This window comes from Epinephelus fuscoguttatus, linkage group LG20 (assembly GCF_011397635.1).
Source record: "Epinephelus fuscoguttatus linkage group LG20, E.fuscoguttatus.final_Chr_v1".
Lineage (NCBI taxonomy): Eukaryota > Metazoa > Chordata > Actinopteri > Perciformes > Serranidae > Epinephelus > Epinephelus fuscoguttatus.
The window spans coordinates 12,760,674-12,865,411 of record NC_064771.1 but is presented as its reverse complement, the minus strand read 5'-3'; the positions used below and the strand labels follow the sequence as shown (position 1 = coordinate 12,865,411).

Genomic DNA, 104,738 nt, shown 5'->3' with positions numbered 1-104,738 from the left:
CAAAAATAATCATCAAAGAAATTATGATGTAATATTATAAATGTAAAATAAAACCTTGTTGATCCCATGTAAGAAATTAACAACTTACCCAGCAATATATACATAGTTCCATATTTACCAGCTTTAAAAATGAAGTGATGAACACATGAATTTGGAAATAACTCTGATTTGATATGATCATATATGTATAATTCTGGGATGAGTTATTATACTTTTACTTATGGCACTTTAAAGGGCCAGTGTGTAAAATGGGTTGAAAACAGTGACATCAGTGGCCAAATTCTAGATTGCAGGGCTCACTCGCTCACCCCTCCCATCGGGTAAATGACGGTGGCCTCGTAGGGACAAAAAGACTTGCGCACGAGTTTTTCAGGAGTAGGTCTATCTAGCGACGAGTTGTATGTTTATTTAGAAATCTAAGCCATGTTACGATATTGTAATGAATCCCTCACGAGCAGGAGACCAGAGGATCGTTCGGGAAAAAGGCCAATTTATTTGAGCACTTCAGAAACTCCGGTAACACTCCAGGGGGTAAAAGACTCCGTCCCAAACTCTGACTCTTCTAGCGTAACAGACACACTTCATAACTTTACACACACACTCGTTTACCATACCGAGTGGGGACCCCCCTCCCCTCTCTGCTCAATCTCCAGCCCGCACACTGACTGACAGCGTAGCCGGTAAACAGAGCTCAGCTGTTTATTTAGCCTAGTGATATATCTGGACTATAGTAGCTGCAAGGGGCGACTTTGAACTCGATTTTGAAGAGTTTCTTGTAGCGGACACAGACCCAGAGCCATACCTGTTTGAGCCGGAGCATACAGATGAGGAACTCCATGTGTTTGACGCTGAGCGGGCGAGAAGAGAGGCTGAATGCACAGAATGGGATTCGGTGCTACTGCTACCATCGCTTAGGAGATATATCATCAGGAGGAAAAGCGCCGCAGAGAGTGCATCACAACAAGTGAAGTTGCATCTTCTTTTCCTCGCAGATGACGGTCCGGGTTCATTCTGTCCTGTTGTGTGGTAAGTCTGGTCCATTCGCAAACTTTATAACTAAAAAAACTTTTCACTAGTCTCTATTGACAAACTACTAACACTCTCTGCTGTTTCCTCCTCCTTCTTCCTTCCTTCCGCTGTCTTCGTTGGTTTATTTATACACACGAAACGCATTCTCTGGCCGGCTGGATTATCCGCTCGGTCTGCCTTACATACATGGCGGCGCAAGATGGCGACCTCTCTAAAGCAAGGCCCTTGCTATATATATATATATATATATATATATATAAAAGCATAACTATAAGGCTATGAAAACCAAACGAATTTTATTTTATAGCGATTATACACTTGTATAAACATATTAATGGGTAGAATATTCTGTATATGACAATCAGAGCATTAATATAGCAGCAAATCACTATTTGCTATATTAAGATATAGTGGAGTAATTGCGTCCTGAGCAGAGAATGAAGTCACATCATGTGAGCTTCTCTGTTTTTTGTTGTGGTAGAAGGTCTGGCCGCTTGTGCACGTTAGTGTCATGTGAGTCCCTGTGTGTGTATTCCATTGGCTAGCTAATCACTGCTGCTCTTCACTGCACTTTTAGGCCCTGATCAAGCGTTTTGGAGCTGGAAGCAGCTTTTTGTAATTTATTTATTTATTTATTTATTTATTTTTAAATAAGCTTTTTGCTCGCTGTTTTTGTATGGCGTTTCTGCTCTCTAGGCACCTGGCGTTTTGCCAGAGCGCTCTGAACTCCTTGGGTTGAAAAAACTTCAACTCAGAGAGGAAAAGCACCCCCAGTCATCTCTTTTTTCGTCATCTTTTTTCCCACTGTCCAATCGGATGATATGAGAGGCGGGCCTTCTGTGGTGGTCACGACAACAAGTTTACAGTTGGTAAACAATGGAGGAGAAACTGGTGGTAGCAGTTGCTTGAAACCCAGAGCTATATGGCCCGACAATACACAGCAGGTTGTCAAACTGCCCCGGGGTCATCCTAAAATTTGCCTGAAAATGGCCATCATCGAGGTGAAGCTCCTGGATCAACTGGTGGTACTCCCCGTGATCCACCCTCTTTTTTAGGGTCTCATGTACCCACACAGATCTCTGTTTCCTTGTGCCCAGCAAACTATTTGCTGACAGCCCCTTATTCTCAACCAGAGCTACAGCAAGTACCCTCTGCCTCAACATTTTAGGAACTAGATACTAATTACTGTGAAACAGAAAATAAAAAACCCCCAAAATAAACAAAAAAATGTTCCAGCACTGTTGGGCTGTTAGCTTCCATGACAATCCAGGCTCTGACTCTGAATTGTAGATATGCTTTGAATGTCGCATACAACTGCTTTAGTTTTATTTTTGATGCTGATACTTCTGTTCTTTTACTTAAGTAGAAATTTGAATGCAGACTTTTACTCGTAACAGAATATTTCCACACTATTAGTATTACTACTTTTACTTAAAGGTCCAGTGTGTAGGATTTAGTGGAATCTAGCAGTGATGGTGCGTTCGTTTTGTACTCGGAGGTCGGAAATTCCCAGTTCCCAGTCAGAGGTTAAAACTCGAACGCACCCTGAGATCGGATTTCCAACTCGGAAACCCGGAGCAACCGCATCAACCCCGACTTACGAATTCAAGATGGCTGCCAGTCACATACATAGTGTGCCAACATTCTGCTAAAGTACTGTTTATAGCAATTTTATCTTATTTGTTTTACATCAGGTCAGCCTCATCTGCGGCTTTCATCAGTTGGAGTGCATGATGCTTTTGAAGCTGTCTATACTCCGAAAGTGCAAGGGGAACAAAGGCTTTTTTGCGGGCGTCCATGTTTTTTTCCGACTTGTCCACTGTCGTCAACTAGAATGCAAAAACTGTTGTCAAATCGGAGGTGACGTCATTCCTACTTCTGACTTCTGACCTCTGAGTACAAAACGAACGCAGCATAAGGTTGCAGATTGCAACCATGTGCTGTGTGCCAAGCGTGTAGGAGAACTACAGTACCTCATGCGAAAAAGTGATTGGCCTAATCTAGAGCCAGTGTTTAGTTTGGCTGTTTTGGGCTACTGTAGATACAACATGGTGGACTCCTGGGAAGAGGACCCACTCCATTTGTAGATATTAAATGGCTCATTCTAAGTTGATGAAGACACAATGACTCTTACTTTAAGGATATTATAAAGTAAAGAAAACATAGTTATGAATATTATATGTCATTACTGCAGATAAGTGGTCATGAATCCTACACACTGCACCTTTAAGTTTACCTGAGAACTTCTTCCAGCTCTGTTGAAACAGTGTGACTTGCAGTGTTGTGGTGATGCTGCAGTATGGGGATGTTTGTGTGTGTGTGTGGGGTTTATTTTCTTATCTCTCTTGCATACAGTAAAGGCTTGATTCTGAGGCGTCAGCTGTCAACCCTCCCTCTCTTATCTGCTCACACAGTCTATGTGTGTGTGTGTACGTGTGCGTGTTTGTGTTCACCCTGACAGCCCACGTTGTGAGTTCACAGCACAAAGCTAATGAGTGAGTCTGATGTTTCCGATGCTGCAGGACTGAACCCGTTTGACTCCATATCCACACCACAGCGCAGCAGAGAATCTGACGGGCTGACACAATGTTTAGAGTCAAAGACATTTAGTGCTCCACATGTTTTGACCAGAGTAAATGTTGCTGACTTCACAGCACTCCTTCGGGTGGTGGGCTTTGATTTGTTGATATGAGATGTGACGTTGGGAAATGTTTGCTTCGGCTCCATTTTGTTTGCCTGGAGAATAATTTAAAACTCCCTCTGTCGCTGTCTGTTCCCTCATGCATTAACAGCAGCAGAGAACATATAAGGTCATGTGTTGGCTGCTGCTTTAATGAGGGAGGCTGAGGGGGCACGTTGCTTTTATGTTTTGCTCATTGTGCACAAAAATGAAAAAGGTGGTCATTGTAGGCATGCCTGAAAATTAGGATATTGTAAAACAAAATTCGCCAACAAGGCAAGATTTCATGTTAAAATCACGCTAGTCTTATAAATTGCAAGAAAGAAAACCCAGCATAAATAGATGAAAATGGATAGATGGATGTTGTTACTGTTATTAATAATCTGGTTTGTTTTGGAGAGGAGGAGACCTCTGCAGATAATTTGGCTACCAGTAAAAACCTCCTGAACAATGAACACTGAGGGAATCCTAACAGGGAGTTAACACTTGGCACACAGGAGAAGTTTGAGCTGGTTGCAGTCTGCTCTTCTCATTGCTAGATACCATTAAATCCTCCACACTGCTCATTTATTTTGCTAAAATACCTTTTTAGAAAAAATATTCAAATCACATCTGCTCCTGTGACTTCATTTATCTACTCCCGTGATTTCATTTAAAAATCCAGAATCAATGAATATGTAAATATTGTTCAAATTTTGTTTAACTACTCAACACAAGATTTCTCCTACTTCACTAAAAAGTCAATTCTAAGTGCGCTTATGTGAACTGGAGGTTTCAAGTTTCCACATCACACAGGATTAGCTTCCAAACTAGTTGAGTTGTTACAAATCATGCTCATAGACACATTTTAAATCAAGATTTATGGTGAAAACAAAGAGAAAGTTTCCAACAGCTTTCTAATGCCAAACTCTGCACTAATATTCTGCACAGTGAAGCTCAAACATCCAACTGAGGCAACTATAAGTGAAAACGTTTAAAGGACTGCAGCGGTAAACTTATACAGTTATTTGGCTTCATCATCAGCATATTGTATGACACGTATAGTTTTATTACCCTATCATCAGACATTAATTGGTCCACAATGATCTTTAAGTTGAGGGTAACCCAACTCCATATTGATCCCTGACTGGGTCATATGTCTCTCACTTGTTGGTTAATACCAGGCACAACAAGGCGAACAGCTGCACACAATCCATAAAACAACTGCGACATTGATTGTTTTTGCTGAGTGCATTTACCCTGGTATTGAAGTAAAGATTGGTGCATGTAAGCTGTATCCTGTTTACAAAGACTGGGATGAGCTCATATCTTTATTTTTAGAGAAGAATGGTTTCAGTGTTCGAGCCATGACACCGAGGTTTGTTGACCTCCAATCCGATTGAGTACTGGGGTTCTCGCTATGTAAAGAATACATGGAGAACTGTCGGCTAGTAGCCACACAGCTGGTCATTGAGCCAGTGGATATGAAGCATGGATGAAACAACTGATACCAGTCTGACTTGCACTACTCAATTCATGACCTGAAGTGCATGAAGTGCGATTCATGAGTAGAGCCAAAATTGAACAACAAAGTCTACTTTAAAGTCTCTCAGGATTTCCACTAGTCTTGATATTTTTCCGAACATTTTTTTTCCAGTGATGCAGAAGCTAGGTGACACAGAAGCCTGGCTTCCCAGCATTGCTACCATAGCGTTCCTGCACGTCTTGAAAGACAGAAGAGAAAAAGGTGTCGACTGAGACACAGTGACAGAGAGGGACAGCAGACTTATTAGAGTCGGTTAGGTGAATGATTAGTGATGTTCCTCTGCCTGTTTGGCTGCACTCAGTCAGCCAATTAGAAAAGCAAAGACAAAGAGGGCAGCAGAGCCCAGAGGGCCTGAATCATAGAGCAGGACTACCACCCACAACATCCCCTGACGCACACAAACACTGTTATTGTATGCTATTTAGAAACCGAAAGGCACAAAGAGTATAAAAGCAATGAAGTGTCTCAGGTTGGATGATTTAGACACTAGACAGGGGAAGCAAACAGTAACAGTATTGTCTTCAATCAGGACACTGTGTGTGCGTGTGCGTGTGTGTGGGTGCGTCTGCTCAGTCCCCTCTGGACCTCCCTGTCAGCAGTGACCTTTAGCAAATCAAAGGATGCAAATATCCAGCTTCATTTGGGCCTATTACAACTCCACACACAGTGACTTATAGAAGTGAATGAGCTCTGTGCAGACACCCAGTGAGAATAGCTGTCAGTCTTCACGGCCAGCTTTGATTAGCAATTTGAAGGGCCTCGGCCCCCGGCCTGACTCTCCTCAACAGATACAAATCAGCCCTGACGCTGCCTCGTTCATTACAGGCATCGTTTCTAGGGAGAATTGTAATGAATCTCATTTCCCCACAGTCTTTGTGGCTTCCCGCCCTGTTTCTCTCTCCTCCCTCACAGCTGTAGCGTGTTTCTGCCAAAAATATAGGCGACACCATAGAAGACACTCACGACTTCCTGAGTAGCCATTTATTGTATGTTTACTGTGACTTTACAGGTGCTACATGCATTTTTTGTCATTTTAATACATTAGCCAAAACTTTTAATGATGTAACCATAGTCTTATGAGTATCATAAAGAGAATATGAAAAGAAGACCTGCCAAATGAAAGCAGAAAATTAATTTCGGCAGGTAATATCTTAAGGTTACCTGCCACTTTGAATGAGGACTGAATATAATAATGTCCTACAAGGCCACAGTCACAATGACCAGCACACAGCACCAGACATAAACCTACTATATCATCATAAATCTACATATCAGTTCCTTTTATCACCATAAATTTAAATATAACACAATGGATGTGCATAACAACACCCCATATCATTGACTTTGAATGGTAAGTGCATTTTTGGGCATTTCTTGCACAATTCAAATTAAAAGCTTTACATCAGAGTCCTGCATCAGGTTGGGCACCTGGTGGGTGACCTGCAATTAATAAGGGTGATTCCCGGGTGGTATTTTCTGGGTGAAAAATTAGAACATGCGGGTCTGATCGAGGGGTGGTTGCATGAATAAACATATTAAAATAAAAGGAGAATAATAAAAAATAAGGGCGGCACGGTGGTGTGGTGGTTAGCACTCTCACCTCACAGCAAGAGGGTTGCCGGTTCGATCCCGGGCGTGGGAGCCCTTCTGTGCGGAGTTTGCATGTTCTCCCCATGTCAGCGTGGGTTCTCTCCGGGCACTCCGGCTTCCTCCCACAGTCCAAAGACATGCAGACTGGGGACTAGGTTAATTGATAACTCTAAATTGTCCGTAGGTGTGAATGTGAGCATGAATGGTTGTTTGTCTCTATGTGTCAGCCCTGCGATAGTCTGGCGACCTGTCCAGGGTGTACCCTGCCTCTCGCCCGATGTCAGCTGGGATAGGCTCCAGCCCCCCCGCGACCCTCAAGAGGATGAAGCGGTTAGAAGATGAATGAATGAATGAATGAATAAAAAATAAATGCTTGAGTCCTCTGACTGCTAACTTTGTGAGTTGGCTGTCTTCTGCACCAGCTGGAATATGAGCGCGTCTTCAATCAGGTGTGTTACTAACAGGTATGATAACTGTGGAGATGTGCTGCTCAATATTATGAAATAATGGAAATAACATGTGTTTGAATTGTTTTTCCTGAATTACCACTATTTTAAAATATATGATCTTAATTTCACATATATGAAATGTCCCAAAATGATCACTTTAAATGTGCTGCTGAACTGAATTTTTTGAAAAGCACATGGTTATATGAACTGTGGTTTCGGGTCAGTCAGCAGATCTTGCATTGGTGGGTCAGGTTGGGTTGTGGAACTGTTCAGAATTGGTTGTATGCGTGGGTGGCAGGATGGTTGCATTATTGCACATCATGGTGCCAGTTTGGGAGCAGGTCTTGAAAATCCAACCAGTGCAGGACTCTGCTTTACATTGTATCTTACATCACACCACGCCCATACCACGTATTTCAATGTTTTTGCTACTGTGAATACATACTTTTACGGACTTATTTAAATTTTAACCGACAACCATGTATTTCATGTTAACAATACAAGCTTTGAGTAACATTATCATGCACCGCAAACATTACCTAACGCGAGGCACAAATGTAAAACCTTTCATGGCATTCCATCTAATACATGTTGAGATATTTTAGTGTGGACCACAGTACTGGACCAAAGGACTGACCACCCTATGTTACAGCCAGGTCGCATGTAGACATAGATTATGAAGGGGATGCAGGGGACACTTCCCCCTCAATATTTAAAACATGCTCATTGGTCCCCCCTTATAAAAACATGAAAGAAACTGCTAGAACACAACTCATAGATACAACAGTTCCTCCAGTAAAGTAGATGATTGTAATCTGCTGTAAAACAGAAATAAGGCAAAGCAACTATGCATGGTTTAAGCAGGAAGTACACTGACGTGTGTTATTGGTACATTGGTGCCTTAAAATTCACTAGAATGTAGAAAAACAAAGTTTTTTAATGCTCAAAATTTCCTGGGACTCCCAGTCTCCCTGCTTATTATGTATCCCCCACAAATGTTGAAACGAATCCTGATCTACTGGTGTTAAAATAATATATTCTACTATGCATCATGGTTCTCTCTAGAGAAGATTCAGCAATGATGGAAATAACCCAAAAATTCAGAGGGCTCACTGAGTGCAGGCTGCTGGCCAAACACACTGGCTGGCTGATTTACTTCACAAAGTCACATTTTGGAAGACGACAGTAAAGTCTAACAAGATTATGAAGTGAATGTGGTGACGGTAATGTTAATGAGCCATGCTTCTTCCTGATCTTGTTTTATGTAACAAAGCTTAATTAACTCATCTTGGCAGCAGCTCCACTCTCTGAACCATGAAAAACGCAACATTATGGATCCGATGTGGTGTATGATATATAGTATTTCCAGTATATCACAGCTATCGTTACTTTTTAGTCAAAGAAAACAAAGCTATGTCTACTTGCAGTCAATCAGTGAGTTGTTTACTTTATGCCAGTGATTTCCCTCAGATTCTGTTCATCTGATTAATTTTAGAAGCACATGCACAAGAGAAAAAACGGCATGGAGTAAAGAAAAGTCATAAAAATACATTTTAATGGGCTGGGAGGACTCGTCTGCAGGTGCTAGACAAGTATGGAGCTATTGTGAAAGCTGGGTGTAAACTGCATTTCAGCTGCTTTACAGTTCTGCAGGAAATACATTGTTAACAAACACACACATTGCACCATACATAGTACACATATTCAGTGATGTAATTGAGCTGGAGGTCTCTAGTGTGTGTATGTATGTGTGTGTGTGTGTGTGTGTGTGTGTGTGTGCATGTTTGTGTAAGACAGAGATGAATAAATTAGACGCTGCTCAAGCTGCAGAGTTTCCCCGCGTGGATCAACAAAAGTTTAATCTTGAATGTCAGAGGGGAAATAAGTTGAACAAGTCAACCTTACAACATGAGACATAAAATCCATTGATGAAGTCAAGCCATTGATTTCTACTCAGCCAGAGACTTTTCTGACCTGTAGCTGTGAAAGGTCATGGTGTCAACGCTCCTCATCACATCAGCCAATCACAGGGCTTGTCTTTGTCAGAGCAGAAAAACGTCTCGTCATCAGGCAGCACAGACAGGCCAGTGTGTGTTAGACGGTCAGAGAAGTTTGATGTGATGGTGCGGTCATATAAAAATCAAGATTAGAAGAAAGCACATGCATAATTTACATGTGACAATGTTATTCAGAGTGTAAAATGTTAAAGGGAAAATTTAATAGGAACATCAGGAGGGGGCCTCATCTACACCACGTGCACCCATCGGACAGTCTTAAATTAAATCTCGTCCTCACAACGATTGAGGTAAAAAGGAACACAAACATGCAGCAGCGACTGAATGCCACTCGTGGGAGGACGTTGAAATTCTGTGCATGAGAGAAAATATAACAGAAGAATGAGGCATGGCTTAGCGGATGAGTGCAAAGCTTTGATATCTGTGACGGAGCACATTGTGATGAGGAGTGAAAAAGTGAAGAAGCAGGAACCTTAAAGCCTTCAGAAACTCCAGAGATTTGCAGCTTCTGTTTAAAACTCTGAAAACATAACCTGTGCAGAAACGTTGTCACTCCGTATGTGTGTGTGTTGTGTGTGAGCATGACATTATCAGTATTTAATGCAGTAGGTTTACATGCACCCAAGAAAGCATGTAATTTTAAGTGATTAGATTTCTCTCCTGGCTTTATTTTGGAAGAAAAACACAACGCTATAGGTCATTTGGACAAGTTTATTACCCGTATTTACATTTACTGTTAGGCAGTGGCGTCTAGTGGCCATGGTAATTATGGCAGGAACAAAAGAGGAAGTATGGTAATGTATTAAGAGTGACAAAGTCAGTACAGGGAGAAGGTCATGGTGGAAGGATAGGTCAAACAAACACAGGACTTTCACCCAGGAGACCACTTTTTGTGTCCCTTGTGACACCAAGTGAACTTTGAATTATTCAAACGGTACATCGTCCCTATGATTCCTAAACATAACCAACGTAACTTTTTCGTTATGTATGTAACCTTGTGTAATGTATGTAATGTGATGTTGCCCACCATGATTCTTTCCTGAACCTAACCTATGTTACTTTACCTTCCTAAACCTAACTGACGTAGCAACTTTGAGTTATTTTAACTAAAGTACGTAATTTAACTTAATTTACATATTTATCTTATGTCACATTTTAGTTTAGTTTAGTTTATTTAATTTATCAAGGGACAGTGTGCAATAGCATTAATCATTTACAAGAAATGAGATGGTTGCACCAGATTTAGCTATAACTGCTAATTTCCATCTGTAGTGCCAACATATATTTCACAATAGACACAGACTGCAATCTAAAATACAAAGGAGAAACCTAAAACACAGATGAACAGTGGACAGCACAGAGACAATACAGACATACAATTTTCACATTCCATGTTTTACCTAAACATAACCTATGTAACTTTACATACGTTACATGGTAACATATGTCAAACAAGCGTAGGACTTTCACCCAGTGGACCGCTGTTTGTGTCCCATGTGAAACCATGTGCTTCTGAGTTATTTGAAGGTATGTCGTCACCATCTTTTTTTTCTGAACCGAACCTACGTAAATTCATATTGAGTACATGACATGACAACACCCAACCATGATTCTTTACCTAAACATAACCTACGTAACTTTATGTTAAGTACGTAACTTTGCTTAATACACATATCTTGATGCTGCCCGATCGTGATTCCTTTCCCGAGTCTAGCCTATGTTATTTTACTTCCCTAAACCGAAATGCCATAACAACATTGAGTTATTTTAACTTATGTACATAGTTTAACTTACTTAACATATTTAACTTCCGTTCCGTATGGAATATGGTAACATATGTCAACAAGTGTAGGACTTTCATTCAGTAGACCACTGCTTGTGTCCTGTGTGAAACCATGTGTACTCTGAGTTATTTTAAGCTGTGTTCTCACCATGTTTCTTTTCCTAACCCTAGCCTAACTTTATGTTAAGCACGTAACCTTATGTAATGTATGTCATGTGATGACCAACTATGATTCCTTTCCTGAACCTAACCAATGTTACTTTACTTAACTAAACCTAACTTACCTAACAATGTTAGGAATCGCTCCTTTGGATCATATTAAAGTGTAGGAACAAATAGCTAATGTGGTTGCGAGATTTTGAGGACTTGTTTGGAAGCATTACTTTTTTTCTTCTTCTTCTTTTTTTTTTACTGCAGTAGTCATGCGATACAGAACAACTTTTCCTTAAGGGGGGAATGTGTTTGAATGATACGAACAGTCAAATGTTCAGCAGTAGAAATTTCATGTTAGATTCAGTTGTAGTCGGGCACTCTCAATGTGGTCAGAAGCTAACTTCAAAGCAGAGAAGAGGCTACGGAGGTCAAACGTGTACTCTTCAGCTCCACACAGCTCCCTCTCAAGCCACAAATGTTTTTATTCAGCTTTTTTTCACATGTGCAGCAGTAGTACTCCCCAAGACCTGTAAACAAACCTTGATGTGTAACGCATTGATTATTCCCCCTGTGTGTACTGGCTGTGAGGAGCTACCTTCATAACAGTGTAAAAGATGGGGGCAAAATCCATAGTTCAAAATCCAAATGCTTTCGGAAGTTCAGCCAGAGTCACTATGAGGCCTCAGCAGGCCGAGTTAGTTAAAATGGGTATCTTCAAAAGCATATTTTTCTCAGTGAGAAATTCCCTACATGTGTTACAATCCCCCCACTACGGCTCAGTGAGGAAACTGTCAGGGGAGGCAGAAAGAGGGACTTTTGCACTAAAAAGATAGTAACATTAAAAGATATTCCCTTGATTTGTGTAACTCCAGCTGTCAAAGCCTTGTATGAGCTGCGGCTGAAGGCAACATTTCATTTTTACACAGAACTGTGGATTTTGTCCGCTATCTCTTATATTGGAATCATGTAATGAGGGGATTTCTTCACAGCCAATATGAACAGAAGGAAGGATTACAGCCTGTCTTTTCTAACCTAAACGTCGGTGCCTGACAGGGGCGGAGCCAGACACTGTTAACATTCAGGACCAAATCTATAGGGGTTGCAGAGATTTTTTTCCCAATTTTGGCAGCTATATGCACTATTTTTTAAGCCACGTCAGATCACAGAAAGCCTAAAATCTGTACGTCATTTGGGAAAACCATGGTAGTTGCTAAGGAAAAAATCATCTTGTCATCCTATTTTGTATCCAATTGTTATCCAACTGTCTGGAATGCAGACATACTGTTTCTCTCTTCTTGCTTGCTGCCGCCTCAACACACTCATTACATTTATACATTTAGCTTTTTTTTGTTCTGTATTGTGCCCACATAACCGACATCTTTGTGTATATCAGCTCTTTCTCATCTGCATTTCTCCAGGATTTGATTTGTCGTGTCTCTGCCATTGGTAACACAGGATTGATTAGGGGAGACTGGGGACAATTGTAACAATTTTTTGTTTTGATGTCATTATTTAAAAAAAAACAAAAAACTCTTGAATTATTCTGTTACAGTTTCTATGTAGGTGACTTCTATCTGTGCTCAGTTGTTTTTACAAGCAACGTTAGAATCACAATATTGATTGAAACACTCGATGTCCCCCACATGCAGGAGTGACTGTGACACCAAATGGGGGATGGGAAGCATTTCCATCTATTCGTGGGGGGGACTGGAGCTTACCCCAGCTGACATTGGGCGAGAGGCTTGGTACACCCTGTACAGGTCACCACACTATCACAAGGCTTAAACATAGATACAGACAACCACTCATGCACACATCCACACCTATGGTGGTCTAGCATAACCTAACCTGCATGTCTTTGGACTGTGAGGGGGAAGCTAGGAAACCTAGTGAAAATCCATGCTGACATGAGGAGAACATGTAAAGCTCAGCTGGCTGGCAAGGTCAAACCCTGAACCATCTTGCTGTGAGGCATTTTATTAAATGTGAAAAATGTAAATATCTACAGCTGTGTAAAAATATGTGTCTGAAGCCTTCCTCCTGTCAGCAGACGTGCTAAATATCTTCCAACAGCGTAAAATTAAAATCACGCACTTCTGGACTGCTGCTGGAAAAAATCCTGGCAAAAAAAAACTGGTCTGATGCTACTATTCTTAAGTTACATGAGGGCTAATTCATACTGTGTCCACGTGTCTGTGAGGGTCTGCTTTGGTCCATGTGACGTAGATGTCGTCATCCACCCATATGGTCTGCACGGACCCCTGTGCAGACCTCCACCAGATGCTTTTTTTTTTTGTAACCATGCGGACTGTAGGTGTAAGTAAGAGGGTGTAAGTAAGTAAGTAAGTAAGCAATCTTGTGTAAGAGTCAGCTGCCAGTCACTCATCCACAGCACCTGCTTACACCCTAGTCGAGTTGGGGGGTACGCTCTTGATTGGGCAGAGCTCTCAACCCGATAGTTATGATGTGCCATAGTGCTGTGGCCGCTGGTCGCTTCTCTGTGCTGGTTTCTCTTGGTGGACCACCCCTAAGTGGACTGCCGACTGCCGTGCTGTTTCTGATGCAGTGTAGTTGGAGCACCTGCACCACCAATCTGACCTCCAATCTTTGGTTCCAAACTGCAGTCCAGTCCAAAACACTGCTGTCAATTCAGCGGCCTCACCACGGTGAAGTTAGTTTTAAGTTGGATATTTGACAAACATTCACTTCAGACCCAACAGCATGTTCTTAGTTTCACTTTTACCCAGTGTTGGCAAAAGAAGGATGGTAAGCTCACCTCCCAGCCCTCTATTTACTGCCCGGGGTGACGATGACTGTCACTTGTACTACAAATAGAAGCACATGCACATCTGCATGACCCAAGTTCAGTGCGGAAAGAGTGTCCGAGCCTTAACATAGGTAGGATAGGAATTTGGTGTGAGCAGCATTACTAATAGAGAAGTAATAGCACTTTTGCTCCATTGATTTGCTGGTTCAGTCAGAGAGACTGAGGGGAGATAAATCTGTTGTTTTACATCTTCATAAAACAACAGATCTAGCCTTTACGACCACATTCCCTCAAACTATGCTGTTTCTTTATACTCAGATGATCATTAATAAAATGTGTCTTTACTTTCTGTTCAATAAATTTTTCATCAGCCTCCTGCCTCCATCATTACAAACCAAATCTGGAAGAACTGCCTAAAGTAATCCCTCAGACTTTCCCCCAAATCTGATTCACAATGTAAAACGCAACAATAGAGGCTGAGCAGAAATGTTTTTTTTTTTCCTCAGCAGAGACACTAATGACTGAAGATAAATCTCGTGAAAGAGCACTGTTAAAATTTACATATACCGGCTTTAAATCAAAGACATGTTCCCCTTTGTGTCCACCACCTCACTGGAACAAGGACAAACTCTTCCTGACTGCATATCAGGCTTCCTATAGGCGCTGTGATGTACCGTCTTGTCGTGTACATTTGCAATGCTAAGCAGCAGCCAGGTGAGTGGCAGTCGCAGTAGTTGATTTTAATAGGGAGCAGCTATTTCGGTAAGTCCTCCAGCAGGCTTCTTTCTCTGGAGTTAATCACACTGAACAACACACACCACAATGCTGCAGTTCCTTTCTCCTCCTCTCTGGGGTCTCCACTGGCTCTCCCTTTTCTTCTGGCTCTGCTCTCGTCTTCTCCCTCGCTCCCTCGCTCCCTCGCTCCCTCACTCCCTTTCGCTGCTGCTCCTTGTTTTTATTTATATCTACATCTGTATCTCCATCCTCTCGTCTCGTCTACATCTCAAGCTCTGCTCTGCTTTTCTCACTTAATCCATAGTCTGTCAGGGATGTTGGGGTTGAATGTTATTATATCGGCCGCATGGTAACAATACTAATTACCCCTCATCGATCCCAGGCCGCCAGTCCAGTTCCACCCAGAACTGTGTCTTTTTAAAGAGCCATCTTTCCTCCACTAATCCTGAAACAATCACTGTTACACTGCCTCTGTCTTACTCTATCCATCATCATAGCTTTGGATCGTATTCATGCAGCAACCATTTTGAACAGATCAGTTGAGGAACTTTTTGCCTGGGAACCAGATTCATCTGTGAGCTCATGTTTAATTTGCTCTGGCAGATGCTCCTGGTCCCACCTCACTCACCGTTAATCCAATATGGGGCGTGTTTAAGATGATGACCGTAAAGAGAAGTGCCGTTGTGGCATTTCCGTAAACAACTAAGAAGGTTGCAGATGACGTGGAACTTTCTGTTGAGGACACAATTGTTTCAGTATTGAACAAACCCGCAAGTATATTTTCGCGACAAGAACATCAATCAACTGCGCTTAAAGCTTTTCTTGAGAAGAAAGATGTGTTGGCTGTACTTTGGATGGAATTTGGCTAAATAATATACCAGTTCATCTCTGTCTGCACGCTGTAGTCTGTTTACATTTTTCCATTGCTGCCAAGTCCTGCCCTATTGTGCTGTGATTGGCTGTCTGCACTGGATGGACCTGGTCACTGGTCACTCAACGCTCTGTCACGTGTTGATAAAATAAAGCCCCCTTGGAAAAAGAAAATGAACTGAGAGGTTCCTGACTAGGGAACTTTTGTATGATGTCCATCAAAAGCTACACATATCAGGAATCAAATAATTCTTTCTGTGAAATATGTTCACTTGGATAATTTCAATTAATTTAGTAAAATAATTTAGTTTTATTTTCATTGCTTTGATTTCCTTCTTTCTTATCTCTTATTTTTTTGGCACTTTTGCCTTTGACAGTTGACAATAAATAGGCAGACAGGAAACAAGTGGGTCAGAGAGCGGTGTGACCTGTGTCAAAGGTCCCTGGCCGGGCATAAACTGGCCACATAATATGTCATGCAACATTGCACCATTGGCTACTGGGACACTCCATTTTGCCCATCAGTTCTATCAGTTACATTATTGCATTCAGCAAATTACTTGCATCATTACGACAAATGAAGTAAGACGGGCCACCACCATCAGTTAGACTGGAAACTAACCAGCAGTTTAGCCAGTTCATCTAAACCAGTGATTCCTAACTGATCCAGCCATGGGGTCCAGATTTCTTTTTCCTTAGTCATTTGTTTAAGGTCCATGCGGTTCAATTTATTCAGTGTCATACTTCCTTTGGCCATGTTGTTGAACTAGTTTGCTGTTTCTGTCATGTAGCTGCCCATTAGTCACTCACTCCACAGCACGAAACGGCACTTAAAAGTAAAAGCTCTGTGCTGGAATTTCATTGTACTTCAAAATGAAGTCACTTGTGGCCCATTCAGAACGGACCTGGGACCCACTTTTGGACCAGAAGCCATCAGTTGGGAACCTCTGTAATGCCTTTAATAGTACCTCATCATACATCAAACTGAGGCAATAAATTGGTTTCATCAAAGCTGAATGAAGGACTGTTAAAGTAATAATTTTCTCTTCTTATGTACCCCAGGTATGGAATGAGCTCCAAAATGTTGTCACCTTAGAAACACTCCCTTTCATGAACACTTAAAGGTCCTTTAAAAACTGCCTTGAAGGACACATGCCGCTGCTTAATGTAGTCGTTAACCTTGGTGGATTGTGTATGGACGTCACTGGTATGGCCTGTATATCGCTTCTCTCTTATTGTTTTTCCCTTCTGTTGCTTTAATGTATTGAATGTCTTTTTACATGTGACGTTTATTTATTTATTTATTTTACTGAGAGCTGATTGTGCCACCATCTTGACCAAGACTCCCAGGAAGAAGAGATTTTGTATTTCGGAGGAACCCTCCTGGCTAAATACAGGATAAATAAAGCTAGAATCCTGACTAGAAAATCTGACCATATATCCCATCAGCTTCCCTCCCTTGGTTCCCAACCCACATCAGATCAGACTTTAAGATGGCTTTAATGATTTACAAAACTGTACATGGCCATGCCCCTTCCTACTGGTCTAATGTCTTTTAACCTTATATCCAACCAGGGGCCTCCGCTCTCAGAATACAGGGCTCCTGTCTGTCTCCAAAGTTAAGAAGAAGACAGCTGCGTGGGCCTTGTCTTCTGGAAGAACCTCCCTTATGGACATTGGACAGTCTAATATTGTTGCCAATTTCAATTTTTTTTTTTGCCTTAACTTTAAATTAGTTGCTTATTCTTTCATTCTCCAGCTGGCGGGGTTGGTTACAGTTTAAATCTATAATTCAAGCCTAGTTGTAACCCTGTTAGTCCCACTGACGAGAATATTAAAGCTTTGCTACTACGATAACACAAACAGACAAAACAAGAACAATCCGTCAGCATGAAATAGTTCTTCCAGATTTCAGACTGCATCATATGAAGTATCTCTCAGATAATATACAGTACAACCACTGAATGTGTGTGAGTGTGTTCATCTTATAATTCAAAGACAACAGAATCCTCAGTTTGACAGATGACCTTGTGAACCATGCTTTACAGTAATACAAGACGTTCTCTACTGTTCCTATACCCACTGTCCCAGAAACACCACTGTTCTGATGAATGTAACTGATTCCCAGTACAATCGGTCTGATCTGCTCCGTCACTCTTATCAAGCGTCTGAACTAATGCTTCCCTCCAATTAAACTGAGAGCTCAGGGCTGTTTGGGCTGAAGTGGTCAATTAATTGATGCTTCCATTGTGATGAACCTACTTTCATGTTGTACTCTCATCATGTCCATTGAGTATTATGGGCTGATCTCGTGTCAGATCAATGACACAGACACAGAAACATGAACTACTAAACCTATTTATTGTGATGAACTGACCAGCAGATAAACACACATATACTTCTGCTTATTCATTTTTATGTTGTGTAAGTTTCTCATCAAACCTCTCGTCTAATATCCGTATTTTGACACTGCTTAGCTAAAATGGGCCAACGCTACGTGTCAAACTGTCTGACACCTCTTGTACGCTATTGAAAATCCACTGATCTAGAATGAAATTGACACAGAGGGCGACTGTGCTGAATTCGACATTCATGCGTCATTGTTCATAGTCAACATGCTTTTTTCATACACAAACCTCCTCTGCAGCTTCACCTGAACTCCAATATTACACATTTAATGAACAGGTAAACCAACATTTTTCTTTTTTTTAAAGATTATTTTTATTGGCTTTTTTGCCTTTATTGACAGGACAGAGGGTGAAATGGGGAGACAGAGAGAGTGGGGACTGACATGCAGCAAAGGGCCACGAGCCGGATTCGAACCCACAGCCGCTGCAGCGAGGCAATACCTCTGTACATGGGGCACCGGCACTATCCACTACGCTACCGACGCCCCAACCAACATTTTTCTCTGTGTTTCTACACTCTCCCTCCCTGTGGAGATCCAGACAAACCCCCCCCTTAACCAGGCCAACATGGGTCTATTACATAACGCTCCCTAACAGAGTTTAGCTGTCCCAAGGTTATGTTAAAAGACCTCACTTACATAATGATCAGTCATCTATGAGTGTAGCTGACCCTCCCAGGGGCCAGTGTGATCTACCCAGGTCAATATGTCAAGTTGATCAGAATATACAAGTAGGAATACAAGTGGCTGAAATTAGTTTCCTCCATGGGGTGGCTGGGCTCAGCCTTAGAGATAGGGTAAGGAGCTCAGACATCTGGAGGGAGCTCAGAGGAGAGCTGCCTCTCCTTTGCATCGAAAGGGGTCAATGGTTCGACCATCTGATCAGGATGCCTCCTGGGTGCCTTCCGAAAGAGGTGTTCCGGGTATGTCCCACTGGTAGGAGGCCCCAGGGTAGACCCAGAACACGCTGGAGGGATTACATATCTCATCTGGCCTGGGAACGCCCTGGGGTCCCCCAGGAGGAGCTGGAAAGTGTTGCTGGGGAGAGGGATGTCTGGGGTGCTTTGCTTGGCCTGCTGCCCCCGCGACCTGGCCCTGAATAAGCAAATTTAAATGGATGGACGCATTGGCATATTTCTTATAGAAAGATATGATGCCATTTTAAATAGCTGACAAGCCTGACATTTTTTTCTACTGAAAAGGATGTTGACTTAAAAAGATGTGTGTCCCATTTGTGATGGAATTAAAATGTTTTTTTTTTCATAACAAAATGTAAGGTTAAGTGATTCCAGTATGTTTGAGTGCCATTTTAAGAGTTTTGGGCATATGTTGATGATCACTGGGATAATACTATGAATATCAATTATTTTCTCCAGTATAGTTGTGACATGAAATTTTCTTATCGTCCCATGTGCAATTTTAAGTAACTAGTGCCTCCAAAGTTTTTAAAGTTAAGCCTGCATTAACTGTTTTAGCCACTCGGGGGCAGTGCAACAAGCTGTAAACACAACATTTATGACTGCACAACGTTAATATAGCAAGTGTTGGCGAGCAGTTGCCTATTTACGCATCCAGCAGACACCTCGCAGCCTAAACGTTTGTTTCAGTCTTGTTTCTGGCCACCTGGCAAATGTAAGTCCAATATTTTCTCTCCTATTGGCTCTGTATTTGGTCTCCACCACCACTGAGAGACATATCTGGCCCTTTGAAAATAGATACATTCATTTTAAACATTGTGACAGTCACTGCCCTCATTCTTCAATGCATCCTTTATGATGGCATAGATACAGCCAAGAGGTACTAGAGGGCAGAGTTAAAATTTTGACAACATGGTGATGGTAGAGGAGGTCGTAATGATGTACCTTTTAACAGAGGTATGCAGCCATTAAATACATCAAGACATGTAGATGGAGAATTCTTTTCATTGTATTACTGATTCATTCTGTTCTGCCATTTTTTAATATGTCTTTGTTGTCTCCTTTGGTTGTGTCTCTCCTGAACTACGCTACTACACCACACCGCCCCAGAGATCTCTGTTAGTACGGCTCCATTTTGTGTGTATCCATAAGCTGTCAGAAAAGTTGTACCAATATGAAAAAAATGAACATAAAGTACGTATGTCCACATACATATCTAACCATTGAGCATAATGGCTTAATCAGAGCTTCTCTGCTGAAAACTGCTGCCTGCTTCTAGAAATAGGATTGATGAGAGCTGTGAGAGTCAACTAAAACAGTAAAGCTGCAGGTCATAAAAACAAAACAACAAGCTGAAAGATGCTAAAATGCTCCCAAAGGCTAAGGAGAGTTATTGTTCTGAAGCTGTTTATATCAAGTTGTTTATTGTGTTCATCCCCCTCACAGCCACGCCACAAATTGTCACAACACATAATGGGGGGCTGTAATTACTCTGAATGATAGTCAGTGTGTGGATCAGAGCATTTAGTTTGTGCCTGTGTTTTGTCTGCGCTGTTTGCACGCCCTCCTCTGTGACTGTCTCGTCTTTTTTGCCCACGTACTCTCGTCTTTCAAACAAACAGGTGTAGAACAAAACACTCCTGCTATTCTCTCAGCGCCCTCCTCACTCTTTGCCTCCCACCTCTCTCCCTGTTCCCCCCCTTCGTCTCCCCCTGCCCGTGCAAATGTCAGCCTTCACATCCTCTGCTATCAAAGGCACCTCGGTCGCAGCAGGATCCACCCAAACCTGACTGCTCCTCTCACATCATACAACTTCACAGGGAGAGGGAGACGGAGGCACGACGAGAAACGTTTGCTCTCCCTGAAACGCAGAGTGGCTCGGTTAAACAAACGGGTACAGAAACATGCATGTTTGGTTTGTGCAACTTTTTGCTCAGTAATGTCCAATACAGGATCTGATTGGTCAAACACACAAGATTCAAACCTGTGTACAATTCAGTGGAGTCTTGCAAATGCCATTAAAAGCACTACGAGGAAGAAGAAGTTATTTTTATAAAAGTTACCAACTACAGGTTTATGGGAAGAAAAAAATCAATAAACATCTGGCAGGCTTTTTGAGCAAAATGCTGTTTTCTTTAATTGTCCCAACGTTCACTTTCTGGTGATCAAAGCTGTTCTGAGCACGTGTGATTAACAGTCATGTGCGTCTGCGGGCTGGAGGGTGGCGGGCTCCTGTCAGTGGGATGTGAAATACAGAGGAGATCTTTAGGCCTTGTGGCGCTGTGGCCCTTTGGAGCTCACTGTAGTTAATTAGTGGCATGGCCTCAGGACTTTTATCTGCTCTGTGTATTGGAGACAGAGAGATGGTGCTGATGCGGCACTGGGGAGCTGCTGTGACCTGTGTGTGTGTGTGTGCATATGTGTGAAGTGAATCCGTAAGAGCGTACTGAGCTGGTTGCATGTTTGCGTGCTGTGCATTGAATATTCGTGTGTGTGTGTGTGTGTGTGTGTGTGTGTGTGTGTGTGTGTGAGTGTGTGTGAGTGTGTGTGTGTGTGTGTGTGTGTGTGTGAGAGAGCTACAGAGGGCTCATCAGGGTCTTTGAGAGATGATGAGGGGTTGGCTGAGTGGGACTTGAAAGGCTGAGAGAAGGGAGTGAGTGAGTCAAACAGGGCATTAGCGCTTGAGTCAGTATGGTGCTGCAAAGAAACGAAAGAGTAGGAGATAATGAAGAGGTCACTTTACACTCACTGGTCAAAACAAGAGCTCTCTAATTACTACATGTCTTCCCTTAATTCTGGTCTGTGAGTAGAAATGAGTCTCTTTTCATTCAGGGATTTCTCTCCGCAGGAGTGCACAGAAGCAAAACTGCAGTTCTAGAAAGACGCCCTTTTTTTTTTTTTACCAACCCTAACATTCACCTCTGATGTTTTGGATTTTTGTTGATATACCCAACTGTACCTGCAGGAAATAGGCTAAGTACAGAAGACAACCTGGAAAACAAGAAAAACAAGACTAGGTCAACACCTGGCGGCATTCACTCAGTCACAGACTGTTGCTAGGACACCTAAAACACACATAAAACATGGCTTAACAGCGACAACATTAAACTAAAATACAAAATTCAGCTCCATTTTAACTCACAGGGTTCAAAGACAAAACAACTGCATTTGGTAGACACGTCTTCCCTACAAAGCTAACATGCTAACATTATTAGCATAATTCAATGGAATTTTGAATTGCATAAATTATCTTAGCAGATAGCAAAATTTGCCACCAACATTACTCCTATGAAGCTGCGGACAACAGCAACAAAGGTTATTACAAAATTTGCCTCCATTATAATTCACAAGGTTTACCAACAAAACAGCCGTCTTACAACTGACACAGTTTCCCCACCTAGCATGCTAACTAATTAGCATGATTCTGCATTCTATTTACCTCAGAAGTTGGAGGTCGGAGCTACGAATGACACTGTACTCAAGCTGATTGATTTCCAGTACAACAAGATGGAATAGTATAGTATGTCATCCAAAACCATGAAAAACAGTCAGAGTATAGTATGGAATCACAAATCCTGAAAAAAAAAGTCATAGTATAGTATGTCATCAAAAATCATGAAAACACCCCCCACAGTATAGCATGTCGTCCGAAATCATGAAAAAATGTCATAGTATAGCGTATCGTATGAAATCATTAAAAAAAGTCATAGTATAACACGTCATCAATATTTATGAAGAAATGTCATAGTATAACATCGTCGTCAGAAACCATTGAAAAATGGTTAAAGTACTGATGTATTCAAAAATCATGAAAAAATGTCATAGTACAGCATGTTACCCAAAATCATTTAAAAAATGTCATAATATTGTATGTCTTCAAAAATCATGAAAAACATCATAGTATCGCATGTCATCCAAACCCATGAAAAAACATCATTGTATAGCATGTCGTCCAAAATCAAGACAAAATGTCATAGTATAGCATGTCGTCCAAAATCTTAAAAAAAGTCATTGTATAGTATGTCGTCCGAAATCATAAAAAAACGTCATAGTATAGCATGTCGTCCAAAATCTTTAAAAAAACAACATAGTATAACATGTTCCCAAAAATCATTAAAAAACAGCATGTCGTCCAACATCTTGAAAAAAGTCATAGTTTAACATGCTGTCAAAAACCATGAAAAAACGTGATAGTATAGCATGTTGTTCAAAATCAGGACAAAATGTCATAGTATTGCATGTCGTTCAAAATAATGAAAAAAAGTCACAGTTTAGTATGTCGTCCAAAATCAGGAAAAAATGTCATAGTGTAGCATGTCGTCCAAAATCATAAAAAGTCATTGTATAGCATGTCATCCAAAATCTTTAAAAAAAAAATGACATAGTATAACATGTTCCCAAAAATCATTAAAAAACAGCATGTCGTCCAACATCTTGAAAAAAGTCATAGTATAAAATGATGTCAAAAACCATGAAAAAACGTGATAGTATAGTATGTTGTCCAAAGCCATGAAAAAATATCATAGTATAGCATGTCTTCAAAAATCATAAAAAAACATCATAGTTTAGTATGTCGTCTGGAATCACTGAAAAAATGTCATAGTAAAGCATGTTGTCCAAAATCATCAAAAGTTATGAAAACACGTCACGGTAGAGTATGTCGTCCAAAATCATGAACAAACGTCATTGTATAGTATGTCTTCAAAATCATGAAAGAACATCATAGCACAGCATGTTGTTAGAAATCATGACAAAACATCATAGTTTAGTATGTCATTTGGAATCATTAAGAAAAACGTCATAGTACAGCACGTCGTCAAAAATCATGAACAAACGTCATAGTATAGCATGTTCTTAAAAATCATGAAAAACATCATAGTACAGTATGTCTTCAAAAATCATTAAAAAAATGTCATTGTATAGTATGTCGTCCAACATCATTAAAAAAACACATAATAAAGTATGTCTTCAGAAATCATGATAAAAATGTCATAGTATAACATGTTGTCAAAAAACATGAAAAAAGTCATAGTATAGTATGTCATCAGAATTTTCATTAACAATGCAACAGAAAAGTATATTGTTTAACATCATGAAAAAAATTCATGACATAGCATTTTGTCAAAAACAACAAAAAAAAAAATCAAGAAAAATGTCATAACTGGTATATCCATAGGCGTTTCTAGCCCATTTTGGGGCTTGTTTCCCTTTTTAACAACCTAGAAAAGTGTCAAAACCATACAGTACTTGGTTGCAACATAATATTTTAACAACAAAAATACAGCACTATTATTATTATTTTGTAGATTTCAAGCACTTTTTTTTTTTGAAGTGTATTTTTATTTATGTATTTGTATTATATAATACAGACAAGAAGGAAAAAGGCAGAGACAGACATTGAAAAATCAATCACTGTTAATGTGTTAATGTTACATGTTGTCATTGCATTTCAAATAAAAGTCCAAAAAATAAGTCCAATGTCCATTTTTGGTATTTTTGGTACTCACTATAGGGGGCTGGTTTACTCCAGAAACATACATACTGTTTATGCATATGTTGAGGAGCTGCTGTATCAAAATGAGTTGTCTTCCCCCAGAAATTAGGGTTACGATATGTTTCTTTGATGATTCCAATCCATTCCTCTTTTGCTGTGGCTCAGCATTTAAATAACCTTTATCAGATTTGATGGTTTAGTCACAGACTTTCCCAAAAAGTGTTGTGCTTTACTTTCACAAATGTGGGAATGAAATTGAGTTAAAATGTACAAAACAGTGAAATTTCTCTTGCCTGGCTGGGCAGCTCTCTGGGTGCTCAGCACCCCTAAACCTCTGATCCTAGAATCGCCCCTGGGTATATCATCAGAATTTTCACAAGAAAATGTTATACTATAGTATGTAGTAGTAGTAGTATATTTATGACAAAAATCATAAAAACTGTATATAGTGTTGTATGTTGTGGAAAATCGTAGGTAAAGTCATAGTATACTATGTCGTCAAAAATCCTGAAAAAAAGTCACAGTATAGTATAACAAGTAATGGAGTGGAGATTGTTATTTTCCTTAAGTGTGTTTTGACTGCAGTTCTCCGCTTCACTACACATCACAATCTCATCCATTACTGAGAATAAATGGAGTCATTAACAGGGAACACTAGTCAGTCAGCAGAGCAGAGACAAAGGAAAGTCAAGTATGAAAGACTAAACTGACTTGAATTGTTTGTTCTGCAGTTTTTAAAATAAAATCCATACTGAGATATCAGAAACATAGAACACCCACACCCACATACAGTGCTGTGCTGTCTGTGAGATTTGATGACCCCATAACTGAAAAACCCGATAACTACATTTCAAATGTTGAGAATCTGAAATGGACATGTACTTCATTGAGGATCTTTGTCATTCTGTGGCAGGGAGACAGCTGTAGTGATCAAAACATATTCTTCATATTCTAACAACAACATTTTCCATTTTCTTGTCTTTCATTAAGCATCAAAACTGGCTCACAGTGAACGATCCTCACAAGATGGCATCCCAAAAAACTGACACAGTGTCAACACATTCTTTATTGCATTCAAATTCAAATATTTGATTTATATAATATAATGTAATATAATAATTTATTGGAGTTATATCATAAATGTTTGAGGAAGTTTGAGGAAACCTGGGGTCCTGGCATATATGTGGATGCCACTTGACACGCACCATCCACCCAAACACCACTGCCAACCAAGCAAACCTCCTCATGGCAACAACACTGCCCAGTGGCAGTAGCTTAACATCACTTGTTGGTATCCAGATGGCCTCTCAATCATGTTGAGGCAGCAGCTTTCTTTACAATGGCGCCCTCTTGTGGTTTTTCTCTTTATCACCAGGAATACTTTGACCATACAGTAACACAGGACAAATGATTTGATAATAGTTAATTATAAATGATGGAGTAATCAATCAATGTGAATACAGTAAGCTCAGATGGAGCTCTTTGTAAAATAACTGATTTTTGTGACCATATAAAAGAAAAACAGACACATCTTTTGACTTTTTTTAGTATGTTTATTTTTTTTTCCAACTTTTTTTTCTTTAAAAAAATGACAAGGTCCAAGTATTTTGGAAGCCCAGCCCTCACCCTATGTTCCCCAGCCGGCTAGCTCGACTCTAAAGCAACCAGCAAAGAAAAATAGTCATATGGACAATTGATAATATACACCCCATATACAGCAATACATAGTGGTCTACCATAATGTTACCAATAATACGCGACCTCCAATGAGGCTTCAATTCAAACTGTTGCCACTGATATGGTTCATTTCAAAAGCAACTGCCAGCCAATAGCAGCTGTGTTTCTTGACTAGTGTGGGTGGGGTTCAGGTTGCCGCGGTGAGGCGACGAGGTCACACCATCAACGGCTCAGCTGATTGACAAAACACGTGGTGGCTCTTGCTTAGCCTCAGAACAGCGTTAAGATTCGGCTGCTGACCTGAACGTCCCCCCCTTCAAACCAATCAGATTCAGCATAAGTGCAAAGTTATGGAGGCACTGACACACACTCTGTTTTCAGGAGGAGCCCGAGTAAAGGTCACTGACAGTCCATCCTTGGCTCTACTCTGTCAAACCGTTTCCAAGGGTTGAAATGTTGCATTGCAGTGACCTACAGTATCCTGCTGTACTCTTTACCCTTTGTAACGCAGGTCAGGACACATGAAAATGGGATTTTATCAGCTTGGATGTGAACAGTCTGCTGCATGGATCCCCATAGAATTAAATTTCAAAAAGTCCACTTCAGTTCCACCAAGTCCAAGTCCTTTCTATGAATTTAACTTCTATGTTTATTCTCATTTCACCTCACCCTGCATACAGTAACAGCAAGTGAAAGACAGGGCGAACTGCGTAAATGTGTGTGTGCGTTTGCATGTGCCAGTGACCCCCGCAGTGGTAGAGACAGCATAGAAAAGGTTTCTATATGTGCATGAAATAAAGACGGCGCCTGTACACAGTGTGAGCGAGTGCGTGTCCATCTGTGCGCAGGGCTACAGACATGACTCCCAGTGCAGCTGCAGGTCCGTGCTGTCCAGAAAATCGGTTGAGAAGACACTCGGCGGAGTGTGCGGCACAAGCGGGGCCAGGCTCGTCCCACCGTCTCTGTCCCCGGCTCCCCCTTCTCCTCCTCTACCCCCTCCGCTGCCCCCGCTGCCTCCGCCGCCGCTCCCCACCATGGAGATATCCAGCCAGTCCATGCTGTCCAGGGTGGGGTCGCCAAAGTCCAGCCCTGTGGAGTGGGGGGAGAAGCCCAAGTCAGATGTGTCCATGGGGGAGGGAGGGTGGTCCAGGATGCTGGGAGTGCTCAGCATTTGGCTGTGAAGGTCGTCGATCAGCGTCAGGCCGCCGTCGGGCTCCACGCCCAGCAGCGGGGCGCCTGTGGTGCTTTCCAGGAAGTCTTCCAGGCGTCCGCTGCCTGTGCAGGGCTCTCCTGCAGGAGGCTGAGGGGAGATGAGGGGCTCTGTGGGGGTAGGAGGGGAGAGGTGGAGAGGAGATGGGGGAGAAGATGGGGAAGGCGGGTCAGAGTGGAGAGGGGCGAGTGAAGGGTCCGGGTTAGCTTTGAAGCCGGGGATTTCTAAAGAAGGTTGGAGAGAAAAAAAAAATATCATCAGCACAGGAAACGACAGACTCATAATGTCTTTCTCTTATTAATATTTAGAGTTTATTACCTCCACTCTTGAGCAGGATGTCAAACAGGTCGTCCATCTGCTGACTGTTGACGCCATTCTCCTGCTAACAGAGAGGAAGAGTATTTCAGTCAGCCTCTAATTACACACTGAAACACCACTGGATTCTCCACAACACAATCTTGCGCCACAACACAAACTCTCTCTTAAACACCCAAAATCAATGCTCAGCAATTTTTTCACGGTTTCAAGCTGTTCAAACTAATATAAGGCTTTGCTATTAGCCTGGAATCTAAAGCAGTGGCAGATAGAAATGCTTCACAGACCGGAAAACAATGTGTTGTGTATTAAGCAACAAATGTGACTCTCATTTTCTCTTTACTGGAAACCACGTGACTGACCACCAGCCACTTTTTCTACCACACATATCTCACATCTGAATGCAGCAACAACTCTGAGAAACTGACACTTTTCCCATAATGCTTTGAGTGTGTAGACGATTATATAAAAGCAGAGACTGAGACTAGGCAACATCGAAAATGTAAACATTAGAGCATTTGCTTTTCAGTCAGACACTAATTGGAAACACATTCACAGTTGAACATTATCACACAGTAAATCAAGTCACACCACTGCAACCTCTGCCCAACATTTTCCAACTGCCGTCTGAGGTCAGTAACACGAGCGTACGGCTCAGCGTGAGAATCTAAGATGGAAAATGGAGGAACAGGCAGAAACAGAATGACGCCAAAGGACAGATGGAAACAAAGACGTGCTGGAGGACATACTTTGGAGCGCTGAGTAGGAAGGGAGGTGTTGGGTTTGGGAGAGGGAGGGGTGAACAGTGTGTGCCGGTCGTAAGGCGGACACACCTCCTCTCTCTGCGAGGATGGAGTGATGGAATGAAAAGAAAAGAGAAGAAACAAGGAGAAAAAAGTTAATGAAGTCTACAAAAACGTGGAGGAGGCTGAGCCGTAGAGACGACATGATGATGGGAGCGGAGGAGGAGGAGGAGGTGCTACCTTAAGAGATGAGATTAAGTTGCTTTGGCTCTCGCTGTCTGACATGTCGTCGAAGAAAGGCTGCAGGTTGGGTGGAGCGGTGACTGACAGGTTGGGCTGTGGCGCGCCATTGGTGTCCAGGTGCAGCCCCGCTTTCTGTCCCTGAGGGAGGACAGGGACAGAGACATGTTTAGACTGTGTAACAGTGGACGTCAATATGTTGAATCCTCAGTTGTGATTGGTTAATTACATTTCATCCCTGAATAACAGCCTGCTGGTTCACATTTAATGAGTCTGCAGTCTGTTTGATTTGATAATTTTAAACTGTGTCAGTGGCGACACCTTGTGGCAGGAAGATGTTACTGCTTAGAAGATGCAGAAAATCCTGCTGCACTACACAGTTCATTACATTTTAATTATTTGAAGGACATTTTTGTCCAAAGCGACTCACTTTTGTTCCCCGTATGTACAAAGATAAGATAAGATAAGATATGATAAGATAAGATAAGATAAGATAAATCTTTATTGTATAAGTAACAAAAATACTCAGTTCAGGTCTTACTTACTTTAAAATGTGGGGGGAAGTAGCCTGGCCACAAATTACAAGTAAAAAAACTTACTTATATACAAACCAATAACAGTAACCAATAACTAATAATATTTTTGAGATGATTTCCTCAGTTGTGGATGGCTTTTTTTGGATCATTTTAAAATTTAAACTTGTGCATCAATGTATGTTATATTATTCAAACTACAGTAAAACTATTAAAAAGCTAGATCAATTTTCACGTTGCCATGTCACTGATGAGTTACAATCATGAGGCATAAGTGGAACTTTTTCAAAATTATAAGAACCTCCCCTTTTTTGTGTCTACACCACAAGAACTAGGAACTATCGCAGTTCTTAGAAAGCAGGTTTGAGAAACTTTTTTCAGCTCCTATTTCAGAGTAGGTGCTCTCTTAGAACGAGGAAACATGACTGACAGAATTGTACCATGACTGGTTTAAAACAGCCAATGCAGCAACAGCAACTGCCATTTTTAAAAACCTGTTAGCCACGTAAACAACAGTTGACACAAAACACAAACAACTGCTCGTAATGGAAAAGAAATGGAGAAAAAAACGTGGACAAATGGACTGACAGTGAAGTCCAGGCTTTACTGAGCATATAAGCATAAGTCAAAGTAAAATTTCTGTACCAACCACTGGTCACCTTACAGTAAATTACTTTGGCTGTGCAAGTGCGAACAGAAAAAAAAAAGCCCTTGAAGGTATGTAGCTCTATGGGGAGCTCCCCAGAATGGTTTGGTCTGAATATGCCTATATATATATATTAAGTTTATTTTTCATTCATTTTAGTCAGCCTGTTCTCATTTTTACAGCCTCGTCTCCAGATTCAAAATATTTCCTGTGTGGCTGAAGTAGTATAATTATACATTATGCATATAAATACATTTAAAACACACTTATGAAGCCCTTTGCAATTTTGTTTTCAGAAAATCAACCTTGACACTGGCCCACGCTGTATACCTGTCCCTATAAAAGATTTATTTAATAAATAACCATACATAAATTTTATATATAAAGAAAGACATCTTTTTTGTACCTTTTTGTTTGGCTCAGCCTCTGGCGGCTCTTTTGATTGGCTGTCAGTGCTGGGGAGTTTACTTGGAGTCGACTGCAACCTCTGAAAGACAACAAGCAGAGAAAAATTGCACATAAATATTTCATTACAGATTATTAACCGTGTGCAGCCAACTACAGAATATTTTTTATCAGCTTTACTGTACCTGCAGTGTGATGCGTCCATTGGGTTTGGCCAATGAGGACACTCCGTTCTGTCCCTCTGTGGTTTGACTGGTTAGTGCGATCAGGTAGTGGTTGCCGTTGCTGTCGGTGACCAGTGTCGGCGTGCCATTCGCCTTGAGGAGGTCTAATGAAATGGCCTGAGTGTGGATCTGAGTGCCGTTCTGTTGGTTGATAAAGACTGGGGTCACCTGTGAACCAAACATGTTTCAGTGAAATTAAGATTTTTAATTAAAACTTCGATGCACTTTATTTCAACATGTTATCCACTTTAAGAGGGCTGATGATGACGTTACCTGTTGAGTGGTGACAGCTGCCGTCTGCTGTTTCTGCTGCTGCCTCTGCAGAGCCCTCTGCTGCTTCCTCTGCTGGGTTAGGTTCAGCGCAGGCTTCTGGACCTGCACCTGAACCTGCTTCAGCTGAACCTGGTTCTTCTGCTGGTTCTGCTGAACTTGACCTTGAGTTTGTTTGAGCTGGTTCTGCTGCACCAGCTTCTGTTGGCTGAGTTTCTGCTGGGCCAGTTTCTGCTGTGCTAACTTCTGCTGCGCCTGGAGCTGTTTCTGTTGGGTTTGCTGTATGATGAGCTGCTGCAGTTGCTGCTGCTGATGGAGCAGGATCTGGGCTTCTTTCTTCTGCTGCTGTAGCTTCTGAGGGCTCGACATCGCCTCTGTTACTCTCTGCAGCTGCACCTGACTCTGCTGCTGTTTGGGCTGCAGCGTCTGTTTCTGCTGTTCAGCTTGCTGGATCTGCAGCCGATGAATCTGCTGCAGCCGGAGCAGAGTCTCCTGAGAGCACTGCATCGGCTGGGCCGCTTTCTTCGCCTCCGTCACCCCCTCCATCCCTTCCTCAGACTCCACCTCCTTCTTCACCCTCACCACGATGCCGTTGGGGAGAGTGGGGGGCTGGATGGCTGAGGCTTTTATCAGAGTTTGAAGTTTAACCTCTGGGGATGTTTTGCTCTTTTCACCTCCTTCCTTCTCCGACACTACCCCACCTACTCCTGTCATCTTACCCTGCTCCAGCTGGGACCTGAGCGTCTCCACCAGCCTCTGCTTCTGTCTCAGCATCCTGGTCAACTCCTCGATCTGCTTGTCCTTCTCCTGGAGCATCTGGTCCTTGTCATAACAGGAAGTGTCCATGGCTGTTCCAGACAGGGGTTCTGGAGCCGGACATGAGGCAGGTGAAGGCCTGGAGAGGCTGCAGGAGCTCTGGATCTCCTCTTTGACCTTGGAGAGCGGAGAGACATTTGGTGGGTGCTGAGGAGATGGGTGAAGGGTGAGCTGGGTCAGTGGAGAGCTTACCTGAGGGACAAAACAAGAAGAGAATTTATGGAAAAGTTTGAAGGAAGAGGTTATATTTTTTTGCCAGTGTCCAGTAATTTTATCCAATAAACACATATCTAGCTCTCACCATCTCTCCAAACATGTCTCCATTACAGCTCGTCTCATCTGGACTCATTCCGGCCAGTGACCTCTCAGATGGAGTAGGAGACACCGGAGGGCTGGAGCTGGTGCTGCCAAACCGCATGACCCGCCCTGGAATCACCTGAGCCAACGATGACAAATCTAACTTAAAGCCCGCCTCTCCTGGTTGGTGGTCGGGGGTTGTTGTTGTTGTTGCGGTTGGAGAGGATGTGACGGTGCCAGCGGATGAGGTCGTGCCCTGTTGGCTGGGTTGCGATATGCTGTTTTTCACAACCGCTGTGGTGCCACCATTTTGCTCCTGATAGTTGCGGAGCCTCTCGATGAGATCGTTCTTTGTGCCTGAGACAGTCAAACCACGTAATTTCAGTTCCTGTTTCAACTCAGCGACCTGGAGGATGAGAAACCAGACCGGTAATTCACTTAGCAGGCATTGACTCAGAGTGAAAGAGCAGAGAATAACTGACGATGTGTAAGAGACAACACAAGTGGTGAGTAACACATAATTAAATTCAGTGGTTCAAAACAAGGGGGCAGGGAATCCCCAAAATGTCCTTAGATTATCTGAGGGGTCACAAAATGATTTAAAATGACACATTACAATATTACCGTTTGAGATCATGCATTAAAGATATAAGACACAGGATTTTCCTGAAGAAACAACAGGTAGATTCAAACAAAAGTAATCCCTCTCACTCAATCATGACCTATTACAAGTGTGTGGTGGTGTATTTTTCTGCAGAGACTCTGCCCTCTGCCTATATTTACTTATTTTCTGTGTCTCGGATGTTTGTGGACGTGTACATCACAGTGCTCAGGTGAGGTTGATGCTTTATAGTGACCAGGTGCCAGACTGTAAACACATCCACGAGACAAAGTGCCCAAAAATGCAAATGCTACGAGGCAGGACGCCAAACCAGAGTCTGGCGTTGGCTTTTACTTTCATTCTGACTAGCATGTTTACAAACAGTTACCCAATTTCAGCATAGTATACCTTTAAAACCCTCATGGTGCACACATTCAAAGCATCAAATGATCTTTTGCTGACTGGATTTTATTCAGCAAAAAAGTTCAAAACTTAATACAAATGGCAGCTACAACATATCTGGAAATACTTTCTTTTGGTTGTGTTATGTTCTTGGCAGGTACATTTCTGATCCTGGCTGAAATGGTCTGTGTAACTCACTTTGAACTCATCCAGGTTGGCTGGCAGAGTGCCTGGTTTGGCTCCTCCCACTGCAGTTTGGCTCTGACGGGCAGTCCCGCTCTGATTGGAGGGGGTTGGGGTGGTCGTCGTGGGAACACTGCGGGAGGGGGAAGGGCCAGAGTTGGTTGTGGGAGGCTGCTCTGTTGGAGGCCTGAGGGGAGGCAGAAAACAGTGAAGTATGAATATGGCTTGTCCTGCTTTGACACTGCAGGGAATGTTGTGATTTGGACCCAATTGCAGGGTCACGCAAATGTGTTGATGGTAAACATAAAGTCCTTCAAAACCAAAAACTATACCATGTAGGTTTCATCTTAAAAGCATATTCCATAAGTCACACGTTGTTACTGTCAAAGCACTGAAGCTAAGCTGGGACAGACCTTCAGTGATTACTTCTGCTTTAACTCCAGGCTCTACGGACTCACTCATAAACCACTAAGATGGAAGCAACAAACCACAGCAGAAAAAGTTGGGAGCACACAGGAAGTAATAATGAAAACGGCCTACAGGCTGTGCTGCACCAGTGAACTATGGGTAATAACTACTGGTTCAATAGGAGGGAGAAAAAAAGTGGGTGGCAAAGTAGCTGACTCTTTGAATAAAACCACTGCAGTCAGTCAACCTCACTTCCACACCACAAACACACACACACCCACATACACACACTGTCATGCTTGACACTCACTTGGGTGGGGCGGGCAGTATGGTGTGGTAGTTGTAGTGCTGCTGTTGCTGGTTGAGAATCTGCAGCTGCAGGAAGAGCTGCTGCTGGTGGAGGAGCTTCGCATAGGACGAGTCCATCTGGGGTGGACGCTCTTTGTCTGCCTTCTGGTCTGGAGGGATGTACTGGTGGTACTTCAGCTTCTTCACCTACAGCCAGGAGACCAAAGGGTTAAGATGCAAGTGGACTCTTTGAAGGGACAGTTCACCCCAAAAGCAAAACCAAATATTCTCCCTCTTGCCTGTAGTGCTTTTTATAGATTTAGATTGTTTTTTGTTTGTATTTCTGACTCTCAAAAAGCATTCTGGACATTTTAAACAGTCAAAAAAAGTATGTGCCTTCAGGACACGTAGGTGGGAAGATCAACAGTAATAACATAACTACAGTGAAAGAGCAGTATTTCCAGTTCAGAAAAAGAAGGTTTGTGTTCTCGTGTATTGATGATACCGCTGATGCGGAAAATGGTATCTCTTCCTCTTGCACAATGAATTTCTCTTTGTATGATTGTTAAATGTCTTCACACTGAGTCTAGACAGAAGCCTTGCCTCTCTTATTCTGAGAGAACTGACACCAAAACCACAGGGAAGGAAACCTGATGGATGAGGGATGAACTCCACATTCTTAATTCTTAAAAGAAGAACTACTGTCATGGAGCAGCCTAAAAATATATGCTGACAACTTCCCTGCGGTGACTGTTGTGGATTAGTATTTTCTGCACTCAATCAGACCCACAACTCCAGCGCCAGCGCCTGTTAAAGTGAAAACAAAACAAAGAGCTTGCTGACCTTGGGTTTGCTGTCCTTTGGTTTCTTAGGTCTCTGTGGAGGACGGTCCGAACTCGCCTTAGCCTGAGACTGCTGACAGAAACCGTGAGAAACGGGGTCGGGGAGGAGGAAGCAAGGAAATGAAGAGATGAGGGAGGGTTAGCCAGTTATAGCTGCTCCACAAATAGAGATTAAGGTCAGATTTATTCATAAGTCATCAAATCTGCAGGATGTTCAACTCGAAACAGAGACATGTTTTGTGGTTCTATGAAAGAGAGGAAAATAACCAGCATTACCGCACCTTCACATGTCCAGCAGAAGGGCGGGAGTTTGTTAAGGTCAGCGTTGTCCCATTTGTCACTTTCGGGAATGGGGAGGAGTTTGACCCATTCACCTGGGGAGGAGGAGGTGGTGGTGGAGGTGGTGGAGGAGGAGGGGACTGTGTAATAAACTGAGAAGATATTACTCTGGTTAATGGTGTGATAAAGTTAATCACCAGTGGCTATGTTTCATGTAGTGATGGGTGATAACGAACGAATGATTCTTTTTGAAAGTCTCTTTTTTTTTTAGTGTCCATTATTTACTGGGTCAGCCTGTTGAATGTCTGAGTCCTCATGAGTCCCCGACTTTTCCCATTCGCCCACTCACTGTTATTGTAGGGTAATGCTAACACTGCCTGCTACTGTGAGTGAACAAGCAAGGACCGATTGAATCAGACTCGAGTCCAAACCTCTGCCAGGTTAGGACCAACAGTCCTTTAGCGTGCTCCCCGGATGATCGTTCCTCTGACTTTGGTGTGTTCATGAGCTTCAAGTTAAAATGAGGAAACAACATGGATGCTACAAAGGTGTGTTGTATATTACTGGTAGGAGTGTTTAAACAACAACAAAAAAAAAAAGGTCAAAAAAGCAAAAGAAACGAATCAGCTGAGCCATAAAATATGTTAGACTCATTTTTCAGATTATATCAAATGAATGTAACACAATGCCGCAGTAGCTGTTGAACATTTATGAACTATAACGGAGTGTCATGGCGAAACTGACACCAATTTTTTCAAAAAAGTATCAAAACTCAAAAAGTATTATACATCTACATGTATCATCTCAAAGGAACAGATGCTGTGAAAAGAATTGTTCCGCCCATCACTACAGTTTCATGGCAAAGTCATCTAATTAAATTTTGTTATGTTTGAATCACTGCAAGTTCAAGTGACCTTCTTTTGACGTAAAAGACATCTTGTGATGGTACCTGTGATGGTGACACATCCCCGTTCTGGGTAACCATGTCCGAGGGGGACAGCTGAGGGACGGCACTCAGGGGAGAGTCGTGGTTGGTTAGCTGGTCTGGTGACAGAGCGTCACTGCTGTCTTCATCCAAAGACGAGCTCTCTCCCTTTGGAGAATCTGTGACGGAGAGAACAAACCTTTTCAAATTCAGTGACACAACAGTTACTGCAGCATCACCTGGTGGTGCGTTATAAATCTCTATGGCCTGAAAACGGCTCATGAACGTGGGAGTCTTCCCAGACTCTGTAGCCTGTGGACAAAACAACTGACAAAGACCTGGCTTCCTCACAGTGTGTCACGCAGTCAAACACAGTCATCACCTTCTGATTGCTACACGGCCATTACTAATTTTAGAGAAGTTAAACAACACTGTATGTCCCCTTCCGCCATATTTCAAAACAGGACTATGTCCAAACATTGTTGTTGTGTCATATCTGTAACAGAGTACGGTGATGCAACCTGTAGTTACTAATAAGTGTGTGTGTTTACACACTCACCTTTACAGTGCTGTATTACAAGTGTGTGTAGATAACTGGATATCGTAATCACGTGGCTTAAGGTGTGTTCCGACTGAATGCAAATGAGATTTCAGAGGTGGCGCAACTGCACACAGTCAGTAGCATAATGGTAACTCAATAATACAGGTGAACATGTTTCAACTTGACTGCAACACCTGCACTCATCCCTCAGCTTTGTGCCTCCAATAAATTCAGCAAGTCAGTAAATGAGGCGAATTAATTCAGTTTGCGTTCAGTCTGAATGCACCTTAAAGCGCCCGGTGTTATGTGTTTATAAGTCATTATGAATCATGCTCGTGTGATTGTGAGTCTTACTGTATGTTGCACAAGTGTGCAACCCTGTGCCTGCATGGTTGTATGCTGTTGTATATTTTTTTTTTAAATGTAATCTGGATACATTATATTAAATTTGTGTGTATGCATACTGTGCTGTCTGTATGCTTTCTGTTGCTCCTTATTGTCCATTTATTTATCTGTGTGTGACTATAATGTGTGTTAATAGTTGCAAATGTAACTGTGAGTTTGATTTTTGTCCTTTACTGCAACATCTGAATGATAGTGAGCAGTGTGCAAACTGTGCGTGTAGTTACCCAGTGGTGAGTGCACGGGGCAGTCGACAGACAGGATGTTCTTGTGAACCAGCTCGATGGGACCTGGTCTGTGGGAGATCTTGTCGTTGAGGTCGTCAGCCAGTCGTGCTCGCTTCAGCTGCAGCTGCTTGGCCTGCAGGGACGGCTCTGCCGACGTCTCTGTGGTGGACACAGCAAGACAACGTGCATGCGTGCAAATTCAGTAATCATGTGATTCAGTTTGATCTACGAGATACAACCAGGTATGTGTTTTGTAAACGCACAAGAGGTGCTGTATATGTCATAATTTCAGCGCATTCTTACAGACAGGAAGTTGAATTTCTAAAGATCATAGATTTGGTGTTTTAAGGCCCTTGTAGCACTTCCTGTATTTAAATTTAAGCTCAAATTTAAGATGCTACTTGCTGCTAGTTTAACAAGGAAATCAATTAAGGGACAGCATCAAGTCAAGCTGATATACAGAACATTAATATATGTGATGCAAACAAACATGCCACGTCATAAAGCCCTTATATGTGTGTACAATAAAAAAAAAAAAGGGTTTACACCAGCAGATAAAATTGAGCATAGACCCCTCAGATTATTTCAGACTCATTCTAACGTAACAGAAGACTTGATCTACATGGCAGAATCAGGCAATGAGTTCACAGGGCTTATGCAGTGCTGTCAGCTTCTAAGAAATACAGTTAAACTTGGTCCACATATAAATATGAAATAGGAACCACAGGTTAACCTTATCACATGGGAACTAGTTCCGTTTTGTTCACTGTGTGGTTCCTTTTTAATTCGGTTTCGTGTTTTTCAAACAGACTCAGACAGAGTGACTCAAACCTTTCATTGTATTCTTTTGAGATTACAGAGGGAAGTCTTTTGAGTCTGAAAGTGCATTTACCACTTGAAGGTTAAAAACTCACCTTCCAGAATGTGCATCCTGACCAGCTCAGAGCGCTCAGGACGACTCCGGATCTTCCTCTTCAGATAATCCTCGGTCTGGGGAATACACGTGTGTAAGGAGGAGGATCACAAGCAAAGAGATGAGAAACAAGCCCGTAATCAACCCATACTATAGTGACAACACTCAAATAAGCCCTTTAATGGACACTTGTTACACTGCAATAACGTGCTACATATATTCTTCACCTGCGATCTTTGTTACGGTGCCAGTGTCCAATATTGTGACATCACTCTCATTGAATTTTCTTTGTGGGTTTACATCTGCAGTCAGTGCTTTTTTCTTTGGTTCTCGTTGCTAATGCTATCTATGCTACAACTAAAAGCATCCACAAACCAGGTATTGCTTGAATTACTATTCCAATCAGTAACAGAGTAACAGACTAGATGCAAATTACTCATTTAAATCTTCTCTAAGCAACTTTGCATGATGGCAGCTCCAGATGGCAGCGAGAGGTAGATCTGACCTTGGGTTATTAAAAAACATGATAATGATGCCAAGCCACCCTGTTGCTTTGTGCAGCTCCTAAAACGAAGAGGGCCACCTTACTACTATCTGTATGGCATCTAAAGTTTCGATTTGTTATTTCCTGTCAGCAGAGTATGAGGTGTCTATACTGACGGTAAATTAAATTACAAATAATGCTTTGCAGATTATGCTGTTAATATTTACGGGTAATGTTTTGTTCCGCAGAGATTCAAACTCACTGAATTTAAGACACTCACCCTTGCTCGCTCCAGACTTTTCCGCTGTTCATGAAAGGCTGCCGGACTCTTCAGTGCTGCATGGATAGAGGGATGAAGAAGGGGGGAGGAAAGAAAGAGAGAGAGATGAATCGTGACGCTCCTTCCAGTAAGTGACAATGTGAGAACAGTCACTGCTATAGAAGAAGACAAACTCAAAGCAGAAGTGGCTGCAGGACGAGAGGGTCAGGAGTGCTATTCTAACCACACACACTGATGATAGCTCAGGAGGCTGATGGGCCGCTGCAGCGTGCTGTGTGTGCAGGAATACAGCACAGTTTTTCTGCAGTGAAAACTTCCTCGGTTATCACAAAGAGAATTGTACCTGCAATCGATTTCTTTGGCCAATTACTGTGCTGTTCAGATCCCAGTCATGTTATCATTGTGCTCATTGGGGCTTTTACATTGAAGCAATGTAGGTAAGTTAGGCATTATGGGAGCAAATATTCAGGCAAACCTCAGGGAATCACATGACTATAACCATGACCATGAGCTTTCCTAAACCATCACTAAGCAGTTTCATATGCCTAAATTTAACTCAGTTTGTCACCTTTTCAATAAAATTACTTTATAAAAGTATCCCGTGTATTCTATCATGTTTGAACTGAGAATAGAAGTTGTTTGAATCTACATTTGGACATTTTTGTCTGTGATTTTTCACACCAAAGCAGACGCTAATTGAACTTTGAGTGAATCGCAAACCTCCAACACACAAAACCTGTTCAATGTAGCAAAACCTTTCCATGTGCCAAGTACTCACACATATATCCAGATTAAACTCTTACATACCTTTCATAAATCAGCACAATAGCCCCACTCTGTGATAGTTTTATGGCTATTTTACACCGAAAACGCTACTGATGTGCGCTGACTTGTGTGGTGCATTTTGTAGATAGCAGACTTCCAGAACTATTTCAAAGGCCAACTGTCTGTGCTATGTGAGAGATGGACAGTAACTGGGAGTCTGACGATAATAAATCCTTGATGACAAGTAGTCTGGAGTGGATCGTTAAAAGGAAAGCATGGAGACAGAGGAGAGTGTGGACCGATGCACACAAAGGAAATATATGTTCATCACTGCACTCAGCCATGACTGTCCGCAAAACGTTTTAAGTACATGGGTGGGGGTGTGAAAGTATTTGTGGTGTGTGTGTGTGTGTAAACACATATTTCTGCATTTTAGCCAGCTAGTCAAAAGCAAATGAGAGTATCACCATTAAGGTGAAGCCAAAAAAAGAAGTTTACATTTTTAAAATGATAATTTTTTAATGTGCAAGAATCATATTCCAGATCCAAGCAATTAGAAAAATGTTTGACAAATTTTTCCACTTCATTCATGCTTTCAAGTTAAGTCTATGCCTAAAATGGATTGGTCACATTAAGATAGTGGGCAAAGAGGACGGTTTCCAATTATACTATGCACGATTTTCCTAAAAACAATGTACAGACTCATACAAAAGGAATCCCTCTTAAACATCACTCATGACCCACTGGAAGTTTGTGGTGGTGTATTTATCTGCAGAAACTCTGCCCTCTGCTTGTACATCTTATTTTCTGTGTTCCAGATGTGTATGGGCGTGTTCCCCACAGCTTTATTAAAAGGTAGTGACCAGGTGCCAGCAGGCAGCAGGAAGCAGCAGGCATTCAAGAGACAAAGCCCGGAAAAAAACGCAAATATAGCATGATGAAATCAAGACGAGAGTGAATCTGGGGCTTGCTCTTACTTTCACTTTGGCTGGCGAACATGTTTACAAACAGTAACCGACAATCCTGCAGAGCATACCTTTAAAATCATGAATAGCCAAACTGAATAAACATCTTCTTTTAGACTTGTTGGACACCAAGGGCACCCAAACGCGTAGTCTTAAACATTTTAAATTTGAGCAGCAGTGATAATTTCATAAACAAAAACTATGATTAATGTTTGGCAACGACCTTTTATTCCATGACCAAGATGAGACCATGACGAGACAGCACCACACTTTTACTGAACACTAACTGTGACATTATTAACATGCAATATCGTTGATGACAAAAGACTAGACTAAAATGTGGCAGCAAAAAATAAAAAACTTTGCTAACATGTCTTGATTTTAATTAACAAAAAAAGAGGAGATGAAATACTGTAGACTAGTTAGCCAATATGAGTATGAGTTAACTGAGGTAAGAGAAAGAGAGTGTGTGTGTGCGTGTATATCAGTGTGTAGCAAGTGTTGGTTAATCACTTGACCAAAAAAAAAAAAAAATGAATGTAAAAATGTTCAATAATCTGAAGCCACAAAAAGACAAAAATGTCAACACTTCTCACTGATTGAAACTAGTCTAAGATAGTTACGATTTTCTTTTAATGAGATAAAACTAAAATGCCCAGATTTTTAGCCAACTAAAACTTGCATTAAAAAAGGACTGGGGTTAACTGAATATCCTAAAAACTAATAAGGACTTTTTTAACAGTACTTAGACTGAATAAAAAAAAATAGCACAACTAAGCAGACACAAACAGAGATGTTTTTGGACAGTATTTGGGAAAGGATAATGGGAGGACACTGGCAGTTATAATGATGCAACACAACATTCATTAGATTGGTCAAGAGCTGGTGAAATCCCTGCCAAAAGGTGTGTGACACAGGGCGTCCACTGTATGTGTGTCACAGACGACTGGGTGGGGGTGGGAGGCATTCCTCGTGTCACAACCCCTGAAGTTCACAAGGAGACCTACATGCCAGTTGTGACATAACCAACGGTCAAGAACTCAGTCAGATGATCCTGTTACTATCATCTGCTGAGAGTCAACAAAAAATGTCTTGTCCATGGACTGTGGGTTTGACTGATGTCAGTTTGTTGATATAGCAGAGTCATACTGGCCTTTGATTGAGATCAGATGTCAGGCAAGCAACGTGTCCGCTAATATTAATAGAGAAATGTGAAAGGTAATGTTTTTGTGACATCATTTGAACAAAAATCTTGGCAGCAATGAACCCTTTGTTCTGGACAAACAGAACTAATGTAATACATCTCGTAATGTCGCTCTAATTGACAATTTATTCGTTTTCAGCAGCAAGTATGAAATGTAATTGTATGTTTGAACAGCTGCCCTTTTATGACTGCCAAATCAATCTCTATTTTATACTTGTGCAAGTCAGAAACGATAAAAAAAACCACCAGCTGTACTGTGCATCAGGCTATTCTGAAACACAGAAACAATAATCCAAGACAACAGAGCAGAGTCGTGTACTTGGCCACATTTCTCAATATGATCTATTGATTCAACAACGCTCGTAATACACAATTTCATTGTTTTACAACCTCAAACAAACTAGGCGGAATACTGAAAAAAAGGCAAAATATGATCTGAACATACAAAGTGGAAATGAAATCTTTTAGCGCACACACCCTTTTCAAATCTGTTTTCACTAGAGGGAACATGACCCTGACACAGAGCCTACAATCTCTACTGAATATCTCAGATGCTGATGAAGAAAGTGTGGTTCAATAATCAGCTTTAAAGTGGCCAAACGTATCAGCCAGCAGCTCAGACATACTCTGATTTTTGGTTGAATTACTACACCTAATGACAAACATGGCTGGCCTATAGACACAGGAGCATTGTTATTGCTTGTTAACTCATATATCTATGCCTTTAGTAATCTAGTGCAATAGTCATGTTTCCATTCAATTCTCAAATTTTAGCAAACTTTTGACATGTCACAAACAAGGAATGGGAATCAAGCACATTTCCAACTACTGGTTTGGAACAAATAAACTAGGCTGCAAAGCGTAGTTTAGTCAGACGTTGGTGGTGGCTACGCTTTACGCATGGCCAGTAAACAGAGTAGAAGAAGTAGAGGTTGCTAACTAGAAACAAAATAAGTGGCCTCGTCATATAACTCATCTATGAGAGCAAAATAGAGAGAGGTCTTCAGGTATTTCTTTCAGCTGGTCAAGTTTTAAGTGTTCTTTCAGGTCAGCTAGTATTGGCCATGTTTCATGCTGAATGGAGACGAAGACAAATTAATGGAATCATCATGAAGCAGAGAAAGATGCCAACGGTGGAAACAGGTAAAAGTTTGCTACGACAATGTATTCGGCAATGGCGTTTCTATTTCCCATTTATCGCATCAAATCTTTTTCGACAAAGGCAAAACCAACTAAATCGAGAGTAAAAATTTTCTTCAGCAAAACTTTCAGCAAATTATCCTGTGTCCAAACAGATTTTTTTAACGCAGTACTTCAAAATGCGCATAAAAATATGTTCATGGAAACAACGGCTCATGATTCTCTTCTGTACTCTCTTGTTCAGAAACAACCTGCTTCACACTTAGTTAGCTGATATTGACACAGTGCAACAACAGCAACTTTGTAGCGTCACTGATCTAAGTGCGAGGCCAAGTGCGTTCTTCAAGAACACCCAGACGATGGTTACTCAGAGAGGGAGGGTGGAAAGTTACTCATTCACACCACCTACAGCTGCAAAAACCAGTGTGAGGGATTACATCCTGCAGCAACACTGACCCTTCATCAGTTCCCAGCACCCACTGTCTCCTCTACAGCTGCGCCACATGGTTGAAAACATATTACAATATTAAAAGTCCAGTGTGTAGGATTTAGTGGCATCTAGCAGTGAGGTTGCAGAACCGAAACTTCCACTGTGTGCCAAGCGTGTAGGAGAATAATGGTAGCCAATGTGAAAGCACGAATGGACCTATCTGTGTGGGTAGTGTTTGATTTGTCTGTTCTGGGCTTCTGTAGAACAACATGGTGGACTCCGTGGAAGAGAACTTGCTCCATTTGTAGATATAAACGGCTCATTCTAAGGTAACAAAAACACAATGCTTCTTCTTTTTTCAGGCGATTCTAATCTGATGAACAAGTAGTTATGAATATTATATACCACTACTGCCAAAAAATGCCCCTAAATCCTACACACTGGACCTTTAAGAATATTCCACCATACAGATCACAATTTGTACATATTATTATACGATTCTGCTAAAATTCGATAAATGATGCACCCTGCTTGCTCTTTAGCAGTTAATATAATCTTCACTGTCCTATAATTCAACAGGGGCCTTGACAGCTGAGCAGCCTTTGCTCTACTTTGCTGTGTCTCCTGGCAACAGTCAAAAATAATGGCTCTTTGTAAAATCCTATGTTCGAGGAAAACATCCACTTGAGAGCAAACACAGTCTTAGGTGAATCTCTTATAAACCTATTCTTTCTCTTTCTCCCTCCTTAGGTATTTGTCTCTTTGTTTCTCCACAGAGGAGTAGCCTGAGAGCGAAATATTCTACCAGTACACGTTGATCCCGATTCAACGGTCAGGCCTGAGGCCTGTTGCATAAGGAGGAAACGGACAGATTTACTGCAACTATTAAATCTGCTCTCTGCCCACTACAACAAGTACCTGGTCAGAGTGTCCTCTCCAGCACATTCTTTCATGCCTAACCCCCTTTTAATGCAAACTGAGCCAGGTGTGTTACTTTTAAGTGCATTGTTGTTGAACTGATATGCCAAAGGATTCATCCAGGGTTATATTACCACAATATACAACACCTGAAAAACAGTCCAACGCTTTCTGACACAAAGCACATTTTAGTTTCTTTACCTGTCACAGCAGTGAGTGCAGTTTTCATTCACACCTGCTTTGTCTTCATTTTGGACAAATGCAAATAACCTCTCCATCTTTTCATCTTGAGACTCACAAAAATATTCAGTGTATCTTAAGTTCCTCTGTCTTTAATGGGGATTAACAGTCACCAAGTCAGGTTTCCTACTTTCATTTAGAGACCTTCTACTCTTCAATCACTTGGTCATAGAGGATTATTTACCGTACATATTGTACGAGGCTGAATGCTGGGTCATTTTTTTAATTACAAAGACCCTTCTTGAAGAAAGTCTCGTACTTACTGTGCATTGCTACGTTTTAATGAAGAAAGAGTAAAATAAAAAAAAGGCCTCTTGTGATGAGAGGAACTCTGAAACAGGAAGTGGATACAGAAGAAGAGGAAGCTGCACTATTTGATAACACCAAGTGGTGCAAAAACGCCACCAAATGTGACACATGCTGAACGCTCATACCGATAACAGAGCTGACACTTTCAGTAAAAACCAAGATGCAAAGATGTCTCAACCTTCATGATTTTGTGTTACCTGAAGATAACACACTCAGAAAGGTACACTGTTAACATATCCTGTATAGCACATGAGGATAATCAGATAGCACATTTAACTTATGAAACAATTGACCGTGCGCATATAGCTAAGTGTTAGTATTATGTGACGACCCAATCAATCTCTGACAGGGTCTGACACTCTGTCTGATTCTGTAGGATAGGGAAAGGGTTAACACTCTGACATCGGCTCAAAGACACAGATACAGTGCTCTGGTTGTCAGTATACGTTTCTTTGACATTACATAACACTAAGATCTTCACACGCTAAATAAAAACTACACTACTACACAGCAACACTAAACAGACAACACGAAAGAGACCGAGTCAGTTTGAGCTTTTTCTGTGGTGTGTACTGTGCATGTACATCCTTGTAGATGCCATATGCATGTGTGTTAAAATGGAACTGACCACACTGACAATACAAGTTTGCTGAATAGAATACATTTCAATTCAGAGACTTAAATCAGAGACTTACGTGGCATGATCCCTTGGCTGACCAGTTCCTCTCGTGTGCGTCTCTGCTGGAGTTTGAGCTGGAGAACTGCATGGAGACAGAGGAGGTGAGGGGGGGAGACAGAGGAGAAGAGTCAGTACAGCCGGCGAGAAGAAGAAACTGCAGCGATGGAGCTCTGAGCTCTTAAAGCTTCCTTATTGTTTCTTATTGTCCTCTGATCAGTGGTCCATCTGCCTCGTTCGCATAAATAACCACACACGAGAACCCGACTGACATGAAGAGGACCTGCACTCTCTGGCACCCAATACATCCTCCCATTTCCCCCTTCTTTTGTGCTTTTTTTGAAGCTAGGAGGCAGAGGAGGCGGGTACCAAGAGGGCGTGAGCAGCGTACTACACACTTCCTGTTTCTGGACTATTTTTTTATGTGTGCAAAGTGTGTGCAGTTGTGTGTAAAAGAACAGCCATCATAGGAAGAATCAGTAAGAGAGAGAGCGAGAGCAAGCGCAGCAAAACAGATAAAAGAAACCAGTCAAGGAAGGAAAAAGGAACAATTAGATGTAGAATGCAGACTGAAACAAGACCGGCCTCGATTAGAGAGGAGTTGAAAAAAAGTGCATGAGGGCCGATTGCGCCGTCATTTCAAAACAGGAAGCACTTGTTACATAATGCAGGGGCTGCGAGAGAGAGTTTTAAGGAACACAGCACTGGACAAAAGAAGCAGGACCATGGTTGACCTTTCTGCACAGTCGTTCTCATCTCGGTAGCTTTTACGAATCAACTCTCAGGCTGAAAGCTCATTCTGGCCCTATTGTCTTAAATAAATGTTAAAGTAAAAACAAATTAGAGACATGATGAATAATTTTACAGAATGACAATTTAAACACGGACATCTGCAGGATCATGCACTGAATTTCATCATTTGCTGCAGTTTCACTGCAACACTCAGAGTTTAGAGAAGTGACCCCTCAGTCAGTCACACAGCAAACTAACTGATTACAAACACATCACCAACCATGACAAGAATGTACAGAACAGCTACAGGGTCACTGCTGACACTTGCCTGTGGTGCGATGGGGTTTCTGAGGTCGATAAGTAACTGATACTGCACTATACTTCCACTATGCTTCTTGGCAATGGCCTGTTTCCATTTTAAAACCAAAGATGTGACACACACTTGCAGTTCGTGTTGGTTTTAAGCTTGCTAGTTTGACAGAATCCGGGGAAGGAATGAGTTTATTTTACGCCAAATACTATTTTCACTGACATTCAGCTCAGCTCCCCTCAGCTGAGACTCTTGTTTTATATGTACCAGCTGTCCCTGTTGATGGGGTATGTGTGTGTGCACGAAGTGTAACGCACCACTGAAGCTTTCCGAGCATTTCTGGGCCGAGGGTTGTGTCTGCTACACAAGCAGCACCTGTTCCTCCCCACTAACAAAGTGACATCATTGGTGCTTGCAGGCTAGCTAACCTGTTAGCCGTCCTGCGTAGCTGCTGCTGCTGTTATGACAAACAATCCAGGCCTGGACAGAAACACTGCCAGTTCCATGAATTAACATCACAGCCTGTGCGACTAAATGTCATTCCTTGGCTCTAAATGCTCGCTGGCGATCCCAGCTCCCCTCTGTTATATTTACAAGTGTGCATGCTCTCCTTCGTGAGGGATGAGGCTAGCACTAGAGACTCCCCTCTGGAAGCAATAACATGTCAGTTCACATTCAGAGACGTAAACACAGAGACCTAAACACAGTCAGGCATGCTCATGTATGTGTTGCACTAGCAGCTAAGAGATTCATTTTCCCACAGTGCCAAACACACGGGCAAACACTTAAGAGACTCACGTGTTGCTTGACCCACACACCCACACGGACACACACTGACCGTGCCACGGCCGAATGCAGGATAAGATGCCAAGCCACTTGGCACTTCTAGGGAAGAGGTTTATTCTGGGAAAGAGAATCTTACACTTTCCCTCTATCTCAGCCTCACATCTCCATGCTCCCTCCTCATATTCTTTCACACAGACAGGGCACTCCAGTTAACTTATTTATTCTCTCCTGCACTCTCTCTCTCATTCCTCTGTTTATTCCTCATCTCTGGCAGTAAGCAAACTGGAAATCCTTGCATTAGTGGGTTGTTATAGCTGTTATCGCCAGTTTATCAACCAAATGAATTGCCATAGACGTTAGTATAAAGGCTAATTTTCTTTGTGGTTTGACAAAGAGAAGCAGAAGTCTCACAGTGACACCTCACGCATGCTGGAGATGGTGCTACGTGTGAAAAGCTGCAGTTGTGTTAAAACTGTAGGCTGAGGTGGGGAAACCAAATCATATGACAATTTAGTTGTTATTACTGCACTACCTACGAATAAAACACATACTAAACAAATATGGAAGCCAGTAATTGTTAGTAAAGGAATCATAACCATAAAGTAAGCTGTACACTGGTGCCAAAATGTATATGAAAAGTTTTATACTGATAGTGAGTGTGTTTACATGCAGGTAAGAAACCTAGCTATTGTCACATATCAGCATTAATCTAAATTTCCATAGTTTAATTCGAGGTTGTGTGCACATGGCATCAGTGTGGGGGTTGTTGAGCAGCTAACATGGCAACAGTACTGACAGAGCCAATGGTGTTAACCTGGTTGGGAGAGGGATTACGCTTCTGCAACAATGGCGTTCTGCCACTTTGGGTTAGGACATTATCAGTGGCAACTGCTATATAAGCACAATGCGGAGTGGTGGCAATTGGCTAGCCACTGGGATACACACACAGGGACTCACATGGAATTACAAGCATGCGTGGCAGGATGGTCTACGAAAACAAATAACAGAGAAGCTCGGAATACAACGACTCCGCTATTTCTTTAAAGAGCAAATAGTTGTTTGCTGCTACATTAATGCTTTAAATGCCAAATACAGCACCTTCAAATGGTGTATAAACCTAGACTTCCTTAACTGTGGTTAAGGATTAAGAGAAACCTGACTGACACAGTCAACTTCTGCTATAATATAATTAGGTTATTACAGTGCATGTGAACATGTTCTCTTATCTCCTGCCTTAACATGATTTTCCCACAGTAACCAGGTTTCACAAGTGCATGCAAACACAGTCAACAGTGATGCTGATGTTTTTTTTAAATTGTTAATGGATTCGCATTTGAAAAAAAATGACGATTAAATATGACAATGCCATCATCTAAATCAGGTTTGAGGGCCATTTTGGTTAATTTAAGAAAAGGATGAAAAGGCAGGGCAGTTTTATTGGGATACTAGGCCACAGCCAAAACTGGCCTCCGCACTCATAAAAAGCAAGAGCCAAGGAACAGAGCGAGGGAGAGAGACAGAAGGAGAGCAATTTTTAGATGAAGCAGAGGGAACAATGGTGAAAAGCACAATATTACTTATTTTTCATGGATGTAACAAATGTGTAACAAACAAACAAATCTGCAGCTGATAAAGTTTCTGTTGATTAAATGAGTTTATCAGGTAATGATCTTAGACAAGTCCAGTATCTAAACACAGCTGTCTCACAGCTACAAACTATGTCATACAGCAGAGGAAGAAGTTTCCAGACTTATGGTAGTAAGCCATGGGAGTTAGGGGATTCTGTGTGCATAAACTGACACAGAGGTCACATACATGACTGTCCATTTCAGCACAAGACGTTTGGTAACGTAAAAGTAGTGGGGGAAGAGGAATCCAAGAGTTAAGGTTCCAGTGGCGTCAGAGAGGCAGAAGGAGGAGGTCAGTGAGGTATTGCCAACTTCTTGGTGGCCAACTGGGCTAATCCTGCTGTGCTCATTCGTCATTAGATCTGTTTAAACATGTCTGAGTTCGTCACTGTCCCCAAAGACCCCTAGGCTTGGCACAGCTAAGCCTGCACACACCGACAATAGCAACACACATGAAGGCAGAATAATGCGAGCCAAAACTAAGTAAAATAGTGGGCACATGAGGACGGAAACATGCGTGATCACACTGACACTCGGCTAACGAACACAGACCTCACAGACGCTCTGCGCGGACGTTACGCTTGGCATCGGCATTGGAAATGTTCTATTTAGAAAGCCTGTTAATGTTCTCCTGCTTGAGCTCATCATTTGCACAGTAGCAGTGGTTTCATTGCATCTGTTGAACAGAGAAATGAAGGCACCGTCTGACCACAGCAAATGTTTCACACATCAGTGAGAATGGAAAGAGGCTAGAGGGCAGAAACAATACCAGGTTAAGGCCATTCACACCTTGCAATCACTCCTATTGCCTTCGCACTGCCACACTGTGCCGGGAAGCCAGATGTCAACATGAGGGGTCGTGGTGAATACTAATTATCTTAAAGTTCAAGAAGGGCGAGTCAGGCTCCCAGAGCTTTCATGGCTTTATGCAGTACCTGTCACTCACACTTTCTCTAGACATGATGCACGATTAGCAAAGGTAGCGGTTAGCAAAAAAAAGCACCTGGAATAATAACTGACAGCTACAGTGTCATGTGCACAGCGACACTGTAACATGCCAGTCCTTTTTATGGTACAATAGAAATTCCTTCCACCTGTTTTTTTATCCATTCCCCTTCCTTTTTTTCTGGACATTCTCCATCTTCAGCCATTTGAACCTCACAGGAATGTTTTGTTTCATCTGTAGTCAGTCATCTGAGACTGACCCTTGCTTGTAATGCTTGTAATGTTGGTTATAAACAAACTGAAGCTTATTTTACTGCAGCCCTGACCAAACCATTCCAAATTAGGCTATATCCCCAATATCTAACATTAAGTCACTGCTGGCTGTTTTATGTTTTCCCTTTCAGTGGAGAAATATGTTTTTTAAATCCGCTGGGCAGTGTTTGTTTTCCTCTGTGTTTGTGCACATCAAATTTAAATCCAAAAATGTGCAGTGTCAGTAAGTGTCACATTATCACATTTGATAGAGACTAAAATACTACTACTACTACTACTACTACTATGACTACCACTACAACTACTACCACTACAAAAAACAAAAACATGACAGCATCAACTTACAATCTGGCTGAAAAAAAGATTTTATATGTATTAAATATTTGCACGTACCTCCAGTTGGACCATAACTTAAAAAAAAAGCTCTATGTGAAATTAGTAAAATTCACAGCGTATGAGTTGTCTGCACACCGTTTTCAGCATGGAGGTGGCTGAGCTAGCAGCTAACAATGCTAACTCCATAAACAATGGTAACAGTGCTGACAGAGCTAACGGTGTTGACAGTCATGACACTGTCCCAATATCAGCGGTAACTGCCATATGAGCACAGTGCAAAACAGCAACAAAGAGCTAGCCAGTGGGATACACATATGCACTAATATGCACTCGTGGCCAGACCGGCTTACCACAACAAACCACAGAGGAGCTCGGGTTGCAACACCCATAGAGGTGGCTTGACTCAATTCTCTGCTCAGGTCGGCATTGCTCCACTAAATCCGTACACTGCAAACAGTTGTTTGCTGCTGTATTAATGCTCTGAATGATGAAGCTTTTGACAAAAATGCTATGGAGCAATGCTTTTCTGTTTTGTTCGTTATCATGAACAGGCATGCAGGTGACATGATACATGTCTCTGCCAGTGGTTTCACACTATTCCACTGATCTACAGGCGGTGGTAATGTGCCAGCAAAGGCAAAGAAGAAGAAGACTGCTAGCAAGTAAACATGAGCACACCATGGAGGTTAAAAATGAAAATTGTTTTGCAAATGTTTTATGAGGAAGAAGATGCCATGTGACTTTAACATCACAGGCTCAAATTTTTACACCAGTGGTCGCCCACACTTCCTTAATTTAACTTAGTGGCCAGGTCTGCTCCGTGACACAGGTTTATCAGAGGGAAAAGATCACCACTTCTATTTCCTTCCTACGCAGACCAGTCGACCAAATTGCTTATCTTTAGAAAAGCCCCATCAACCATTTATGTGAAGCCATAAAGTACTGATATGAACCTGTACACTGAGTCACATAAACACAAATCATATCAGGTGTCTTGAGTCTCTACTGACTGTGTGCAGCTCCGGATCGCCCACCTTCTTTCAGGCTGTGATAGACAAGTCTGTCATGATCCATCGTCAGCCCTGTCTTCTCCATGTCATCCCCCATTGGAGGAGAGCCCGGGGGGGAGGGCTCAAAGGACAGGCAATGGTTGGTGTCCAGCATTATCATTCAGAATGGAGATAAATTATTTGGTAAACATTGATCTTGTCAGTCAAAAGCGGTCCTCCTCCTGAGTCCCCAATGTTGGCTGTTCTGACTGAAGAGGGGAGGAAAGAAGAGTCCTTGATGTGACAAAACTGCACCAGCTGTCCCTTCAAATAGCTGTCCTCTCTCTCCAAGGGAAGGACATGAATCAAATGCTTCAGAGGAGCCTCATACAAGTCGAAGAAAATCTCCTTTTAAACCAAAATGTGGAGGAAAAATGCTGCTACTTCCTCTCCTCTCCAAGTGCCTCTCTCTTCTGTATCACAGTAATCGATTGGTCTGTCTCAGCTTCTCTCTCTCTCTTTCTTGTCTTCCTCCTGCTCTCTCCTTCTCTTGCAGTGGCAGCCGGCGAGTCACGACGGCGCTGGCTCTGCGAAGGTTTCCCAGAGAGACAAGGGGGAAAGAAATCCACAGGGCGAGTCGCGGATGAAAAGAACAAGGGAGCAGAGGGGAGGAAACTGAAAACAGGCCAGCGGCAGAGGAAGAGAGGACAGCAGTGAGCTCGGCAGGGAGAGTGCCCAGAGAGACTGCTCTGGTTGCAGCTCCTCCTGAATCTCTCCCTCTCTCTCTCTCTCTCCCTCTCTCACAGACACACAGACACACACACACGGACACACACAAGCAGGGAGTGCTGCCGATAAAGTTCTCCTGCTCAGCTGTTGCCATTCATTCACTGTTACAGGCTGAGGGGGGCTGCCACATGCAAACTCGTCCCTGTCAAACGCACAAACACAGCGTACAGGACAAAATCACAGTACTATGGATGAGACAATCTGTTCTTGAACACTTTCTAGACTACACAGGCTTGCCCTCAAAAATGATGACTCAGTTAATGTATGAACACTTTTTCGCGGACAAATGCCAGAGACTGTTTTCAGTGATGACCTCATCCGACATAATCGACCTTTGTCAAAGATACTCCGGTAAATCTGATACTGAGATGAATCACTCACTCACATTGGCTTTTAGAGTGATTGATTGATACCCAATCACCACTGCAATTCTAAAATGTTTTTTGAACCGTCTGCCCTTGAGGCAAGGCGTCTCGTTAAGTCAGGAACTCTGTAAAAAATGTTATCAGAGGGAGTGAGACTCTGATTGGACTGGTGCGACCGCAGAATCAAAGCCAATGCATCCTAATCCTGTCAGATAGCTAGATAGATTTTTTTGCGGTCCAGTCCTACCACCAAACTGTCTGGCTCCCGCAGAATGCTGATGGTAAACCCCGTCCCCGGCCGCACCCCCTTCCCCCCTCTCTCCACTGTTTTAAATAGCAAGGGCAGCTGGCCATAAGGGGGCTATATTCAGCTTGGTATCACCTGTGCGCTTGCAGGGTAAAGTTACTCTGAGGCACACATATCACTGCCTGCAAATACACACACGCAAACTTTTAAGCCGCATTTCCCTGCACTGAATCAATGTTTCATCAGGTGTGACACAAAGGGAGATACACTGCTTCCATACCTTTCATTTCATAATACAGACAGCACAGAGAGAAGTCCATCTATTAATAAACTAAAGGCCTGAGTAGAAATATCAAATATGAAAACTCAGCACATCATGTGACATCATGGCTGACCAGTGCAGACCACCTCTGTCAAACAGGTGACACACACATGACCGTGCTGCACCTGAAAACACAGACGACACCTCCTTGAACAAACGGTGACTGGTACCTACAATAACTGTCTGTTATGAGTGTGTGATTAAAGTCCACCTGCTGTTATGATTCACAGTCTGGGCAGGAAACGCAGAGATGATAACACACACAGGGATTAGGATGTCGCCGTGTGGGTTGAGCCAATCTCAGCGACACACACACGACACATCATCGACTGACACACAGCATGCCAAACATGTCAACTACATTTCATCTTCATGGCTCAAAATCCTAAATCCATTCTTATTTTTACTTTTGTTTTCTTGTCATTTTGAACTTCTGTGATCTAATCTGTGTTTTCTATATAACAAAACACATGGGGCTCTGATTCCTACGGCAATATAAACATCATGAGAGGATGACAATTTACAGCTTAACAGTAACGTATAAATTCTGTTTGATTATTGTCATTGTCACCTTGAGCAACAGGGCAAGGCAGCAGATTGCAGGGGAGTTTTTATGGTTTTAGGGCTTAGTGGCCATTGTGTGTGGGAGGTGCAGTTATGTTATTTCCAATCACTTGCCTACACCTGAATAAGTACCAAGCAGAGATGCAGGACTAAGTAACTAAAAACTATTGACGTAGCTTAAACACTAAGCCATGCGAGCAGCTCTGTGAGGCTGCATGTAGCCACAGTGGGGATTTAGGGGCGGCAGTAGCTCAGTCCATAGGGACTTGGGTTGGGAACCGGAGGGTCGTCTGTGCGAGTCCCCATCCGGACCAAAATATGGAGCGTGGACTGGTGGCTGGAGAGGGGCCAGTTCACCTCCTGGACACTGTCGAGATGCCCTTGAGCAAGGCACTGAACCCCCCCAACCGCTTGGGGCGCCTGACCAAAGGGCAGCCCCCTCACTCTGACATCTCTCCACTTTGTGCATGTGTGTGTCTTTCGGACCTGCGTGTAATTGACAAGCAAGAGTGAAAACACTGAATTTCCCCTCAGGGGATTAATAAAGTAAATAAACTTAAACTTAAAAACTTAAGCTAAATGCTAACGCTTAGCACCATGCTCCCAATGATAGTTCAAACATGCTGATGTCTAGCATGTATATTTCTCCTCTTGGCACCACGGATATTCTGAAGTTTCATGGCAACCCATTTAAACATTAAAATACTTCAGTCTGAACCAACACTGCCATCCTTTGTGCTTTTAACTTGGCTAAAAGCAGCACAAAACATCTGAACTATTAAGTATGATAAGCCTGAGTCCCAGGAGGCTTGCCAATGTTTAAAATGTATACCAGTGCTACCACTATATAACGCTTCAGCATGCTGTTTGTGTACAGTACTCTCCTCACAATCATTACACTGGGTGGGGATGTTAACCTTTAGCAAGAGAAATTTGCTGTCATAGTTCTGGCTTCGGGAACATTCCAGTGAGGCTATTCGGCCTTGGACATCCTTATCTGGGTCTTTCTTTATCCGTCACTGAAAAACATTTCTGGGAATTAAACAAAAAAGAAAACACTGCTTTTGGGGTAAGCAGGCAGGATATAATTACAGTATGAAGGTCTTGCAGAAGCAGTGACTCAAAGACTTCCTGTGGATGTGTAAATGAAAGGAAAACTCCCCCACAGCTTCCAGTCGGTCATTATAACCTGGACCACCGGAGGCACAAACAGCTAAAACATTAGTTGTTTTCTTGTAAAATGGCATCAAATCATGCTGCGTTTTGGTACTGAGATTGATTTTGATTTTTTTCTTTTTCCTTTTTGGGAGGAAATCTATTCAAGTCCAAATACAAGTGCATCAGGAGAACCAGATATTTAAAAGTGCTATCTACACTGGTTCTAGATAAAACGCTGCAGACAAAACAGCAGAGTAAAATGCAAACAACCACCAGTGAGCATGGGATGCAGTGAGCATCTCTGCACTGGCTTCTTGCGCATTGTCATTTCTTCAATCAGAACATACTGTTGCATATAATAACCAAGGACATAATTGAAAGACATGGGTTGACTAGGACAGTAGGACTATCAGAAACAGACATGACCTGAAGCTGAACTGTGTGCAGCGCATTAGATTATGACTTCTTCTACACTACTTGCTACAGCATCCCAAACATCAGCCACAGCTGCAAAAATACAACATGACCTTAAAACAATGCTTTTTTTTTAATTTCTGGCTGATGTTGAGGGGATAAAGTGACTAGAGCCTAAATGATTTTTATTTTTCTACCCTGGTGGTGGGAACATCATGACCCTCTTGGCACAGACTGCCCTTCAGCAGGACCTGCCCAAAACAATCACCCCACCACATTCCATTTACCTGCCCACAACAATTAGTAGTTTCCGCCAACCGCCCACAATCATCCCTAACCAACAAGACCAGGCAGGTCTGATTCAGGTGAACCACACATGAAAAGCCTGTGAGGAAAACTCTCAGGAATGGAACAAGAATCTGACTGGGAATTTAAGTCATAATTGGCACTGCAACTGAACAATATGCTCTGTGAACTCTTTCCAGATCAATGTGGGACTCCTGGTATATTCCCATCAGTGAATGTCTGTAATTATCTTTCAACACCTCCGTGCTTTTTATCATACTTCATCCCCCGCAATATAAATAACAGGAAATCAAAGATGCTGTCTGACGTCAATATCCTGTGAAAAGTAATATCGCAATCAATTTCTCTTCTTTACTTCCTGTTTATGTAGGGCTGCAGCAGAATGATGCTGGTACAGTAGGGCTGGGCAACATAACAACTATGTACTGTATATTTATATATTTTTTAGCAAGATAAACATTTTATACCATTTATATCAATATTGGGTCAAGTTGCGTTACGTAACGCTGTTTTTCTGAAAAGCCATGCCAGTGTGCATCTCTCCTTTCTCACACTCTCTGCACAGCTCCGCCCCTCTCACACTCTGTTCTCCAGCAACACTAAGAGAGACACAGAGCTGCTACTCTGTTTAATCTGTCTGTTAATTAGCCTACAGTGCGATGTTGGTCTATATGTTGCAGGTGCTACGCTAAATGAGTCTGTGAGATGAATTAAATTACCGCAGTAGCACACATGCAGTACAGCGCTGCGCTGTATGTGTGGGAGACAGAGCTGCTTGATTGTGTAAGGTGAACGTTTTGTTTGCTAGTTTGTGTGAGGTGGATCATAGTACATCACTATCCTTCTTGGTAGTTGTAGTCTGTTGTGACATTTAGACAGCACCTGGATGCAGGTGACAAATAACATACAAGACAAGACTTTCACAGTCATGTTGTAGTTTTGTGGCCTGTGCTGCAAACCTTTAAATCTCTGTAGCTCCAGTGCTGTATGCAAAAAGTCAACGTACAGCCCTGCTATGTGTTTCTTGTAATTTTTCATTTACATGTTGGGCAGTTATATATTTTCAAACAGGGAAAAAAAAAAATCCCCGTCTTTGCATTTTATTTTGATCACAGTCTATTTTCAGAGAAGTGCTTGAGACATCGCAAATGTGGCTTTGACTTGCAAATAAACACATAGCCCTGTTTGTGGACAATATAGAGATATATATCTTGTATTGCCATTTGGCCTTGAAAGTACCAAGATATGATTTTTTCTCCATATTGCCCAGCCCTATAGTACAGTAACACAATTTATGTCCTTCATTAAATTACTGACCAGTATGTTTGTTTCTATTAGTCAAAACCGGATCTGAGTGAATAGACCACCAAGCAGTTGTTTTTTATTACTTGCTAAAGGAAAGTTTACTACTGATGTGTCCTGGACACATACAGTATATTTGCACTTGGTAGTCTATAACATAAGCAGAATCAAGGATTAAGTACTTTGGAAACCAGCACCATCTCTCTCTTTCAATATGAGACCAATGAGTACCATGACATCACCTTTAAAAGAAGTGAAAACATTACATATTCATTCCCCTTACTCAGTTCTGACCAAAATGTGACATGATATTTCCTCATCTAAATGAGGAAACTTTTAACTTTAGACTATGCCAATTCTACTTAGCCATGGTTCTCCATTTAACACTGATGCACAGAGCATCTGTTAAGGGTTAAAAACTGAAGTGTCAGAATAGGTATTGTTTTGTTAGACTTGGGTAACATATTCACACTACACCCACTAATACTCTAGTCACAAGCAAGGTTACCAACAAGACAAATAGGCAAAGCACACACCTAACATAACCTGACCTGCCAAGAAAAACAACCAGACCATGCACCAGTCCACCGCAGGTCAGATCGGCCATTAACATTCCGGCAGGGAAAACAGAAGGTGTTTTTTCCTTAACTTCCTGGTTCTCCCCGCCCGCTCTGTTGTGGAATTTACCAGCACTGTTTGCATTTGGCTGTGACTCAACACTGACATCAGGCCTGGGATTTCTTACTGGTGCTTCCACTGAACTGCACAGAGACACAGCCTGAGGAAACTAGTTGATAATATCTGAACCAAGGCCCTCAGACTGAAGAGACTGGTAGCTGCAAGGCAGCCATGTGTGTAGTCATAGGGAGAGAAGTTGGAGTCTGGAACAAAACCCTTATCTAAACGGTGCTATGGTGAGCTGGCACTTAATCACTTTCTGTACTGTTCTCACTCTGTGCTTGTACTGGAAAGAGGTAAACTCACTGCCAGGAGCTTGTAAGCCAACTTTGCATGTGTTTGCAGATGAAGCAATTGTACAGGTCCTTTTAGGATATTGGCTGTATAATCCCTAGCTGACCTAATACTGCACTTTAGTTTTGCTTCCAAGAGCAATCTCTTTTTCATTAATTTTATTCTCTTTTCAGCTGTCAGAGTTGACACAGAATGGTCTACTACCTACAGATTTAATAACACAGCAATTTCTTCAAGAAAAAGTTGTCACATATGCAGGAAAAATGAATGATTGGGAAATTGTACAATGGCTAAGAGTGCAAACACAAACTGGGAGGAGTACTCAATCTCAATTCATTATTAGAGGCCCAGGGTGTCTATCAGTAAAGAAAGATATACTTTATTGATCCTATTTTCATATCTTGGGCTATCAGTTCTATTGTATATCATAAGATTGTACTTGCCAAGATCTCTGAGAGCAGAGACATATCTAAAATAAGTCACATGTGGCAATAAGCACTATCAGACAGATTGTTAACAAGCTGATAGTTTTGCCAGATTAGCTACCTCTTTAGATCGAGGCAAAACTCAAAGTGATTTTACCAGTAATGTTGCTTGTAATCCCTCATTGTACAGAAAAACTGCATATGCATGCACTCTTATGATCACCTGACTGCTCACACTCATGCTGAACCTATATTTTATGCCACGTTAATAGGTCTCAGCAATAGCTTTGGTGTGTACAGTTTTATATCGTAACCTACAAAAGTGCTGAAAACCCAAGCCACAGAAATCAACGTTAAATTGTAACAAAATAGTTTTCTTTAAAAAAAATCTTCAAGTCTTCAAGTTGGCCACTAAAATAAGTGTCACCAGTGCAGTGTCCAACCAAATGTCTCCCCCTCAGTTCCTGAGATATGGTGTTGAACAATGGCCAGAAAAGTGTTTTTGCTGAACATTATGGTATCACAGTGAAGCTGACTCTTGACCTTTAGGATACAAATTTCATCACTTCATCATTTTATCCTATGACACCTTTGTGGGACCTTTGTCATAATTTCCACATAAATTTATTAAGTTATGGCCAAAAATGTGTTTTATGAGTTCACAGTAACTTTGGCCTATGACCACCAAATTCTTATCAGTTCACTGTTGAATCCAAGTGGATGTTTATGCCAAATTTGAAGATATTCCCTTAGGGCAAATCTCAGATATAGCTTTCATGAGAATGAGACGCACAAAATCATTGCCTCTGGCCAAGACTGTAGCCGGGAAAGTTCACAGGGATTTTAAGGTTTCTAAAAACACATCAATAACAACTGAGCCTTCAGCATACATGCACACCCAGATACAAAGCACTATGGGAAATTGAAGCCATATGAACACTGGTAAACTTTGTTGTGGTAAAGAATAAAAAGGTATTGAGCAAAGTAGCAGAGTGCTTTCTACATGGTCAAAGGGTCTTTGTTGGGTAGCCATTGACCAGTGTGAAGCGGCACCCCTCACCATCTCATACCTTGTTAATAAAAAGCAGTCCAACTATGGTCTAATTGTTAACTGTTGAAGGAGAGAGAAGCGTCTATAAGGGCACAACTGTTGAATAAAAAACAGAGGCACAGGCCAGCTGGCAGCTGTTAGCATCTGGTAACATAAACCTTCACTGTAAAGCAGAAAGGACTGACGGAGGAATGGGGGTGGAGGAGGGGGAGGGGAGGTTGTGTTCAGCAGAGGGGGTTTTCAGAAAGGAACAGAGGCTGAGAGAGAAGAAAAACAGAGTGCCAGAGTCAAAGAGGGGTGTTCCCTGTCCAGTGATGATGGCTTTGTAACAGACTGTTACATAACTCCAACATCTGAAAATCGTTTTTTATTGTGACGAACCCCCTAACCTCCTACCCCACTTACAGAGGAAACACGGCCCTCTTTTCTCTTTTAAGACTGGTTTCCATTTCAGTCCTACAACAACAGACTCTTGGGCAGACTGGCAGCAAAGAAAGCCAATTACCAAGATTGAGAGAAAACAGACACAAAGACATTAACTTCAAAGTTGAAGTGAGGGTCATAGCTTGTGTACAGCATGGGGATAGAAGACTGATACTGTATGTGTGTGTTCTTGCAAGTGTTTTTCCTTCAGGCTGCTCTTTTGGGGTTTTATAGGCCTCTTCTTCCTGCCTTCCCCTCCTCTCCTCTTTCTGTTTCTGTATATAACATCTAATAAAAGCCTTGCTGTTAATTTGCTTCAGCGACCAAAATGACAGGGTTTTTATTAGACACCGATCTTTAATGGGGACACAGGTTTCTATTTTATCGGAGTGTTTAAGTGAGATGTTGACGCTAATAAGAGACAAAATGACACAGAAAGAAGAAAGGATTCAAAAGACATTCTCTGTCATGTTCATTGATTCTGTCTGTTTACAGAAAACTACTCAAAATGAATCTTTTCAGGGAGATTGTGCACGCCTTTGATCCCTATCTCTGCCTCAAACAAGACTCGGCAGCGTTGTGGTCAAGACCACCTAAACCGAGATCAAGTCATGGCCGAAACCAGAGCGTATCCAGACAGAGACAAGACCAAGATGTTGAGACCGAGTCAAGACCAAGCCCAGACCAGTGCAAGTCCCACACTGCAGGATGGACTTAGGATGAAATGTGGAATTTGAAAACCATAGGCAGTCGTCAAATTGATCTGAAAGATCCACTGTTCCATAAAAACACCCACAGAAAACAAATGACGATTCCTCCTCATTCACCTCTTTTATTACCAACTGCACAGGCAATTTAGTAATATCCCCGCAGTTGTGGTTTTGACTGGTGTTACAATAAAACCCAGAGTCCTCTTTGTATGAGACCGAGTGAAAATGTGTCGAAGATGAGATCTTAAAAAAAGTAGTTTCAAGACAGGTCTCAAGACCAAGATCAATCTCGAGTACTAAAACACTGTGACTGTTTATGGTGTGTGCAGATCTGGTTTACTGCTGATATAAAGATCTGTCTTTCACTTTCTGATGCATCTTACCGATAACCTATTGTATCTTAGTGTACGACTGTTCTCACAGCCACGTCATATGACACAAAACAGGAAAGTTGACTTGATTTCACTGAGCCACCACATAACTGAAGCTAAAAACAAACACACAGCACAGAGAGCCATTCAAAACGTGTTGGAAAGAGAACATGAGAGTGAAGAGGTATTCGGTGACCATGACGAATCCCCGATGACCATGAGCATTTCAATCCAGGCACAAACAGCTGTGTTCTTCAGTCTGGTCTGACAGTGGGCACACACTGGTGGCCATGTTCCCAGAGTACGAGACTGACAAACTGATGAGACAAGAGTCGAGCCCCCAGAGTTTTCCCTGGAATTTCTGGAGGCTGGTGACACTGTCGATGGTATCTACTGTTATCGGCTTCCAACATCTGTGACCGTGAAATATCGAGTGCATGACAAAGGTCTCAGATCTTTAACTTAAACCTGTGAAAAATGGTAGCAAAAACAAAAGTGTTGTGTTTACATCACTGATAAGTATATGATAGCTGTAGCACCACATTGCTCCCACTTCATGCTGTCATCGACACTGAATTTCCTCCTGCACATGGCTTGGCGTCTGAGTCACTCCGACGGCACAACGAGCTCCCAGTGACCTCTGCTACATTCACCAGCTAATGTTAAGTGCGCCTTACTTGGTATAAGCAGGTGAGTCACAGGCTTAATGGCTGTTCTATTATTCAGAAACACCAGAGCATGTTGAGTTTGAGACAAGGCACAGAGTAAACCAACTGGAGGATACATGTCTTCTGTGTGTGTTTGTGTGTGTGTGGTTGTGTGTTTCAGCGTTCCTGCTGCACCAGGTTTGTGCTTCTGTGTGCACATGACTAAACCTCTGAAACCCTCATTCACATATTCTAGAAGTAGAGGGTTTGTAGCGGGTAATGCTGGGTTGTTAGTTTTAAAAGTAGAGTAGTAGATGTTTATGTCACAAAATCACCCTTTATTCAAAGTAACAAGTTGTAAGTCCAGTATTTTCCCATTACTCCCCTCACAACAACAAGCTGTAGCCCTCCATACAATGCAACGCAAGATGACTGCTGTGATTTTAAAACAGCACATCATGTTGTAGTATGTCTTCTGTGCAAGATGCTGCATGAATTTTAAGTTTTGCTACCCACAGTGCTGATTATAAATGTGCATAATGTTTGCTGCAGCTGTGCCCAAACCACCCACCACATGTGCATTTAGAAAAATGTGTGTACAGTTGATGTTTACAGATCTAGAAATGCAGTAAGAACATGTGTGTGCATGCTCAGCTGCTCCATACTGTATGTTTTATGACTGTTGCAAAGCTTGCATGTTATAAGATAAGAGTGTGTGTGTGTGTGTGTGTGTGTGTGTGTGTGTGTGTGTGCTTTTCTGTGTGTCTTTAAAGATCACTGAGCTACATGAGTGGGCTTGTACCTGTGGGTGGTGCAGGCACCATGTTCCTGTTGCTACGAGCAGACCTACGGAGCTGATAAAGCTCTTTTCTTTGGCTTTAGGCTACAGATCTGAGCGGGGCTGTTTGGTTGCATTCTCATTATCTAACAGGAATTTACTGGATCGCAAATCAAAGATGCGAGTGTGTTAGTGCTTGCTGGAATACCGTGCTGACAGGGCACACTGTGAAAATAAGACAGCTCCCAAAGCCTGTGAGTGCATGTCCAGGTCTCAGCAGTGACATGAGCTGTGAAGTGTGTGTCTGTGTGTACTGGTGACTCATGCATAGTCTGTGGGTGTGTGTATGTGTGTTGGAGTGCTGGACACATTTAAGATTTAAGCCTCTCGCAAAACTTGCCTTGGTTGCATAAATATGTCTGTTTATTAGACGGAAAGCTGTTTACATTCACAGGAAAGGATGACATTTTCTCTCCTGTTGTTTAGATTCAGCCTGTTTCGTAATGTCACTGGAAAGCTGAGATCTGAGCTGCTAGTTAATGTGCTCCAACACACAGATATTGGAAAATACACGTTACAATTTTTTCAATGACATGCATGTACTTAACTAGAATTACCCTGGCTCGAAAACATGCTGCTGTCGTTACAACGCCTTGTCATGTCTTCGATCGTCTTGGGAATATGGAGATTATCTAATGCCATGACAGAGTCGCTGGCAGAGAGGCGGGGAGACATGCAGCTGGATTGTGTTTGCTACAGCTGCTGTGTTTGGATTAGGTTGAAACAACTCCCCCTTCCTTCCTTCCCTGTGTCCTACACTTCTACAAGTTCGACTGTACTTTTTATGGTCTTATCTTTCAATTATTTAGTTGCTTTTTTCATTCTCTTCCCTTCTCTCATGCTTATTCCTCCTCTTTCTTGCCACCTATCCATCTCTCTATCTCATTCTTCCCTCTCTCCTCCCCTCCTACTCTCGGCCTGACAGAGTGCTGTTGGGCCTCTGCTGCTGGCAGCCTCCCAATCGGTTACATAACAGTACCATCAGCCTCCCTGAATCACTGCTGAGCTAGGCTAGCCTTAGCCAGTCTATATATCTTGCTATTTTATCTTAAATACTGCCCAGCACTAAATCATCTGTCTCTGTGGGTTCAGGTTACTTTAGTATTTTTAATTTCTGATGGCAAACAGACCGTTTCTGGCTCCTGTTGAGCAGAGTGCGGCGCTAATGACACAACATGGCTGCGAGCTATGGTCTATCTATTACCATTATGCAAGGGTGGGGACAGGGAGGGTTGTGATCTTTATCTCTTCGTGTTCACAAGTCTGGATGATGTCATCAGACAATTCCCAAATTTCAATGATGGAATTTTACCTAGTGTCCACCAGCTCCTCACCACCATGAAGTCTGAATCCCAGTCTCTGCTCACATTTCTAGTTAGAAGAATCAATTCAAGCCGCACTACTACAACAGCCAATTTCTTTGATTACTCCCTCTCACTGCCTGTACAGTAGGTGCGATAATCAGTGAAATCAGCTGCCATAGTGTTTGGTTAGAAGAAAGCCCCGCAGACTCTTGAGCTGCAAGTGGCACACGACTAAAAATCATTGTCCAGGCTTCCTGAGGACACTGCTGGCACGCATAAAACACTGTCTGCTTGCATTTATCATTTACAATCCACTCTCTGGTCTTTGTAGTAGTAGCCATGGTCCGTGTCATGATCTGGAACAATCTGTTCTGACTGAAATGACTGGGTCATTTCCACTTAAATCTGGAGCAGTGTCTGTGACGCCTCTAACCTACTTCCCCCTCCTCCCAGCTCCAGTCTCCATCAGTGAGTCCAGGCTGTATTCTCTGCTCCTCCTCCCTCCCTCTGCTAACCCCTAAACTCTCCAGCCCGGTCAGGATACTGGCCCCTGGCCTGTAGTTGTCCTCAGGGAGCAGTGGTGGCTTGATTGAACAGTTCACAGTTGCTTTGAGGGAAGTAGGGGGGCTCACTTTCTGAGAAAAGCCCAAGTCATCAACCACACCTTTCGACCCCTCGACACCCTCAGCCGTCCAGTTTGGCTCACTGGTGTTCCTCGCAAACCTGCCGGCCTCAGTGCCACGCCTGTTCCCTTTTGTTCTGAGGACCCTCTGAGGTAACACCCTTAAAACTACTTTTACACGCTACATGCTGTCTGGCCAATTTGCCACTAACTCAGACTCTTCGTCATTAACTGGTAACATCTGGATGTTCTGCAGTCTATTTATTCCTTTACCAGAATTTGAACCTGCCGTTAAAATATACACCTCATTATGCAAGCCTCCAATAAAACTGATAAAGTTTTATCAGCTTCCAACCTTATCCAGTATCACATTTGCTTGATAATAATAGTACGTGTTTAAGAACAGAAGAATGTCTAGGGTTAGCAAGTACATTTTTGCAGCTCTCAATGCAAAGCAGCGATTCTTATACAAACAAGTACAGTACACAAACACTTAGCTAACATTTACTGATACATGCAAGCACTCACACCACACCTGTAGTCAGCAAAGCTCAGCTTAAGGTAGACTTCACAGGTAGCTTTCAGTCGTTGTCATCACTTTTTAAAGACACACAGTGACATGAAAGCAGTGTACTCAAATGTACTTTACCTGACGTGATAGTCATATCCCTCTGGACCATGCTGAAGGGAAGCTTCACCCTCCTGGCAAGATTAACGATTCATACTCCCGACACAAGCACAATGAAAAACAGTGTAAAAAAGAAACCACAACAGCGGTAGAAGCTTGAAGAGAAGTCCAGAAAAAGAAAAAGCCACACTGAACACGTTTTCCTCTCACCGGCAGCTAGTACTCCACAGGTAGCAGTGCACCTCACATTCCGTTTCCTTAGATTGTCTGTCTACAAGTGTGTGCACGCCCCGGCAGAGAGGGCGTGTGTAGGTCTGCGTGTCTGTCCCTTTTTGCTCCTTGGCTAACAGTATGGTCCACCCAAAGCTTTCTGTTCTCTCTATAGCAACACCTTCATTTCACTCCTGCTCCTGGGTAATTAAAAAATAAGAACTTTTGATCGCTCCTCTGCGCTCTCTCAGAAAGTTTAAGAGGTAAAAACGAAAGAACAAAAACAAGCCGGTGCCAAGCCTCACCTCCTCGAGCACAAGCAACACCCCCCCTACTATCTTGCTTTCCCTTTCCCCTCGCTTTCCTTCTGTTCCCTCTGTGAGAAGTTATGCAATACTGCCATTTCAGACATGACCTCCCCCTTCTCTCTTCTCTTCCCTTTCCTCCGTCTTCTGCTGCTGCTGCGGCCCACACTCCCACACTTGCTTCTCCGCCTCAAAGTTTTGAATGATCTCAGGCTCATGATCATAGCATGACCGCTTTGGTTTACTGTGGAACAATTTAGGAAGCAAGTCTGTGATGGAAAGACATGATGGGAAATGTTGATTGCTTTTCTCTGTTGTGTCAGCCCTTTAATGTCTTGAGTCAAAGCAGACTCTCTCTAACACACACACACATACACTCGAGCACACTATGTGCATATGGACCTTAACATCTGTCTCTGATCCTCATCTTGAAAAACATGTCACCTCTCTCTCTATACACACATGCATACAAACACACGAGTGTTTAACAATAAATCTCCCAGCGCATGTCCCTGACTGAGGAAGGAACCATGTGCAATAAACAGATTGCATAACCGGTGTCAGTGATAAAGCTTTGATAAGCTGTACTATGCGGGCATTCCATTCTGTTTCACTGCCACAAATGTATGCACATGGAAGTGTACATGCAGTCACATGCAACACATCTCTCCAGTGCTCTGAAAGCATCTTCATGTAGGATTAGCTACAGGAGTGCCTGCAGCAACATGCCTGCTTCTGGCTAGCAGAATGAAATGTGTAAGAAAGAGGCCAACAAGAGCAGGGGTTGTTTAAATTCGGGAGTGGTGGCCTCAGGCTGTGTGAGAGTGCCTGTGCCTTTGTGTGCTTCTGTGAGGTAAACATGGTCCTATGACAAATAGTCACAGGACCATTCTTAAACATTCTTTAAATGATGTAAACATAACTTGAACTATTTTTATGTAACATAAATTAAGTTTCTCATGTTTTTTTTAATCATTTTTATTGCAGTCTATGGTTAAAGTTAGCTGGACTGTGCCTCTACGTCTTTTCCTACTGTTCATTTCTACTGTGTGTGTTATTATTCTCTGCCACTGTTGGACCCCCCTTAAGATGGTAAATGATTTACTGGTCCAACCTTGCCTTACCTTCCTCTCCTGACAAATCAACAGCAGGTCAACACACTGTGCCTCCACAAAACCAGGTGACCAACACCCAGCTAGGAACAATAGCCACTGTAGCCGACTCTTCTGATAATGCAAGGTGAGTGTGCAAGAAGCAGTTACGCGATCCCAAGTCTGACCAACGCTCTGAAATCTCTACTTAACAAACAGACTGTGTCTGACTTGGTGGCAGAAACATTTGGATGCTTTGTTACACTGAAGACATTAAGTAGCACATGCCACCGTGCAACTATGTACCTGTAATAGTTTTGGCTTAAAAGCCCATCAGTTTAGTAGAAGTTGCTCTGGTGATAAAGATGCTAGTTAATCTCACATGGCACTACGTAGCTGCACCAAGTCAACGCAGCTGTGGTGTCTTTTTTTAAGATGTGATGACATAATCAGAACGTACAACAGGATACAACCTCAAAACAGGTTTTATGGGTATAAAGCAGACAGATATTTACATATGTAGGCCAGCAGTGCCTGGTACTTGGGGAAAGAAAATAAAACATGAACCATGGACTGCATGGTTGTTTCTCAAAGTAAGGCCTTAATCTTCAACTGTCAAGAAACTCATAATGTTGCACTTAAACACACCGCAAAGACTACAGTCAACAGCCAACTAGCACGTACGTCCTGCGCCTGAGTGAGAGAGAGCAACTCCCCATACCAGTAGGTGGCGGTAACCTATAGTCATGACTAAAAAAGGGAAACTGGAAGACCAAAAGGATGGATTCAAGATGCTAGTTAGCCAGTTAGCACATTGGCAACACCACCCCAGGGCTCTCAAGTCTCACGCTTTGAGAGTGTGACACACACATTTTAAGCTTTTCACACTCTCACCCGCCACACCTGGTATTTCTCAAGCATAAAAAAAATTATTGTGATAAGGCCCACCAAGTTACATCGCTGGAACGTGTTTCAACACGCAGTGGGTACCGTAGAGCTCAACAAGACCTTGCCACATTCCAGCCAATAAAAATAAGACACAGCTACCCATCAGCCAATCAAAAAATAACATACAGCTACCTATCAGCCAATTAGAAAATAGCATTGCTGTATCCGGGTAAGATACAGGTGATCTAACTGCAGCAAGAAGGGGGTGCACACACAAGGCGGGGGTGCCTTATCACATGTACAGTAAGTCATGTCATCATTTGATTTTGTAGCCCACTGAATTAAATTACTTGTTGCACAAAGGAAAACAATGAGAATTTATCTCAGGGAATATCAGCTTTTACCTAACAGTTTGACAAGACCGCATGTCAACTTTAGCCAACAGAATCCTTGTTCACAGAGTGCTGGTGGTTTAGTGGATAGCGCAGGCGGCTTACGTATAAGGCTTTTGCCGCAGCGGCCCGGGTTCGACTCCGGCCTGTGGCACCTGGCTACATGTCACTCCCTCTGTCCCTCTCCCCCCCTCACGCCTCACTGTCCTGTCAATTAAAGGCTAAAATGCACCCCAAAATTGAAAAAGAATCCTTGCTAATTTCAGCAGCTATTTTAAACACATACAGATAGTTGATGACTTATTTAAAAACTTGAGAGCCCTGCCACCTGATATTGAAAGAACACAATATTTACCGTACACTTGCCAACAATAACATAAACAATGACAAACCGTTTCTGTTAAAGAGCTCAGTGGCTGAAAAATTAATCTTACTTTATGTAACAAGTTCTTTTTATCTCACGCCTTCTTGACTTTAGCAGAATGTTTGTTTTCATCACCTTCATATCTCTTCTTGTCCAATGAGCTGAACTGCCAGTCAAGAGTTATTTCACTTGCCCAAGAGCTCCACTGGGTCCGACACTGATTCAACACACAGCCAAAAAACAAGCGGCAAGGGCCGTCAAAGGACTGACAAGAGCCGCCTAATGCCAACAGTGCAGGACACACCACAAAAACTGGGGCGACAGACAGACCAGAACCAGAGAAAAGCAGGAAAACCAATCATTTGCAAAGCTGGAGTCAGCAAATGTTTGCATTTCTGATTGAGGAATGACTTCAACAAACATTTAGTGGTTTATCAAAATAGTTACAGCTGATTGACTAAATTGATTTATTGGTCTAGCTCCATATGCCCATATTCAGCTACTCCTTAGTAGCAAAAAAAGGATATTATGCTTAACTTACAAAGACTTGAACCAGATTTATTCAAACCTGTCACCAGTGTTAGACTTATTAACAACACTGTCCAATAAAAACCTTTGAGTGCTTGTGACTTTAATTTATACACTCTGATTCACTTGTAATTTGGCAGTGTGAACCTAAACAAACCTAATACATAAATGCAGCGAGTCAAACGTTTCCACAATGAGTCAAGTCGAAGGAAGCTGATGCACAGAGAGCCAGGTGCTCTAAGCTCTACGCTAACTCCAGACACAAAAAAGGCCTACGGAGTCTTAAGTCCACACAGCAAATGTGCAGCACACTCTAATCTACTGTAACAAGAGGTCATAGCAGAGGAGCAAGCCAATTACGCACAGCAGCTTCTTCCCTCTGTTCCTTCAGGAGACACTGCACACAGTTTTGTACACACACACACAGTTTCACCAAAGCACTTAAATCTTCATGTCTCCCTTCCGAAAAACACCCTCTGCAGTGAGGTAGGCTCTCCACTGACAAATGAACAAGACGTACAGACACGTCTGACATTTAACTTCTGCTTCTCAGATTAAGTGTTTTTTTCCCACTTTCTACTTACCCTCAACTTATGTAACATGTTCTCCGTGCTCACTTTTCAAACTTGGAGGAATTTATGTTGGATTTGAGCCACCTCTGTAAGAATGACTAGTACTACACCAAAATATTCACTTGAGCTGGAAGCAAGAGCGCTGGCCTACGAGGTCTGCAGAGTGATGGCAGTGTTTGCTGAACATTCACGCAGCAGCTCAGACAAACACTGGCCCCAAAGCCAGGAAAAAAATCTATAAATACAATGTTAAAACATCCTATCTTCACATCATTGAGAAATAGTATATAACAGACAGTATATCGAGATGTAAACATGTAAAATAAGTGAACAGGCAAAGGGTCAAAAACATGTTCTTTTGTTGATGTGTTATTTTGGAAGCCGAAAAAACGTGTGCTTGCACTATTTCTTTGGTCATCACAGTGCTTGACAGATGAGATCAGGCTATTCTGCCACACATATTGAGCCAGGGTGATGCCTACCAAAATGTGGGATTAAAGTGCTGGCAACTGAACGATCAGAAAGTGTGCGTGCACCACAGTCTCACCATTCTTCCTCTCCTGCAGAGGTCGCGGGGCTGGTGCGGGCTGAAGGGACAGCTCCTGTAGCTCATTGGTCACCGACTCGCTCTGAGGGCTCGGGGCCAAGCCTGGTGTCCCGGTGACTTCCATGCTACCGGGACTTGGCTCCTCCCTTCTCTGTGGGTGTAGCGTTGCCATGGTGATGGAGAGACCTGTAGCAAAAAATAGGACGTTAATAATAGTTTAATGACTCATCAGAAAGGCTCCATGTGCTATGAAGACAACAACTACCAAGAATAAAACGGGCATTGTTGATCCAGGGATGCACTGGTTCTTCCAAAATAAACTTAAAAATAGAAACTCCACCACATGCTATGGATTTGGTTTAGTTTTATCTAAATATCTAATTTAAACATCAGCATGAAGGGACTTTTAACTTTCAAAAACTTTAGCACTGATGCAGCATTTTATTATCTTTCAGGTAAGCAGTTTATGATCTCGCTAGTGAGAGCATAAGCCTGCAGGCAAATGTTTGTATTGGATGCAAAATAGCAAATATCAGGTCATCACTGTCTCACACATAATAGCATTCTGTAGTTATTCTATGCATTTACATTGTGTAGTGTCTGTGCAACCCTTTGGCAGTTCACAGGAATAAAACTTTTACCACAAGCTTAAGCAGTATGGCGCTACAACACGAGTTGGTTTGTAGCTATGTATAGTGCTTTCCAGTGTAAAATGTGGTAACGTTTAGGAAATATACCCTTGGGGCTATTCTCTGAAGCCTTAGGCCCTCCTTTGTTCCATTTGATGCGTTTTCCCACAAAGGGTTTGTTTTGCCACTTAATCAGTAAACAGTATCGTAAATCTGCTACATCAGATTGTATTAATGGGGCCTATCAGACTTGAGTTATCAATAAAACCATGAAATAAAAATAAAAAGAAATGGTATTTGGGGCACTTTCACAGGCTACAACAAGTCAAAAAGTTATTCCCAGACAACTGAGCACGTCTCTATTCCTCTCTGTCTGTGTGTGTCTCTGCAGGGCTGTCGGCTAGGGGATTAAATCAGCCATCAGGGAAGAATTTGCATGTTTGAGCTTTTACAACTGTTGCTGTGGCCGCTGCTTTAGACAGGCAGGACTCTGTCTATGGATTTTTTCCCCCTTCTACTTCTTAGCAACCTCAGTGCGATTTCCATACATTTAAACCATGTAACAACTCACCCTCAAAGCCTCAGAGCTGGAGGTATTTCATGAAGTAAGCTGTAAAAGATGTGCATGTTTGTGTCTGTGCATGTTCTGTTTTGCATCCAGCTGCAGGACAAATTTCCCCGCTGAGGACAATTAAGGTCAAGTTGAAAGTTGAAATGGTGTTTACTGTTCAGACTAACTCATGCGTCCAAACAGACACTTAAAGTTAAGATACTGATGGTCACACAGCAGCACATTTTACCCACACATGAAGACTAAAATATTGAAGGTAAGATGACCAAACCACTGACATAAACAAAGCCATAGAGAGCCTTCAGCAGCACGTTATAGACCACTAGTGAGTACAGACTCTTAGTTTGTTACAGCCCTCTTCTATAATGATGACATTCTCTTCTCAAGTGCAAAATAAGTAATGTGAAGTTTCCTCTGTACCCTACATTAATGTACACGTGTAAGATCCAACATGAAATTAAACAACTTTGAAAAGGGATCCCTACCACACAACACATGCTGTTAGCAAAATTATGTGCATTGGTTTAGCTCAGGCTACTTGGTTTACACAAGTTACATAACAGCCTCCATACAATGATAAAATAGACTTCATTATCACAATATAAATGTGGATGTCTTCTGATATTGCTATCTGACAAATTCATGCAAAATAATACATAAACTGATGTTTAAAGCAATAAACTGTGCTCCAGTGTAAGAGAACTGGTGAGCTCAAGCTCTTTGTATGTGTCGCACATAAATTTAAAGCTGGTGTAGGCAGTTTAATTTTGGCTAAAACGGGCAAGAATCCCATGATTAAAATTGAGCATATTGTAAATTAAATGGTCTGAGAGAAAACTAGACTTCTGCACCTCATCTTGTGTTGTTCTCATGCTTAAAAAAAAAGACTCTGGCCAATCACAGGTCATTTCAGAGAGATGGCGTTCCTATTAGTGGTTTTACAATCGCAAATGCGCATGCACATCATTCGGTAAAAGTCTGATTCAATGGCCCAGAATCCTGCAGAGAAAGTCGCTATTCTAGCATTGGCTACAACTGCCTGAGCTGCAAAGCAACCCAAAAAAGGAAGACGGCCCTATCAAAAAGAGAGCCCGACAATAATGAAATAAAACGCGTCAATATCAGCACAGTGTTTCAGAGATGGAGAGAATATGTTGCTAACAGTTTAGCCTTCTGCTAACCAGCTCATAGCTGCAGTATCAAGTTCACCTTAATGTGGCTAACATTAGCTAGAGCCCCAAATCAGTGTCTCCTCCAATTCACTCCCTGCTGCTACAGACAATCTACAGCCTTTTCCAGATCTCTGCGTACATCAGCTTTAAATAGCTAATTGTGTTAGTTTTACATGATAGCTTACTCAGAATAGGCACAACTACAGCAGACATTTTGCATCGCCATAGCCACAGGTGTTACTAACAACATTAACAGTGGCTCTGTACTAAGTGTCCTAGCCAGACATGACTGTGTGAGAGTGAGCCAGCATGCACCATACCCAAACCCTGAAACTGAAGCAGCTAAATGGGAATCAACTATCACTCATTTTATATGCTTTCCCTGCTGTAACATGTCCAAATGTCCTCTGTGAGCTGTGAGAAAGGCCTGTTATTAATTTTGGCAGACATGACATTGTTAAGCAATAACATGTTCAGAAATTTGATACCCTTTAATTTTGAATTATCACCCAGCCCTGTTTATACAACATGAAAATGACACCAGCTGTGTCAGAATTTAACGTGTTGCAGTTTCACATAAACTTGAGTTAACAGTGCAGCAGTAATGAAGGGCTGCTGCGGACGACCTTTGTGTTTCAGACCAGTCGGCACATTTGTAATACAAACTGGTTTAGCTTGAAGTGAAGCTAAGCCTGAACACGGACCTGTCTGAGACTGGTGTGAAAGGAGACGTTTCTATTGTAACCCAGGTCAAATCCATATACACCTCTTTTATAGAACAGGCTGTCCTGATTTACCGGAGTGCGTCTGGTGTAACTGGTTATCTTCCTTTCTGAAACACTCCTCTGGACTGAAAGGCCCTGTAACTTGGGCAGCACATCCCTAATGGCTGTTTACAAAGGCGGGCCTGCTGCTGGGTTGTGTGTGTTGATCTCCCTCTCTTGCTCTCTCGGCAAATATGTGTTTTCAATCCGTGGGGTTCTGATGGGGATTCTGTCGTTAGTGCACAGCGGGCCTCAAAACAATGAGGCAGTGTTGTCTGAGATGTCACTCTCCTCTCTCACAATCAAATGCCAGCGTGCACACGTCTGAATAGTGGCACACTAACCACATGACACACTAAATGTATACTTGATGATGCTGGCCTCGGGGTGTCTGCAAGTTTTAGCAAGTCAGATTTAAAACATTTAAGGCAATCTTTTCTGGACTTGTAGGGAATTGTTGGAGCCTTTTTGACACAAGTTCAGCTTTTATTAGAAAACTACTTTTAATTTAACAAAAAAGTCAAACTTTTCAAATGTGTCATATAAGAACATTGAATAACATTGAACATTGAATAATAAATAATGTACAGGTGGCAAAATTATGATTTCAAATAGTGGATATCTGATACCAACTTGACGCTTTCTGTTACTTAATGTTACATACAGGACATAACAAGTAGTGAGGTTCAATACCCAGCTGTACTGCCCTCTGTGAGCTTATTTAGTCCCAAAGTAATTCTTTACATGGATCACTACACATAATAGTAGCATAATTTAGCATAACATTTAGCATAATTATGAGATAAAGAAGATCTTAACTGATTATAAGGACATGATGGTGTAAATCACACGTTCAATATCATATTGATAACAATATGATATTTGCTGACATCACAAAGTCTGCCACGATTCGATTTCGATTTGATTAGATTCAGGGGTCTGAGATCAATCTGACACGATGTGAGCAAATATTCTCACTGTCTTTTTCTTGGCTGCTTATCCTTATCTGCCTGGTGCGAGGCCGCTAGCACCGCTTGAATGTTTTCAAACGAGGTGCACTTAGTTTTGCATGTTCATTTTAGCCTGATCATATTACAACCTCGAAATCACATGTTATAGTTGTTAACAGCCAAAACAGGTCTAGCAAATGGAGTCACAAGCTTTTCCACTCACGCCGAGAGAAACAAACACTGAAACTGGTTTAGAAAGAAAAGGGAATAACATGACAGTGAAATTCAGTGGTGCTTAGATTTCAGAGTGATCAAGAATTAAGGGTCTGAATGCTGCAGTACGGCAAAACATTTCTGGAGAGATATTAGCCAGTAACTTAACTAACACACTGTATACTCAACAAGGGTGCAAGCCACAGTGATTTGACATTTGTAGGGGCTTCAAGACAACATGCGATCTCTGTCTCAGTGACACATCACTTAGAGATGCTTATCTTCTCTTCACAAGAAATCAGGAAGTAAATGTGGCTTTATGTATCTACAGTGTATGCACTGACGCTTCAATATTCAGGGCCCGGTACTCCACAGTGACCTGAATATTAGAGGTTACACTGGAAATCAACCCCACCTTCTCATATGGGTGTTTTTCCAGAGATGCTTACTGCAACATCAGTTGCTTCATCCTCACCTTCCCGACAGAGGGCTGCTGTTCAGACATGCAGTGTGTACTGTTCTGGTGCAATGCATCGAAGAGAGATACCAATTCCTCTCTACACGCCCACACTAGCCTCTCAGATATGTATCACAGGTGCACACAGAGACACACACGTCCCGACAACCACGCTTTGTTTCACCATCAGACACAGGAAAACCAACACCAACAATTACCACATCAACTCAGTTTGCAGCAGCAAGGTAAAGGATGTGGTCTCCACCTGGCCTGTCAGAAACTAGGCTTGTTGCTTACCTGTGTATCTAAATCCTGGACGGGCGTTTTCCCATTTCAGCAGGATGGAGCATTAGACTGTTCTGTAAAGAAAAATAAAAAAGCAGAGCTTCAGCAGAGAGTAGCTGATATCTTATCTCTATCCAGCCAAACCCTTTCTCTATACTGGTCCATTACTCTGCGGATTATGAGCAGCAGTTTCGGTATCAGTGTAACCAGGCCATGTGCAAAAAAGCCTAATGGAGTAAAGACGTTTAAAAAGAAAAATGAAAACTCGTAATAGAAGCTAAACGAATCCACGTTGCAGGAGGCCTTTCCACATATGTCATGGGGCAGCAGCCTACAGCTGTCACTGTCCAAAACACAGACATGCTAAGCTATTGTTAGCATGTCTGGGTGGGAGTTAACCTGAAGTCTAAACGCAAGTTAAACTAAGGCTACTACGCTCAATCTCACACCAACGACACAATGAACGTGAACAGTCACAAAATACAAAGTATCGTACTTATTACTGTCGCTGGCTACATCTGAAAGCTGTTCGGCTTCCCTGTTGACTACAAACAGCCAGACACCCCAAGTTAGCTAACGTTACCGTTAGCATGCTATCTGCCAGGCATTACAACTAACCGCTAGCTAGCTGCTCAGCATACACTCCTCTCTGATGAGAAAGCTAGCTAATGCTGACACACTGTCTATTCATGTATGTATTTAGGCTTACTTTTCATGGTCGCCACTTGTGTGCTGTGTCAGTAAGGATAAACGGCTTTGGCATCACACCGCCACTTCCGAATCACAAAGGAAACTTTGACCGGAAAACCCTCCTCTGCGTGGGACGCACAGACCCACTTCCTATACAACACCTCTACAACCACTTTACTACTACTGCTCTGCGACAGGAGACAGTACAACAGAGGCATGTCTGCATAATATTTCAAACACGACACTCCTAAAAGAACATAAACAGCATTTAACTTTAAGAAACACAGAAAAAAACACATTATAGGCAGGCACATACAGCGTATACAACTACACGCATCCACCTGCACAGTCTCTGTCTCCATCTAGTGTCCAACTGCATGTAATGCAGGAGGCAAGTTCAGGGGAACTACATAGATGTTATCTAAACTTCCGGTACCTGCCTTTATTACTGATCATCTTTAACCCTTTCTTATAAATTGAGACGAATCATGTGCCACCAAAAATAAATAAGTAAATAATCAGAGGGCAAATTGTGATTTGTTACAGTCGCTCCAATGTTAAGAATAGAGAATTATAAGAAGTAAGAACAAAAGTATGAAAGTATGTAAATATAAATAAATAAAATAGAAATGAAATGGGCATTAAAATAAAAATAAATGTGCATTATGCTACCATGTTTAATGCTAGTACTTAAGACATTAAAAATATCAAAAATATAATATAAAGGCCCTATTGTCACTGTGCTGAGGCTGTAAGTGTGAAAAAATTTACCCCCGAGATGTACATCAGTAGAAAAAACAAGAATAGAATAAGAGTGAACATAAGAAATATGTACAGTTCTGTGCATTGTCTGTTGAATAATGAATACATTCTAGAGGTGAATGGATATATATTAATAAATAAACTTTTTTTGTGGGCAAACATTTATTTTTTAAAGAATTTATAAATAAGAAATGGAAGTAACATGATTTGTAAAATGTTTTGATATGCTTTCATTTCTTTTAACTTCTAAATTTGCCCTTTGCCAGAAAATATCCTGGTCCCAGAAAATAATTCACAAATGTATATATTGGGGAAAAAAAGTGTTTAAAGACTTTAAAATCTTGAACTAACAATACCTACACTACCGATGTAAAATGTACTATAATAATCTTCTTTTTTTAATAATGTACTTTTTATGTAATGTATGAATGCATGATTTATTTATTTATTGATAATGTTGGCTCTTTAAAGTTGTGTCTTGGATTTTTCTTAACTAGATCAGATTTCTACAAAAACAAAATTTAATCTGTCTGAAGAAGCTCCTTATAGGCATTGTCTCACTTCCTGGTTTCTAAAAAGTAACCTCTAAGAGAAGAAAAGGTCATGACATCAGAATCAGGATAATGCATCATTCCTGTTCTCTTTGACTGACAAACAGATTAATCCCTCCAAATCTTCTCCTTTTGACTTTCTCTCCACTGCCAAATCTGATGAATTTGCTGTCTTCTTTCAGAGAAGCATCATATCTAGCCCTGCTTCACCCCTACACCAATTCACTATCATAAGCTAAATGTCTACATTCTCACCTGTCAACTCCAACGATCTGGAGGAATTCAGCACCTAAAGTCTCCCACCTGGTCTCTTGATCCCATCCCCACCAAATTGTTTAAGTCTGTCTTCCATTGCTTCATAAATAACATAGAAGAAAAAATTACAGCTCCCTGCAGACTGGTATTTACCCTGCTTCTCTCAAGTGCGCTATAATCTCATCTAAAGAAGAACAGTCTACACCCAGTTGTTTTAATAACAGAACATGACACAACAACAGCAAAAAACAAAACAAAAAAAAAAAAAACATATGACAGCAGAGATAGAAAAGAGCACATCACAGACCTTATGGGATTTGTAAAAAGAAACAAACAGAAAGAAGCAGCATTGCATGTTGGCATATACATTACATAGGAAAGCATGATATAGAGATCTCAGAGCCTGGATATCTTGCACAAGTCAGGGGGAGCAAGTTCAGAGCATCAAATACTTCAAGAACAGACAGACAGGTAGTCAAAGAATGCCAGTTTACAATGCTATGTCCCCTGCTTACTAGGTCTGCTGTGCTATTTGGAAGGTAGTTTAGGAAAGGTGCCCACAACTTATTGACAGCTCTCTTGTTACTTGTCGGTGAAGATTCTCAGTCATTCAGGTCATGGTAATTGTAAGTGCTATATCGTAGGCAACTAGACTTGCTTGTGTTCTTGAAGACGTATTGCCTCCCATCCAAGAAGTTTCTTCAGTTCTAAATGACTGGTATGAAGTTGCAGGCTATAAACCCTGTGTGGGTGGGAACCCCTGCATTTAGAACTGAAGAAGCTTCTTGGATGAGAGGCGAAATGTCTTCAAGAAACGCTAGTAAGTCCAGTTGCCTATGATATAGCACTTACAACTCTGTTGTTACCTCATTCTCTGAGCACTCTCTATAGACTTCATACAGTCAGGAGACTCTGTTGGTGGTTTCATGACATCAAATGACCAATGGATTTGTATTGTCGAGCACATTTTTATTGCCCCTTCAAACGTATCTACATATCAGGAGGCTCAATGATCACAGTGTTCATCATCCAGGCTCAAGCAAATTTATTGATGTTTTGTTTTGGTATATAGCTCATCTCAAATAGTTGGACAGTATCCCTCTGTTTTGAGCGCTGCACAGTAGCAACTCATCGGTCTTTCCTTTCTGCATCAGTTTGAAAAACCCAATCTGTTAGATGAGACTCCTGAATGGTATGTTGACTTCCTTCATTTGCTTTTCATAGTCTTCTTCAAATGTCTTTAATTGATCCGATGTGAAATGGTTTCTCCAATCACCTACTTCACCTGTAAAGAGAGAAAATGCAGAAGTGTTAGATTTATTAACAATCACTATAGGCTATACTTGTATTGAGATGCAAGCTCTGAAATCATTGTCACTAAAATCATGTATTGTTGAACAGTAGGGGGCAGTGTTGCAAGATATTCCGAAATGTAGATACTTTTTTGTAAAAACGATTCAGTCCTGACATTTCCTATCAAGTATTAACTGTGTGTCTCATGTTGAGAGGATGAAATGTTTAACTAATGTTAAAAGGTAGCGGTACTAGGAAGGTAATCACGTCAGGCGTTTGTACAGTCTAATGGTCAAAAGACATACGGCTGTGCATTCACCCCCTTTAATACAGAGACAGAAGCAATGCCTCTGCCTCATTTTGCCTACTACTGACAAAAACACAGTGTCATCTTCAGACACAATACCTCCATGCTTTTTACTGATTAACAAAATGGGCTGCTGAAGTCGACTGTGAGACTGCAGTACTTTGTTTAACACTACAGTGCTAACGCTGATGGCGAACCCACGGTCCAAAAGCTATAAAACAGTTTTGTGCAAGAGAGGAAACACTTTATGTAGATGTGTAGCAGGCTCCCTCAAATGGCAGAGCGCCACCGTCACGGCTTGCATGTATGCCCGAGCACCTATTTTTCAGGGTGCAACAGATGACCCTAACACTTTTCCAAGGAGTACAAAACACACAGGTTAGCAAATAAGCTAGCTGGCTAGCTAGCTGGAAGATAGGTGATGAGCTGCTAAGTTACATGAGATCTGGGTAATGTTAGCACATCAGTAGCGTCATATGTCAATGTCAGGCCTATCCTTTATCGTAAATACCATGACATATTAGAAAATGTGAGTTACAAAACAACAGTTATCTGGGAGTCTCATTTTGGTGCCTTTTAAAAAATTGTGAAGCTAAAAAGCATTGGGCTAACAGCTAGCATGTCTCTCTAAACTACGGTTGCTCAACATAACATTGGCCATAACGAACATAAAGGTCCCTAGCTAAGAAAATGTGATTGAATTGTTAGAGTAACGTTTAAGTGGAAAAGGCCTGATGGTAGAATTATGGTTTGTCTTTTTTAAACTATTCATAGAATAATACATGGGCACCGTGCAGGGGAGGACTACAAAACATAATATACTGACATTTGACTCAAAAAATAAGACCATAGATGAGATTCACCCTGATATTTATAAAATTAAAATGAAATAGTTAAAATTTCATTGTAACAATGTGCAACAATATGTGATCCACACTGGATATTCTGTTCCTGATCTATTAGGTATTGAGTATTGACACTGTGCAGGGAGAAGCCAAAATGTGACACAATCTAGTTATGTGTCCTGCCCTTGTCAAGCTTATATTGTTGATTTAACCACATTACATAATAAGATATTTAGGGTATTTTTGACCTAATTTTGAAACCTGGGTCTTTGGAACTGGTACATGCCTTGCCCTGCTACTTTTTAATCATTCTGATCAATATTTTGCTTCTGGACAAGAGTAGAAGCAGACGGATGCACCTTGTCTCATGAAGGGGGAGACGGACTGATCAAACACATGTGTTGGCATGCAAGAATAGTTGGTCATCGGGTTCTCCTTCATATTCTTAAAGGACGTGAGCTCCACAATCCGGCTGATGACCTCATCGGAGACTGACAAGTCCAGGTACCTCATGATGCGCTCCACTTCACGTCGCAGATTCTGGGGGAGTACATATTATGGTAAGAGTATGTACAACATGCTTTGGGTAATACCGAGTCCATTTGTGCTTTGTACCTCTTTCATGTCCTCGTAGAAGAGGTAAAGGATATTCTTCTTCTCTCTCTCCATCCAGTAACCTTTCACATGGTCATACCAGGAGCCCCATGACACTGTAGAGACAGAATTTAATGAGCATCTTTCACAGAATCACCACTGTCAGTTCAGTAAAAGGTTTATGTCAAATTTTAGATGGTTTGTAAGTTCTAACAAATGTTTTAATAATGTTAATAAATGTAACTATCTTTATAGACATATTATAAGTCATTGACTTTTGCGTTGCCAGGTTGTAAAAAGCCCCATTGGCTCTCAAGCTCTTTAATTTGTCAAGAGGACCCTCTGATGAACAGAGAGTCTATATAGACATCATTAACATCTTAATGACTTTTACCAGATGTGTGGACTCTTTTAAACTTGCGTGTCAAGTTTCAATGACTTTAGACTTGACATGACAAAATCAAAAAAGACTTGCAAATTGCCTTGGACATAAACAACATTGAGTTGTGACTTCTCTTGGACATGAACCTTTTGACTTAGAAATACTTGATACCTTCCCCCAAGTCGTACAGGGTGCTGCTAATCCGTCATAACAATGAGGCATACTAAGTTTCTCACTGGGAAAACCAGCAGGGTAAGGAACCTTTTTTTTCTAAGGTGTCATGGATTGCAGAAGTCACCAACCACTTTGGCAAATGTAAATTTATTAGAATACATATGAACTTCTGGAGTGGAGCGCGTAAATTTACAGTGTGGTGGTAGTATTTCGGTTCAGTTAGAAGCTTTTATAAACAGACACAACCAGTCTGAATAAAGGTAAAATGACATTAAAGAACATGATTTAATCTACTTACACTCTCCTTGCATGAACTTGGGCATGAAGCACTCCCAGGGCCCTGGATCAGGATGGTACTTATTCATAAGATCAAAGTAGTAGTAGCTCACCATGTTGTCTTTGGCATTGCGTGCCACGTAGATAGTCTTCACACATGACCAGGGAAATATGAAAAGGAATTTACAACAATAATGCAGACAAGGGTATAAAGCAGTTGTATAGCACTGTGTTGTTACGTGCATTGCATCATGAACCTACGGTGGCCCTGAGGGTCAAAACACAACATTTCAGAAAACACAAAGACATTTCAGGAAACACTACATTTTACAAAACACAACAATAGAGACTCAAATCGCAGTAAATAGGTACTGTTGGACAATGTCCCTTGTTGTTTTTTGTTTTTCTCATTCGCTAAGACATGCTTAATGAAACCGGGATCCATCTGATCTTCATCATCACCTTCTTAGCGCAGCAAAACTCTTCTCTCACAAATGTCTTAACAGGTTTTAATTGGTTTCACACATTTTTAACACCTTTTTTCAAAAGAATTAATACAGTTCTTATAGAAAGATCCAAAAACTCTACTGAATTAACTGTGTTAGAAAAAGGAAAACATCTATTCACAGCTGATAGAAATTACTTGCATAATGTAAATCTCTAATGCACCTGTGTGAAACTCCTTTGCACAACTCTTCAATCAGCAACCATTCACATGGCAAGTGAATAATGAATGTAATAAAATGGATGAAGAAAACTCTCAGAAAATGTCTTGTCTGTTGTTAGGTTTTGTCCCTCAGGGCAACCGTATAAACCTTTTACCCTGTCAACATACATTTATTGTTCAGTTTGAAGCAATAAAACTCACTGCAGGATTTTGTTCTCAGTTGAATCTGAAAGTTTGGGTCTTACCTTGCACTTGTTTTCCCAAAATCCAAGAGGCACCAACTGAACAGGAAGATGCGTCTTGATAATTCTTGGAGGATCCATGTTTTTCAGACGATCAAGACCTGAAACATAAGTTCAGGGAAAAGGATACTTGAAAAAATATGAAAAAGTTGACACACACACACACACACACACACACACACACATAACATTGTGTCTCGTGACCTATTGGGAGGATGTAGCCCTGTTTGGAAATTATAAATTGAGCATAGCGTTAGTTCAGGGAGGACACAATGTCAAGCTCAGCTCATATCCCAGCTACATCAGCTGATCTCAAACAGCCTAATCAATTGACGGAGCAGACGATAGATCACATGATTCCTTTCTATGCAACCAATTGGAGAATCTCATTTAGGGCGCCCTATTTGAACTGCTCTGACCGGCTGCTTCCTCCGCAAGCCGCTTTGCAACCCGTCTCCACCCCAGCTTCTCCTTTTCATGTTGTGTCTTCTTTGGTGCTGCTCTCCCTGCCTTAGGCTTTCCATGTAGGCGCATGAAAGGGCAGGGGATGTTTGCTTTCTTTGCCTAATGCTTCCCTTGTTTGCGCGTGGAAGGGCAGAGAGGTGTCATTTCTCTTCCTTAAGGCTTTCCACATAAGCGCGTGGAAGGGTGCAGAGGTGTATTCTGTCTGCCTTAGACTTCTCATGTAGACATGCAGAAGGGCATATAGGTAGTTGCATGGAAGAGGCCTTCTGCATAGGCCTTGGAAAGGCAGAGAGGCCCAAAAACGGAGCTCTACCTCCAAAAATAATACTGCAAATGGACATTAAGTTTTCTTTGACTTAAGTTGTCCTGACTAAACTTAAGTTTTAGCAAAGCTACTTGACACAAAGTGCACTTAAAGACTGACTTAAACACAATCAAACATACAGACATAACCACCTAAATACACACCTGAGGGGATGGGTGGTGGGTAGCAGATCTCTAGGAAAGGACTGCGCTCAGGTGTGGGGGCTCGTTTGCAGGCCTCAGCATCTCCATTGTGAAGAAGCAGGTCCACTATTTCTTGGACCCAGGTGGTCCCTTTTGTCCAAAAAATACAAATGAACACTGAGTTAAATGAAAGGATACTTTCCATGTACTGAATCTCAGCAGTTTTGTATTGAATCTCAACAGTTTGAGGAGAAATCCCATCTCACACCCACAACACAATAAGCAAGACATTGACTCCCATAATTTTCTGCTATATGACAGTTTTACAGAAATGACCACCTTGAAAGAATACAGACTTGAGGACTTATCGCTTTTCTGTTATAGAAATTCTATTAATTTAAATGCTAGTGTTCACTCTTGAAGAGGATTAGCTCAGAGTGCCTACTGGTTTGCCTGAATTCATTTAGTTTATGCACTTTTTCATTGGTTTTCAGCTTGTTTTGTCAGCTTTGCTACATGATGGCCTCATCGAGATCTGTTATACTAGCTTTCTTTCAGTAGCGGCCAAGAAGCATCCAACACACAGCAAATTAAGAAAATAAAGGCAGAGAGCAGGGTCCCTGCGGATACAAGCACTGCTGCACACCTCTAGTTGGTCAAAAGTGAAGACTGAGAGGGATTTGGTTTGTATTAGTTTATACATTGTTAAATTTTTTCTAGGAAAATCCCACTCATTTTGCCTTGAAGTAACAACTGCGAATTGTGGAAATACTCAGGCTGTTGTCATGCAACATTTGTATGATGCCCAACAATTTGTATATCACCCACGTAATCATGAGCCAGTTTCTGGTGCAAAACCCTCATAATCAGGAAGGCTGCGATCATGTGGCGAGTGTGCTAACAGGATTAAAGATGAAAGTAGTATGAAGACCTAAAATCCATGCAATGATTTCCCCAACAAACCAGTGATAGTGTCACATACAAAACCAAGGGAACTTTAAGTTATTTAAACCTATGTCATTACCATGTTTCTTTTCATAAATCTAACCTACTTAACTTTACTTTACTTAACTTTACTTTAACCTTACATTAAGTACATATCTTTACATGTACATACGTAGTTATTCGTGGGTCGCAGTAATGTGAGGGTCAGGGTTTTTTAAAGCTCGTTTACCAAGCCTGTTATGAGAGCCAGTCTGTCCAGCCCAACCCCTAAGTGTTAATCACTGACCCAAACCCAACCACAAACCTGCAAACCGGAGCTGAAATTTTCTGGCAATGACCAAACTAATAATGACCAACTTAATAAGTTTGATTGATTGAACTTGCTGTTGGCTGCATGTCATTTCCAGTAAATATCTAAATATAAAACGTGTTTCTGTTTAAAAAATAGGCTACAAACATAGAAGGACAGCAAGTCTACTTGACCATCTTTTAAGTGATTATGTCTTAAGTAGACCTAGGATCTCAATCGCACAGCAGATATCATATGTGGTGTGTTTCCATGAGCGCAAAGCTGGCAAGTACAGGGCTTTGTTCACATGAGGTTCCACAAGTGCATATTTAACAAATTCAGCTTGGACAGAGAGGCACTCGTTGTTAGGACACAGAGTCAGGCTGCCTATTTGCAGAGGAAAATATTTTTTACCAGACATCATGAGCACAGACATTTAAATATGTCTGGCCTTCAACAGATTTTCCAGATCAAAAGCAGAGTAACAGAAAGCCTGAGTGGAGCAGCGCTGATAAAAAAGCTGCTTGCTACGTGAGAGAGATGGAGAGAGGGGAAGAGAATGTTGAAGTTAAATTATTGTTGTTATTTTGTTTCTGAAAATTAATAACTTACTCCTCAAACCAACCCTCCCAAAACCAGTGATATTGTCTAACAGGCTTACCTGTACTGAAGTTACATTTTACCACCGGGGCTGTGTGAAAACTACATAGGCTCATATAGAAAAGTAACACATATCATAAGATGTGATGCTGATCACTGACAACACACAAAAGTGTCACATACTCTGAAATGTATTACCGTGCAAACACAAACTCAACTTTAGTAAAATAAATATGATGCAAAATGTGTCCCTAAATCTGATTATCTAATTAGACCTGAACTGAAGTACCTGCTTTGGGGTAGGTGGCGATGAGGAGGTCTGAGGGGTCAGGACGGAAAGCCCAGATAGAGTCCCAGTTGTTGGCAATCAAGCTCCTGAGAGGAACTCCTCTGATTTGGATTAGAGGAAAGCGTTTGGGGTCCCCTGCCTTCTGCATGGCTTCGTTGTGGGACAAAATGTTTTCCTCCCCTGACATAACTGATTCGGTTGGAAGTTTAGTCAAGAAAACCAAGAACAAGAAGCCAAAATCTGACTGTAAAATAGCAGGCAAGGCTGGTGGTGGTTCTCCCTGAGGTTCTGTCCTCAGCTCCTCTCTCAAATAGTTTTAGGTCCTTTGTCAAACATTGACAGCTGATTTGCTAATGCACATCATAAAGTACGGCTGTCTGCAAATCAAAACGTTAACATCCAAGTCACTCTTTAATTATCTCATCCTTATCTGCCGGCCTGGAACCTGTTGATTTGGTCTCCTTGATTTTTTTTGATTTTCAGCCTACATCCTCTCTGACATCTGAAAAACAATCCCTCCTAAACTCACAGCTGTAGGCTCAGTGTATGTAATTTTCTAACCCTTTAATTTTCTATGAAAGATAATAAAAGAAGTAACAATAACAATTTCTGGAGAGTTGAAAAAACATTTGCACATTTCTTTTGTGTAGGTTAGGGTTAGAATAAGTGAGAGTTATTTGGGCACTTATCTAGACAGAGGGCAAAATGACAGGTGCTTGCACCACCTGGGGTCTCTTAGTGCATGTGCCTGGTTGACAATTAACGTTACAAGTGAAACATTGTCAGTTTCATCAGGGGGAGGAGGGAAGGAATGTCGGGTCAACTTAGCCTCTCAACATTTATTTCTGGTAAACGATGTGAATAAGAAAAAGGAACATTTGAGTCACAGCTCAGAAAGTTTAACCAAATACCATGCCATGCCCTTAATTCACGCAAGGTTTCATGGGGGCTGTCTGTTCATGAGTCGTAACAAATCATTAATCATTTTTTAGAAGGAGTAGATGTTTCCCGTAAGCTAGCTCATGCTCTGTTAAATTTCACAATATGCTAACGGAGCAAGGCAGGCTAATCGCTAACACACTTGGTTAAAAAGGAAAACAACTAATGCTTTGAGGTGTAACAGGTGGTGTGTTCTACATGTTTTATTTCCAAGTGTCTCCAGAAAAAAGGTGTAGCATATTCCGTGTACCGTTCAGTACTGTTAGCATAGGAAAACGCTGGTTCCAGTTCAGCTGTTAAGCTGTGCCCTTAATTCACGCAAGGTTTCATCGTAACAAATCATTAATCATTTTTTAGAAGGAGTAGATGTTTCCCGTAAGCTAGCTCATGCTCTGTTAAATTTCACAATATGCTAACGGAGCAAGGCAGGCTAATCGCTAACACATTTGGTTAAAAAGGAAAACAACTAATGCTTTGAGGTGTAACAGGTGGTGTGTTCTACATGTTTTTTTTCCAAGTGTCTCCAGAAAAAAGGCGTAGCATATTCTCAGTACTGTTAGCATAGGAAAACGCTGGTTCCAGTTCAGCTGTTAAGCTGTGCCCTTAATTCATGCAAGGTTTCATGGGGGCTAGGACTAAGGTAGATACCAAGCTCGGTTTTCCCGTGTAAAACACCACATTTGTATTTTTTTTTATTATTTATACCCCCCCCCCCCCCCCCCCCCCCCAAACACACACACACAAAGTGGACTGTCCCAAATACCAAATTTCAGTTGCGTAGCTAGATAACAGGTGATAGGTACGTAGCCAAAACGTACCCACTAACGAGTCAGTCCACATGACCATGTGGGCATAGTAGAGTCCAACGCAGTCGCTACGTCAAAAAGCAGTGGGTATGTTGATGCCAACCAATGGCATGGAAGCTAATGTTCTAAATCTCTGAAGATGACAGAAATGTACTTGTAAACAGGGCAATTCTTTTGTTTTAACATCCACTTGATGTGTTAAGACATTATATTTTTACCTGTTAAGATGAAAAAGTTTAACTTATTAATATGAAGGTCAAAATGGACGATCGGATTCCACAGAAAGCATCCCAAGCTGAGAAGCCAACCATGGACTTCTGTGGGCACCTTCCAGGCTTCAGGGTGATGCTCTGCACCATCAGCATGGTTTTGCTGTAGGAATTTTTTTTTCCTCCTCTGACATGACTGATGTTGTCAGAAGCTTAGTTGAGAAAACCAAGAACAAGATGACAAAATTTGACTATAAAATTGCTCAGGCAAGGCTGGTGGTGGTTCTTTCTTAAGTTCTGTCCTCAGCAGCACCTCTCTCAAGTAGCTTTTGGTTTCTTTGTCAAACATTCACAGCTGATTTGCTAATGTACATCATAACGTAACAACATAACATAACAATTTCTGGAGTGTTATTTAAGATTTGAAATAAAAGGTGAAAATATTTGCATATTTTTTTGTGTAGGGGGCGGTACGGTGGTGTGGTGGTTAGCACTGTCGCCTCACAGCAAGAGGGTTGCCGGTTCAATCCCGGGCATGGGAGCCCTTCTGTGCGGAATTTGCATGTTCTCCCCGTGTCAGCGTGGGTTCTCTCCGGGCACTCCGGCTTCCTGCCACAGTCCAAAGACATGCAGATTGGGGACTAGGTTAATTGGTAACTCTAAATTGTCCGTAGGTGTGAATGTGAGCGTGAATGGTTGTTTGTCTCTATGTGTCAGCCCTGCGATAGTCTGTCCAGGGTGTACCCTGCCTCTTGCCTGATGTCACCTGGGATAGGCTCCAGCCCCCCCACGACCCTCAAGAGGATGAAGCGGTTAGAAGATGAATGAATGAATGTTTGTCTAGGTTAGGGTTATCTGTGCATGTGCCTGGTTGACAATTAACGTTAAGAGTGAAACATTATCAGTTTCATCAGGTCACAGACAGGGGGAGGAGGGAAGGAATGTCAGGTCAACATAGCCTTTCAACATTTTTTTTTTTTTGCAAATGATGTGAAGAAAAAAAGGAACATTTGCGACACAGTGCAGGAGGTTATACAGTACATTTGTACATAAAAATATCAACATAAATTTCCTTGTTTTGAAAACATGGTTTTCAGCATCACTGAATTACTCCGTTTCAGACTTGACATCAAAACACTCTAAATGGTATTTCCTGTTGGATTAATGCAAGCTGACACAAAAAGGGACCAAAGCTGTTGCCTAAGCAACAGAAAAGCAGTATAAAGATCTATGCGATTTTATTATTTTTTAAAAGGGATAATCCTAGAAACAGTTACCACACTGTTCTGAAAATTTCCTCTAAATATACTCACTCAAAGAATGAAGTGTCCTGCTGGAGCAGCTCACAGCCATAAAGTCTCCTGAGAGCAAATAGCAGTTGCCTGGGAACTAAAGACAACAAATCCCTCGTGAGGCCAAGTGAGTCTGCACATGTCAGCACTTTCCTTGTCTGACTACAACAACTGTGGCATCTTGATGTAGAGTGTAACTTTTAGGCTGAAGAAAGAGATCAATAGGTCAAGTGACACTATAGTTGCAGCTGCATTCAGTGTGCTGGATCTAAGAAGACAGACTCGTTAAAGCTGGTAAGAGTTTCTTGATCATGAAATTATTTGCAAGAAATGTGTTTAAATCAAAACATTGCTTGTCCTGTGTCTCCCTGCAGCAGGATGGCCAAAGGAAAGAAAACCAAACAGGGTAGAAGTAAAACCATCACCCTGAAAGTTGTTCAGAACTGCCTGGAGCTGACGCTGGATGGTAAACATCGTCTGAATCTCAGTTTTAAGGAGGTTGCCGTGGTGCCGAAGTGCATCCAGAAGCTGTGTAATGTGGATGAACTGGACCTGAGCAGGAACCTGATCAGAAAGGTCCCCGACTTTATTGAAAGTTTCATCAGCATCCAGGTTTTGGATCTGCACAGCAACTGTGTGAGTATGACAGAAAACAAAGGCTCCAAGAAGCATTTTTGGTTCATTTGACCATACTCCTTTCTTAACTGAGTGACACAAACTAGCTGTTTCATACACTGCGTGGTTCTATGATGTCATAGATGTAATGTCGACTTGAGCTTGGATACCAAGAGCCTGTGCTGCCCACTACGGCTGGGACTTTAAACGACATGGGTGTTGTATGCAGTGAAGGTTCTAAGTTGCATTGTGGGAAGAGTAGGATCTGGCGGTTTTGAAGGTTGACATACATTGAGTATTGAAAGTCATCTTGGTCCTTTGAAGGTCCAGTGATATTTTCCTTTTTACTTTTGTATATTAAAGGGCCTGTGTGTAAAATGGATTGAAAACAGTGACATCAGTGGTCAAATTCTAGATTGCAGGGCTCACTCGCTCACCCCTCCCGTCGGGTAAATGACGGTGGCCTCGTAGGGACAAAAAGCCTTGCGCACGACTTTTTCAGGAGTAGGTCTATCTAGCCACGAGGTGAATGTTTATTTAGAAATCTAAACCATGTTACGATATTGTAATGAATCCCTCACGAGCAGGAGACCAGAGGAGTGTTCAGGAAAAAGGCCCGTTTATTTGAGCACTCCAGAAACTCCGGTAACACTCCAGGGGGTAAAAGACTCCGTCTCAAACTCTGACTCTTCTAGCGTAACAGACACACGTCATACACACATACTCGTTTACCATACCAAGTGGGGACCCCCCTCCCCTCTCTGCTCCACCAATCTCCAGCCCACACACTGACTGACAGCGTAGCCTGTAAACAGAGCTCAGCTGTTTATTTAGCCTAGCAATATCTCCGGACTATAGTAGCTGCAATGGACGACTTTGAACGCGATTTTGAAGAGTTTCTTGTAGCGGACACAGACCCAGAGCCATACCTGTTTGAGCTGGAGCATACAGATGAGGAACTCCATGTGTTTGATGCTGAGCGGGTGAGAAGAGAGGCTGAATGCACAGAATGGGATTCGGTGCTACTGCTACCATCGCTGGGGAGATATATCATCAGGAGGAAAAGCGCTGCAGAGAGTGCATCACAAGGAGTGAAGTAGCGTCTTCTTTTCCTTGCAGATGATGGTTTGGGTTAATTCTGTCCTGTTGCGTGGTGAGTGTGGTCCATTCGCAAACTTTATAACTAAAAAAACTTTTCACTACTCTCTATCTACAAACTACTAACACTCTCTGCTGTTTCCTCCTCCTTCTTTCTTCCTTCCGCTGTCTTTGTTGGTTCATTTATACACGCGAAACGCGTTCTCTGGCTGGCTGCATTGTCCGCTCGGGCTGTCTTACATACATGGCGACGCAAGATGGCGACCTCTCTAAAGCAAGGCCCTTGAAATATATATATATATATATATAAAAGCATAATTATAAGGCTACGAAAACCAAACGAATTTTATTTTATAGCGATCATACACTTGTATAAACATATTAATGGGTAGAATATTCAGATTCAGATTCAGATTGACAATAAACCATGCCAAATATTACACACTGGCCCTTTAAGTGTTTATGTGCCACTGCATGCTTTGTGCAGTTCTGAATTAACCCTCTAGGGGCCCCTATTGACCCTGTTTCTCCCACTCTTGTCTGTCCATGTGTATTTATTAGCTATTTATTAGTTTGTAAACACACATTCTATTAGAAATATGTGCCATACAGTATAAGCACAAGATAAACTGAATTAATTAATGTTTTAATCTAGACATGGCCCCTGTACAGGATGGGGCCACAGAATGATCTACCTCTGTGCTTTCTGTTTATATTGTGCTTTTTGTGGTGTACACGATTAAAAAAAAACAAGTTAGCATTTTTTCAAATTACCACAAACACCCCATGGTGCCCTGGGAGAGTTGCTTAGTTTGCCCAGTTGGTAAGAAGCTTTGTTGTGTGACGGGTTGGGGGCGAAGGATTCCCCCCAAGAGGGACTGAGTATATAGGGCCCATATGAAGAGGGCCTACAAACATATTAAAATGAATGGCTGTCAGTGCAGGGAGGGTTTCATAAAGAATACCCACGCATAGGGTCCAAAATTTTGTTCAACGCCCCTGGTGACGGTGTCCATGTTACTGTGTTTAATGAGTAATTTAACAGCCAAATTGCCTTCATATAATGGATAAGTGTCTGATTGGACGCCGCTGTGTCTGATAAACACACTAAAACAAAAGAGCATGAAGTAAAAATTCCAGGAAACAGTTGTCATTGGTGTTTGGCATTATGCTGTATATCACTGAATGTGTCAATGTTTTTATTGCAGCTGGACCAGCTCCCTGAGACTATCGGCCGTCTCCAGAACCTGCTGGTTTTGAATCTGTGTAACAACCATCTGACAAGCCTCCCCAGAGAACTCCGCCTGCTGAAGAAACTCCACACCCTCAACCTGGGTCTCAACCAGCTGGAGACTCTTCCCCCCTCCATCGGCGCTCTGAAGGAGCTCCGTCACCTCGGCCTCTCTGACAACCGATTAACCCGTGTCCCTGGCTGCCTTTCGAGGCTGAAAAAGCTGGAGTGGGTCAACCTGGACAGGAACCCCATCCGCACTGAGGAGGCACTGGGCCACGAGTCACTTGTGCTAACAGAAAGACTTTACCTAGTCAAGGACAGCTTCCTGTGTGAGGACTGCCTGAAGAGGTGCCGAACTGAGAGGAAGAAGGTGGAGAAAGGAAACCAAGATTGGGAGTACCCAATTTGATGACTCAGGATGACAGGGAGATGCAGAGATTGATTTCACTTAAAAATACATGTATATAAATGTTTGATTACTTAAGTATTATTCCTTTTTGTACCTTCACAGTACTACAGCACAGTCTGCTGTTATGAATCGTTACAAACTGACTTTTGTGGAGCTGGTATCCATAATGCATTCTAGTCAAAGACAGTCATCACTTTTATAACTTGTGTTTTCTATTCAAACTGCATTTATCACTAAAAGGTCACGATTTTCAGAGTAAAGGGTAACATTGTTAAAATGAATTAGATTCATATCCTCTTTGATGACAGAAACCTAATCTGGTTTCACTTGATTTTTCAGGTAAACAAGTGTAAAAATACAGTTCTAAAGCAGCATAACGAAAACTGTGATCAAAGATGACAGCTGTATAACTGTGAACAACATGCAGGTTGTGACTGCACTGTAAATACTGTTATGTGCTGCATGTGTTGACAATATCTTTGGCCTAGAGGGCAGCAAAGACTAACAGAGGCCACAAATACTCACTGAGCATCAGTACGTTCATCAAATAGCACGTTCCTGTCATTGATTCTGAATGTTCTAACAATAAACTATGCTAAATTAGCTTTAATTTAATTAAAAGTAGTGTATCAGGACATTACTGTAGGCAATACCATGGATGCTTATGTGTTTATTTGAAAGGTGTTGAAATAAGGCAGTGCTGATTTCTGAACATCACATGTAATCTTCACTGTAGAACATGAAGATACAGACTTGGTCACAGCAATGTGTGATAAGCTGTTTAAAAGAAAAACAAAGCAAAGCTACACCAGGGAGCGATCTAGTTTGTTTGAGTAAAGCTACTTAGAAAAGGTAGTTTGAACTATTTTGTAAAATAATTGATCAAATTGACAATGTACGTGTGATACGGGATTGTAACAAAATAAAAAAAGTCACATGCCAGCCAAAAAACGCCTGTTAAGTGCCACTTATTCACAGATCATGAACCCAAACAAATTTTAATACCCCAGTATTCATGGGAATATGCAAGGCATGCCAGATTTTATATTTTTTTTTAATAAAAAATTTCCATTCGTCACACACTCACACCACGCATGATAACTCAGTCAGCCAGGTAACTTCTACAATTGCATGCAACACCTTCTCTGAACATTTGTTAAAAGCAATAATCAATATTTATGACAAATTGTGGTAAAAGTGGGTTAAAAAAAACAGTGAAGAAGCAATGGTAAAATAAAAATGTTTTATGACCCAAAACTGTTTGGAGTTTCAGTTTCAGTTTAAGTTTCAACAGCTTATTAAAAATGGCAAAAAAAAAAAAAAGTTATTGAACTATTTGAATCACTATGCAAATATGAATGTAGTTGAACTACCAGAAAGCTACTGTAAAATGTAGTTAAATTACTAAATTACATGTAGTTAACTACTCCCCAACACTGGTTTTCTGTCTGTTCATCCTGACATAGTATGTCTGTACATCCTTCTTATTCTCATGAGCACAATATCTCAAGAATGCCTTGAGAAGTTCCTCAAATTTGGCACAAACGTCCACTTGGACTCAAGGATAAACTGAGCAGAAACTGATGGTGACCTCACGAAACATGGTTTTGGCCATAGCTCAATAATTCATATGTTAATTCTGATGAAATTTCACACAAATTTCTAATAAGATAACATGATGAAGTGATGACATTTTGTATCCAAAAGGTCAAGGGTCAGCTTCACTGTGACATCATAATGTTCTGCAAAAACACTTTTCTTGTTATTATTTAATGCCACAACAGAATTGGTCAGATACTGAATTGGTGACACTAATCTTGGGTCTTCACCTTGAAGCTGTGCTGATTGTATAGATCTGTGCTGTCGGGTTGGAGACGTGTGTGAAGCCTCCATGTTTTGAATATGTGGCTTTTTTGCAGCAACACCCGCATTTGCAACATTGCCAGATGTCATGTCTACATGTGAGTCTGGACAGACATGGATGTAAACTGTAACTTGAGTGGTTGGCGGAGGTATACAATCGCAAGGAGGTAATTCTAGTTTTCATGTTTAAATATGGGTTTTTGGAACCCTGAAATACATCTAAAATTACACTGCAATCACACTGAAAACCAGGCTGTTGCTTCAGAAAAGCAGACACATGGTTCTGTTCATTATTTCAAATCCTGTACAAAATGTAAGCTGCTTATGTTACCTGCTTTGTTGTCCATAGATGGTCTGCCAATACTCAACAACCTTCGAAGGTTTAACAGTTTGTCCTAAGCATGACGGTGCTTATAAAAAAAGTCAGTTGCTGTTTAGATTTACACTCTGAGAGAATAGTCTTCTACTGTCACCTAATGAGTCACTTTTCAGGACATATTATGGGTCAAGTGTCTCACCAAGGGCACCTTGACAAACACCTGCCTGCCTCTTCTTGCTAAGAGGCAAATGGCTCCCATTATACCTCAAAAATCACCACGCAACACAGCTGTTGTCTTAGAAAACATCGCTTCAACAAGATAAAGGCCCTAGCTCTGTCCTCTGTTTATTCCTCTCTATCTTATTACCAGATGAAGATCAATCCTCTTTCTCACCCCATTCTCTGTGTCCTCACTACGTCCTTACAAACAATCAATGCAATCTGAAAACAGTGAATAACCTCAGAGGCTCACGTCATCCAGTTTTTACCACATCGCTGAGCTGAAGAGTGCTGAGTGGACTGGATTAAGATTTCAGCAGATAGAGTCATTAAGAGACGAGCAGCTTGGTATTGACTCAGCCGTATAGTGAGAGCAATGTTTCTGTAAAGCATGAGGGAAAGACAGCAGGATTGACAGCTCAAACATTTGAAATAAAGAAAAAAAATGTTGCTAAATCAAAGCCATTCATTACTGCCGACAGGAGCAAAAAGGGTTTTAACTCATTTGTTCATCTTCTCCCAGCAACCACAAGTAAAAGCCCTGTGTACTGACACCTTTTTATCTGTTTTTTGGGTATTTTTGGGTTGATGACCGCTTGGTTGCAGCTACAGCTGGAGGCCCGTTACAGCTGAACAGTCTAATGCTTTTTGGGCAACGCTCCCGAACACATGGACACTGTCTGTGCTATTGAAAATCAATTCGCACATATGCACACACATATAGATGTGCTGTCTTTTTGTTTCACCCTGCTTTTTTTCCTCAGCCATTCCATCAGTCTCTCCTTCCTCTCGCTCGCTCTGTACATCAATCACCCGAACACATACAGGCAGGCAGAATGAATGGAAGAGAATTGCTGCGGAGGCAAAGCAATGTGGCCACAAATAGAATCTAATTAATTTGGATTGCAAGGTCCTGGCTCCTTTATTGGCAGACAGAGAGGGCAATTGGACTTTGTTACATTATAAGAAATGAAACCAGAAGCTTAAAAATGCATTGTGGAGCTTTCCATTAGCTAAAGGTTCTGCCACCATTGACATTTTTATGCAACAAAGGTACCACTCATGTCATTTAATGTAAAATTAAATAATGGCAATATTAATTCAGAGACAGCTATAGGTGATTTCGATGATTCAGTTGCATCACTTTACAGATATCCAGTGATATCGTGAGTGCATGTGTGTGAATACATCTTATTAAATTAAAATTAATTGTAGCAGCTTTAATATCCAGCCTTGAAAAAAACCCTGCTCACCAGTATGTCACACAATTTAGTTCAATATTTCTAGACAGGAATCACAAATTAAGCGGAAAAAAAGGAGAATATTCCTATTAATTTAATATTTCTGTTTTTAGCAGGCTTAAATAAACACTATTCCCTACAAACCCAAGACAGTCACGGACTAAATGTCACCAGCTATAAGTTAAATTTGTATGTTTCATATATATCATACTGACATTTCTCAAGTGACGTAGTTGTGATTACATGTATGTAAGCTAAGTTTGTCAGGTGGAGAGGGTGGTGGACGGCATGACACCTGCAGCTGACAAGCTGCAGACTACTGTACAAAATCAAAAAACAACACCTGTATTTTTTGCCACACATCACTGCTTTTCCAGCGGCTATTGTGCCATCGAAAGTGAGTGTTTTTGCAAGCCATCGCTGAATTTCCAGCAGTGACTTTGCCATCAAAAGTAAATGATTTTTGGAAGCCATTGCTGGATTTCCAGCGGAGATTGTGGTGTTTTGTTTTTTTTTTTTTTAGCAAGACTTGACTGTGTTTCCAGCGGTGACTGTACGATCAAAAGCGGGTGTTTTTTAGCAACACATCGCTGTGTTTCCAACGGTGACTGTACGATCAAAAGCGGGTGCTTTTTAGCAACACATCGCTGTGTTTCCAACGGTGACTGTACGATCAAAAGCGGGTGCTTTTTAGCAACACATCGCTGTGTTTCCAACGGTGACTGTACGATCAAAAGCGGGTGTTTTTTAGCAACACATCGCTGTGTTTCCAACGGTGACTGTACGATCAAAAGCGGGTGTTTTTTAGCAACACTTTGCTGTGTTTCCAGCGGTGACTGTACCATTAAAAACGGGTGTTTTTTAGCAACACATCGCTGTGTTTCCAACAGTGACTGTATCATCAAAAGCAGGTGTTTTTAGCAACACATCACTGTGTTTCCAACGGTGACTGTACGATCAAAAGCAGGTGTTTTTAGCATTGCTGCATTTCTAGCGGAAATTGTTGCACCTAAAGTTGGCATTTTAAGCCAAAGCAGGATGTTTTTTAACCATAACCAAGTGATGTTACTGTATGCCTAAACATAAGGACACCCTAACCAAAGCATTGTTGAAATGATAAGTTTCAACATGTCTGCTACATAATAATGTACAAATGTTACATATCTGTGGTTTGCAGAAACATACATGCCAACATTTACTCTGGAGACTGGGTTGATGGAGAGCAAGAGCCAAATGCTGTTGCTCTTTAGACAGGAAAAATTGTGACTAAAGAGTAAAAAAAAAAAAAAAAACAGACTTGAATTGAGCATAGGTGGATAACATGGATAAGCACAAAACAATTACAGTGACATATATTAAGCCCTCTGCTGTGCTGGGAACAATTCATGGCAGCTCAAACAAATAAACTGATGTTTAACTTAGTATCGCTACTGGTTGCATCTCAAATAGTAAGTGCTGTAGTTATCTTCTTAAAATGTGGATAGAAACCCCCAAAACACCTTTCACTGTCTCAGTAAAGTCAAAGGCTTTTTAAAACAAAAACCAATGATGGATTGCATTAGAGTTACCAGCTAATGGCTAGAAGCTAGTGGAACTGCAGCAAGTCTGGATTTGACATCAGGGCTTCGTCTCTCTATAGAATTTTATTACTAGCTTCCTAAGTAATTTTATTTTACCGTCAGAGCTGCTCGTCTCCTGAAAAATGCTTATGTGCGACAACTCTAATATGAAAAAAGGACTGAGTAAGACAACTTAGACAAAGAGACAGAAACACAGTCAGACAGGCAGAAGGCTTCCATCCATACTGCATACGCTACAGTCTGCTGTCCTGTCAGGCCCTCTCATAACCATTAGTGGATGAAGTCATGGCCCTGTGCTAATTGTCACTGACAGAGTAGTGAGAGAGGGTAATGGGGGCAGAGAGCAGGTTAGAGAGAGACAGACATAAAGACAGACAGACAGACAGACAGACAGACCTCATGGGAACACATCTCTTTTCTGTGTGTCTCTTTAGTCAGTCACACTTTTCTCTTAACGAGCACCAATTTAATTTTCTGTCTTCTAATTAAAGGATGTGAAATGAGAGCTTCTGTCACTGGACTGTTACTTATTAGAGAGAGAGGGTTTTAATGAGCAGAATGTGTGAAACACTTTGATCAGTGTTGCTACTGCAGTGTTTTACCTTGCACAACAGCCACATTATATTTCAAATTCCCCACATGGTTCAAGATCACAATGTAGGTACAAAAGCCTTTCTTCTTTTAGCATTCTCACGTGTACACATTATTCTGTTACTGCAAGTAGGGCAGGTTACCAAATCAAATATTTAACAGAATATAAGGGAAATAATTAAGAAAGTCTTGGATACAGGGCTGGAGGTAAAAAAAATACATTTACTCTTGTTACTGTAAAGTCATTTTTGTGGACTTTATAAACCTAGAGACTTTATCACACTAATTCAAAGTTGATCTAGTTATCATCATGTATCGGTGTAATGGTATTGAATAATCTCTGATTGACAAAATTACCTTATCTAAGGCTATACAGTGTCCCACCACCCAATATATGGAAATAAAATCTTATTTTAATGTAAATATTGAGAGAGGCACAGTTAATATAAATAGAGCTCTTGGTGACTGGCTGGTGGCCCGTCACAGCCAGTCGGTGGCAATCAATAAGTAATGCTAAGTCAACAGTCACACCTTCAGCAGCCACCCATCCCCACCAATATGAAATTTTAATCAACCTCAGCATTAATATTTTACAAGGTTTTCTAAACACTGTGGATTTTGAGGACTTGTTAGCATTCCAGGCACAGTTCATCCTCAGTGACATTATTTGACCTCAGAGGTGACAGGGGAAGGAAAAGCACAGTTGTTGATAACAGAAACATCAATAGTAGCGTTTTCAACATTGCATGCTAAACATGTGCCATGTCTGTGTAAAGGGTCTTGCTGTTCTACAGTTTGCCGAACAATGACCATATGATGGCATGTTGAATACTATTGCTGCAGCTGGGACCATGCTTTCTGAGCTAGCTGGCTTGCTAACGGGTGCTAACTGAACATAAATTTACAAAGTTTATTCAAGAGACAGACTTTTATCATCGACCCCTGACTGGTAAGTTTTTGTAAACCGTGCCTCTGTTGTGGAGCAGCAGCAGAGCAGCATGGGGCAACACAATTAATTCAATACAGGGGAATTTGTGCACTTCTGCTCCTCTGTAGATTACTGACTGTAATTTGACCCTTTGACCCAGGTCATCTAGTCCAGTAGGACTCGGTGACATCAAGAACACAATTGATGAGCTCTTGCTCTCCTATTTTTTTTTTTCGCTGCTGTTGTATTGGTTCTCAAATACAGTGCCCCAGGGATGACGTTTTTATGGAGGCAGAGACGAAGGTTAGCATTGCCCTGGTTCCCTCGTCAAAAAGCCAAAGGGATTTTTCCACTGAATTTTGGAGTATTGCTGAAAATATGCTCTGTCAACAAATGTTTATGATACTTACATGCTTTGTTAAGCAAAATAAAACTTTTGCAATTTTTGAAGAGTAAATGCAACCACCAGAAGTAAAAAGCCAATGTTGGGCTATAGACGAACTAAACCACACTCGCATGTCTTAACGTCACCCCCACAGTGCGGCTATAAAACCATGGTCGACCTGATGACGCCCTGTGGTCTCATTTAGCCATTGGGCTAATAGTGCCAGGGGTTCCCACTGGCCTTCCTCAGCACAATGCCACCTGAGGGGACATGGACTAACCTGGAAGAATGTCATGACTCTAACAGACTTGAAACAACTATAAAGAGAAGCAAAACACTTGCAGAGACACAAAGACCAAGAAAAGGGGCAAACCAACACAAAGAGGCTACAAAGAGACATAAACAACTACAAAGAGACTCAAAATGACCACAGAGACTCAAAATGACTACAAAGAGACACAAACCAACAGACAGCTGCGTTACAACTACAAAGATATGCACAACAACAACAACAACAACAAGAGGCTAAACAACAATAAAGTCTGTGTGTCTATTATGTAGGAAAATTGATAGGGCCTTCTGCATGTCTGTGCCAAGGGGCCCAGTGATTTATAATGTGCCCATGGTTGGTGCCAACATGTTTCCGTCCATCAGATTACATTTAGTATTGACGGCTATGTAGTTGTCTACTCACAGCAGCCTAATAACGACAACCTGCTGATCACTTCTGACAATTAACGTTGAAGGTATCAGATATCATTTAAGGTGATCCTGTTAATAACTGTCAGTCTCACATTGGCTGATGAACAAACTAAAACTGACAGGACAACCTTCTGCTCAGCCCTGAATGTCCAGAGATCCCATTTAAGATGATTAAGATACTGATGCGATGTTCTTTAAAGATAAGTGAAGAATTATGACTATTATTTGCTATCTGCTAATGTACGTGGCTGGAAAATGATGTCAAGTCAACTGATGGTGGAACCTTTTGGTTTCTTCACTCAAGGAGACAGTTACAACATTTTTTCATATTTTATGAGCAGGTGCAGGTGAAATCAGGATTTTATATAAAGAAAAGGTAGTGACCTTGTGCCAGACCATGCACCCAAGAGGAAAGCTTCGAAACAATGGCCAACAATTCCTGCATGGTATACCTTTGAGTTCTCAGGGGTCTACAAAATTAGAAGACAGATCATTGATCCTAAATATGGGATGGATGGATGGATGGATGGATGGATGGATATGACTCATACCCCCTTTTCTCTCAACATGAAATAGGTTCTGTTGCTATTAGCGCACCTAATTTTGACCCGTTCGGAGCATTTTCACCAAAAATACATTGGTTTGGAACCTGAAAAGTTGGTTCTCAGCTACAACCATAAAATTTGCAGATTTTTCTTAACCTGAAGTGTGAACCATGGCAACATAAGTTCGGGTGTCATATTCTAAAAGTTGGAAAGAGTGCAGGAAGAAGGCATCAATGGAAAAGTCTGGCAAGAAATATTAGAAACCAAAAGCATGCAGTGGTCTTATTAATAGTTGGTCCATGCTTGTTTTTGGACAAAAGACAATATCTGTAATAAGAAAACACAAGTTTAAAGGTATTCAATGTGACCTTCCATCTTCCTACTACTGTTTACCTTCATAGTGCATGTGCAATGCCCTCCGTTGATGACACATCCTTGATTACAATGGTTTTGCGTAAAATGGTGGAAACTCAGGCTGGTTTGCTAGAAAGCACCAAGGTTTCAAAGAACTAGAGCTGGAGAAGAGGTATGAGTGACCATATCCTGAGCCTTCAAAGCTATTGACTTTTCCTCTGCTTGTGGAATTAGTAGGTGTTTCCTAATCTCTGACTGAGCAGATGGTCAACTGGCCGACACAGTAACAACATGTGGGCATGTCATAGAGAGGGCAACCACCAGGCTAATGTAAGGCTACTAAACCACATATCTATGGTCTCTGTGAAGGGCATCTGAGGCAGGATCTCAGGAGTTCTAAGAGAAACAGAAAAACTTCAAGTCTAAAAATAATTTCTCTCATGCTGTCAGTTTTTAACCAACGTAAAACCTGCTACATTCACAGCTTACAATTTTACGCTTGCCTGGATGTTGGAACTGCAGGCGCTTGAGAAGGGCAATCTGTTGAGGACAGGAGAGGTTAGACGTTCACTGCTCACACTAAACCCTGTGAAAACATATTTGAATTATATTTCAAAGACATGATTAATATGAATGCAAAATATTTTCACAAACATATCCCAACTTTTTGCCCACATGGGCGCCAACACTACTGCGCCTGCAATCAGCAAATGTGGTGCCCTGAAATATGCGTGGAGGCTTGTTTATACCAGGGTTACAGTGCCAGTGAAGTTTACACAGACAGCAGCCCGGTGGTTATGGCTAAACAAAAACAGGAAAGCTATGGTTGAACACTGGGTGGTTTGCAACACTGCCACTCATCTCGCTGTGTGGCTTCAAATGTTCATGTTTCCTCCTCTTCTCACCCTCCTGTCTGTTCCCTTTTTGTCCAACATCTCGTTCTGTGATAACAGAACAATATGAGGATGATTTGGGTGATAAATTCGGAGGGAAACAACATCCAGAGCCACACCCAGCATGGTGTGGCCACATCGCTTTCACCCAACCCCAGTCTTAACCCAAACACTGGCACTGAAAGCTTTTATTGCTGTCTCATTTTTGACTTCATGGTGTATTTGTATGTGTCACTCCTCCCTCGCTCTGCTTCATATTGGTTTCTTGTCAGTGTGTGTATACATGTGTGTGTGTGTGTGTGTGTGTGTGTGTGTGTCCTCTTTCTCTCTGTTTCATTTCAGCTTGTGTGACCCCATCTCTGTTTCTGTCAGCCTCATTTTGGCTCCATTTTGGTTCATTTATGTGTGTGTGTGTGTGTGTGTGTGTGTGTGTGAACGGTAGAATTACCTTTGCATTTACTGTTCCATTTTAATAGCTTGTTAGCATGTGTGTACATGTGCATGTATGTTACATGTGGGCACACACACACACACACACACACACTGACTCCTCCACCCCCTCTGCGTCTCTCTCCCTCTTTGCTCTGTAATAAGAGCAGCTGTGGTTGACGTGAGGCCAGCTCTGATTCAATTGCAGTGCAGGACTTAAGGCTATTATCCTCTGTACACTAGAGGAGGAGGGAAGCCCGGCTGCTGTAGCACAGCTGCTAACAACGACAGGTCTGATGCTGCCTTCCAGAGAAGGAGGAGGGCAGGAAATTTCTACATCAGACAGAGAAACAGCCACTTCAAAGCAGAATGTCATACAGAAAAGTCAAGCCTATCCAACCCATTTAAAAACTGAACAAATGCTTCTTGTTGTTTACTTTTCTCCTCTGGACAAAATGTGATTTAAAAGCTGGTCATTTTTTGGTTTTTGTAAAGATCTAAACCAGTAGAGGTGGTGTGGTAACAGCTCACGCTTTTTATCCAGTTGTTAAAAATTCCTAGCTTTTCAAATAACACTTGTTGGTTCGCAACAGGTATAAGTTTTATTATTCCAGGATTTGCATGGTGACATTTAAAGTTTATATTCAAAGTTAATATTGCCTACAAAGACTATGTTGTAAAATATTTGTTGACATTTTTTTAACATGAAAAATGAGACAAAGCCGATAACCATTGAAAATGAGAACTATGACTAAATTTAGCCTATGAGTGTTTTGGTCAACAAATACAAACTAAACAGTCAATTAAATAGTGAAAGATGGACGAATGAATAGATGAACTAATTCATACAAGGTCTGGGTCAACAACCTGAATGAACCATGGAGTCACACATTGTACAACGTGGTTAACGTTAGCGAACCATACTGGTTTTTGAAGGGAAAAAAAAACAGCCAATGGCAGACAGCATTCAGATACATTAAAACTAAGAAAAGAGGAATTTAAGTTTTAAACCAAAGTGTGTAACAACCACTATGTAGCTATAGGTAGTAAAACCTTAATTTAGTGGCTTTTTAGAATAACTACACCCAACAAAAAAACACTGTGAGATAACGTCACCCTTGTTTGGAGTGGACAATCTAAAGGACATTTATGCAAGGCTACTTAGCCTTTAGCGGGACTAATTTATCTGTGTTACTTATTTTACCATCATGGCAAGATTTATTTATGTGGTATAACAAACACAATTATTAAGATGTTGGAGCATACAAATTGATTTTCAGTTACAGGAAATAAGAAGGAAAAAGTCAGTAAATTAGCCTTAAGTAAGGCTAGCTATGGCTAGCCTTAACCAGCTGTGGTTTACTGCACTGTTGTTTGGTTTTACCTCGTTTCTATGGCATAATAAATTGAATGTGGTAAAAAACAAAATATATTTGACTTTGCAGAGTAACATGGACTAAATAAGTCTTCGGGCCTACTAAAAATGAGACAAGAACAGTTTGGACAAACAGTGCTGCCCAACATGCTAACATTCATCAAAAAGGTAAGCTAATGCTAATCATTATAAAAAGCTGTGGATGTGATTAAAACTTTGCCTTCTGTTGGCTATCATCTGTGTTTCTATCTTGAGTTCAGGATTATAATCGTAGACCTACCCATTTCTTTGTGGACCCACCTTTTGAGCACTTGAGTTTGGCATTTTGGCTGTTGCCATAATGGATTTTTGGAGCTAGAGGTGACCAAATTTCAATGAAACTGTGAAGCTGTCACTCACAACAGCCATGCCCTTAATTATGCATAACTTTAAGCCTTAATACAGTGTAAATGGGGGTGTTATACAAAAATTCCTGTCTGTGTAGTTTTCATAAAAAGGGAAATTATCAGAGAATTTTTTTTCTTTACCAGGCTTCAAACATGTTTATTTCTGCTGGAAAGTTAGGCATTTTAACATGGGTGTCTGTCATGAATGTAAAAATAAAACTGGATACAGCAGTAGAGGCAGGGCCCCATTCATTCGTATGAAAGTTCAATTTCCAAAGTATGAAATTACGTGGATCTTCTGCATCATGGGTCCAAAGAGCAGGCACACTAGAGATTTATGGTGCCCGGGCAGCTAACTACCCTATTAGCACTCCACTAACTGAAAAGGAGATAAAAATTATTAAAGCCTACTGCTCTTCTAGACTTTCGAAATGTTATTGGAACAAATGGATCAAATACAGATAGTAAAAGACTAATTTCTTGAGGGTTTTGATGCGAAAAAAAAAAAGAACTTATCCACTGATTTACAGACTTCTTTTTCGAAATGTTAGTCTGCGGGAAAAGTCTCTTAGCATCACATGACGGACCTGGAGTGTGTTATTCCACTTTTGGCCACTGTGTAAAATTGTCCTCAAAGTCCGGCACTATTCCTGTGGTCATGGTGTTTATGGGAATTGACTTAAAAGACACCCTCAAGTGGCCATTTGGGGAACTGCAGATTTTGGCACTTCTGTGGTGGTTTTTCCTTCACAGGCCCAGAGGTTGCTGCCTCATTAAAATAGACTGTCGGCTATCTAAATTGTTCTCTGAAGTGAATGTTTGCCAAGGGAACATCACTGTGTCCATGATAAAAAATTTAAAATGCACAACAAAAGCAAGACTTAAATTTTACTGCAAAAAAATAAAACTAGCAAAAGTCAGTCTCACCTAAGATACTGTGATACACATTTTTGAACTGCAACCAAATCAAAATCTGGTGCCAAAATCAACAGTGGTGACATTTTTCCTCTTGGCTGCAGATCTCTCTTGCTACCACACCGCCACACTCCTACACACTTTCTTGTGTCAATTACAGGCCAATGTAGCTTGAGGCGACATGACATTGTCTGATAGAGGGGGAACGGTATTTTTTCTCCCCTGGTTTTCCTGAGTTGTGCCACTGGAATGCCTGGAGGATGTAATTACGACCTAATGTACGAGCTGGGAATTTCCCACGTCTAACTTTGAATTGACAGCAACATCGTTCTTAGACAGCCGAGAGTGGCAAAGACAAAAATGGTGAAGGAAAGTAATTAAGAGGAAAAGACAAGAGAGGAGAGATTGACGGATGTGCAGTAGAATTAGAAGGGAGCTGTGGTGAGAGAGGTGGGTGGAGAAGGGAAGGAAAAGATAAAGAAAGGAGATAGCACAAGTGAGATACAGAGAGAAGCAGAAAGAAAATGAGAGAAAGCAGAGGAAGGATGGGGGGAAATGAGTGATTAATGGAAGGCGGTGGAGACAAGCTGAGGACCTCTACATCTTAATTAGGTGCAGAAGGAGGAGACACCTGCCTCTCCTCTTATACGCCCCCTTATAAACACACAGATCTTTATGGAAAAGCAGTCATTGCTGGAAATAACAACACTTAGAACCAGGCATCTGTTTGG

The 104,738-nt window shown here is 41.6% G+C and overlaps 3 protein-coding genes across 12 annotated transcripts; 1 reads left to right on the top strand and 2 right to left on the bottom strand.

The window, feature by feature from the left end:
- Nucleotides 1–25,946: 25,946 nt before the first annotated feature.
- mrtfab (myocardin related transcription factor Ab) lies at nucleotides 25,947–75,582 on the bottom strand. 8 transcript variants are annotated; one of them, XM_049562648.1, is made up of 20 exons: nucleotides 75,317–75,582; nucleotides 74,620–74,681; nucleotides 69,567–69,752; nucleotides 45,232–45,297; nucleotides 38,566–38,621; nucleotides 37,803–37,878; nucleotides 36,889–37,047; nucleotides 35,743–35,897; nucleotides 34,796–34,945; nucleotides 34,516–34,587; nucleotides 33,695–33,879; nucleotides 32,992–33,163; nucleotides 31,795–32,196; nucleotides 30,681–31,685; nucleotides 30,369–30,575; nucleotides 30,185–30,265; nucleotides 28,600–28,740; nucleotides 28,366–28,458; nucleotides 27,620–27,680; nucleotides 25,947–27,525 (listed from the first exon to the last, which is right to left on the bottom strand). In XM_049562648.1, exons 3-20 carry the CDS (start codon nucleotides 69,736–69,738, stop codon nucleotides 26,942–26,944), a joined length of 3,837 nt encoding a protein of 1,278 aa, XP_049418605.1. In that variant the 5' UTR covers nucleotides 69,739–69,752; nucleotides 74,620–74,681; nucleotides 75,317–75,582; the 3' UTR covers nucleotides 25,947–26,941. The 8 variants fall into 8 exon arrangements, with proteins under 8 accessions (XP_049418605.1, XP_049418604.1, XP_049418606.1 ...); XM_049562647.1 differs by having other exon boundaries at nucleotides 27,620–27,683; nucleotides 75,317–75,581; XM_049562649.1 differs by having other exon boundaries at nucleotides 27,620–27,683; nucleotides 34,516–34,584; nucleotides 75,317–75,570.
- Nucleotides 75,583–75,977: 395 nt separating this feature from the next.
- Nucleotides 75,978–88,002, bottom strand: LOC125880326 (sulfotransferase 1 family member D1-like). Of its 2 annotated transcripts, none has more exons than XM_049562657.1 (7): nucleotides 87,948–88,002; nucleotides 82,579–82,707; nucleotides 81,649–81,746; nucleotides 80,759–80,885; nucleotides 79,926–80,020; nucleotides 79,670–79,850; nucleotides 75,978–78,150 (listed from the first exon to the last, which is right to left on the bottom strand). In XM_049562657.1, exons 1-7 carry the CDS (start codon nucleotides 87,985–87,987, stop codon nucleotides 78,038–78,040), a joined length of 783 nt encoding a protein of 260 aa, XP_049418614.1. In that variant the 5' UTR covers nucleotides 87,988–88,002; the 3' UTR covers nucleotides 75,978–78,037. The 2 variants fall into 2 exon arrangements, with proteins under 2 accessions (XP_049418614.1, XP_049418613.1); XM_049562656.1 differs by lacking the exon at nucleotides 87,948–88,002 and adding an exon at nucleotides 84,681–85,008 and having other exon boundaries at nucleotides 76,011–78,150.
- A 63-nt stretch (nucleotides 88,003–88,065) lies between these two features.
- Nucleotides 88,066–92,219, top strand: LOC125880327 (leucine-rich repeat-containing protein 18-like). 2 transcript variants are annotated; one of them, XM_049562659.1, is made up of 3 exons: nucleotides 88,066–88,220; nucleotides 88,301–88,562; nucleotides 90,848–92,219. In XM_049562659.1, exons 2-3 carry the CDS (start codon nucleotides 88,305–88,307, stop codon nucleotides 91,280–91,282), a joined length of 693 nt encoding a protein of 230 aa, XP_049418616.1. In that variant the 5' UTR covers nucleotides 88,066–88,220; nucleotides 88,301–88,304; the 3' UTR covers nucleotides 91,283–92,219. The 2 variants fall into 2 exon arrangements, with proteins under 2 accessions (XP_049418616.1, XP_049418615.1); XM_049562658.1 differs by having other exon boundaries at nucleotides 88,066–88,562.
- The last annotated feature ends 12,519 nt before the right edge of the window (nucleotides 92,220–104,738 follow it).

What these genes read in the sequence shown, in the direction of transcription:
- mrtfab (XM_049562647.1), bottom strand. Translation starts at nt 69,738, where the DNA reads ATGGCAACGCTACACCCACAGAGAAGGGAGGAGCCAAGTCCCGGTAGC. An exon ending in TCTGCAGGAGAGGAAGAATG is followed by an intron (nt 45,298 to 69,566) that starts GTGAGACTGTGG and finishes GTCTCCATGCAG; the next exon opens with TTCTCCAGCTCAAACTCCAG. An exon ending in TTCCTACTCAGCGCTCCAAA is followed by an intron (nt 27,684 to 28,365) that starts GTATGTCCTCCA and finishes CCTCTCTGTTAG; the next exon opens with CAGGAGAATGGCGTCAACAG.
- LOC125880326 (XM_049562656.1), bottom strand. Translation starts at nt 84,867, where the DNA reads ATGTCAGGGGAGGAAAACATTTTGTCCCACAACGAAGCCATGCAGAAG. An exon ending in CAAGTTCATGCAAGGAGAGT is followed by an intron (nt 80,021 to 80,758) that starts GTAAGTAGATTA and finishes CTGTCTCTACAG; the next exon opens with TGTCATGGGGCTCCTGGTAT. An exon ending in TCTACGAGGACATGAAAGAG is followed by an intron (nt 79,851 to 79,925) that starts GTACAAAGCACA and finishes GTACTCCCCCAG; the next exon opens with AATCTGCGACGTGAAGTGGA.
- LOC125880327 (XM_049562658.1), top strand. Translation starts at nt 88,257, where the DNA reads ATGTGTTTAAATCAAAACATTGCTTGTCCTGTGTCTCCCTGCAGCAGG. An exon ending in TGGATCTGCACAGCAACTGT is followed by an intron (nt 88,563 to 90,847) that starts GTGAGTATGACA and finishes TTTTTATTGCAG; the next exon opens with CTGGACCAGCTCCCTGAGAC.